At 41.2% G+C, this 107,500-nt stretch overlaps 18 protein-coding genes across 21 annotated transcripts in view; 9 read left to right on the forward strand and 9 right to left on the reverse strand.

Annotated features, from left to right (window-relative positions):
* The first annotated feature begins 8,650 nt into the window (after positions 1–8,650).
* On the forward strand, positions 8,651–17,504 carry LOC111604641 (cadherin-87A). Its single transcript, XM_030222788.1, has 13 exons — positions 8,651–8,734; positions 8,801–9,147; positions 9,219–9,364; positions 9,424–9,731; positions 9,825–10,906; positions 11,366–12,433; positions 13,569–14,168; positions 14,485–15,083; positions 15,154–15,937; positions 15,998–16,273; positions 16,334–16,596; positions 16,658–17,009; positions 17,072–17,504. Exons 1-13 carry the CDS (start codon positions 8,680–8,682, stop codon positions 17,144–17,146), a joined length of 5,955 nt encoding a protein of 1,984 aa, XP_030078648.1. The 5' UTR covers positions 8,651–8,679; the 3' UTR covers positions 17,147–17,504.
* Positions 12,444–13,521, reverse strand: LOC111604644. The gene is made up of 3 exons (XM_023322790.1): positions 13,241–13,521; positions 12,762–12,962; positions 12,444–12,606 (listed from the first exon to the last, which is right to left on the reverse strand). The coding sequence occupies exons 1-3, from the start codon at positions 13,492–13,494 to the stop codon at positions 12,474–12,476; spliced, it is 588 nt and encodes a 195-aa protein (XP_023178558.1). The 5' UTR covers positions 13,495–13,521; the 3' UTR covers positions 12,444–12,473.
* Positions 17,505–18,164: 660 nt separating the features above from the next.
* LOC111604643 (putative inner dynein arm light chain, axonemal) lies at positions 18,165–19,120 on the forward strand. Its single transcript, XM_023322789.2, has 2 exons — positions 18,165–18,659; positions 18,720–19,120. Exons 1-2 carry the CDS (start codon positions 18,290–18,292, stop codon positions 19,097–19,099), a joined length of 750 nt encoding a protein of 249 aa, XP_023178557.1. The 5' UTR covers positions 18,165–18,289; the 3' UTR covers positions 19,100–19,120.
* Positions 19,121–19,187: 67 nt separating this feature from the next.
* LOC111604642 (RNA helicase aquarius) lies at positions 19,188–28,662 on the reverse strand. Its single transcript, XM_030222756.1, has 8 exons — positions 28,462–28,662; positions 27,923–28,400; positions 27,512–27,858; positions 21,938–22,972; positions 21,417–21,868; positions 20,144–21,359; positions 19,716–20,084; positions 19,188–19,659 (listed from the first exon to the last, which is right to left on the reverse strand). Exons 1-8 carry the CDS (start codon positions 28,573–28,575, stop codon positions 19,189–19,191), a joined length of 4,482 nt encoding a protein of 1,493 aa, XP_030078616.1. The 5' UTR covers positions 28,576–28,662; the 3' UTR covers position 19,188.
* On the forward strand, positions 23,614–27,505 carry LOC111598899 (probable G-protein coupled receptor Mth-like 5). Of its 2 annotated transcripts, none has more exons than XM_023314366.2 (6): positions 23,614–24,985; positions 25,826–25,953; positions 26,018–26,188; positions 26,254–26,432; positions 26,506–27,006; positions 27,066–27,505. In XM_023314366.2, exons 1-6 carry the CDS (start codon positions 24,745–24,747, stop codon positions 27,322–27,324), a joined length of 1,479 nt encoding a protein of 492 aa, XP_023170134.2. In that variant the 5' UTR covers positions 23,614–24,744; the 3' UTR covers positions 27,325–27,505. The 2 variants fall into 2 exon arrangements, with proteins under 2 accessions (XP_023170134.2, XP_023170135.2); XM_023314367.2 differs by lacking the exon at positions 23,614–24,985 and adding an exon at positions 25,392–25,660.
* Positions 28,663–28,842: 180 nt separating the features above from the next.
* On the forward strand, positions 28,843–31,683 carry LOC111598896 (sphingomyelin phosphodiesterase 4). Its single transcript, XM_023314361.2, has 7 exons — positions 28,843–29,013; positions 29,074–29,373; positions 29,442–30,241; positions 30,309–30,578; positions 30,644–30,965; positions 31,019–31,276; positions 31,343–31,683. Exons 1-7 carry the CDS (start codon positions 28,981–28,983, stop codon positions 31,643–31,645), a joined length of 2,286 nt encoding a protein of 761 aa, XP_023170129.2. The 5' UTR covers positions 28,843–28,980; the 3' UTR covers positions 31,646–31,683.
* A 794-nt stretch (positions 31,684–32,477) lies between these two features.
* LOC111598897 (multidrug resistance-associated protein 4-like) lies at positions 32,478–37,162 on the forward strand. Its single transcript, XM_023314363.2, has 8 exons — positions 32,478–32,505; positions 32,569–32,799; positions 32,859–32,990; positions 33,047–33,201; positions 33,255–34,993; positions 35,048–35,933; positions 35,993–36,695; positions 36,753–37,162. Exons 2-8 carry the CDS (start codon positions 32,615–32,617, stop codon positions 37,102–37,104), a joined length of 4,152 nt encoding a protein of 1,383 aa, XP_023170131.2. The 5' UTR covers positions 32,478–32,505; positions 32,569–32,614; the 3' UTR covers positions 37,105–37,162.
* Positions 37,161–39,291, reverse strand: LOC111598898 (cytochrome P450 315a1, mitochondrial). The gene is made up of 6 exons (XM_023314365.2): positions 38,935–39,291; positions 38,666–38,875; positions 38,391–38,596; positions 37,976–38,331; positions 37,707–37,913; positions 37,161–37,636 (listed from the first exon to the last, which is right to left on the reverse strand). The coding sequence occupies exons 1-6, from the start codon at positions 39,156–39,158 to the stop codon at positions 37,304–37,306; spliced, it is 1,536 nt and encodes a 511-aa protein (XP_023170133.2). The 5' UTR covers positions 39,159–39,291; the 3' UTR covers positions 37,161–37,303.
* A 1,072-nt stretch (positions 39,292–40,363) lies between these two features.
* LOC111593361 (multidrug resistance-associated protein 4) lies at positions 40,364–48,239 on the forward strand. Of its 2 annotated transcripts, none has more exons than XM_030222872.1 (8): positions 40,364–40,578; positions 43,061–43,271; positions 43,328–43,459; positions 43,519–43,682; positions 43,738–45,566; positions 45,635–46,520; positions 46,581–47,277; positions 47,337–48,239. In XM_030222872.1, exons 2-8 carry the CDS (start codon positions 43,087–43,089, stop codon positions 47,638–47,640), a joined length of 4,197 nt encoding a protein of 1,398 aa, XP_030078732.1. In that variant the 5' UTR covers positions 40,364–40,578; positions 43,061–43,086; the 3' UTR covers positions 47,641–48,239. The 2 variants fall into 2 exon arrangements, with proteins under 2 accessions (XP_030078732.1, XP_030078733.1); XM_030222873.1 differs by lacking the exon at positions 40,364–40,578 and adding an exon at positions 40,593–40,609.
* Positions 48,240–48,525: 286 nt separating this feature from the next.
* On the reverse strand, positions 48,526–54,207 carry LOC111593352 (nucleoprotein TPR). Its single transcript, XM_023306065.2, has 4 exons — positions 53,905–54,207; positions 52,130–53,847; positions 51,947–52,070; positions 48,526–51,885 (listed from the first exon to the last, which is right to left on the reverse strand). The coding sequence occupies exons 1-4, from the start codon at positions 54,022–54,024 to the stop codon at positions 48,610–48,612; spliced, it is 5,238 nt and encodes a 1,745-aa protein (XP_023161833.2). The 5' UTR covers positions 54,025–54,207; the 3' UTR covers positions 48,526–48,609.
* Positions 54,208–54,260: 53 nt separating this feature from the next.
* Positions 54,261–54,999, forward strand: LOC111593351 (iron-sulfur cluster assembly 2 homolog, mitochondrial). The gene is made up of 2 exons (XM_023306064.2): positions 54,261–54,376; positions 54,433–54,999. Exons 1-2 carry the CDS (start codon positions 54,333–54,335, stop codon positions 54,839–54,841), a joined length of 453 nt encoding a protein of 150 aa, XP_023161832.2. The 5' UTR covers positions 54,261–54,332; the 3' UTR covers positions 54,842–54,999.
* An 82-nt stretch (positions 55,000–55,081) lies between these two features.
* On the reverse strand, positions 55,082–56,859 carry LOC111593350 (protein phosphatase 1 regulatory subunit 21). The gene is made up of 5 exons (XM_023306063.2): positions 56,657–56,859; positions 56,229–56,582; positions 55,967–56,146; positions 55,346–55,909; positions 55,082–55,278 (listed from the first exon to the last, which is right to left on the reverse strand). Exons 1-5 carry the CDS (start codon positions 56,732–56,734, stop codon positions 55,189–55,191), a joined length of 1,266 nt encoding a protein of 421 aa, XP_023161831.1. The 5' UTR covers positions 56,735–56,859; the 3' UTR covers positions 55,082–55,188.
* Positions 56,860–57,124: 265 nt separating this feature from the next.
* On the reverse strand, positions 57,125–59,075 carry LOC111593363 (protein takeout). The gene is made up of 4 exons (XM_023306076.2): positions 58,799–59,075; positions 57,960–58,049; positions 57,723–57,873; positions 57,125–57,640 (listed from the first exon to the last, which is right to left on the reverse strand). The coding sequence occupies exons 1-4, from the start codon at positions 58,887–58,889 to the stop codon at positions 57,208–57,210; spliced, it is 765 nt and encodes a 254-aa protein (XP_023161844.1). The 5' UTR covers positions 58,890–59,075; the 3' UTR covers positions 57,125–57,207.
* A 1,337-nt stretch (positions 59,076–60,412) lies between these two features.
* On the forward strand, positions 60,413–61,335 carry LOC111593362. The gene has a single exon (XM_023306075.2). The coding sequence runs from the start codon at positions 60,413–60,415 to the stop codon at positions 61,271–61,273; it is 861 nt and encodes a 286-aa protein (XP_023161843.2). The 3' UTR covers positions 61,274–61,335.
* Positions 61,336–63,187: 1,852 nt separating this feature from the next.
* LOC111593360 (serine/threonine-protein phosphatase alpha-1 isoform) lies at positions 63,188–66,382 on the reverse strand. Its single transcript, XM_023306073.2, has 5 exons — positions 66,153–66,382; positions 65,743–66,091; positions 64,926–65,211; positions 64,716–64,863; positions 63,188–63,668 (listed from the first exon to the last, which is right to left on the reverse strand). The coding sequence occupies exons 1-5, from the start codon at positions 66,199–66,201 to the stop codon at positions 63,517–63,519; spliced, it is 984 nt and encodes a 327-aa protein (XP_023161841.1). The 5' UTR covers positions 66,202–66,382; the 3' UTR covers positions 63,188–63,516.
* Positions 66,383–66,799: 417 nt separating this feature from the next.
* LOC111593358 (zinc finger protein DZIP1L) lies at positions 66,800–69,461 on the reverse strand. Its single transcript, XM_023306071.2, has 5 exons — positions 69,382–69,461; positions 69,215–69,325; positions 67,644–69,156; positions 67,430–67,586; positions 66,800–67,259 (listed from the first exon to the last, which is right to left on the reverse strand). Exons 2-5 carry the CDS (start codon positions 69,306–69,308, stop codon positions 66,822–66,824), a joined length of 2,202 nt encoding a protein of 733 aa, XP_023161839.2. The 5' UTR covers positions 69,309–69,325; positions 69,382–69,461; the 3' UTR covers positions 66,800–66,821.
* A 1,658-nt stretch (positions 69,462–71,119) lies between these two features.
* LOC111593359 (acetylcholine receptor subunit beta-like 2) lies at positions 71,120–77,722 on the forward strand. The gene is made up of 11 exons (XM_023306072.2): positions 71,120–71,299; positions 71,528–71,721; positions 71,783–71,911; positions 71,972–72,157; positions 72,369–72,501; positions 72,583–72,710; positions 75,033–75,208; positions 75,321–75,473; positions 75,562–75,641; positions 76,671–76,777; positions 77,358–77,722. The coding sequence occupies exons 1-11, from the start codon at positions 71,242–71,244 to the stop codon at positions 77,571–77,573; spliced, it is 1,560 nt and encodes a 519-aa protein (XP_023161840.1). The 5' UTR covers positions 71,120–71,241; the 3' UTR covers positions 77,574–77,722.
* Positions 77,723–106,004: 28,282 nt separating this feature from the next.
* The window catches only part of LOC111593386 (acetylcholine receptor subunit alpha-like 2), a 7,736-nt gene continuing 6,240 nt past the window's right edge, over positions 106,005–107,500 (reverse strand). For both annotated transcript variants that reach the window (XM_023306105.2, XM_023306106.2), the window contains 2 exons: positions 107,445–107,500; positions 106,005–106,464 (listed from right to left, as the gene is read on the reverse strand). The exon at positions 107,445–107,500 is cut by the window's right edge and continues 146 nt beyond it. In XM_023306105.2, coding sequence (XP_023161873.1) covers positions 106,270–106,464; positions 107,445–107,500 — 251 coding nt within the window. In that variant the 3' untranslated portion in view covers positions 106,005–106,269. The remainder of the gene's footprint in view (positions 106,465–107,444) is intronic.

The following is a 107,500-nucleotide window of genomic DNA, read 5'->3' on the forward strand; positions in this document are numbered from 1 at the left end:
GTTTGTTTTCCTGTTATTGTTAATTTGTTTCCTTTTGAATATTGTTGCACTAAATATGCATAATAAAGCTATATATTTGCTGCTTTCTGTTGTACAAAATTACCATTGTATGGCAAATGTTCTGTTGTTTTTTGATTTATCGAATATCTTCATAACATTCAACATGAGTAGTTTGGCTATTCGATAAGTGGACATCGCGTCCGGTGCACTTCCTTCCACGTATATGAAAGTATGTATATACATATTAATATATATATATATATATATATATATATATATATATATATACATATATAAATATAAAATAAAGCTATAAGAAGTAAAGTACTTGTGTCATAAGTGCTTACTGAAATCACTTCCAGGCTGCTTCTCCTGCTGCTCCTGCCACATCCTTTAACTTCCGCTACGGCGCCTCGTGCCCTACCCTGCATCATTCATTCTGCACTTGGTGACTTTGCCGTCATCATCGTCGTCTACGTCTCTTTCGTTTTTTCCCTTTCATTCTTTTCAGCTTTGCGTTGGTTGTTGTTGCTGTTGTTATTGTTTGTTAATATGTATAGTTCCACTTGCTTTTCATGTTGTTGTTCTTCTACTTGTTCTTAAGCTTGTTGTTGCTGATTTTGTTGGCTATTTCGCTCACGTAATAACGATAATAGCCCTTATTTCTTTCATTTCTTTATATATATAAATATATATACATATATATAACCAGTTCCGCTCTTCTTAGTCTCCAGTCAGCTCGCAGCCAACTCTCGAAAACTCGGAGATATACGCAAACGAGTGCTTAGTTTCTAAACGAGTCGTCAGTTTTGTCAACTCGACTTGTTTTTGTGGCTTTCATGATATAAATCTCTTACTGTCATAATAATGTTGTGATTTTCTATTATTTTTATCATTCATTTTCTTTCTCTGTGACATCAAATGCGCTTTACTGATTTTCTGATAAGCAAAGCACACAAATTACGAATCATAAATTTCAACAAAGTGGAAGATTAGTGCGCATTTTTATATTATTATCATCGCTTCTATGTTTGACAGCATCAGTTGGTAACGTGTGCTTTATCATTTTATCATTTTTTTTATTATTTAAAGCTCTTGAAGTTACTGATTCAAGACATGAAATCACGAAGCGATTTACGTGCTATTTTGATTTTTATAAAGACAACACGAATTTAAATCTTATGAGTATGACCTGACTTAATCATTAAACTGGTTCATCGGTGCATTTTAGATTTTATGTATCATCATTAACCCAGAACTTTTTTAATTTAAAGCTGGCCATGAATTTTTGCACTCTTTGTAGTTATGCATATGCGTTATATGCGTACATAACTTTTTGTTGCCTATGGTTATTGGGGTTAAATTACTTGACTTATTCACCTTGTTGTTACTTGGTTTTTAAACTAATGTTTGTCTACATTTTCGAACGCAAATTTAGCCAAATTTATTTGTAAAAATTAAAAGTAAATAATTTTTATAATTTGATTAGACTTACGCCATTTTGACCCATTATTACTGGCGCTAACAATGGCATTTAAAGTTTGCTAGATCTGAATTTAAAAGATAGACATTTTTGACAATTTAGACAATCAATTTTCATGAAGTACTTACGCTTTTTGCTTTTGTTGATATTAAATAACAAAATAAAAAGAAAATAGACTGTTACACTTCCCGAGTTGCCTTGCGTATAATGGAGTGTTTAGAATAAATTACAATCAATAAATGCCTTAATTTCCAATTGTTTAATTTAATAAATTAACTTTAAGTGAGCAGAAAGATAGCTTTCTGTCTTACTAGGTTGCCGGTTAAACACTTATCTGTTCGTTACAGATATTTTAAATGGTATTAAATGTTCCGGCTGCAAACACATTCCTGAACACATTTGCACTGTCATTTGAGTCGTATTAGAGGCCTAATTAATCTTAAGCTTTCTGCCAAGTTATTTCGGCAATCATGTTCGGCGCTCAATACCTCAATAAATTTACCAGGTGCAAAACGACAGACGAACACACTGAAGGCATTCTATGCTCAATAATAAGGTGGGTGATATTTAGAGTACGTACAGCCCTAGCAAACAAGTGCATGAAATATTATTGTTAACACTCTTGATACATGTGCAGTCAAAGTTCGTTGGCGTCTCTATGTGGCAATGAGGTTGCGTGGGCGTCGACATAGCTATCATCAGTCATGCGTACGCAAATATTTTAAGTGCTTCCTGAAACGTGCCTCCTGTGTGCCTAGCTGCCTGCCTGCATGCCTGGCTGATGATATGCCTGCCAGATACTGCTACAGAGATACAGAAATATACATCGAAAGCAACTTGAAAGGATATCGTAACGCAATTCGATATTCGACGTCAGGTGCGTGCCGTAGGGCCACAATGATTGCATAGATACTTGAGTACTCGATTCTTGCTCTTGTTCTCTCTCCTGCATTTGCCATATTATATTATCAATATTACTCTGTGAAAGCATTCGCAACGTCAGTCGCTTGCGCTTGCTGTTGAAAACAATATTACAAATGAGAATGCAGAAAGTGTATCAAGCAGCACTTTGGTAAATAAAATGGTTTGGTTAAATAATAACCTGAATGAAATCTTTATCATGTGCATTTTAAATGTGAATTTTGATCATCAAAACTTTAAAAATTTAAGTTTAATATGAATATTAATTGGAATATAAATCCAAATATATTATGTTCAATGGCATCAACGTCAATTAGAAAATGATGGCATTCAAATGTTAATTTCATCTACTTGTATCTCTTATATGTATTATGCTACATAGCTTAATTAGTTTAACTGACATTTGCTTTACTTACACACGAGCTAATGCCGTGTTAATTAGTTTTGAAAACATGTATTGTATTGTTTCTGCAGCCTGCAAGCCATTGATAATGGCTTTGCAACCCGCAAATTTAGCTCAATACAAATAGATATGCAGCTACTCACACACATGCAGGCAGTGCATTAGGCCTACGAGGTACCCCACCCAGCTGCCAGTCGCCTTGGTGGCAACACCCAAGTGGGAGTGTTGAAGCTGCACGAGTTAAGCTGTTGATTATTGTTATTGCTGTCGCTGTTTTGTACTCTGTTGTTGCTGATAATGCCAGAGGCAGTGGCAGTGCGACGATAAGTGCAGTAGGCGTTTGTCTCCGTGGAAAACTTGAACAAAGCTGTGAAAATCCTTGCGCCAGCTGAAAAGAAAAGTTGCGCCAACGCATGAACAATAAGCGCACAAAAACTTCTGCTGCCTCATAGGCGTAGAAGCAAAAAATATAAAATGAGAAGGAAAACAACAACGTTTAACTTTATACATTGCGCCGCATTAGAGTCTGTCATAAACAAACATTTAACACCAATGTGGTGCTTGGGTTGACAATAAACGGTAGACGAATATTAAATAAAGTTTTAAAATAAGCAAATAAAAATATTTTTATCGCTTGATCAAAAATGTGAACAAAATTAATTGTCTCGAAGACCCAAAAACTATTTATATGAATCTTGAGTTCTATCAGCTTGGGGCTGATTAAATATAATGAGGTGCATAATTAACAATTATATACAACAGCTCTTAAAGAAACGGTATTATTCATTAATTTTTATTTTTATATATATATTTGATTTTATATATTTATTTATTTATATATATATATTATATTTTATATATTTATTTATTTATATATTTATATATATATATATGCTATATTCCGTAAAGACTGGGTCTCCTGAAGGTTAAGGGCCTGAAATGTCTTTGTCAAAGTAAACTCAGCCAATACATTACTGTGATTTATTTTGAACGCTTTGTAAGGCGGCTTAGTGGGGCGGGTAAATCAGCTGCACAGCGGGTCACTATTGAGGGAGATGGCCACCATATTGTCAAGTACATGAAATATTTCAAAACATTTTCTGTATTTGACAAGCAGTCAAACTTAAGCGGCCACTCGTCAAGTGACAGGGGTCCCGGGAGCAAACAGTGTCCCAGAGGCTCCGCAGTTACAAGACTCAGTCTCACAGCCCCGATGGCAGTTACCATTCCATTAAGCTTTGCAATGTGGAGCAAAGAAACATGAAATAAAAAAGGAATGCGCAAGAAATTTCATTTCCTGGCACTCAACTGGCAACAGGACACCCTGCCATAGCGAAACCCACCAGAAAATCTCAAACCAGGCACAACTCGAGTCACTCATTTGGCTTTAACATAAAACCAATTTAAACTTATTCTGCTTGGGGTAGACGCTTCTGGTGAACAATCGACACGCGGCTTCGCTGTAGAACGTTCCCCAATATGCAGACACTCAACAAACTACCCTACGGAAAATGACAAGGAAAAAAAAGAGGCGAAAATCAACAATTTTAATTTCATTTTTGTGCAGTATTTTAAAGTTGACTCCCAACTTACCTGAGTGGGTCTCGGGTGAAGACTTGTGGGTTGCTCTGTTTCCGTTTTGGGGGGTGGCTACGATTTAATACGCGTGGGAAAAGCAACAATGGTGCCGCGCGAGAAAACTTGATAATACTTACGCTGGCGCTGCTTTTTGGCTTTTCCTTAAGCCTCGGGAAAGCAACTTTTGCCGATGCGGCACGTAGCAATCATAATTATGTGGATTTTGGAAATTAAGTAAGCGAGTGCCAGACAAGTTTGAGTATGAAGCCACTGTGATAGCGATTAACGCTCGCACAGATTTATGCACAGCTTGAGTAACAACAGGTGCGGGCAACGGGTCCTTGAGTCCCGACCCGCTCCATTGTTAATCTGGCTCTAGGCTCTATGCGCGATGGATGCAAGGTGCAATTTAAATTCCAAATTTGTTAAACTGTCACAAGCGCTGTGAATGCGAAATGAGCACACGGCTCACAACATGCGAAGCATAATTATATGAGGACGCTAAAAATAGGTGGAGAACACCTCCGCGCTGGCTGGGTGGCTGACAAGCTGGAGTTGGCTGCAGGTGGCACAAGCCGAGGAAATTGCTTCAAACTGGCTTGCCGGAGCTAAACAAACAAGCTGCGTTGAATTACGATGCCGCACGCACGTGGTTGCCACAGCTTGCTGTTGCTGTTGCTGTCGCTGTTGCTTTTGATGCAGGTGGATTGTCAGTGGTGTGTGTGTGTGTCTAAGTGGAGTGTGCTGCTACCGCCCACATGAGTAATAGTAATGTTGTTGCCTCCACTCAAGATGTGTGCCGCTGCCACCAGGCTTATGAATAAATTAAGAAAAGGCCGCTTTGCAAACGGGGCCAACGAGAGGCACGGCGCGTAGATGTGGCAGCAGTGCGAAAGTGTCTCGAAAATAAAACAGACGACGTATATAAAAAAGGCAATTTAAATACGATTCACGAGCGAAATGGGCATGAATGAAGTGCCAGATATCCTGTAAATAATGTTAATTATTGTCAACTTGTCTGAAACCTAATATTTTATTTAAGTTGAAGAGTGTTATGTGCAGTACGGAAATCTTACAAACATATCATAACATCTTAATTTAAAATTGAAAAAAAAAATGGGAATAAATGAATAGGAATAATTGTGTTTGGTATACGGCCTCGTCTAGTGGCAATATGCCCCTTAGGGCTTTGTATGGAGGCTCTTCTTGCCTGGCAGATAAGAAAGCAACGGAAGATAACGCCGTTTAAATAGAATCTGGTGATGGTTGGATGCAGCCTCGGGCCAAACAAAGTGCAGGACATAAAGAAAATGTCAGCATGGGCACGCTTCTCAGAGCAATATGAATGATGCTGGATTGGGAGCTAGGGGTAGAGGGCAAAGTAGAGTAGGGGCTGTTTGGATGAGCAATTGGAGTAGAGCTGTAGCTCGCACAGGTGATTTACATAGCATATTTAAGTGGAGCACTTTGTGAACTCGCACACGACACGATACGACACGATATCATCATCGTCAACGCCATCGCCAGCGCCGTCGTCATCATCATCATCATCATCATCATTATCATCATCATCATGATGGTGCATAACAAATGTTGCACAAAATAAAAAACGGAGACAAAAAACAACTGCCAGACGGCAGCAGAGCTCAAAAGCAGAGTAAGGAAATAAGCTTGGCAAGGACGTTGCAAGCATAAAGAACATATTTTGACTAAGATGTATTACAAACGACAGCATAAGGAGTTTGACATTTTTATTATGTTGCCGCCAGCGGCACATAGAGAGCGACTGAACGAGAGAGTGAGTGAGACAGAGAGAGAGAGAGAGAGAGAGAGTAAAAGTTATTAGTGCACCAGATTTAGCTTGCATCAGCTTTGGGGATTAGCTCTGATTACCTCCAAAAAGTTGCAACAAAAAGCGCAAAATGGATTTGCAACTAGTCGCAACTGGCGGCAAATGCTGAGGCTAAGAAGTTTTTGATGTGCATATAATTCAATTATTATTGCCCTTAGCCCCAAGAAAAGCGATTTGGTTAACTCGCTGGCTGGCTGGCTGGTGCTGCGGCTGTTGCGTTGACTCGCTGTCTGGCTGCCTGGCGGTCTGTGCTGGCAACAGAACAGAAGAAATACAATTTATTTTAAATAAATATGATTTATTATGTTTGGCATGCCTGGCTCCTTGCTCGCTATACGAGAGGCAATCTGCAAGAAGGATTACGGAACACGAACGCTTAGTTTGCACAGCACTCAAAGGCGACGACGAGCAATAGGAACATGAGATTGCCCGAGCTGCTACCCCCGTTCCAACCTTCCATACAAATCTTACCCTTGCATAAAGCAAATTTGACTTAAGGTACATTTTGCGTTTTATGATGATGACTTAGAATGATGAAGAAAGCCAGCCGAAAAAAAAATATAAAACGTATAACATCTCAGCGAAGGCTTAAATCTCAGGGAATGTGCAAAGGCAAAGGGGAAGGGAAAGGCAAATATCCATCAACAGGTTTGAGTATTGACAAACATAAAAACGAAAGCTCACACACACACATGCCATATAAATTTGACTATATGATTGAAATTTGATGATTTTGATGGATGGCATCGAACATTTAAATTGAGCACATGAATCGCAAGTACTTTGGAATGAGCTGTACATAAAAAGAGGTATCAAATTCATATGTAAACTCTTTTGTTGAACAAGTGGGTTGTTGGCTTTGAGTATTTACATTAATTAAAATTCCATTTGCTTAGGCAGGTCGGCAAACATATGTCAGACAGTTTAAGTTGCAGATTATTTCTATTAAAAATTAAAAAACAAAATGCAACAATTACCACTTGTTACTTAGCCAACTAAAGTGTTGACAGCAACACTCTTGAGTCCAAAGATATCTGTGGCGAGATTACACCTAATAGACATGTGTCTGTTCAGTATGTGGCTACATAATTCAAATAACCCTAAATTACACTTGTCCTGTCTCAAAACAAGAAACTATTCAGGTCAGCACTAAATACCATTAGCAGGACATAAATGTGGAGTCGGCAAAAGTGCAATTGCAACTGCAGCAACAACTGGATCAGCAGCAAGCAAATACATGAGAGTAAATATTGCAGTCGCAGCAGCAACCAGTTGCACATAAGCTTTAAGTTTCCTCAGCATAGAACTAAACAGCATTCCAACTAAATATTTATGGTTGTCCAAAGACGCAAGTGCTGAGTGAAACCCGTAAAATATTTTTGGATTTTTGTATACTTTGCAAAATTGTAAGAGAGTCATTTGACTTATTACTTAAGAGTAAATATACTTGGCTGAGGCTCTAATTTTGAATCCTAAATAACATTTATGGACTTAAAATCCAAATGCGCATAGATGTTCATTTAACTGATTGGATCAGTGCTAATACCATGGCTGAAATGCCACACAATCCGCAACTTAGGCAGAAACCTTAAAATGTTCGGTTTATGGTCAATGGTAACGGGCAGGTAAATAGGATATTTATGGACCACAGAAGCTTGCGGGCATTTGGCCCGTGCAGTGTAGCCTCTGCAAATAAAACACGCAAAATACGAGGCTTTACTGTAAAATTTCCAGTGGAGTTGTTATGCAAAACTAATTGGCTGCTCAGAAGCGGGCCCTGCATCTGCATCTGGACCTGGCCGTAGCCTCCCTGTGGGTCAGCTTCGCTTCTGGCCGGCAGATTATAGTCATGGCTGGTGCTGCTGGCAGATACGTTTTAAAGTCCGGACCTCAGGCACAAAGCTCCGGTCGTGCGTGCCGGGGACATTAAAAACGTTGGCGCCTTTAAGCGGACAACTACCGGTAGATGCCCGATTCAGCAGCTCCCGGACTTCAACTCCAGTTAAAGTGCACAATTTGGAACAATGTTGCTGGTTGCTGGTTGCTGGTCGCCGTTTGCTGCTTGCTGTTTGTTGTTGTTTTGTTGCTTGTCATCAGCATCGTTATATTGTTATGGCCATTGTTGTTGACGCCACTCGCTTATCCCCTTCGACGTCCCTACTTCCCCTGCTTTAGCATGGCGCGCGCCTTCCTGTTGTTTCTGTGTTGTCAGCTAATTGAATTTTCAGCATGAAATTTAATTTATCTTTGTTGTTTGTTTGCGCAACAAATGGCCGAAAAAATGCAAATCCAAAAGTGGAAACAAGTTAACAACATTCCTTTTCTCTCTCTCTCTCTCTATGTTCCGTGAATTTTTGTAATTTGGCAAATCTGTTGGCTTAGTTTGTTTATGTTTTATCCCCTAAATAAAAAAAACATTTGTTTTCTTTTTCAGTCGATAAAATGAAGTGGACGCTGACGCTGTTAATAATCTGTCTGGCATCGGAGCTAGTCAGCTGTAAGCATTTTTTTACAATTTTGTCAAATTGACTAAGCTATAATAAACCCTCTAATATTTCGGTAGCTGAAACAAATCTGCCGCCTGTTTTCACGCAAACCCTCAACAATATTGTGCTCTATGAGAACAAGCCAGTGGGATCAGTGGTCTTCCGATTAGAAGGCTACGATCCTGAGCAGAGCAATGTGACATTTGGCTCCATTGGCTCCGATCATTTTAGCGTAGATCCAATTTCTGGAAATATTACACTGGTTAAGCCCTTGGATCGCGAGGAAACGGACAGCCTAACATTTTTGGTATCGATCAGAGATCGCGTGGATCCAAAGGGCGAATCCGAGCAGGATAATGTTGTGGAACAACCAATTACGTTCATCATACTTGATGAAAATGACAATCCGCCGGAGTTTCAAAATGTAAGTGCAAAGGGAACAGCGCACAGCTGGATTGATCAATTGAATATTATTTTTGTTTAACTGCACTCTAGACCCCTTATGAAGCGGATGTTAACGAGGACGCCGTGGTGGGTACCACAATATTCGATAAAATATTGGTGAAGGATCGCGACACAATTGGGGACAGCCTTGATCTGAAATGCGTGCCACAGCAACAAAGTCCTGAGGCGTGCAGCAAGTAAGCTATTGCCAAACTTTGATGAAAAGTCTTATAAAAACTGTTACCGATCCTTGCAGATTCCACTTGCAGTTGCTAACCCGGGAGGCGACCATCCTCACGGCTGCAGTGGTGGTCAATGACACTCTGAACTACAACCAACGAATGATCTATCATTTCCAAATCGAGGCTAGCGATGGAGTGCACAAAACCCAGACAACTTTTGAGGCACGCGTCAAGGACGTGCAGGATAAGCCACCAGTCTTCCAGAGATCCCTCTCAACAGTCATTGACGAAGACAGTCCCATTAACACCTTGGTTCTCACCGTGCAAGCTCGTGACGGCGACAAGGGGGAACCTCGGAAAATTGTCTACGATTTGCTGAGCAGTGAGTATACCGCAGGCGAAAAGCTGCTGAACGCTAGAAAAACTTCATTAAACAAACTCCATGATTACATATCGTCCATCCAAATCCATTCAGATCCCAATGATTACTTCCTTCTGGACTCAAACAGCGGCGAGCTGCGCACGGCGAAGCCCTTAGATCGTGAGGCATTGACAGACTCTACCGGCCTAATCTCGCTGGTGGTACGTGCCCGCGAGGTGGTGAACGATGTGCCCAGTGATGACCCCCTGACCAGTGCCACGGCTAGAGCTACGGTGACCATACGCGATGTGAACGACTCGCCACCCAAATTTAATAAGAAGGAATACGAGGTGTCGTTGCTCGAAAACACGCCGGAGGGTACTCCACTGGCCCTGGACATGAGTGTCAGTGATGCTGATGTGGGAATCAACTCGAAGTTTGCGCTGCGCTTGGAGGATGTGTCCGGGGTGTTCGACGTGGAACCAAAGCTAGTCACAGGCTACTCGCAGGTTAACATACGCGTGGCCAATGGGACGTTGGACTACGAGAATCCCAATCAACGCAAGTTCATAGTCTTGGTTATAGCGGAAGAGACAGACACGAATCCCAAGCTCTCCTCTACAGCCACAATAACAGTGAGCGTGCTGGACGCCAATGACAACAAGCCCAGCTTCGAACAGGAGAGCTACTCGGCTACAGTCTCCGAGGCAGCTCTACCGGGACAGTACATAACTACGATTACCGCCAAGGATGTGGATTCGAGCAGCTTTGGTGATGCAGGGATACGGTACAGCCTCTCCGGCACTGGTGCGGAGCTGTTTCATGTCAATGAGCAAACGGGCGTCATCACCCTGGGCGATTGTCAGAGAGAGAGCAACAGGCGCCAGCGACGTGACCTCCATGAGAATGACAGCGATGGTCACGCACTTGAAATGCTTTCCATGGAGGCGGAACAGAGCCTCGACCAGCGACAGATTAACACAGAGCCCACCGTGCAATACACGTTAATCACGCAGGCGCCGTTGCAGTCGCAGCCAGCAGCAGCAGCAGCAGTAGACGCGGTAGACGCGGGAGCAACGGCAACAATATCGGCGGCAGCGGCGGCAGCTGCTAATGACGACAAAGCCGCCAGCAGCAAGGCGCCGACGACGTGTCTGGACTATGAAACGGAGACCACGTACTTCTTGTCATACAAGGTGGGTGTGGGAAGATGTTGACAAACAATGACTTTTATTAGCTCAAATCGGGGTCACCCAACTATGTTATGCAATTGGTGTGCCATAAGTAAACCATCTACAAATGTCTCACAATTGGTTTCGTATCAAGTTGAAATATTGAACTCAAATTTTTTATTTGTTCAAAAAAACTTTAAATAGAAGCAACATACTACGTTATCTTTATATATAGATCAGATACTTTAAAAATATAGCGAAATATCTATCTTAGTTTGAATGATTTAAGATAAGAACTGCTCAAGGTCTACTAGCTCTATATAATATGTGTATGATCGAAACTAGCAACGATCAATGACAATTTGCAATCACAATTATTGCGAGCTTCTTAACGCTTTTAGGGTATGCAAGTGTCGACATCTATAAAAATATCTTATCAATATATTTCTCACACAATCTGTCTTTATTTTGATTACTATGCAGGCCACCGACGACAATGGACAAGGTCAGACTTCTGTGGTCTCCCTGCGGATATCGGTGAGCGATGCCAACGATTCGCCGCCCGTATGTGAGAGCCCCCTCTACCGGGCCAGTGTGGACGAAGGCGCTTTGGTCTTTGATTCGCCATTGGTGGTGAAGGCGCGCGACGCGGACACAATGTCCAGCATTAGCTACCGGATTATTGGCTCATCGCAGATCGAGAGCATCTTTGACATTGACAAGCGAAGCGGCCAGATTAGCATACGCCCCAACGCCAGCCTGGATGTGACGAATCTGAAGAGCGAGCAGCTCATATTTGTGGTCGAAGCCAACGATGGACTCTTTACGGCCAACTGCGGCGTCAACATCACAGTACGCGATGTTAACAATCATGTGCCCAGTTTCCAGCAGCAAAACTATAGCGCCGTCGTCGAGGAGAACTCAGAGATTGGTACCAGCGTTGAGAAAGTGCAGGCCACCGACCTGGACACTGGAAAGAATGCCGAGCTACGTTATCGCATACAACAGGGCAGCTTCAATGACTTTGATATAGATGAGCGCACTGGCGAGGTGTTTGTCTCGCGCAAGCTCGACTATGACAGACGCAACACGTACCACCTACAGGTGCAGGCTGCTGATCTGGGCACGCCCAGTCTCACAGGCACCGCCACATTGACAATCAATGTGCAGAACAGCAACGATAAGGATCCCTACTTCGTGCCCGCTACACAGCATGCTGAGGTGCGTGCAGACGCGCCCACTGGCCACCTTGTGTACACTCTGATCGCTCTAGATCCCGACGTGGCCACGCACAATGCCCTCGAGTTTGCGGCCACCGATGACATTACGGCCATTGATAAGGAGGGCAAGGAGCTGCTTCACAGCGAGCAGTTTAAGGAGTACTTTGCCATCGCCCGCAATGGCAAAGTTCTGGTCAACCGCCAATTGGATCGCAATCTCTTTGCGGTAATGCGCATCAATGTACTCGTGACGGACAGCACTGCGCCCAATGTGCAGCAAGGACGCGGCCTGCTCATTATACAGATAATCGACGTCAATAAAATACCTCCGGTCAGTTACTTTTCACTATTTAATTTACGCCCACGCTTTATTACGAATTGATGGGCCGAAAGTGATAATGGGCTATTTCAAATTCTTCGTTGCTTTCGTGCTCAAGACTGGCGCCGTTCTCGTCGTAGGTCACTTGTGACACAATTTGATGTTGCTTTTCCGTGTACATATTGCTGTAAGAAAAGAAGTGTAGTAGGGTAAGGCGGGGGATATTTCTTTATTAGTGAGCTGATGCTGATTCTGACGTGCCAGACACCGAAAGACTTCGGACATGCTCGCTCTGTCTGGCACTACCTTAATCAGCCGCATTGCGTCGAAGGCTACTTACAGCACCGATACAGAGCAGGTGGTTTTTATGATCATTTTAGCGAAGAATACCGCAAAAACCGCGTATGATTGCGAGTACAAATACTTTATACTGGTGTAGCCCAAAACAATTTCGTAGATGTTCAACGCCACATTGTCGAGCAGCTGCACAATGATTGTGGGCATCAGCAGTTCAGGCTGGGAATTTGTCAAGATTGGATAGCTGCAGTCCAAAGTTGCATGCAGGACGAAAAGGAAAGAAGAAATCAGTATAAAATTTAAGTTCGAGCTCCAGCAATTCCGAGATAATTAACGTAGTTTTGGAGTGTTTTAAGACAAATACTTAGATATCGAAATAATGTATTAGCCCGATCCATTAGACTTTCATTGCATGCGGGAAATAGCTCAAAATCGGTCCAGGCGTACTGACTTAGTGAAGACTATGCAGGCGTTATGGCATCGGAGTGCCTAATGCAATACATATAAAACTTAAGAACTTACATTGCAATTATATTTGATGCTAGTCCAACAAAACACAGTAGGAAGCGCAGCAGGATCAGACTGGATATAAGGAATATGAAAAGCTCTTGTATCCAGGTCTCCTGCTTGGCCGCATTCACCACCAGTTTGACGTCACGCATATCCGGGTGTAATCGATGGATATTCAAGGAGGTCGCCTTGTACAATACAGATACTATATTTATAAAGAGTAGCTTTAGCTTTCCATAGGACATATCCTGCAACATTTCGAACATCTGGAATCCAAATAATGTGTGACTGAATTTTCATAAACAACATGCTTGCTTCCACTTTCTTCCATTCCATGCAGAGATTCAATGCGCCCTGGAGCCCCGAACAGCCGGTGATAAAGTTGCAAATGGTCGAGGAGCAGCCAGTTGGCACCGTGCTGACCACGCTGCAGGCGAGCGACGAAGACTCTAGCATTGGCGAGTTCAACATTACGTCCAATGATTACTTTGCCATCAATCACACCACAGGCACCATTTACACAACTGCCCGCTTGGACTATGAGGCCGTCAAGGAGGTCAAATTCACGGCAACAGTCAGCGATACAGGCGTGCCGGCGCTGACTGCAACAGCGGACATTGTCGTCGACATTATCAACCTGAATGACAACGAGCCGCACTTCACCCAGTCTGAGTACTATTTCAACATCACGGAAAACTCCCCGCGCGGCACAGTTGCTGGCAAAGTGGAGGCCCACGACAGCGATGTGGGTGCCTTTGGCGAGCTGACCTACACGCTGATAGGCGAAAACAACAAATACTTTACCATCGATGCCTACACGGGCAACGTGATGGTGGCAAACGCATCCATATTGGATCGGGAACAGCTGAAAGAGCTCACGCTTTCCGTTGTGGCACAGGACAAGGCACCAGCCACGGTACAAAAATCGGCGACGGCAACGGTGAGTGACATTAGATATACATCTTGATATATATTATATTATAGATTATTGAATAGAATATTATATTATATAATAGAAGCAGATTTATGTAAGTGCAGATGTTGATAGATACACATACAGATATATATGCGTTCAGATATACATAAAAATAAACAGATAAAGAGACGGATACAGAAGCATGCACAGATACAGATAAAGATACAGATAAAGATACAGATAAAGATATAGATGCAAATACGAATAAAGATACAGATTCAGATAGATATATGGAACATTCAATTTCATTAATATATCTTCTTCTCTTCACCTTCTCTAGATACACATCAATATTTTGGATGTGAACGACAATGCTCCCGTCTTCACCCGGCCGGTGTACAATTCAACGGTCTCGGAGAATGCAGCATATCAGCCGCCAGCTGCGCTACTGCAGGTGCAGGCCATAGATTTGGATGAGGGCTTATATGGGGATGTGCGGTATATTATAACGGGAGGCAATGAGCTGGCACTCTTTAAGCTTGACGCACAGTCGGGCATCATTTATCCGGCTCAAAGTCTGGCCGGTAAGCATGGTGTTTACGAGTTGGTGATATCAGCACGCGACACTCAGGGTTCGGGCACCATGGAGACAACTGCGAAGGCGGTCATCACAGTTCTGCGCGTTAATCGCCATCGTCCGGAATTCGTGCTTCCGGCTCTGTCAAATGCGACTATCGAAATACCTGGCGACATCGTGCAACCGGACTATTTGCTGCTGACCGTCAAGGCGCTGGACAATGATACCGACGGAATCGGAAAGGTCAGCTATCATCTGCAGGTAAACAATCAAAATGTGCAGCAGACGACCGAGTTCAAGATCGACGAGGCCACCGGAGAACTGCGCGTCAGGCAGCAGCTCAATCGAAAAAATCGCGCCAAGTAAGTTACAGAAATGGATTATTTCAAAAGTACAATCCTTATTCAGATTTCCTAAATATGTGATCTGCAGCTATGATATCATATTGGTGGCACGTGATGCTGGCAATCCCCCATTTGAGTCCCTGCGCCTACTGACCGTCAGCATTGTAGATGCGAATGAGAATCGGCCAGAGTTCCCGGACGCCTCCAATCCCTATAAGGTATCAATAAATGAGAACAGCGGTCGTGATGTCAAGATTGGCCACATTCAGGCCGCCTCGCGCAGCAAGCACAATCGTGACATATTTTACTATATGCTCCTGGGCAACGAAGATGGCGCCTTCTATGTGGACAAGCTGACTGGAGATATTTACACCAACAAGAGCCTGGACCGTGAGGAGACCGATGCGTATACTCTGTACATATTGGCCAGCATCAAGGCGGACTTGCACATATCTGAAGAAGAACGCGCTTCGTTTTCGATCAAGACGTTGAATCGAGATAATACTGTGGCCAAGGTAGCTATTACCGTGCTGGATGTGAATGATAATGCGCCGGTCTTTGAGAAGTCCGTTTACTACGCGGGCGTCAATGCCAATGCCAAAATGAATGCGGCCATCACTCTGGTCAATGCTACCGATGCGGATCAGGGTAAAAATGCCAAGATTGAGTATATGATCGTTGCTTCAAATCTGTACAAATTCGGCGCTTCCAAGTCAACGGGCTCCATCGTGCCCAGTCCGTTTGCCATATCGCAGGATGGCCGTATCACAGCCAATACAATAATGGCCGAGTACAACCAAGACCGCTTTGAGTTGGAGATCGTGGCAAGAGAACTGGAGCAGCCGCAGCGCTCGGCCAACACCAAAGTTAATGTAAGTTAACAGACAGCGAATGACATTGAGAGATTCGGTCTAAGAATTTAGCCTTTTCAGATTTGGGTATTTGATGGCACCCAGTTGGTTAGGGTGATTCTATCCCGTCCACCCGAGGAGGTCTATCAGGAGCAGGAAGAGATTATAGCTGAGTTACGCAATGCCACACAGCATCGCATCATTGTGGACGAAATACGCTTCCATTTGGATTCTATAGGACGCATTCGCATGGATTGGTGTGATCTGTATTTCCATGCCGTGGATCCTCAGACACAGCAAATAGCACCAGTCGATGAAATTCTCAAGGATATTGACAGAAACTACGATTATCTTAAGGTAAAATCTCGTTTATCTCAATAATTCAATTAAAATAATCCACATCCTCCCTCTTTCCAGGATTACTATGCAGGATTCGCCATTGAGAATGTTGTGCCCGCCTATATAGCCATTGTGCAGGATGAGTTCGATTTGGCCGTGGCTGGCCTGGTGGCACTGGTCATAGTGCTCTTTGTGGGCGTCATTAGCTTCATTGTGCTCTGCTGTTGCCTGAAGCATTGGAATCTCTCAGTGCCCGTAGAGACGCGTCGCAAGGAAGCATTGATTAAAAAGCAAATTATTGAGGATCTGAATACGACCGAGAATCCGCTCTGGATTGAACAGTATGTCCTCCTTAATCTTAGCCATTTGTCCGTCATTTACTCATTTACTATTTATTCGCAGGAAACTTAAGCTGTATGAAGAGCAAGAGTTGACCATGCAGGTCTTTTCGGAGCCCGACCATATATCTAACTCAGATGCTCCTGGGCATTTGGATCATCGCAGCTCACTAGAGCAGGTACATCATGGCCAGTCGGTGGACAACACTTACGCCACCATCCAGCCACGCAACAATCAGAATCGTCTGACCGCCGGCTCCGGCAGCAACGGTGGTGCCGGTTCCATTTCCATGCGAAGCGGCGGTGCAGTCAGTGGCGGTGGGATCGGCGGAGCAGGTCTGCTTCAAACCCGTATTGATCCACATGCCAACGATTTTGCGGACTATGCCACACTCCGCAACAATCGGGCTCCTTCTGTAAGTTGTCCAGCAATCGAGCGAATATATTCTGGCACTAATTAAGGTCTTTTATTTCACAGATGTACGAGTTTACAGGCTCCACATTCCAGGCACCAATACGGGATGGCGACGACGCCGTAGCCGAGCTTATTTAAGCAGTGCAATCTGCAGCTAAAATCTAAATTGTAAATTTTGTAGTAGCTAACTATTTAGAGAACCCGTAGAAACGATTTAGTTGAATTCATCTAATTTTCTGATTTCACGAATTTGCCCGTTGTGCAAATATAAATTTATACAAGTGCATATACAGACACATACATATATATATGGAGCGTAGTAGTATATAATATGCTAACAATATTTAAAGCTCAACTAATCACGAAAAACAAAAGTAAACTTTATAATACTTACGTATGAAAATGTGTAAACGGCTACAAACTAAACCCCATAGTGGAATTTCTCCCGCATAAATAATGACAATAATATATATGAAAAAACAAATACACACACACATATATATATATATATATATATATATATATATATATATATATATATATATATATAAATATATATATATGTATCTATATGTCTAATGATTATATGGATGTCTAGCGTAATATGTAAGCGTTAGTTATGGTTAAAATAATTGGTTTACTCTACTTGAATAACGCCGCGATATTAGTTTAAACGCGTACTCACTTTTATGTATTACTAAGTTATACCATTTAGAAATAGACTAAATTATTTGCTCTTCCAATTCGTATTACGTTAGTTTTCGGACATCAACTGTTAGCCCTTAAGTTTAAAGTTTAATTAGCCGCGCTTGCTCATATACATAAGTTAAATGTATTTAGTTAAAGATATTAATATATAAATACATAGAAGCCGTATATGCGATATCAACTGCTCTATGGAATCCATTAGAACAGAGTCATAACTCATTCGTTTGCATTTACAGTATGAATACGATATAATAAACATTCAAATAAACAAAAATTACACATGTTTAATTAAGAATAATCCATTTTGGCTTTACTCGCTTCTCTCCCACCTGTTGATATTTGGCGGGTAAGCAAGAGTTTTCCCGTTGCTCGGCATTCACAGTTGCTAGAAGCAAAAAAAACAAGCTCAACCCTCTTCGGACTTTTCCTAGATACAGGCATTTCAGCTTTTCAAATCAACAAACATTGTTGAACACGTCGGAACGAATACACAAACAAATATTTTTCATAGATTGCCTTATAGTTTTTCTTTTTTTGATTTGAAATTAACCGAAGAACGCAAAAGTCAGCAAGATGGACGAAATGGAAATTGCGAGTGTGGGTCAGTTCCAGACCCTGGTCCGGTACAATAATCCGGTGCTTGTTGTCAAGCACCCGGACAAGAAGGGCGGCCCGCTGACGGAGATGGAAATGAAGCGCCCACAAACAGCGGGTGCCCTTCTGGATACCAAGAAGGAGACAGAGGAGATATTGAACTCTATATTGCCTCCACGCTGCTGGGAAGAGGATGGCCAATTATGGCAGCAGTCCGTGTCCAGCACACCAGCCACTCGCCAAGATGTTATCAATTTACAGGAAATGCTCGACACTCGCCTGCAGCAAACACAGGCCCGCGAGACGGGCATCTGTCCCGTTCGCCGTGAGCTCTACTCTCAGTGCTTTGGTGAGCTATGCGCTGCATTTTCTTTTACAACTTCTCTAACAAACGCATTTCCTAGTACAGATGAGATTATACGTCAGGTAACTATCAATTGCTCGGAGCGCGGCTTACTCTTGTTGCGCATTCGTGACGAAATCGCAATGTCTATGGAAGCCTATGAAACACTTTACTGCAGCTCTGTGGCGTTTGGCATGCGGAAGGCTCTGCAGGCGCACGAAGAGAAGGAAATGCTCCGTGATCGTGTAAAGACTTTGGAGTCAGATAAGGAAGCACTGGAGGAAATAATTGCCGACATGAAAATGAAACAGGAGCAAGCCGAACGTCGCAATGCTGAACTGCGCGCCTCCGAGGAGAAGAAGTTCACCGAGGAGATCACATTCCTTAAGAAAACCAATGCGCAGCTCAAGGCCCAGCTGGAGGGCATTACGGCTCCGAAGAAGTAAAAGAACAGATTATGTGTGTGCGTATGTTTATATTTATCGCATATAACGAATTGTTAAAAATTATTGGAATTAAATGTATTGAGCAGCCGCTAAGAAGATTCCGGTTTAGTTTCACTAGTTTCCTGATCTGTAGTGGGTGTGTTAACCTCTTGGTCAGGCGCTTCCTGTTCTTGCTCCATTTCAGGCTCATCCACGTTGATCTCGTTAAGAATTGGTGTGGGCTTAAAAGCCTCTGACGCGTTTTTAGTAGTTTCTTTTGCTGCCCTTTTCTGTGGGGGCTCTTCATTCTCTTCAGTTGCATTTGTTGGCACTTCGTTATCATATTCATCCCCATCGTCAGTTGGCAGCTGGCGGCGCATTGCTTGCATTTCTTCCTCGGTGGGCAGCGTCTTCTTAAGGTGTTCCATTTTAGTCATATAAAGCTCATAGACAAATTGTGCCATCTCAGACATGTTTTCCACTGTTTTACAAATATCATCGGAGGCCGGTTCGCTGGTAAGTCGTTTTGTTGGATATTCCTCTGATGGCACCAGGCGCAACTTTAATGGGCGCTGCATGAGCTGTAATGAACATAGATTAGTTTTGGTGCCGAGCATTTCTTATTTGCTCCACTTACCAGCTTAAACGTTTGCTGCAATTCCAGGCAGTTCTTAAACAACGATATGCGTCCAAAGATATATAGTCCGAGACGTGCACGGCTCATGGCTACGACCAAACGCCGCACATCTCGCAAATGGCCAACAGCCTTAGTGCGCACAAGGGAAATTAGGATATAATCATTTTGCTGGCCCTGGTACTTGTCCACGGTTGTAATCTTATGTGGCCAACCAATGAGTGGATTGTTGCCGCATCGAGCATTAATAACATCGCGTATGAGATGCTTCTGGCCATTGTAGGTCGTCAGAATTGATATCTTCGCAGCTGGATAGCCAAGAAGACGCATGTACATGTAAAGTGCAACGATGTACTCAGCCTCAGCAAGATTCTGATTGGGGAAGTTTGGTTAGAAATATATAAGGAATATTAAATGTTATGTAGACCTACCTGATAGAAATAAGGATTCGGTTCACTTTCGCCCACACCCTTGAAATCATCCACGTTAATTAGCTGATAATCGTAGGCTAATCCCGTATTTGCGTTTTTGTACTCTTCACGTTCGAATATGTGTTGCAGATCTGCCAGTTTCTTGTAGCGCCATTTATACAATGAGCAAATGCTGGAACGCGCACGTCCCTGGCCATCTAAATCTACGGTGGGTACGCCCAATCGCACCAAACGTGTGAACAGACTCTGCTCCATGTTCGAGTATTTTTGGAACGCCATGTTCTTGATGACGGGCGGCAACTGGTGATGATCCCCAATCATAATCCAGCGTTTCAGGCGATTGAGACCGTCCAGCGGATTCTGCAGCAGTAGTGGTATAAATGTCTCTATTTCCAAGATTTGCGCCGATTCTTCCATCAAAATGTTGTCATATCGAAAGCCCAAATTTACAAGCTCTTTGCGTTTGAGCGCTGCATGCGTGCAAGTCATGGCAATGATTTTGGCCTCTTTAACAAGCAAATATTTAGAGCGATCTAAGCCTGTGCGCAGTAGCTCAAAGGCACGGAACTCCTCCAGTTCCGTAAATATGTCAGAGATATAGCGGAAGTTTGATTGGGCTATGCTCATAAGATCATCAAAGCTGTTTCCTTTAAAGAGTGGCTGTGGCGCATCGGCAAAGAACTTGGAAAACGGAAATTCAGCTTCGAACAGCGCTGACAGCTTGTCCATATCTGTTTCATTATTACGTGCCAGCATTTGGCTTTGAAACTTCTCCCAACGCGCCATCACATTATACAGGTAAAAGTAGCCCGCCGTCTCGCAGGTGTACGCGTTGTCGCCACTGACACCCAGTGCCTCCTGCAGTCGCTGAACTTGGGTGAGTAAGTCCATGCGCTTGGCCAGCACATAATTAACGCGACCATAGCGACTGTAGTCCTTCTCGGTTTCGAGCGCTTCCTCACCATGACCCAGACGTAGCAAATGCCGCTCATCAATATCAAGGGCCATAATCTTCTCGAACAGCTGATTCAAAGCCTGATTGGAGTGCGTTACAATTAGCGTACGTTGATTGGGCTGATTGTGGTAAATGTTTGAGATAATTTGCACGGCGACATCTGTTTTTCCCGTGCCAGGAGGTCCAACCACCAACGTAAGACCCGGCTGCATTCCAGCGCGTATCGCTTCGATCTGTGTAGGCGTAAAGCGTATGCTATTCCTAGAAAAGCAATATTTATTGAGATTTGTTCAGTACTAAGTTGCTTTTCACACTTACTGTTTGGGTTTGTCGCTTGGATAGGGACCTCTTGCCTCGTATTTATAAGGCTGCACCACAATTGACTTGGAGGTTACCGGCTGATCTGTTTGCATTTCCTCCGCATCACTGTCTCGCTGTTCAGCCACGTCCTCAAATATGAGACGATAGGGTGGTCGCCTGTTTTCCTCGGCTGCTTCGCACTTGAGGTCGTAATCGGGAAAGCTGGCTTTCAGGTGGTCATAGTCAAGAAAGGTGTCATTGAACTCGAGACAGCGTTCTTGATTAGGCATGTTGCTGTAGTGCGCCGCCGCAGGATCGCCGTAGCCTAGCAGTATATCGTGCAACCAGGGAGGTACCACACACTCTGTATTCATAAGATGACGAATGGTTTCCAGCACGGCTTTAAAATTGTTCTCTTTTGGCTTGCGACGCATAAAAATATTGAAGCTCTCATAAACATCGTCAGCTCCCTGCATAAGGAAAATCAGGATTAGGTATGATAAAGATTGGCTACTGGCAAATAATATTCTAATGTATACCTCTTGCAAGTCGTCCATGTCCATGCGATACTGATTCGAGTCCAGCCACACTCGATAGCTACGCTGTTCGCCCGGCAGTAGGGGCCGCGGTTCTGGTCCGTCCTCTATGACACGTCCGTTAGCGTCGAGCATGCCCTCCACTTCGCAGCCGCGCACGCTAACCAAACCCACTTGGGGTATGAACGGTTCCCTTGGATTGTACTTGGTACCGTAGGGCGTCGTGGGCTTGACAGTGATAAGGAAGCAGACGTCGTGTTTCCGCAGATTCTCCCATTCCTCCTTGATCTCCCGCCGCACTGAGAGTGTTACTCCTACATCAGCACGCACTCGCGATGGTTTCTTCTCGCCCAGATGCGGTTTGGCCACCTCGACCACAGCGAAGCTGGCGATAGGCAACGCCATGCGTGCCCAGCCACCAAAGACGACATCACCATCTTCTGACTGCCACGGTAGCATGCGACTAACGGCATCCTCAACATCTTGTCGTATCTCGTAGGTGGATTCCAGTCGAAACAGATTAAAGTTGCGGAGCAGATAATCGTGCAGCGTGAGGAACTGCAGATTTAGCTTGGGCAGAGCCAGACAAGTGTCCCCAGTGTAATACTCGGAAGGCACAACATTTTCGTCCCAAATTATCTGCTCTGTGGGATAGAGCGGCATCTCATTCAGCGCCTCCAGCTGCGAACATCGTTTCTCATGTCTCGTGATGAGCAACTCGCGCAGAAACTGTTCATCCAAGCGATGCCATTCGAATGGCTCCACCGCATCATCGGGCACAAGATTGAGAAAGGAGGCAATTTGCTTTAGCCCATCTGCATCCAATGCGCCAAAATGTTTCTCTAGCGAGTCACGAGTGTCCACTGTAGCAACATTGGACAACGCAAAGACGCGCAGCGTAGAGAACTTGGCAAACACCGCACGCTGCAGCGACGTAATCTTTTTATAGTGTAGTTGGGTCATGTCATGATCAGTTAAAGAGTTTCCCGTTACATCATTGATTTCGAAACGGGTGTAAAATTTAAGCATATCTAACAGCTATGGAGAAAAGTCAACAGAGAGTACATAATTAGATAAGCATTTTCAAATTTTTAAGACATTCTTACTAGCAGAAGAGAAACATAAATATATATTTTAATCAAGAACAAGCTACATAAAAAGTATTTTATTCCGTCAAATAATATGCGCAACCAATTGAACCGCTCCTGTATTGCTTCGCAATGCGTGCATTGAATGGAACGTATTTTTTACTACCACTACCTGTATTTACAACTCTACAAAGACACACACACAATCGCAGAGAAGCATCTAAAAATGCTCTCTTTGAGTCGCTAGCACTGGTAGCATGACGCTAGCGAGCGAGCTGGCTAAACTTCGGAGCCGGTCTGTAACAGTCGCTTAATTTTGCTACGTCATCCTTTTGGGCAATACGCTGTGAACTGAGAGAATTCGGAAAGTCTACAAACTGTCAACTTTAGCTTGACATTGGGAGAGTGGAAATTGGAGAACGGTAATTATACGAACAAGTGGACAAAAAGCGGTTTGTCCAAATTTGATGGGAGTCCTTATTAGGCTAGCAGAGGAACATGAAATGTGAAGGATATTTGAGAGACTTAAGGAAGCAACTTTTAATTCATAACAAAAACAATTATATCAAACTAAAATAAAGACAAGCACACACTTTAATAACTACTTTATATCAAGAAATCTGTTCTCTTCACAGTTTTTTTATTGGAACTGAAAAAATACGTTGTATTCGTGCATGTATGTTGGTGTGATATGAGAAGGGCTTCTCTTAGGAAGACATGTCCAAACACATTGGGGTCCCGCTTCGCCTTCTGCTTCCAACTGCTGACAAGTGGGATGTAATGAAAGACAAGGCACGCGTTTTCAATTGCAATGAGGGGTTGCTGCAGTTTCATTGTGTTGCGATGCCCAAAGATGCATACATACGAGCTCAGTAGATGAAGTGCTTCGGCGTCTTATCACATCATCACACGGCAGACAAACAAACAATAAACATACATATACATATTCAGACACACATTTGGAATTGCCGGTTCTTTGAGTCGCCTGTTTTACTCCAATTGATAATTTCCGTTCTTCAATTTAAACAAGGCAAAAGAAAAACAAACAGCCTGAGTTTGTGTGTTTGAGCGGGAGAGAAAGAGATTGACTCAAAGCCTTGCTTTAACGCTGGTTGTTGTACTTGGTGGTTGCTGTTGTGGAATGTAGAGAGCGGCACAGACGAAAAACGGGGGAAACGAACTCTACACTGAGTGAATGCCAACTTGTGCTGCTCTTTCAATCTGCTTGAGCTAGTGACTAGAAGTTAAGAGCACGAACCGACGCTCTCCACAGGCAGAGTGAGAGAGAGAGTCACATCCGATTCATATTCATATTCTCAGTCAGTCTCAGTCAGTTGTCGCTCGCAGCGGTTGGTTGTCTTTGGGAATTTGTGCGCTTGCTGTATAAATGCAAACAAAAATTGTTTAGCTAATAAGCAATATTATCTCGTGTATGTTCGGTATACTATGTGAAACGATCTGATACCTGTGGGTATAGCTTTAGTTGCATTTTATGCGGAAACCTTAAACGTGTACTGGACTTTACAAAGAAATAAAAGTGAAGAAAGAGAAACTAGCATGCAAGTCATGATCTTGGCTCGTAACCGGCATCAGCCACAGCTTTGATGACGCATTTGATTACGAGTTGAGTTCGAATACGTGTATCTGTGTCAGTGCCAGTGTCTGTGTCTGCGTCTGTAGGTGTCTCTGTAGGTGTGTCGGAGTTGAGCTGAGTATTTGTGCATGATGCTCGTATTTATGCTTGGCGCGCAAATTTTGCCCTACCTGGCGAGAGGCAGCTGCCTTCTGCTAGCCCTGCTGTCCACCCTACTAGCCGTTGCCGTATCCGCTCATGTGGCCAATAACAGCTCAATGCAAGCGGCAGTGCCAGCCGCTAACGATCCTAACCTGGTACTGGTGAACAAATGCTGTGAGAAGTTTGAGATACACGTCAACAATACGTGTCAGCAGGTCAACCAGACGGGTAAGTGTTGTCAAAAACTCAAGAGATCTGGATAGGAATACACCAAAACATTCGACCGTTGTCAAGGGCGACGCCAATCACAATTAGTTCAACTCGGCTGCCGGCTTGGTCATTCAACTTTATTGGATTTTTGGCTCTTGGCATGCAACATATGCCTAAACATAAATGCCACATTAGCTGGAAATCAATAGGGCAACGTAATGGGCGCTGTTAGCCAAGTCTTCTTCATACTTTTATAAGCAAACAGACTTAACATGATTTATGTTTTGTTGGTCGAATTTGCTTTGAAGTTTTTTAAGTTTGCTTAAAACGTATTATAATAATTATACAAAACAATTTGTTGGAGTCGAAGCCTAACTGTTGTAGTTGTCAGAAATCAGTTAAATATTTGTTTATTTACCTATTAGTATCAATCACTTTTCCTACAGAAAATTCCAATATATCAATTATAACCAGTCGGAGAAATACGAGGAACTTTATCAACAGTCGGATCAACAGCTATATCATGCAACATGATCAACTCCATAGATTAAAGTTAAATAAATTAACGCAACTTGCTGAAAATATTGCAAACTGTCTGAGCGTCAATTGATGCTGTTAATGTTGCTAAATAACTATGTGTGCACATGTAGCTGTATCTCCAACAGAATCTGGATTTCTGATGCCTCTGAGCACGTAAATATTTATAGACATGGAGTGCTTTATGATTGGCTTTGTTCGCCTGTGCCTGCCCATTGTTCGATTGATGCGCCCCGTTTCTTCTTCCTCTTCTTTAGCTTCTTCAATTAATGCAATCCGACGCTAATGCCTTATTCGTATATCTGTACTTGCTTTTTATAGACTATTTCGAGCCGATGTTCACCAGCTACAGTGGCGATCAGAACAGACCGGTGGCCCATTTTAAGTTCGTTATAGGCCTGCCCAACTGTGGCACTAAACAGATGTGGCCGGTTCTGGACTACACAGGCGTAAGCACAACTAAATGCAGCACAAGCGAATGGAATGGCACTGATTTATGATTCTCACTTACAGAGCTACGACAAGTTGGTCCTGTTAGATGACGGCAAACTGAGACACTATACAAATACGGAGGATAAGGCTGACGAGCAGCGCGGCGTGCAAACCGACTACGATGAAGATTTGGCTGAGGCGCATAAGCCGCGTTTCTATGACTATGAGCAGGGCCAATACTGCCTCGATAAGGTTTGTACTAAACACATTTCTAATATTGTGCTTCTTTGCCTCATATCGACAATTTTATCTTGCAGGCTATTTCGCCTCAACATAAACACAGCCTTTTCGCGCACATTTGTTTAGCCAAGAAGGAGAACAATTGGAATGACTCGAACTTCTTATTGCGCAAAATACTCAATCCACTATTCCATGGCATATCTCTGATTATCTTGCTTATCATCGCTATTGTCTATTTCATACTGCCCACGCTAAGGTGAGAACTGTTGCTGCATGTAGAGTACCATTTATAGTCAGTTATTAATTTATGTACTTGTTCCTTTTAGCAGAGATCTGGTTGGAAATATAGTGACTACGATAGCAATGTGCCTGATGGTCAGTCAGGCGGCAGACCTGGTCTGCATATTTACAGACTTCACCAATCACGTCAGCTTCATTGTGGCTGACATAATACTGTGGTTCAGCCTGTTGGCCGCATTCTTCTGGCTGAATAGTTTCGGCTATTACATATGGAAAACATTTCGGTCGAGGAATGTCTTTTTACGCGTCACCGATGGGCGTAAATATTGTTATTACTCGGTCTATGCCTGGGGCTGCACAGCCACAATGGCTGTGCTAGCAGTCTTTGCCCACTTCTTTCTAGACGCAGACTCGTACAAGAAAGAGAACATGCGCGGCGAGCAGCAAACAATTGGCTGGCTTGGAATTTGCATTTTCTTTGCGCCCATTGCATGCACCATTATAGTAAACATCTTCTTTTATGTGACCACACGGAAGCTGATCAATCGTCGCACCGTCTACGGACGAATTGCACACAAGCTGAAGGCCAAGTGAGTTGATTATAGTAGGTCGTCCATGTCGGTATTGAATAAATTTAATTGTTTTGCAGCTTTATTATGTTCTTCCTAATGCTGTTAGTGATGTCATTTGCTTGGCTGTTTCTGACCATGTCATGGCTTGCTTTGGACGGTCTAGTCTATGCACACATCATAGTGAATGCATTCCAGGCGCCCCTGTTGCTCTATATATGCGTGCTAAGGCAGCGCCACGTGACTTATCTGTTGAAGAAGTCTTGCTGCTACAATGAGCCGCCATCGGCGAATGATTGGGGTGATGAAATGCACTATATGAATGGAAACGAATATTGAAAGCCCACCATCCAAGCTCGTAAGCCAAGTTATAGTTGAGTCTGGGCCTTAGTCTATCATCAACTAATTGTAAGAACTACTCGTAGCTATGCTAAGTGTTTTTGTAGTTTAACACAATGTAAAACATTGAGAATTGTACTTAAAGCTAATTTATACAAGAAGAAATTAAACAAAGTCTGATACATACCTGACAAAACAGTTTGCCCTCTTCCCGCTGCATCAACGGACTCATCATTGCCCGTACAATCAGATGGCAGTCATCCAGCACGGTATTAAAGAAGCGACGCGTGGGCAACAGAGCTTCCAAATCGATGATGAACTCCAAAAAGCGCTCGCAGTAATGAACTACATTACTATTGAGTTCACCTTCCGAAGGAATCCGTTCCAATATATGCAAAAAGTCTATGATTAGATTCTGCATAAAGTGACGTTCCCACATCACATCGGGCTTGGCATTATCCTTTTCCTTCTTCAGCAGGCGTTTCCAGTATTTACGCCATTCAGGCACCTCCCGCAGCTCTTGTTCGCGACGACCTAAAAATTAAATATGTATATACATTTAGATATATAATTATACTCAGATGGTTTTTATACTCACGCGGTTGCAGGCAATGCCACATTGACAGGGAGACGAGGCGCTTTGCTTGTTCGCGACACAGCTCGATTTCCATGCTGTTGAAACAGTGATTCAGAAACATTAGCAATGCCGTCCGTTCGCGCAATGTGCTCCTATTTTGCTTTGAAGTTTGGTCGGGCAAACAGCTCTCCAGCACGTGGCGAAAGAATCCAGGGTACTCTTCCGGCAACTGCTGGAACACATTCCAAACTTCGACGCGCTCACGAAACTTTTCATTAGACATGATCACGATAGACATTAAGTGTGCATGTGTAGCCGACTCGCGCTTGTAATTGGGCCACAAATACTGCTCCAGGTACTGGCTGAATTCCAGCATATTAATACGACGTGCGCTGCCCTTTCCACTCGTTATTTCGTCAGCATATATGCGCTCTATGATTTCAGCATTATATGGCAGATGTTTGGCCTTGGATTCGGGAGACCAGTACTGCGATGCTAGCTAAAACAGCATTAAAGTAGCTTAATAGTTCCTAAACGTTTACGTTTTGCAAAGTACCCACCTGCCAAATAACATCAGAGCTGAACTGATCTAAGGTGAGTGCACCCGCCTTTTCCTTGACCTTCTTGTCTGCTTCCTTGGTCGCCAGCGCTTTTGTTTGACTGCGGCGTTTCATTTTGACGCTTATAAATTATACAAAACTAAAAACAGTTTAGACAAATTGCACCAAAACAAACGCCGGCTGCATACAGTATGACCGTATGCAGCAAGCAATAAAATACCATATAAAAAAATAAATTTTGCATGCAGCCCTGGCCATTAAATTAATTTAATTGGCAACGTGTTGTCATGAATAGAGTCATGTGAAAAATCAACCAGAAAAATACGCATAACATGTCTCATGTGACTTTATTTCAATCGAATTTTAATAGAATTTACTTCGCTTTACAGATCAACCTTCAGCGTGTCTGGGTTCAAATGCATTATCGATAATAATAAAATAGGGTGGCAACACCTTGCCGTTTGCCGAATATTTTTTATACAAACATAGTTTTAGAGTCATAGTGTAAGCGCCGACACCATGTCCCAGCCGATGCCGCCAGAAAATATAAATGTAAGTACTAATGCTTATTTAGTCGTGGTTTATTAATAAAACACATGAGTGCATTTCTAGAGTCACATACTGGCAGTGCTCCGCTTGCCTCTGCTAGATAAACTGTCGCAATTGGAGATATTATTCGATCGGTGCACCATTCGCCAAATTCAAGATATTTATCCGCTCATTGTGCACTCGATATTTGGAATTAATGGTAATCCACTGGGCTGGGGATTGAGGATAACAACATTGGAGAATGCGGCGCATACTTACAACAGACTACATCAGTTTTTTGCTGTGAACGGTATTTGGATGCACATTTGCCACCGGCTGCTAAATGAAACAACAAAATTTGATATAGATATTAATTTACTGCCGGTAGGCTTTCCATTAAAAACAATTTATTATACTAAATATTCTATTAATATTCTCCTCCATATTCACAGCGTAAATTCATTAGCATGCTGCAAGGCGGTCCTATGTTCTATTCCGATCTCATCAACATCGATCCCTTGAAGCATCAGCTGAGCACGCTCTCCCTCAACGCTTTCGATTTCTACATGCTGCACTTTGTGCTATATGCGTTGCAACCTCTGCACACCATTAATCCAATTGCCATGCAGATTCACAGCGAAAGGACTAAGACAGTCTATCAGCTGCTTGTTGCTGAGTATCTGGATAACTTTTTGCCACAATATCCGAATGCCAACATAGAACCATCGAATTATGTGAGCAGCGTCAAGGCACCTCAACAGTTGCCAGCACAGTCGCTGCAGCCGTTGCGGCAGCTGCGTTATCTTAAGTTGCCCAGCTCGTATCGCAATGGGAATGGAGAGGCGGGCGGAGTAGCGGCAGCTAGCACGTCGCCTCAGTCTTCGGCGGATGGTAATGCGACTGCTAGTCGAGTCTACACTTGGCGCTCTGAGTCTGTGGTACACTTCTTCATTGATATTTGGTTGCGTTACGACATCGAATCGGAGCACCATTTGCCCAGCAGCGAATTTGTGAGGGGTGTTCGAACACTGGTTAAGCAAATACACTTCTTCCACAATGCTGCGCGTATGGATCACAGTCCGCTCTGCGCGCTCAGAAAATTATCCCTGACTATGGTTAAGGGGCGCATCTATGCCTTCCTCTGTAGTTTGATCGATCGTTGGCCACTGGACAGCTCGTTAAGTGTTGTCTTGGAGCTCTGGCTGAGCTACATTCAACCATGGCGCTACACTATGGGCGCCAGCAATCGAACGTGAGTGCTAGACAGCCTTCAACTAGTGTTAATTACATTGCTATAATTCTTTGTCTTTCTCTTGTAGCTTGGGCATAAATTACGAGCCACCTATTACGACTTTCTTTGACGGGTTCATTATAGACAATCTGATTGTGTATACGCACATCTTTATGCAGTTGTTGCCTCGATTTGAACGGCTTGATTACTCGGTTTATCGCAATGCTTATATGCTGCATCGCCTAGCTAAAACGTTTGCGCAGCAGGACTTGGTTGAGCGACTGCAACGTTTCGAGCGTTTGCACTCGGGCAATGCTTATGGCTTTGATTCACCTCAGCGTCAGGTTAATATGTTAAAGTAAGTTTGATTTGCAAATACCTTTTGGTGGAACTGGAAACATGTGCTATTCATTTCAATTGCAGCAAATCACACAACAACTCCTACAATGCACAATGGAATCCCTTAGTGAGCTCCAATATACCAAAGCTGTTTAGTGAGCATATGCATTCGAAAATTCAGAGCTTTTTGTTTGGCATCAGCATGGCGCGAAACTCTGTCCTGACAAACATAATTAGTGCGCTGCGTAAGGAAATATTAGACCGACAACGCTCGGAGGGCTATCTGAGAAACCTATTAAAGAAGATCCTTGGCGAGACAACCCAGGATGAGTTAACGCTACGCGATTTGAGTCGCATACCCGAGGTGCTACGTCAATGTATAGATGCATTCTGTCGCACTTTCAATGTAAGTATCTGCACTTGAAGTGTTTCTTAAAGTAACTCTTTATGTTTGCACAGGTGGATCCGGGCACATTGTCTATGCATGAAACACTGCCTGCGGAACCGGTTCCTCTGGCTTCACCATCGTTGCAGAATTTCAGCTTTTTCGATTCGAATGATTGTTTAGATACTTCGATGCTGTCTCCGCATCAAATGTCCCTGAATGCCTCAAACTTACAGCCCACAGTCGATCCTGCGCTGCTGCCCATTAAGTCAAATGAGATAAAACCGCTGGTAAGACTGCTGCACCATATATCGGAAGCCATCAACGATAAAGTGAGTTTCCAATACATATATTGTGTATATCTCAACTGATGCTAATTTGTTTAAAATTCCGTTTAGTATGGCAGCCGTATAGAAGCTTTTTACGAGCGTGACGACTTTTATGGAAAGCTCTCGCGTCAAGTTCTGTACGCTCCCATGACGGAGAAGTGGTTCGAAAAAAGCGATGGCAACGTAGATATTTGCGAGAAGCAACTGCCCCCGCGTGTCAGTCTACGGCCACTGGGCTCCGTACCCTCAATTTGTTTGATCGCATTTGCATTGTGCTTCGGACACTTGTGGTGCGGTGTGGCTAGTGTTGGCCTGTTGCTCCTTTGTGCTGTGTTCTTTATTTACTGCATGCTTTTGGCATTATTGTCATAAGTAATTTATATATTTTTGATATAAAATCAATATTTTCATAAAACTAAAATTAAATTGTTTCTTTAATTCGTTTTAAATATTTTCCACATCTCGAGCCTTGCAGATTGGACTGAAATATTGTGAGCTTATCACACAGGAAAAACGCAACAGGAATAACTTAATTTAACCTATTTATCTATCACATCATCACAGATTGGTCGTGTGCTTTTTAAATGTTTAGAGTATTCGCTGTCTTATCACATTTAAGAAATAAAGATTAATCTTGTATTTTTGTTAGGTCAAGTATGCATTGTTACTATTCCATAAGGAATGTAATGCCGGCAAATCGTTTGAATTAACTTCGTTTTTCTAAAATAATTCAATTAGCCAATGTACAATGGCAATTTATAGTAAATTGTTCAATTAGAGTATACTATTACGGTAAATTGACTCATCTCTGAGTTTTCAATTTTTGCACATATAAAATTCTTTTCCATATAGATTTATAAATAAAATTTTGCGCTAGCCGAGTTCAAAAACTGCTATAAAGTTTATACTTAATCTTCTTGGAATGTATTTATTTGTAAGGGATGGGTGTTTCTTGCATTATTTTGTTTATACAACAATATGTGCATAAATAATTTTATATCAGCTTGCCTCGAAATGGATTGATGCATAACGCTCCACACGGCTGACCGAATATATACATAAATATGTGCACTCATCGGTCAGTTGATTGTTCACTTTGGAAAGCGAAGGACGTGCTCCAGAAAATACAGAGTGTAGATTATTCGTGTAGTGCACAGCACTTAGAACATGCTGGTAGATTATATTAAATTGCATTTATGGTCAAGAGATTGTGGAATTTACACATTTAGAAGGCACGATAAGATAATTTTGGCGTATAATTGTAAATAAATGACACGACGTCTCAATGTTTTCAGCGCGATTTAAACGATCGGACGTGGACGTGCACGATCCAATGCTAAAATGGATTGTAGTGCCAAACCGAAGCGGAAAAATCCATGTGAGGAAGCCAGCATTCTATCTCATCTAACATTCGCTTGGGCCGTGCCGTTATTGCTACGTGGATCACGAAAAGGTCTCAATGCAGACGATCTAACACAGTGCCTGAAGGAAGATCACTCCGAGCAGCTGGGTAATCGACTGGAGCAGTGAGTATTAGTAATTATAATGGAAATACTTTCATCAATTCCACTATTCTCGCTTGCAGTGAATGGTATAGGGAAGTAGCGACTGCTCAAAGAAAGTCAAGAAACCCTGAACTTCGAAATGCTTTGCTGCGATGTTTCTGGACCCCATTTATTATCAATGGAATTCTGTGCGTCATATACATTGCACTCAAGTGGGTGATTATGTTTACTCAGAGCTGAATCATTTAAGAATGCGTATATCCTTTAGAATGCTGATAGCTGCAATTTTAGCTCAGCTCCTGCTGCAGTTGCAACAAACAACAAAAACTGCCAGCTATAAATCTATAAGTGAACCGGGCGAATTGCTTAATAATAGTTCGTTGGGTAGTGCCAACATATCCCTGCCCGCAAATGTTCTCAATGGTGAGTCAGAATATTCACGCATTTCATTTGCTTAATATTTGATATCTTAGTAGCTAACAACTCCACCGAGACTTTGTTCTACGGCATATGGAAGGGCATTTGGTGCAACGCGTACAGTCTTGGTGGATTATTGGTGGTCATAAATTTCATCTCTTGCATTCTGTGGCATCATCTGTATTTGCGCCAACGTCTGATGGGAGCTCGAATGAGAATTGGCTGTTGTTCGCTGGTCTATCGGAAGACTCTCCGTCTCTCTATGCGCACTGTGGGCGGCACGCCAGCTGGTCATCTAATCAATCTCATTTCGAATGATGTAAGTCGACTAGACTATGCTTTGGTCTTTGCGCATTACATTTGGATCTTGCCCATCCACGCGGTGGTCACCTGCTACATTGTGTGGCTCCAAGTTGGAGTTCCAGCTCTCGTGGGAGTTCTAGGACTGCTGCTGAAGACCGTGCCAGTGCAGATGGCATTGAGCAAGTTGACTGCAGCTCTACGGAAACGCATTGCACAGCGGACAGATGTGCGGGTGGCAATAATGAACGAGCTTATGCAAGGCATTCAAGTGATTAAAATGTATGCTTGGGAGAACTCCTTTGAAACCGTGGTGTCTGATGCAAGGCGCAGTGAAGTGCAGCAGCTGCGATATGCCAACTATCTGTATGGCTTTCAGCGCACAACCAGGTTTTTCATACAACGTACAACTTTATTTCTGACCCTGGCTGCAGCCGTCCTTATGGGTCAGAGCGTTACGGCGGATTTTGTGTTCTCCGTTGTCATTTACTACAACACACTTCAACTTGTGGCCGCCGTTTACTTTCCCCTCGCCATTAACTTGCGAGCCGAGGCTTTGGTGTCTATAGCTCGTGTGCAGACATTTTTGCTGCAGGAGGAACGTGAAAAAGTTTTGCCAAGCCCTGAACAAGATGGAGTAGCAAAGGATATCCTTGCACTAAAGAACATTAATGCGAGCTGGGACAAGGGGAAGCTTCAGGTCACGCTTAAGAACGTTAATTTGACCATCAAAAAGGGACAGCTTTGTGCCATCATAGGCTCCGTTGGATCAGGGAAGAGTTCTCTACTCCACTTACTTCTAAGAGAGCTGCCAATCATTGATGGCGATCTCATTCTGCACGAGGAGCTCTCGTATGCATCTCAGGAGCCTTGGCTCTTCAGTGAAACGGTGCGAAACAATATTCTCTTTGGCGAGCAGTACGATCAAAAACGATATCTGGATGTAACCAGGGCCTGTGCGCTGATCACAGATTTTCAGCAGCTACAAGACGGGGACCAGACTGTTCTAGGAGATCGTGGAGCTTCGCTATCTGGTGGGCAACGAGCTCGCATTAGTCTGGCACGTGCAGTCTACAAGAAAGCATCCATTTACCTTCTAGATGATCCTTTGAGTGCTGTAGATGCGCATGTTGGACGACATCTCTTCGACGAGGTGATTGGACCACGTGGCAGACTGGCTCAGCAGAAGGCCACCCGTGTTCTGGTAACTCATCAGGTGCACTTTCTCTCAGAAGCCGATTGGATTGTCATAGTGGAACAAGGCCAAATCGTGGAGCAGGGCACGTACCAGGATATCATCAATAGCGATGTGGATTTTGCCAAATTGCTAGAAGTCCCTGCCAAAACTGAAGATATGATCGCTGAAAAGCAATTCCATGCTCCTCTACCCAATGAAGTTGAAGATCACGATGAAGACGAGGATATTGACGAGGACTCGGATGGTTTGATGCCTTTGAAAAAACTGCGGGCGAGCGATAACAAACTATGCAAAACGATCGTGAGTTTTACGTTAACTTGTTAATCGTTCAGAAATAATAATTCAACCTTTTAGGCTGAAAGTGCCAGACAGCAGACAGTCGTTGAAAAGGATAATGGCCGAGCCGAGACCCAGGCAACGGGAGGGGTATCCGCACGTGTCTGCTTCGAATACTTCCAAGCGGGCAGCTCGTTGTTAAGCTTTAGCTTCATGGTGTCCATCATGTTGCTATCGCAAATGGTTTGCAGTGGCTCTGACTACTTTTCGAACATCTGGACGCAGCAGGAGCATCTGCGATCTCAAAGCGAGCCCACGAGTCTAACCACCTATGAGTGCATGTACATCTATGGATGTCTTATTCTCGGTGTGGTATTTATGACTACCTTCCGTGGTTTCCTATTTCTGAAGACATGCATGCACGCTTCCAAAGTCTTGCACGACCGAATGTTCCGATGCATTTTGCATGCGACCATGAGATTCTTTCATAGTAACACCTCGGGCCGCATACTCAATCGCTTCTCAAAGGACATTGGCACCATGGACGAATGGCTGCCCCGAAATATGCTGGAGTTCATACAACATGGCCTGGTTATACTTGGTATATTGGCCTTAATTGTTGTTGTCAACCCCATGCTATGCCCCGCTGTGATTATTGTCACTGTTCTGGATCTGCTCATACTAAAAGTCTATTTGCGGCCATCGCAGGATCTGAAGCGCATGGAGGGGATTTGTCGCAGTCCCGTGTTTTCTTATCTGACCTCAACTCTGTCCGGCATTTCAATCATACGCTCACGTCAGATGCAAAGCACAGCTATCAAGGAATTCGATCTACTGCAGGATGTGCACAGCGCCGTTTGGCAGCTGGCTGAGTCCACAAACACGGCTCTTGGACTGTGGGTGGATACAATCAATTCTGTATTTCTCGCAGCTGTTACATTCAGCTTTATTGTTCTCAGCAAAGGTAACACAGCCGGAGTAGTAAGCTTCAAGAAATAACCTTAAGGAATACTCCATTTTCAGCTACTTACAGCGGCAATGTTGGTCTGGCCATCTCTCAAGCCATTCTCCTCTCAGGCATGGTCCAGTATTGCGTACGACAGTTCGCCGAGTCACTCCAACAAATGACAAGTGTAGAACGTGTATTGGAGTACACGGAATTGGAGCAGGAGCAGTCCGCGGCCACTGATAGCAATGAACTTTCTCAACAATGGCCGCAGCACGGAAAGGTTGAATTCCGAGACATGAGCTTACGTTATGAACCCAATGGCTCCGCTGTCCTCAAACATCTCAGTTTAACTATTGAGCCAGGCTGGAAGGTCGGAATCGTGGGACGTACTGGCGCAGGAAAGTCCTCGCTTATTGGCGCTCTCTTTCGTCTGGCATACATTGAGGGTGATATCTACATTGATGACATCGAAACAGGCAGCATATCGTTGGAGACGCTGCGTACTCGCATTTCTATTATACCACAAGATCCAGTCCTATTCTCGGCCACCATTCGGTATAATCTGGATCCATTTGATCGGTACAGCGACTTGAAGTTGTGGTCTGCCCTCGAAGATGTAGAGTTGCGAGAAGTGATTCCTGGTCTGGATTTTATGGTCACCGAGCGCGGCAGCAATTTCAGTGTGGGTCAACGACAACTCCTTTGCTTGGCCCGAGCGATCCTGCGGAACAATAAGGTGCTAGTGCTGGATGAAGCAACGGCAAATGTGGATCTCCTGTAAATATCTTTCAATCATGCTCAAGTCCAAAGTTAAAAAATCCCTCGTCTTTCTAGAACCGATTCTTTGATACAGCGCACGATCCGGGATAAGTTTCAGAGCTGTACAGTGTTGACTGTGGCACACAGACTGCACACAGTCATGGATTCGGATCGTATTGTAATAATGGAGGCCGGTAATGCAGTGGAATTTGATGTACCACACGCGCTGCTACAGAAACCACACGGAGTACTTACACAGATGGTTGAGGCCACCGGCGGCGAGGCTGATACACTGCGACAGTTGGCCAGTAAATCATTCCAGGAAATGCTGCAGCCAGGTGGCAGGAAGGGAACGGATGAGAGACAGTTGCTGAAACTGCTGGAACGTACTGCGGGAATTCTCGTTGACAAGCAAGTGCCATCTTAGCGACTCCAAGTCCAAATATATATGTATATATACACACAAATATATATAGTCTTTGTTTTACTACTAAGCGAAAGATAAATTATAAATCAGGTTACAATGATGTGTGCTAACTACATATGGGCAACGGCTTAAGTAAATGTCCCTCACGCGCGTGTGTGTATTATATAGGAAGAATGTTATAAATGATCTCTAATAGATATCAGAGTGGTGGCATGTTGGATTTGAGCGTCAGGGCCAGACGTAACGTCTGATTGGGCACTGTAACCATGCGTAGGATGCAGTCCACTGGCTGTTCATTGAGGCACTGCATGTTGAACTGCGAAGCGCACTTGCCCAAGAGCAAGTGCAGCTGCTTCAGAGCAACACGACGTCCGATGCAGGAGCGCTGGCCAATGGCAAAAGGCAGGGTGCCATGGGGCTGGTGCACTTGCTCCTTCTGCCCCAGTATCCAGCGTTCGGGCAGAACTTTGAGCGGTTGCTCAAAATGTGATGGATCTCGACCAGACGTGTACAGAGAGATGAGCACAAGGGTCTGCAAAGGAATACAAATGTTGACGCTTCATTAAATTTTATAGCATATAAAGTGTATGCGAGCAACTGACGTCTTTTTCTATGTAATGGCCACCAATTTGTGCATCCTGTGGCATGTAGCGACCAATGAATGGTGCAACTGGGTATAACCGTAGTGTTTCCTTGATCAAGCCATGCAACAGCTGCGATTCAGATGCAGCTCGTTCTTGGGCGATGCGACGTTGTAGCAGCCGATCACAGGAGAGCACATACAGAGCCCACTGACTGCTGAAGGCGGTCTGTAGGGAATTGATAGGGAATTATTGTAACCAGAGAGAAGTTAAGCTGCTCAGCTGCAGACCGTGTCACCTGCTGCTATGACCAGATCCACAAATATTCGCTTGATCATCTCGCTGGGCACAGTCGCCGCCTGCAGCTTGTGATATAATGCCTCCTCCTGCTCTGACTGCGGCTGCTCTCGCTGTAAGCTAATGCATAGCTCAATAATGGATGCACCCTGTTTCAACACCTCTCCCACATTGTTCTCAAAGTCCCTCCAGATGCGCAGGTGCAGCATTTGTGCCAACCTGGGAGGAAAGTTCATCAGCTGCGAGCTATGTTTGAAAACCTTGTGAACGATTTGTGTAAATTCATCCAGGGCGCATTGCATTTGAGGGCAGGTCAAAACTCTAGAGCCGAACATGATGCTGCAGAGCACTGAAGGATTCAACTTTGGTTAGCGATGAGTTGTCGAATGAATTGTTTTCTTACCTCACCTTCGATAGACCAACGATACAACTGCCTTTCTAGATCTGGCAGTTCGTAATGTTTTTCATCTGCTGCTGTCTGCTCTGTGTTCGTTTGCCATCTGTCCACCAACTGCCGCGTACAGTTCTCAATATGGACGTCCATCCAATTCAAATTACCATTGAGCAGCAGCCGATTAAGTATACGCCTATTGTGCAGCCACTCAGCGCCCTCCCTGCTCAAATTAGAAATTCCCGAAGCGAATTTTGAATGTGATTTGCAATTCATTTTATGCGCCACTTACATAAAGAAGAGTCCACGTTGGCAGTCATGTCGCTTGTTGTAGTACGTCCAGGCATCCGGCAGCGGATGCTGTGGATATTGACCCTCTTGCAGAAAGAGACTGCGCATTAGATTTGCCGACGATACGAACACTGCATCCTGTGTGCCGCCCAATCTTTCGCGAAAGATAGCTCCGTATTGACGATGTCGCGCATCCACATATTTGTGGAGGCTTTAAAGAAAATGTTTTCAGATAGCTGATGTTTAACTCAACCACATCTTCAAACTTACTGCGGTGCTCCGCCGGATGCTATCAAATCGAACAGTGTACCCACAATAGGCAATCCCTTGACGCGTGGTATTGGCACATATTTGGGCACAATCTGTAGGCTTGGGCTTGGGTAGTTGGTTTGCAGCTCGGCTTTAAAGTGCGACACAATGCGCAACAGCAATGTCCTGAGCAGCTGCACAGCCCAACGCAGCAGACCGCCGCGGCACAGCATCTGCTTGGTCATCTTCTATAAGCCAAATCAGGTCAAGGGACACTCCGGCACACCCAGCTGGCAGACAGGCAGCGAAATACTCGTAGTGCCTGTACGATTATCTCCCACGAATTTCGAGACCAACTCACCACGGAACGACAAGGGCAAGGCCAGTCACAGAACTGAATCGACATGCTGCCCGGCTTGTGCCTTATAACCGATAACGGTCAAAAATGCGAAGAGCAAAGACGAAGACGAAGAGGCCGTTTGTGAGCACGCAAAGGCGCGATAAGATCAACGGCACCTTGGTTGCAATGCTTGGCAAAATTGCTTAACTACCTGCCTCTATTATCTGACAGATACTTGCCGCTTATTTGGCCGTCCCTCAGGCCAGTGTGCCTTAATAGTATGCGCAAATCCAATAAACGAAACTCCAACGAAAGTAGACGCTGAGTGGACTGAAAATGCGTTCGGCTTCGATATTGCTGGCCATGCAAATTGTGTAGAGCGGCCGAAGATTCGGTTTTCGGTAATCGTTCAAGCGTTGCAAGCATTATAAGCATACAATTCGGTGCTTCCTCCTACTTCTTTAAAATGTAACGTTCCTCCAAGTTTGGACGTTCTTCTGTTCTCTTTGAGAATTGTTTTGGTTTTGCATAAATGTACATACATTCATTTGTATATGTATAAAGCTAAAAATCATTCAAACCATTGATCAAATCCTATTGATGACGGAAAACTTTAAGATGTTTAAGGAGTTTGAGAATAAAATTTATTTAAGGATTTTAGTAATATATATTAATGTTATAAATGCAGAATTTGAAAATTCTGTATTCTTTGAATCTCTATTATCCTTGGGAATTTTTTTTAATTTTTTTAACATATTAAAAAATATTAAAACTTAATTTATGTAAAATGTGAGGGCTGAGAAATCAAGAAAAAAATATATACGAATCTATTTATATACATATGTAAATTCTATTTTAGATTTTTAATGTAAGGTAATTAATTTAACAGACCATATTTTAATTATGGAATATCAAACTTTGCATAACACACTTTTGTTGGCATGTGTACTTTAAAATTTCATGTTATTTAACGATAAGACTCTCTCTTTGCGAACCGATTGCTTAGCAAGCCAACACGCTTATGCTCTCTCTGGCGGGAATTAGTTGAATGGTTCGTTCCATTCAGTTGCAGTTATTCATTCTCAGTTACAATCGAGCTGTGCGGCGCGTCGGTTTTCGAATTGGCGGTTGAGCGAGTCGGCGGGTCGCTAGTTCACTTGTCGGAGCTCAGTGGTTGGTGAAATTCGTTAACGTATTACAACATCGAAAGCCTCAAGTTGTTCATAATTAGAAGAGTAAAACAAGTGCAAATTATTTCTAATCGAAATAAATAAAACATTGTGATAAAAGTAAAATATTGTATATATTTGCATAACTCAAGCAGGGTATGTGAACGCATAAAGTAATATTCTAAATGTATGTACGTATGCTTGTATGTGTGTGTTCAAATATTCACACAACCATTCATTTACCTAATACTATGCACGTTATGGTATTTTTAGGCACTTTGAATTCGGTCAATGGCCAGCAACCCTCCGTTTAGGGGCATGGCAGTGAATAGCCTTTAGTATGCAGCTGCACAGGTCTTGGCCATTAACTAGCAGCCACTTGCCGGCTTGTTGCTTTACGTCTAAATAAACGATATTATTATTTGCCAGATTACATGTGGTAATATGTGTATATGCATGTATATGTATATGCAAGCATGTATTCCTCTGTCTAGACTTCTAGATATGCCGGTCTAAAGTAAATACAAGCACACCATATGAATGTTTGTACCTGAGTGCACTTATAGTTTTTACTTTTTACAGGCAAAATTAATCACGTATCGCAATCTGCGGTACATATTTTGTTATTGCAATTATTTATTATTCGAGCAACAGTTAGACAGATTTGTTCAAACAACTGTTGATATCAAGAGCGAAAATGTGCGCGAGAGTGTGATAGAGAGAGTAAGAGAGAGTGGACAAAGAGAGAGGAAGTGGTGAAATTTTCGCATTTGGCATATTTCAAAGTCGAATTTGGTGAATATGTATTTTTTACAGACCACTTCGTATCATTGAAAATAGTGGTAATATTAAATACATTTTGTATATCAATATTAGTTTAGTAAAAATATTGGATATTTTCTCAGTTAAATAAAATATACCCTTTAATTCTAAAATATGAAAATGAATTTAATATGTTGTACTCATTGACAGATGTTTATATTGGTTAAAAGTTTGCATTATACATTGATATATTTATATGATAATATTTTTGTTATATTTCAAGGATATTGAATACTTATTTTCTATATAGAAACTACTAATAGCTGTTCGAATACTTGGCATTACGATATACGTATATGTTTTGTATCTTTGTATATATATATATGTATATGTTGATTTTTACAATAGTGTCGTGACAACATTTTTATTAATTGATTGCTCTGGGGAGAACAATTTGTTTATAGACATGTTGACCCCATTATTCAATTCCAATAAAACTTGAAACACTGTCAACCCTTAACTTTATATATCTACATATATAATACATATAATTAATTTATATAAAGGGATAGTAGTCATCTATTGCAGACGGGCACATAGAGACCATTTTAATAAACGGATATAAAGTAGAGAGACACGTAATTTGTTTTTTTTTTGCTGAATCTTTAAAACTTTACAGCCGGTTATTAAGATCTGTACATACAGATATGTATATATATATATATATATATATATATATATATATATATATATATATATATATATATATATATATATATATATATATATATATATATATATATATATATATATATACGCGTTATGTTATGTTCAATGTTAGTTAAACTCTTCATTAATTGGGTCATAGACATTAAAAAGCTTATCCCAAATACATGTCTTATGTCTGGCTGATATGTACAGCAATTAATAAAAATTATTATTATTGTCATAAGAATTGCGAAATTGTCAACGTCGCTCTAGAAGCTATTTGATTTACGCACAAATGTCTCATGTTATCAAATGCAGACACCACATATATAAACAATTAAGTGAACGACCGATACGAGTGTATGTCAATGCATTAAGTCAATATAACAGTATCCACTTCACCAACATCAGTCTTCATATACCATTTTTATTTACCTCGTTGTGTCTATATGTATATGTTACTTGCATATACTTGTTCTTAGACAATCGTAATAAAAACTTGGCAGTTGCAAAAAATAATTCGTAATATGATCTATAGCTTGATAAAACTGTTTTTACAGCTCTTGACTCCTTCAATTTCTAATGATTAATTATAAAATATATCTTTTCATACTCGGTCATTATGTAATATAGCTGTTTTTGAAGTGTGAATGTGTATGTTTTTATTGTTAAAATAAATTCTTAATTAATTAAGATTTTAATCTATATATACAATATATGTTTTGAAAAGTTTTTCAATATTATTCCAGTAGATGTCATGATTTATGCCTATAGCAAATAGGGCAACACCTGATTTATATATAGATATGGTTTTTATATGATATACAAAAACCTTTATTTATAAAGATCACACTAAATATATTTGTTGAGTGAGAGTCAAGTCAGACTAATTAGGTACTAATGTTCAGACAAGCAGCTTACAGATATATATGCATGCACAAAGAAGTAGAGCAAATTCAGTACAAGGTCGCCAGCTGTGCCTGGGACTGTGGACATGATAATGCGAAGAGATAAGGAGCCATTTCGTAAAGTCACGATTTTACTGTAGTTTATTGCCGGGCTTGATTGAATGTATGTGACCAACCGGGTGGATGTCGTACCCAAAGATTGTTTTGCCCGCTTATCATCAGGGAAATTTATTAGATTGCTATATTTTTCTCGACAATAGGTAGCATACAGCGCTTCCATGAAAGAATGGATAGTAGTGCCAAGCCGGAACGCAAGAATCCCCGTCAAGGGGCGAATTATCTTTCCCAACTGATATTTGCCTGGGCAGTGCCTTTGCTGTATCGCGGATCACGAAAGGGATTGAACACAGAAGATCTGACGCAATGCCTCAAGGAGGATCATTCGGAGCAGCTAGGTGATCGGCTAGAGGAGTAAGTAAATATAGTTCCCTGTTGAAATCATAATTTCTATCAACTATTTGTAACAGTGAATGGTACAAGGAGCTGGAGCGCGCCCATCGCAAGTCTAAGAAGCCTCACCTACGCAATGCTTTGTTTCGTTGTTTCCAGGGACCCACGATAGTCAACGGCCTAATATGTCTTGTCTATATAGTCATGAAGTAAGAGTGTTGCAGTTTTGAGGAAATAATTTCAAATATTATAAAACTGGTTATTACAGAACGCTTATACCTGCCGTACTGGCACAGCTACTACTGCAGTTTCAGCATCAAGCTAATCCCTTGTCGAATATGGTGCAAGCCGAAAACCAAAACTTTAGCACTGCGCTTAATCGCACTGTGCGGGCTGTGACAACATCGGGGCTAACATCAGCTGATGATACTGGTGAGTAAAAGGAATATTATTCTTATTCTCCAATCACTTTCATATTTATTTCTAGTTCGTTCGCCAAATGCATTGGAAATCGATGGTCCAGCCAAAGAGCGCGTGAATGGTATTTTTCGTGAAACTGAAGGCGAAGCGGGCAAAATGAATGTTTTCGAGGAAGGCGTTCATTATATTTGGAATGATATATACAGTCTTGGTATAGTCTTGGTTAGTTCAACTCTGATTTGTTGTTTCCTGATACATCATGTTGATCTGAGACAACGGTTGATGGGCGCTCGAATGCGTATAGCTTGCTGCTCTCTGATCTACCGAAAGACTTTGCGGCTGTCTATGAAAACAGCGGGCCAAACACCAGCTGGCTATTTAATCAATCTACTCTCAAATGATGTGAATCGTCTGGACTATGGCTTTATATTTATGCATTGGATCTGGATTATGCCACTCCAAGCTGTGCTTACCTGCTATTTAATATGGCTACGTATTGGTATCCCAGCTCTAGTGGGCGTCATCGGGTTACTACTGAAAACTGTGCCTATACAGTCGGCATTTAGTAAGCTAACGTCAGTGCTTCGCATGCGCATAGCTGAGCGTACGGATGCGCGCGTTGGGATAATGAATGAACTGGTGCAGGGTATACAGGTTATCAAGATGTACGCTTGGGAGAAACCTTTTGAGGCGGTAGTCGCCGAGGCCAGACGTCGCGAGATAAAACAGATTCGTTACGCTTCATACCTACGTGGATTTTACCTCAGCACCATGGTTTTCACAGAGCGTTCCACTTTGTATATCACCCTGGTCGCAGCTGCTCTCATGGGACACACAATTACAGCTGATTTTGTTTTTTCGGCTGCAAGTTATTATAACATCCTGCAGTTGGTGGCGGCCATTTGGTATCCGCTGGCTGTAACCTTCGGTGCAGAGGCATTGGTATCTTTACGTCGCGTTCAGGCCTTTCTTCAGCTGGAGGGTCGTGATGAGATGGTCACTGGACTAACGCACAAACGCCAGCAGGATATAGGCGAAACACGTGCAATAGTCTTAAAGGACATCAGTGCCAGCTGGGACAAAGAGCGACCGGAGCGCACGCTTCAAAACTTTAATTTGCAGATAGAAAGCGGTCAGCTCTGTGCGGTTATTGGCCCGGTAGGAGCTGGAAAGAGTTCACTGCTGCAGCTGCTACTTGGCGAGCTGCCCATAGTCGACGGTGGTGTTATTATACAGGGTGAGCTCTCTTATGCCTCTCAGGAGCCTTGGCTTTTTACCGGTACCGTTCGCAATAACATTCTGTTTGGCGAGCAATACGACCGGAAGCGATACCAGGAAGTCACGAGATGCTGTGCCCTGACTACAGATTTTCAACAACTCAGCAATGGGGACAAGACCGTCGTTGGAGAGCGTGGAGCTTCATTGTCTGGTGGTCAACGTGCTCGTATTAGCTTGGCGAGAGCCGTCTACAAACCAGCATCAATTTATCTTCTGGACGATCCTTTAAGCGCGGTTGACGCGCATGTTGGACGACATCTGTTCGACGAGGTCATTGGACCACGTGGGAGACTGGCTCAGCAGAAGGCCACCCGTGTGCTCGTCACTCACCAGGTGCACTTTCTCTCAGATGCCGATTGGATTGTTATTGTGGATCATGGTCGAATTTTGAGACAGGGCACTTATGACGACCTTGTCAACAGTGACTTGGACTTTGCCAAGCTGCTGGAGCGTCCGAAAGAATTGGATAAAGCTGGCAACAACTTGGAAGCAATGTCTGTTACAAGTTCGAGTGGGCAGGATATAGACGAAGATGATGATATACCCTATATTGATGGCGTTCGTGATGGCTATCAACCGTTGCGGAAACAAAGCAACTCCACACATGGCAGCAAGTCGGTGAGTAATAGAATATAATATTAAGTATTAATCTCATTAATGTTTTACACCGTTTTCAACAATTACAGCTGAACAGCAGTGTGCAAGCGGACGCTGATCAAGATGATGATGAATTGGCCGAGGCTCAAGCTTCGGGAAGCATCTCGCCACGCGTGTGGTATGAATACTTCCATGCGGGCAGCACGTGCTTGAGCTTTAGTTTCATGGTGTGCATCATGTTGATGTCGCAGGTGGTGTGCAGCTGCTCCGATTACTTTTCCAATATTTGGACGCAGGAGGAGCATCGGCGATCACAGGGCGAAACTACCAGCTTTACCACTTTCGAGTGCATATATATTTATGGGGGTCTCATCCTTGGCGTCGTGATTATGACAACGTTCCGCGGATTTTTGTTCTTTAAGACGTGCATGCATGCCTCCAAGGTGTTGCACGATCGAATGTTCAGCACTATATTGCATGCGACGATGCGATTCTTTGATACCAATCCCTCTGGTCGTATACTCAATCGGTTCTCTAAAGACATGGGTGCTATAGATGAACTTCTGCCACGCGCCATGATGGACTTTATACAGGTTGCCCTGGTCATGTTTGGCATATTAATTGTGATAGCTGTGGTGAATCCTATTCTATTGGCTGCAATGTTAATTGTGGCTATTATCGATATGCTCATATTAAAGCTCTATCTGCGCCCTGCGCAAGATCTAAAGCGCCTAGAAGGCATTTGTCGCAGTCCTGTATTCTCTCACCTAAACTCTTCTTTGACGGGTCTTTCGATCATACGCTCGCGCCAGCTACAGGATGTTGTCATAAAGGAATTCGATCTGTTGCAAGATGTGCACAGTAGCGTCTGGCAACTGACCATGGCGGCCAATACGGCATTGGGACTGTGGTTGGACTGCGTCAGTTGCGCATTTCTCACGGCAGTGACTTTCAGTTTTATATTCACCAGTGAAAGTGAGCTTTGTGATCATAAAGACTTGGCAACGGATGATTAACCTTGATTAACACTTTCAGCCACTTATAGCGGCAATGTGGGCCTGGCCATCTCGCAGGCTATGATCTTAACCGGCATGGTGCAGTATGGTGTCCGTCAGGTGGCTGAGTCACTGCAGCAGATGACCAGTGTAGAGCGTGTTTTGCAGTACACGGAACTGGAACAGGAGGACACGTCTAAGAGTGTGGAACCCTCTCAACAGTGGCCTACAATGGGGCAGGTGGAGTTCCGTGACATGAGCTGCCGCTATGATCCTAATGGCTCTGCTGTACTCAAGCATCTCAGCCTAATCATTGAACCAGGCTGGAAGGTGGGAATCGTGGGTCGTACTGGCGCAGGAAAGTCCTCACTTATTGGCGCTCTCTTTCGTCTGGCATACATTGACGGTGGCATTTACATAGATGACATCGATACAGGCAGCATATCGTTGGAGACGCTGCGTACTCGCATTTCTATTATACCACAAGATCCCGTACTCTTCTCGGCCAGCATTCGATATAACTTGGATCCCTTTGAGCGCTACAGCGATGCTGAGCTGTGGCGCGCTCTCGAAGATGTGGAGCTACGAGCTGCGATTCCTGGTCTGGACTTTATGGTCACCGAGCGCGGCAGTAATTTCAGTGTGGGTCAACGACAACTCCTTTGCTTAGCCCGAGCGATCCTGCGCAACAACAAGGTGCTAGTGCTGGATGAAGCAACTGCCAATGTAGATCCACAGTACGTAGACAGTTGAGTGTAGGTTGAACTGCTTATCATCTATATTTGTATCTCTATAGAACGGACTCATTGATCCAGCGAACAATTCGTGTCAAGTTTTGCCACTGTACAGTACTGACTGTAGCACACAGACTGCATACAGTCATGGATTCGGATCGTATAATTGTGATGGACGCTGGGACTGCAGTGGAATTTGATGTACCACACTTACTGTTGAAGAAACAGCACGGAATACTCAGACAAATGGTCGAGGCTACCGGTGGAGAGTCTGATGCGCTGAAGAGTGTGGCCAATACTTCATTCAAACGTATGCAACAGGAGCGCGAAGAGAGAAGATCAAGCGAGGACCAGCAGGATAATTAGACTCGCATTTAACCCCAGACTTGGCGTTTAACTTAAGTTTCTCAAAGACCTATAAGACTTGGGCCATCAATACAGTCCCAGTTAACACGTTCACTATGATGTGAATAATAATCATAATTTCAATCTTTTTAAAAGTAACATTCAACTTGGGCGTGTTAAATATTTCCATTTTTCAGTTACTTGAATACTATTTATGTATGATATTAGGTGTAATTTAACTTTTTACCAGCGTCCATTTGTAAGAATTGTTTGATTCATGTTTTGCTCTTTTATTAACATCAGTAAAAACTCTTCGTACAGACTATCACTTAAAAGGAAATCTGAATATACTGCCTTGAAGATTCGTTGAACCAACGCATTGTACTTAGCAATATTTTGAATGTAAGCATAAAATAAAAATGAAGTTGCAGAATTTAAGGGCTAAGTGATAAGTTCCTTACTAATATATACATATGTGGGAGTTCGTATCTCATGTATCCCGTAAATACAAAATGCTTTACAAGTAATTCAAATAGTTATTTTGATAAATATTTGCTTGTCGTTCTTTACAACAGACAATAAGAAAAATAAGCCGATTAATTGTTTTGATATATATCCATGGCAACCTGATATTTTTGATGTTATATTACACAATCAAATTAAAAGAATTTTTCATTTAACCAAATTTAGGTGCTTGTTAGAATATTAGGAATAATTATGATTTAAATATAAACCACCTATAAATCAAGGTTGGATATAATTCAACCAATTAAATGCAAACAACTACACTGTGAAATTTTGTACTTGAAACATTAGATAGTTAAAATGTCGAAATTAATTAAATTTATTAAAATATATATAAATAATTTTCATATAAATTGCATTTTGACGATCATAGCATTACGAATGTATTGGAGATAACAGTATAAATAATGGGCAAACACAAACACAAATACAGGAAATATTTGAAGAATTTAGAAAAACTATACATCATTTTCTTGATCTGCGGCCCGCTGACATTTTCCCCGTAGAGGTTATCTGCTGCTCGTAAGGTACCGGCGGTGTACCATCGGCGTAGTGCACCGCTGAGATACGACTCTCAACTGAGAATAGTTGAGATTCCCCGCTGTGCGCCGAACCCGACTTCTCCTGCGTGGAGAGAATCGAGCCAACGGGTGTCGACGTCTTTTGCCTGTCATTGGTGCCATTGGTGGCATGGCCGTGAGCAGGAGTGTTTGTCGAACATGGAGACAGAGAATCGATCACTGATTGCAGAAAGTGGCTTTTCAGCGATTCGTCGGTGCTGTCAGAGTTGCTGTCTCTAATGGGCATACGATGCTTCAGCAGCTCTTTGGTGAGAAACTCACGCAAATTAAGTGAACGCCCCATCTGACTGACGTCTTGTGGTGTATCTGCAGACCTTCCGAGTGAGACTTGTCCCACAGTCCTGCCCCCACTTTTCTGTCGGAGCTCTGATGAAACACTGCTGTTCGTTGGTTCATTATGCTGCCTTTGTCCCTTCTGGTTAATTGATCGCTGCGTAGCCATGCGCTCCATATCCACCTGCACTTCGATCGCTAACGGGGACCTGGACAATGGTTCTATGCCACTTTCATTGGGCGAATATAAGCTGACATTCGGCAGTAAAGTGTCACGACGTGTGCTGCTCGCTATCTCTAAGGTTTGCATATCGCACGATCGGGTATCTCTCTTAAAAGATGACTTTAGTATGTTCCTGCTTCTCAGTTCTGCTTCGATGTCGAAGGAATCGCCGCTGTCTAGACTGGCGCTGTCAATCAACTCGCGTTGCTCGAGGGGCTCACGCTCGAGCAGTTGTTGTATATAATCGCGTCTGTTAGGAAATTCACGTATGCTGATATTCTGGAGGCGTAGGCGCTGCAGGAGCTCATCTATTGTAGAGGATTGCTGATCCATTTCGTTGTTCATATGGGTCCTCGATGCTGTTATGTTATGTAGATAAGCACTGATACTGGGAAAATCGCGATAGTCAACATCATGGCCGCGTTGTTTGATGGATTGGATGAGCTCTTCAAATTCGTGTTGCAGCCGAGTGCTTTGAGTTGCATCCAAGTTCGCTAGATCAAGCTGCAGCTCCCGTGCATATTGATTGAAACTGGGAAAGGGAATGGCTGCAGGTGTTGCAGGTACAATATGCGACTGAGCTGGCGTATCCACTTCTGTAATAGTGGACAGCTCATGTGCCAGTTCCTCCGCAGCCAACTGAGGACTATATCGACGTATTGTCGCTGGTGGCACTCTGCCGCGACGTACTCCACTGCTTTGGGTGGACGAGAGCAACGATTGTGGCTCGGTCTCTGGGAGCTCCACCAGGCCTAGCGCTGTTAGTGGTCGTGAAATAGATATGCCGCTATCAACACTGGCACCCGTTGGCTTGTTCTTCTGCAACGGCAACGGCAACGGCTCACTCTGGGATGTTGTTGTATTATGGCTATCACTGCGCTCAGATGCGGAGCGAGAACGTTGTTGCCCCTGTAATGGTGGCAGTTCGAAGTATTCTGTGGAATGGCGATCACCTTCACTGGCCGAGGTAAGCGTGACTTCAACCAAGCGCTGCTTCTCTTTACGCACCTTAGTTATCAGTTCCGTCAGCTCTGCTATACGCTGCGTACAGTTTTCCGTCAACATGGCATAGCGTTCCATTTGACGTGCTGCACATTTTTCAGGGGAAGCCGGAGCTTGGCTCACGGTTGCCTCCACGGTTCGTTGTTTCGGCAAAGTTTCGGATATGTGCGTTGTGGGCTTTACTTCAGTAAACGCCACTTGATTCTGTTTCGTCAATTCTTCTGAAACTGTACGTCTGCTAGCAGCTGCTTGTTTACTTGTCATAGGTCTTTCAATTTCCTGTTGTTGTTTTCGCTGATGATGCTGCTGCTGTTGCTGCTGCTGCTGTTTCTGCTGCTGTTGCTGCTGCCGCTGCTGTTGCTGTTGCTGCTGCTGCTGCTGCTGTTGCTGCTGCTGCTGTTGCTGTTGCTGCTGTTGCTGTTGCTGCTGTTGCCTGGACAAGCGTTCATTCCAAATCTGATCGAATTCGTGCTTACTGCTTTCCTTATCTACTAGCTGATATTCCTGTTCCTTTTGCTGGTTGCGCAACGTGTCCTCGAGCTCAGATACAAAAAAGCGATTATCTTGGATGAAATTCTGCACGCGTTCTACCCGCTGATGGTCAATTAATGTATTTTCCATGCGACTTGCCATATTGTTAGGATTATTAATTATTGATTCCGTAGGGGTTGTCACTTCAGAGGAAGTGATACCTAACTGATCTATGGAACTGCGTGACATGCCCAGCAAGCGATCCACATAATGAGCGACCATTGGATGCAGCGGTTCGAAGCTTGGAGCAGGCTGTGCAGCGCTGACTGTCTCTATAGGATTTGTATTTTTATAGATAACAGGCGGCAATTCACGATATGATGTTGAATTGGAATCTATGGAATTCTGCCGTTGACTCTGAATAGGTGCCATTGTGGATGATTTTTCACTGGGCTGGGTTGATGAAGAAGGGGTTGGCTTTGGCTTGCTATCTGTCTTGGTTTGTAGTTTGTCCTGCGTCTTGCCTTTGGGGATCACCTGTTTGACGCTGCCATCGCTCTTCACCTTGATTATAATCTCGACTGGGCCATCATCCTTTTTTCTACGGTCCTTCTGACTATCGGACTTCTTTTGCTCCTTGTGTAGCAGACGCAAACGTTGGTCCAATAGCTCCTCCTTCTGCCGTAATTCCATCTCTCGCTGGCTTATATTGTTTGCAGAGCCTGCGAGAATGTTAGCGCGCTCATTGCGTATCGAATCGATCACCTTCTTTGCATTGTCGTCGGTCATATCACCCGCATGCAACTCCGCCAGGAGTTGTGATCGGATTTTGTCGATGCGCTGCAACAAATTCTTTAACTTCATGGACTTCGACGAATTGCACTGCATCGCTTTGAGCTCTGTGCGCAGCTGCTTGCTCTGATCATCAACGTACTCTAACAGAATGGAGCAGCAGCTGCTCGAGCTAGCACGATCATCCAACTTGTTGGGCGGGTTACCTACATTGATTGCCTCCGGTACATTGGATTTGTCACGGCCGCTTCCTTTACGGGGTGAAAGGTTCTTGGTGACATTGACTTCGGGGCAGGTAACGATAGCCGGACGCAAAAGCATCTCCTCCATAGCTGCATTCATTTTCTGTTCACGTCGTAATGCCATATCTGCGTAGCGATGGCTCGGAACGAAATTGATCTATTGGGATAAAGATTTAATAGTGATGAACTGGTTAAAGTAAAATAAGTTCATAGCTAACATCACTCGGCAAAAGTTGTGGCTGCTGCTGTGCTAACGCTTCCAATTTCTCCTCCAATTCGGCGCAATCTCGACGGACCTGCTCCCGTTGTAGCGCCTTCTGACCACGTTCTTCGGTTACTTGTCTACAAAAAATTATATGAAACTTTACTAACTGATTTTTATTGTTTCTTATCAATAGTACCGTTGACTCTGCTGTTTCTGCTCGCGTAACTGCCGCAGCTGTGTCTCAATTCGTGCATTATCCATGGCAGTCATTTGTGTGCCATCATGCTGATTTACCTGCACGTTTTCCTCGGGCACCTTATAGTTTCGACGATATTTGTTATTGTGATCATAGAACTGGACGTGTCCAGTCGTATATGTTCCACCACTCTGCCCCTTCGAAGTACCTGTCGAATGACTGGTCATAGTATTTGATGGATTAGCACTTGCGCTGGTGGCCGAATTGATAACTGGTAACTGGGATTGTCCTGGACCCTGGCCTGTGGTTGGCATCGGATATGGTGGCACGGGGTAAGGTAGCATATTATAAGGCGGCATCATGTGTGGTGCATACATTGGATGCATAAAAGGAGGCACTTGCTGCATATGCACGTATTGAACATGCATCGGATCCATGGGTCCTTTTTGTATGTGAATCGGTTGTATTTGGGGTTGCTGTGTTGGATTCATGCGGGGCTGTTGTACGGATGTTACTGGCTTCTCCGCTTTTTCCGTGCTACCAGAATTTGCTGACGCTGCATTTGATGGTTTCGCTGATGTTGCACTGCGCCTTAAGCCCGCATCTATCACTTTAACTGGAGGAACGCCTTGTGTGTTGTTGACTCGCAACGAAGAACGCTTTGGGATCTGTTGACGATTGTGTGCTGGCTCCATCGCTGATCTAGTAGGTGAAACATTGGAGGAGCCAGCTGGAGAAGTTGCCGATGCTGCTTTTCTAGGTGACCGGGAAGACGATCTTGTAGGACTTTTTGGACGCTGTACCCTTTCTTCACATGTTTGTCTTTGAGTGTCCTCTAAGTTTGTATCCGTACGTCGAACCAAGTCGCTAATTTGCGTGAAGCGTGGTCGAGAAGGCATTGTATCAAAATCTGGTGCTACACCTCCTGCTACTGGTGGATGCAGTCCTGATTCACTTGCATTGGGGCGAACGACGCGGCTAAATTTGCGATTGCTTTGCATGTATAGATCGTTAATTTCGATGCCATTGCGTGAGCAGATCTCCATTGAGTCTTCGCTATCGTCATCCACATCTAAAATTACTGGCGGCGTTTTTTGCAGTTGAGCTGAACCGGTGTTCGCATCGTTAGCAGTTGGTTCAGATTGTTGCTCATCGCTGCTGATGCTGCTGCTGCTGTCGGATGTAATTTCGAACATCACCTCCTCGTGGTTGTTCTCGTTCCGATCGTTGCTTGATAACCGTGTTTTATGCCGTTTGCGCTTGCACGAGCTATGTGCTTTCGCTGCTTTGCAAGCTTGCTTATTGCACAATTTGTTCTCCTTACCTTCGTGTAGTTTCTCTAGTTGCACTGGCGTCTGTGTGCCTGCAGTAGCGCGTCCTTGCACATTAACGCCCCGTGTTGCCGTTGAACGCAGAATATTTGTTGGCTTGTGCAGTGCTGCACGCTTTGTGGCGAGTCTACGACACTTTTGTATCTGCTCAGCTCGCTGTTGCTTTTGTTTTTCAGCTTTTTCAGTTTCAGCCTGGGCGGCTCGATGGGCGGCACCCACTTGGAACATCGAGGTACGGTAGTCCTGACATTTTTTGGCCACAACATGCTCACGCCATGTATTTAACTCTTGCTGTTTGACTCGTTCTAGGGTTTTTAATTGACGCGATTGTTCCGCTGCCACCTCTTGGCGTATGTGGCGAGCCAAGCTGCTGGATTTCTCGCGCACCTTCAATTTCGTAATATTATAATGTAAACAAAAAGAAGAAACTTAACTGCGTCTTACCTGTTGTAAACGAGTTATGCGACGCTCGTTTTCGAGATCTTTTTTAACGCGTTCGGGATCAGCAAATCTGTAGCGTTGTTTGAGATTTGTATCAAGCTTACCACTTACTGTCATATTCATGGTTATTGTCAAATAAAAATTGTACTAAATACTGGAAACATTTACAAACACTTAATAAAAATACTTTTTGACTACAAAATCAAAAGCCAACGTTCAAAATTCCTCGACAAGCGAACAAACAGAAGCGCAAGCGCAGACACATTGCTGTATTTAAGCGTATATCGATGTATTGTCCCAATGATGCGATACTTATCGCACTTATCGACGCATCAACGATAGCCAAAAGAAAAATCAGCTGTTGTCAGTTTTGTTTTGGTTACGAGATTGTAGACATTTAAATTGATTTATTTATATAAAACACTACGAAAATGACTTACATGTTGCGTCAGCTAGCAAAACCTATTCTGCAAAGGTAAATATAAAGCAGGAAGAACTAACAAACAGCTTAAAACTAATATATTATTGCAGAACTTTGCTCAATGGAAGTTCAAGTTCAATACGTCTAGCCGCCAAAGACGCAGCTGCAAATGCCCATGCAACAAATACGCAACAGCAGCAACTGCTGGTTAGCGAAAGTTGTTTGAAACGTTTGCGTGAGATCTGTAGTGATGGCAGCTTTTTGCGAATTACAGTTGAAGGCGGCGGTTGCTCTGGATTTCAATACAAATTTGACTTGGACAACAAGCTAAACAAGGATGATTTACAGTTTGGTGAGGACAAAGCTAAGGTGGTCATTGACACCATTTCCTTGGATTACTGTACAGGCGCTACTGTGGACTATCATAGCGAGCTAATTCGAGCTGGATTTCGCATGATTGCCAATCCGCTCGCTGAACAGGGCTGCTCATGTGGCTCCTCATTCTCGATTAAATTGTAATTAATACTTAAATAATGTTCGTTAATTGTTAAACTTTAGTGAAATATTTAAACACACAGTTATAAATTTATATGTTCAGCTATATACACATTGCATCAAATGTAAATTTAAAAAAATATGGTATGCTGCCCCATAAGCAGTTGGTTGGTTTTTCGGTATCTGGCTTATTATCGAAATGAATTGCTTTTTAAAGGCTTTATCTTAATGTCAAGTTCTGTTTATCAATTCTGGCTATGTTTCTTTTGATTGAATGAAAGAATCGTTTCGAAAATAACCAACTAGCTTACAACGTAGCCAGTGTCTTCTTTTGAATAATATACAATATAAAGCAATGAGGCAGGCGGATTTCATTTACATGCAGCCAACTGTTCACTTAAGCTTATCACTTGCTCTGTTAGCACACTGATCTGCTCTTCATAGTTGTAGCGAGTCGTGGACTGTAAGAATAAATAATCAATAGTCAGAATTAGTCTATCAGATGTAGTGAATTGTATATGATCCTACCAACTCCTCCTCAAGCAATTGCAGTGCACCTCCAAGGCTGGACAATTGCTCGTCCTTGGCTTTCAGTTCTTGCGAGGCATTTTCTAGGCAGATTTGCAAATGCAAAGTTTCTTGTTCGTAAGACCGTACGCGGGACTCGGCTAGCGCTTTGAGTCGTAAAAGTTCTTCATACTTTTTGCTGAAGGCGCTATATAAAAGCTGCTCTTTTGTGGGCGGCTCTTGCGGTTCCTGCAGCGAATCGCGCGCTCGCTGGCCGCTTTTGTTTTCTAGGCAACATGGCTTAACGGTAATGCCCGCCGCAGCTGTGCTACAGCTACAAATACTGCTGGCATCAATCAACGTTTTGCTGAGATCTACATTTGTGTTCGAGTTGTAGCTTAAACTCTGATTCAGTTTGGCCACCTCGTACTGAGCTCGCCAATGCGCCGCTTCCTTTTCTAGTAGCACGATGCGTTCTTCGGCAGTGAGTGTTAAGGCTAAATTGGTGGTAAACTGGTGCTGCTGTTGATTATGCAGCGGCGTGTTATCGCTGCCAGTGGCGCTCAAAGCATCCTCACTACCAATCTGTAAGCATAAGCTGAAAGTTAAGATTTCTCTATGAAGTCATTTTTTGGCACTTGCCATGCTCGCAGCATCGACCAGCTTTGTTTCGAGTTCACAGTTTCTCAGTTGCAGCGTTTCCACCTCTTTTCGCAAGCGGTTTTCCAAATCGTTCTGGTCGCCTATTCGTTTCTCTAGTTTCTGTTCTAGTTCCGATATGCGTTCTGTGTACAACAATAAGTCGCGTTGCCTGTCATCTATCTGCGGGTGACAATCGTTATTAAAACTTTGTATGTATGTACTTGCGTATATGTGTTTTTGCATGTCTGCTGTCCCCATTTACCAATGACGTCAGCTGTGCGTTTTCCATTATTTTCTTCTGAAGTTCTTCGAAGATTAGCGCTTCCTGCGCTGGATTCATGTTTGGCGCTTCACTTGGTGGCTCCTGTTTGCTGCCTCCTAAAAGCCCTCGTTTGCTTGTCTCTTTTTTTTTGCGCGCCTGCTCATGCACCGTTAATTCTTGCTGCAGGTGGGAGACACGCGATTCCAGCTGCTTGTTGCGAAAACCCAGTGAGTCAACCTCCTGTTCAGTTCGCCTTAACGATGTGGCGTTCTGTTGTAGTTGTTCACGCAGATTTGCCTCCTTTGCCTGTTCGTCTAGCACCGCCTTCTTCAGTACTTGGGCTTGGGCACGCAGCTGTGGGCGTGAGCGGAAGTGGATTAAATTAGATTAATGCGTTTGTGAATGGGGCGTAAACTGTTGCTGGTTACCTTTGAGTATTCACTCGCCAGTTTCTGATACTTGGCTTCTGGCACTGTGGCATCCATGCTGGTCATTTTTTCTGCCATGCCGGCAGGTAAAACGCCGACTTGCGCAGTCTGCACAAATACTGAGCTTATGTTTAAATAAATAGAACTATTTTTGCGCTTAGAAAGTGCCAAAACTGCAATATTAGTTATGGGAAAGCGTCCAATTCATCGTAATGCAGAGATATGGTAAATATATCGATTAAAAACGAGGCGCCAATAAGTTTTGTAACTTTGAAATTTTAAAGTGAGTATATATATTCAAATTTCATAGTAGTAGAAGAAAGGGTTCAATTAACAATTATGACTATTAAATTAAGGCTTTCTTGCATTCTAAAAACTAACCATGCTTGTAGTTGATAGCCCCGACAGTCCTATAAGAAGAAGCCAATCGATACTTATCGTTTTTAATTCAAACAAAAATGTTTCCAAATCAATAAACCGTTTGCTATAATTTATTAACTAATTTATAAAATACGTATCTAATATACAAACTTGCCAATCGGATATTAGCATTAACTTAAAAATATATGATCGAATGGAACTTTTTCAAATATTTTGTTTGAGAGTTCTTTGAAAACGAGACCAAAGCTTTTGGAGTAGCCAGCCTTCAGTTCGTTAAACACCGTCTCCCAATTTTCATTTAGAAAACGATTCATTCCCTCAGACAGAGTTTTATCATTGAAAAGGTTCTCAAAATATAAATAAACCCGTTTGGGTTCCATTGCAACGCGATACTCCTTAAGTCTCATATACTTGACACCATCCTTTTCAAAAGGTTCTCCAATCAGACGATGCTCGATCTTCGTATTCACCAGAGTTATATTGGCCTTGCCATGCCCTGTAATAGGCAGCAACAAAATCCGACCAGACATTTCGTATTCGCCTACCATTTCAATGCGGTCTGTTTTGCTATCACAGATTATTAGATGCTTCTCCAAATCGGTCCTAATAGAGGAAGAGGAAGATGATTGTGGTTTACAATATGTTGGTTAATTGGTTTGAAATTTGGCAAGATTCTGTTAATTACCGATATCGTTGAATCGTGCTTGTCGAGATCATATCATGCACCTTCACGTTTTTCAAGGCTTGACGAAGATTTATGGGTGCGTTACCGGCGTCTATAACAAGTTTCTTCACGGACAGCGGCTCTAGCGGCGGAATGCCGAATTCTTTGTTGCCTATCAATAGTTTAATTAATTTAGTAGCAAAGTCACATAAAAACAGTATTATTGTACTATATTTTCTGTTAATAATCAATACTAACCACTTTTGAGCAACTGAATTGCGTGATTCACAGCGTCCACAAGGCACTTGTCAAAGTTTGCATCGCGTTTGCATTTAAGGAAGTTTTCAGCTGAAAACAAAATATATACGTATGTATAGAAATTAATAAATCTGATCATGACATTGAAATCAACATGAGGAAGTCCCGAGTCAGAAAGTGTAATTGTACCAACCTTAAATCAAAGAGTAGTACTTTAGCTAGAGTTCGTTGGCCACAAAACAAGTTTCAGACAAAGCCATAAATGAAGCAACAAGATAACAAATGAGACAGCTATTCATGGGTCTCAAGGTCAAGCCGCAGCGCATGGCAATGTATTTATCTGTCAGATGTGGCTAAATAACAAAGCCACTCATGACCTACGGCAACATAGCCATAGCCGCCACCACTCTTCGGGCTCAATAAGCTTGGAAAATATGTGTCATCGCAAGCGGAAGTGGTCCACTGACTGAGTGCAAACCCGTTTGTCGATATCGATATGTTAACCAGTTTCGATTGCATAACATTTCCATTAACGCCTATCGATGCAGTTGCACTGCACTGTAAGTCGATGGCTCTTCGACTTTGCATACTCAGCTTGTCACCCATGGCGAGCCATTAGAGAATATTACAGCGACCTTCGGGCCTTTAGCCAAATAAACTTACCACCTATAAACAATATTGATCACGTTTTGGCCATAAACAGCGTTGGTGGCCAAAACCAAAACTAAGCTAAGCTAATGCTCAATGCGCAAATAATAAAAGCAGAGCTAACGAAATCACAAGCTGCGAACAATTTGCACTTACTGCTATTGTGAATGCTGCTACTAAAATTTACTTACGCAAATCTTGCGCGACCGTTACACATTTTGCGGTCTCCTGCGCAACCAGAGCGATTAGCAGTAGCAATATAAGTGACGATTGTTTTGACATGATGACGCTTGAAATCGGATGCGATATGCGAAATCTATTGCCAATATGGACTGTGCCCAATTGAAGACTCTAATTCCAGCACGCACAGACGCGGGTACACACTTAAGCACAAGCACACGAAAAGTGCTTTAAATGTTGCTGCTGAGGGCTTTGTTTTGAGCGGTTCTCTTCTTCTCTTCACGACGACTTATCACAATCCAATGGAAGCGGGATGCTTCAAGCGACCGAGTTATATACTGAGCTTCGGCAATGCGGACACCTAAAAGCTTCCTCGCCGACCATACAATCAGTCCGAAGCCGAGCTTTAGCCCATAAACATGCATATATGTAAATATGTATGTATGTATGTACGTATATAGGTATGTCGTGTGCAGCAACTTTGGCTTTCCGCCTGACCGCTTAGGAAAATGCAACCAATATCCATGTCCATTCGTGATCGTGAAGCTGCTGCAGAGTCGACTTCGCTCTCGTTACACTAATATACGTTGGAAGCGAGTGTCGAACGATGTCAGGCTTTACAACAACCCTCTGATGCCCTTTCCATTGCCGTAGGGGTTCATTGAACTAACTACACACATACATACATTTGTATATATGCCATTCAGTCCGCTGAGACTGAGTTACATTTTAATTGGGGTGTCATTACGGGATAGCCGGTAGTAAACAAAAGTCTGTTGCATGTTTGGTTAAAGGCGGTGACGAGCATTTAAAGATCAGAAGTCTTTCATAGAGAACAAAGTATTTAAACTTACGAAAATAGTTATGATGAAAACAAAAGTACCTATTTAAATATATGTATAAATAAATAATAGTCTCACAAAAGGGGAATTTATCATATTAAATACAATAATTTTAAGTTTAATACTTAAAAGATCACTTAAGTTCATATAAAAATCCATGTATTAACTTGTTCAACATAAAACGTAATAAAATAAATAATATAATTTAGCATTAACACAGCTTTAAATTATCATTTAACAAAATCGCCATGTTAGCCAAATTTAACTAATAGTACTTTATTGCGTAATTAGTCATGACACAATGCTATACAGGAACCAATTAAAAATGATATATAATTTCAACGCCAAGCCTACATCAGTAGAATCCCGTTTTATTTCGACACTCAAATGCCAGACAGTTCCCATGGCAATAGAGCTTAACCAATTAGTTCTAATCGCTGACGCAAGAGACCACTAAAAAGCTATAATTGTAGTTTGTTGCCTAAGTCATTCGTTTCAAGCCAAAAGAAAAAAAAAACGGTACGAGGACCTCAAGCAGCACGTTTGGCATGTGTCTATGGAAACTGCCGCAATTGTTGTTCAAATATAAACAAACGATTCGAGCCGGCAGCTAAGCAAGCTAACGGGAATGCAGGCCGCTGCTGCTGGTGTCGGGGCGTTAGTTGTGCGTAAAAACCGGTTGTCCCAAACGCTGAGCAGTCGTCGCTGAGCATTCTTTCAGCACACAGACAATTTTTGGTCATCAAGGCATCATTACCAAATACTCGGTAGAGCAGCATCGTCATGCAGAGATGTTATTGTGGGTACAATGGTGGAAGCAGCATCTTAAAGTCGACGAGCCACGTCGACAGACTGCAGCAGCGGCAGCCGCTGCGCAGTGATCTCGTATCGCTGACGTCATCTTCCAGGCAGAGCGTATATCCCACGCAGTTCATAAAGCGTCCCAGCCTGAAAAAAAACGTGGAACTGGGCTTGGGTCACTCCAAAAGCGAGCTGGCACGTAACTTCAGTAGACGCAATTCGGCAACAACCACATTGAGTCATTGCTCCAGTTGGTGCAGCAGTTGCGGGTGTGCTCCACAGCAAAAGCAGCGTGACAATCGCGTCAAGATACTTAGTTGGGACACTGGAGAGCATCGGAGCAACAGCAGCAGCAGTCACAACAGCAACAACACCCATTGCGAACACACCTACAATCGACGTATCTACGAGCAACGCGCCTGCGCCGGTAGCCGCTTGGGAGCTGAAGGTCAGGGTCAGGTTCACAGTCGGAGCTCTGCCACTCCCTCGCCGGCGCCCAACTCCACAACGAGTGGGAATAATGAACTGCAGCGCCTGCACTCGCTACAGCAGTTCCGGCTGCTAAATGCCAGCGAATGCTTCAGTGCCCAGCGACAGGATGAGTTGCGTCTACAACAAGCCTATGACAAACTGGGCGTGGCCCTCAATGCCAAGCGGGAGAAAAACAACGCTAATGAATGCAGGCAACAGAACATGATGGCAACAACAAAAGCGGGTACAACGCCCTACGCGCTGCGTCAAAAGCTACTGCAGCTGCAACTACGCGAGGAGCACGCAAGTGGCCGTGGCGCGGGTGCAATGTGCGCACCCTTGGAGAAAAGCTCTGCTCTAAAATATAACTGAATTTCTTAGTATAAGTATTACTATCTTAGCATCAGTAAGAAGAGAATGTATTTTTTGATAAATTTATAAAATGGCAGTTGCAAAGCCAATGGCATATCATCAGAGCTTGTAGATAAAAGTATTTCAAATGACCTGATCTCCATTAGTTTTGCAATAATAATAAATGTAAGCACTTGACTGAATCCCTCAACTAATTGATTGATTAGGTCTCATATCAATTACCTTATATACAACATACATTCACAGCTAAATCGACTTTCAGTGAAAACTACGTGGTGCCAATCATTTTTATTGCTAATATGTATTTCATTTTTCATTTTAATAAAACAGTGCTATTTTGTTACAAGTGCTTCATGTTGATTTTATTTTTTTTTGTATTTTTTGCCACTTTTTAGCTTTGAATGCGTTTTTGCTTTTCTTAGCTTGTCTTTTCAAATTTTCAAAAAATTACAAGTTATTTATTAATTTTTTTTTTGCTTTTCAATAGATTTTTTTTGTTCTTTATATATATTTTATTTTATTTTATTTTTTTGTTTTTAGCTGTTTGACGCAATTTTTGATATTACATTATAATTTCTTATAAGTGTTTGTTTTTTTTTTTATATTTTTTTGTTTGTTTTGAAAACAGCCAATATCAACTATAATATTAAATAATTTTGTTGGTTTTTTTAGCATTTTGTGTTTTGCTTTTGTTTTACATATATTTATGTACGTAGAATTCAATACAACATTAAACAGAGTACTAGAGTGGTTTCGACGAGGGAATTGAGACTGCAGCTGGACATTCAAGTTAAAAACTCGGGTTTGTTACTTTCTTTTAGTGGGGCGGGGGATATTACGAACGAAACCTTTTTGGGGGCTATTCATGTCGGGACGTACGTACATGCATAATAAGTATAATACTTGAATGTGGCGGCCTTTTGCACTAGAATGTACCGACTCTTGTCGCAAATACAATTAGAGCACACACACACACGAATGTGTCTACACAGTGCATGCATCTGTGCGTGTGCGGGTGTGTGTGTGTGTGTCCATGTTTCAGATGTTTTACAATTTCATGTTTCTTTATATATATATTTGTATACGTATATATTGTTTTTTTTTTGTAATTTGTAGTTGTTTGTAACCTTATCTGCTGCGTCGCTGACGTCAGCAGAGGGCACACAGTGCCACTAAAAAGTATGCTGCTTTTTGTTAGCTGTTTAACTTTCGCATAGAGTTGTCTTTTTTATTTATTTTTGTTTGTTGCCTTATTAAGCAGTTCATTGTTTATATATATTTAGTTAAACAAATATGTTGTTTGCAATTGATTTCATTGTTAATTTAATTATATTTATTGTTTTGCTTTTGTGGATTTTGCTTTTGTAATCTTCCATCATATGCAGTTTTGTGTGCTACACATACTCTATATTTAATCGTCAACGCGTACAATTTAAAAATATACACAACTTTTTGTTTATTTCAATATTTTTGGTTTAAACAATTCAAACTTATGTATCTTCGAGCTAAATTTGCATTTGCTTTAAAACTAAGTAAACATGTAGTAGAATTTTAATGATGAATAATAGTTAAAAAAATATATATATAATCGCGCTAAGAATACGTACATACCTATGCGGTGCATATGCATTCAACTCACACACATAGCAAAAGCATTAATTAAAGTTCACAAATAATTATAAGAATAACATTTTACCATTTGCTATATTAAAAAAAGTTAATATATATTAAAGGAGAGAATCCTCTGTCTGGTTGTTGTGCTATGCAAATAACCGAAAAGAAACAAATGCTGTGCGATATTTGAAAATGCAATAAATACAATTGGAGTGTGCGTACACTTATCGTACCTACTTTAGCCTTAGCTTTCTGTCTGTATGTGTGTGCGTGTATGTCTGTATGTGTGTTGTGTTTGCATTGCGCAAATGAAAAACTATAACAAAATAAAATTAATACATTAAGAGATATTCTTGCTTATGCAGTGTTTAACACTGCAATTAGTTTGAACTAAAGTGTCTCAATTTGTGTATGGGTGTGTGTGTGTGTGTGTGTGTGTATGGGTTGGTGTTTAGTATTTCGCTTTTGCTTTTGCGCTCTTCAAATGATAATAGGCTAATTTTTAAATCCTTAAAAACGTTGCTCACGATTCGATTACACATATTCGATTAAAAACAAACATTTCTGCGCATTGAATTGATTTTTGTGTGTTTTGTTGTAAATTATTGTTGCTGCTTGTTGTTTGTCGCTTATTTTTTCTTATTCTTATTGTTTGCGCCGCGTGGCGGTGTTAACGGACGCCCTGAGCTGCCAAAGTTTGGATAAACAAATCGTCGCTTATCGGCGGGTTTCAAAATCTGAAAGGAGCACATTAATGTGTCGTCCACGGACATCATGGCACCTTCGAAGTAAACAAAACAATAACGAAATATATAAATATGATATCATATGATTCTAGCATATACGTCGTGTAACTGTAGTCCCGATAACACTTTCTGTTTGTATTAATTGTCTAAACAAAAGAAATTCGTTTGCTGATATCTGAGCGTTTGATTCTCACTAAAGACTTTGCTTATGTTAGATGACTGTGATCCAATCCAATAAATTCGAATTCTAATAGTGGAAAATTTCTACAATTACTGTATGTGTCTGAGATTCGGTCAAAGATTTAGTCTTACAAAACTTATGCCTATATGTATATAGTAAGTGCAAATTTTTCTTTTGATTTTATATGAAAATATAACAAAAATATTTAGATTTTCAATCAACATATACGTATATAATGTATTTATATATTTTACTAACAAATTGAGATATATATACAAGAACTTTATCTTTATTTCGAGCTGTCCACAAGCCTAATAAAAACAATTTTTATTAACAAAACAAATTAAAATAGCCTTGGAACCTCTTTTAGAAAGCTGTCATCGAACGATAGGAGTAACATTTGCCAACTTTGAATGATTTAATATTAAAACAACAATATAAGCAAAGTGTAATGGAAATATAATGCCTAATCAAAACATTAGACATTTTATGAGAACATTTTCACAAGTAATTTTCTATTTTTGAGCACGAGTTGTTTACATTTAATTTTCTATTTTCTATAATTATATCATTTCCTGAATTTTCCACTAAATTACCTCTATCATAACAGTGAACTATGAGCCTATTTATTTACTTGCAACTTCGTCGTTGTTGTGTTCTGCCCGCAAGGTTATCTTCAAAATCTGTGCTAATCTAAAAATTATCTTTTCAAATTGTATAGTATACGACAGCAGTATTTACTCGCATTAACAATTCTCTTACAATGAGATAACACCCACGTTATTTGTCGTTTAAAGTCCGGGATCAGTGTACATACTTATATATGCATATGTATATTTGCCTATATACTTATTTTTATTTGTAGGCATGTATGTATGTCATTTGTTTCGTGGTCACTCACCCGCATTGTCAAATTCACCGCAATAGTTAGGCGCTGAAAAGAGCGTCACCAGCTGGCGCTTGGCAAAGAACTCATAACCATCCTCAACAACCTGATGTGCACGACATATAAGATCGAACTCATGCTTCTGTAGAAATTTGCCCACAACCTTGACACAAACAGATGTAGATTAATATATAATGCAATTGTCATACGTGGCTTTGCTAGTACCTCCGCTCCAAATGTAAAGCTTACGCCACGATCATTTTCGCCCCAGCCCATGGTGTCCTTGTCGGGATCTGACCACAAAAGATCGCATAGCAGACCCTGGTCGGGCACATCCGTGGGTCGCATAATGCGTCGTATTTGCTCCATTGAGGACAAATCAGGACTTAGGCCGCCGTGACAGCAAAAGATTTTCTCGTCCACGATTGCGGCCACGGGCAGACAGTTGAAACAATCTGTAAATGTTTTCCACAGCTTTATGGTATAACGTCGTTTGCATTCATCGTAGAACCTGTCAACGGGCAAGACACATGAGTAACACAGACACAGGCATGACATTTGAACAAATAATGCGTGCTAAACGCTAGAGCGTTTCTCACGAAAGGCCATTTCCGATTAGCTAATATCACGATATATGTATCTACATGAGACTAGCTGTCGCTTGTATGCAATTGGGGAATTGAGCATCAAGAATAAGATGGTTAAAGTAAATATTCTAGATTTTCGACTTTCCAATTAATAAAGATTTAAAGATATATTTTAAACGTGGAGCAATAAGCGATAGTAAAACTCTATGTTTAATATGTAATCCAATAAGAACGTGCATCCGCAGTTTGCGTTGGACAACGTTCTCAATCTGATTCCAATAAAAATAATCGATAGCAATTTTAGCTTCTGCATTCAAATAGGGATATGCCAATTTCAGAATTGATAAGAATTATAAAATTGAATATCGGATTTTATTACAAATATTGAGCTTCTAATATATTATATTAATAATCTGGAAATGTTCAGATAAATATATATATTTATCTCAACTTACCCGTAGATGCGATTGATGCTTGCGCATTCGTGGTTGCCGCGTAGTAAAAAGAAATTCTCTGAATATTTAATTTTGTATGCCAACAGAAGACATATCGTCTCCAGGGATTGCTTGCCACGATCCACGTAGTCGCCAAGGAATAGATAATTCGATTCTGGCGGGAAACCGCCGTACTCAAACAGACGCAACAGATCGTAATATTGCCCGTGTATATCGCCGCATATTTTGAGCGGAGCCTCCAGTTCCAACAGTATCGGCTGCGATAGAAATATTTCACGCGACTTCAAGCATAAACTTCGTATTTCACTCTCCGATAATTGCACATTTTTGCCTGGACGGGCACCACGGACTGGAGGAAATAAATTTGCATTGTGGAGACTTTAGGTGTAAAATTAATTAAATATATTTACCTTCCAAAAGACGCGAGATAATGCTGTCAATATTCATGATGTCGGACATGTTTCACACTGTTACTGCTCCTGATGTTTTTGTTGTTGCTGTTGATGATGATGATGTTGACACCTGCGCCTATTTCTCTGTGTCGCCGTGTGTTTTCTTATCTGTTTACCTGCGTCCACTCCGATTGCTACTGCTGGCTCCGTTATTTTAGCTTAAGCTTATGTATTTTCGGTATACGTTATGTATACAGGGGGCGGAGGGCCACTTCTGTATATGTATGTGTGTGTATAATATATCTGTGTGTAGGAGTGTTTGTGTAGTTGTCGTCAGGTAATTTACTCTTAACAGCGCTGCTTTGAGCTACTGGTACGGATTTTCAATGTTTTAGCTGTTACGCCATGTACGTTCAGCGTTTGTCACTGGTTTGCGTATTGTTCGACTGCGTTTTAAAGCATTTATTGCAAGCTATTGAAGATTTTTGCGACGTCAAGAAATTTTTTCGCGCAACCACACTTCGCCGCATCGCAATCTAAATTCGCCGTGAACGCGTAGCGATAAGTTGCATGTGCACATATCGATATATAGTGGCCACTTATATAGTGTTGCCACACTACAAATCGTGAGTAGGTGGCAGTTTTAGTTAATAAAGATTCGAATGTTTAATATTCTTTGTATTTAATTTATTCGGAGTTGTCTTCAGTACTTCTTCTGCTACCCTCTGTATTAAACATAACACGCTTACGCGGCAGCGGCACAGGTCTTGCTTGTTGTATCTGTATCATCTTCGGCTTGGAAATTACTCTAGCTGCCGGCTTGCTCAGCAATTGCTCCAATTGCGCTTTGAAATTTTGCTGTTGCGGCTTGGAACTTGTTGATGCATCATCTAACTCCTTATCTTCCGCCTCCTGTGAAGCCGATGTCACTTCACTAGCTTCATGAAACTCGTCATCATCGTCCGTGGTTGTTAACAAGACGCTTCTGCGTTTGGGCGCCTCAATTGGCTGCAATGGCGTCTTATTCTTCAACAAAATCTGAGCCCGTTCTGGCATCTTGGCTGAGCAAAGTTTGTCCACAAATTTGCGTATGCGATTGCGCGTTGTATAGAAATGTGGATAGTCCTATAAGCATATGTAATTATGAAATGTAAGAAAATGCAAATGTATTTAATGAACAGAAGGATGTGTGACAGGCCCGATAAATTATGTGTATTCTTGATCAGGACGAACAACTGAGTCCATGTGTCCATGCTCGTATATATGTATATATATATTTATTCTATATTTCTTACCAATTTCAGCCTGGCCCTTTGCTGCGCCAGCTCAGCGCTGACACGTTTGGCGGATGTGTTGGATATGGTCTTGGACTTCATATTAAAGCCATGCGGAGTCAGCTTTTGGTTAATCAACTTGCTGGCATCCTTACGCGTCAGTGGTTTTGGTGGAAGTCTAAAAATAATTCGAAATTTCTTAGATTTTCTCAGATAAGTTATATTCGCTACTTACTTAGCCTTTTGAGTGGGTTTGATATTTGGCGACATAAATATTTGTCGCTCCGGCTCGGAGGTCAGGACTTCACTGCCCTCATCGCTGATGCTCTCTTCTCCGCTGAGGCTTTCGCTAATATCCGTGGTTTCCAGCTGTTCTGGCTGGCTTTCGGCTGTTGTGGGCTTCGGTTCGTCTTTGATAGGCTCTGGCTCTGGCTTTGTGTAAGTTGGATGACTACCCGAGCTGTTGGCACTTGGCAGCTCTTGCACATGGGTCACCACATGCTTTTGTTTTTGTTGTTCCGGCTGTGGGGCTGGCTCTTCTATGGAGTAGGTGTCATCATCGCGTTTGGCTTTCAGGAACTCGGTTTCCACCAAGCGCTTAATGCGCTCCATGTTTTCCTCCTTTTTGGGAACTGGTTTTGGTATCTTGGATGTGGTTGCGGCTTGCTGCACCTCCGTAGTGGGCAGTTTACGCACACTGAGCCGTTTCAGATCTCTTTCCAGCGCTTCTAGTTTTTCCTTGTAGCCCACTTCTAGTTGTTGCACTACCTCCTCCAGCTTATTGGCGCTGACCTTTCCAATTTCTGCCACTTTTTCGGTGAGTATTCGTTCTAAGTCCTCAAGACAAGGAGTGGCCACGCGGTCTTCGGCGGTTGCCGGCGTAGCAGCTTTGGTCTCTGCGTGTTGTTTGGTTTGCTCCAGAGCTATGGTTAGGTCTTCCAGCTTCTGGTTTATGCCCTTGATAAAATCCTCATTGCTCTGCTTGAGCTGTGCCTGCCAAGCTTCAAAGCTGCTCAGCCGTTCGGCCAGGCCATGGAGTTGCTCCTTACGTTCGCTAGCCTCACTTTCGGCGGCCTCGCTGCTAAGTTCGTCCTTTTCCTTGTAGTCGGCCAAATTGCTTTGTATGCCCACATGGCGCATAGGCATCGCTGTTATCACCTGATCCTGAGGCTGTAGCTTGGAGCTGCCACTGCGCTCCTTAATATTGCGCTCGGCTGCATTGAGACGCTCCTTCAACTGCTTGATCTCCAGCTCCATTTTGATTGTGTTAATCAGCTGCATATCATTGTCCTTTTCGCGCACAGTCGATCCAGCTAAATTGGAGGAGGGTGTACCCACTCGATGCTTGCGTCCGATATGTACGTTCAGAGCCTCGTTGCTGATGAAATTTTTGGTGCAGAGATGACACGGGTAGACCACCTCGCGTATGGCCTCGATTTGCGTGATCTTCTTGTGCAGCTGCACCACCTCATTGTTCGATTCGCTAAGCAAGTTGCGCAGCTTCGTAATCTCCTGCTGCGATACTTCGTGTGCCTCACGCAGTTCGCCCACGCTCTCGTCGAGGTATGTGCGACAGCAGAGCAGATACTGGATCGCATATTGTGACATGACAAAGTACTTGGCAATGCCGCCATCGAGTATGTGTGTCTCAAGCATTGTGCCCAGCGGCGCTTCGGACAAATGCTGTAGTGCATCGTCCACGACCTCCAAGTTTTGCTCACGTAAAATTCGTTCCGTCTCATATGAACCTGATGAGCATTGAAATTAACAGTTCACTTCGTCGGTCTTACAACTTTCCATATTTACCCATCAGACGCCAGTCCAGTGGTCCATCTCGAAACTGACGTAGCTTGAAGCCCGCCTCTCGCATCACCTGCGGAAAATTGTTTTTGTAACCCATTAGTGGCGCATCGACAGCTGAAAGGGAAAGTTATTTATTGCCGCCTCAATTCTAATTCTATTTTTCGACTTACTTCAATTGTTTGCTGCAATCGCTTTCCCTTTTCGTTATTTATTTGTTGTTGTCAATGTGTTCGACTTGCTCGGTTGCTTGGCAACCGCTGACAGTTTGCTCCACTGTCGCCGGCGCTGTCAGCTGGTTGAGAACCTGGCTGAAATGCATGTTAAAGGTACTCTCAAGGGTGGAATCAGTCAACAGGCCAACCTCAGTTCATTTCAACTTGATTCGACTTGACTGCCTCTGGCTGGCTGGAAATCGTATATCTAAAGAAGATTCTTCTTAGGTCATGTGTATTAGATACTTAGACACTACCTTTAGTTCATATTTAGAAAATAGTTTATTACAAAATAATATAAATAAAATTAAAGACACGAAGCACTGCAAGGAGTCCATTAATTTTAGCTACTTTAGCCACTATTGAGTCCTGGATTCTTTAATGGAAGAAATATTGCTGCAGTCACATTCATTCACTGCATAAAACAATTAAACTTCTAGTCGGACTGCCCGATAAGGATAGACTACAGTAGACTACAGTAGACTACAGTAGACTACAGTAGACTACAGTAGACTACAGTAGACTACAGTAGACTACAGTAGACTACAGTAGACTACAGTAGACTACAGTAGACTACAGTAGACTACAGTAGACTACAGTAGACTACAGTAGACTACAGTAGACTACAGTAGACTACAGAGACTACAGTAGACTACAGTAGACTACAGTAGACTACAGTAGACTACAGTAGACTACAGTAGACTACAGTAGACTACAGTAGACTACAGTAGACTACAGTAGACTACAGTAGACTACAGTAGACTACAGTAGACTACAGTAGACTACAGTAGACTACAGTAGACTACAGTAGACTACAGTAGACTACAGTAGACTACAGTAGACTACAGTAGACTACAGTAGACTACAGTAGACTACAGTAGACTACAGTAGACTACAGTAGACTACAGTAGACTACAGTAGACTACAGTAGACTACAGTAGACTACAGTAGACTACAGTAGACTACAGTAGACTACAGTAGACTACAGTAGACTACAGTAGACTACAGTAGACTACAGTAGACTACAGTAGACTACAGTAGACTACAGTAGACTACAGTAGACTACAGTAGACTACAGTAGACTACAGTAGACTACAGTAGACTACAGTAGACTACAGTAGACTACAGTAGACTACAGTAGACTACAGTAGACTACAGTAGACTACAGTAGACTACAGTAGACTACAGTAGACTACAGTAGACTACAGTAGACTACAGTAGACTACAGTAGACTACAGTAGACTACAGTAGACTACAGTAGACTACAGTAGACTACAGTAGACTACAGTAGACTACAGTAGACTACAGTAGACTACAGTAGACTACAGTAGACTACAGTAGACTACAGTAGACTACAGTAGACTACAGTAGACTACAGTAGACTACAGTCGACAGTAGACTATAGACTATATATGGTTGAAACCAAAACATTCTTGTTAATTAATGCATGAGAAGCTTAATATTTATTAAAAAAAAGAAAATCTGAAAATGATACTTCCAACTATCCTTAGATGAGATATTAAATAAAAAATATATACGTTGGCTTAAATAAGTTTTAAAGTTAAGAATATATTAGGCGTAGTTAATTTTGAAATTATTTAAATTTGGCGCTTATTAAGCACTCGCAACTTGTATGACAGCAGCTGCGTCTGGGCAACAGCGTTCGGAGATATTTTCGCTCAGTTACGATTGGACCCCGGACGCATAAGGTTTACTTTTAATACGACAAGCAGTACACAATGCATGTATTCAGTTAAAATTAAAAATATATATAGTGCACTAGTTTGAGGATTGCATTGCAATAAAAGGAGTTTAATAATGAGTCGTTGGTTCTGGTTGGGTTTTTTCTTGCTGCTGCCGTTGGCAAATACAACACGTAAGTTAGCCAAGGTTTGGCTTGAAAAATCTATTGAAATTCCGATACTATGCACGAAGAGGATGCTGTATCTCTAAAGTTGCCCAGCTGTCAGAGAGGCTGCGCCCAGCGACAGAGTCGAAGAGCGCGAGAGAGCGAAAGCTCAGCGACTGCGCAGTCCTTTGTTTTGGGAAATTTCTAACAATGTTTGGGATTTTTCTTTTATTTGGGTATTTTCCCATTGAGCAGCACCTGTTAGCTTCGAGGCAAACCCAGACACGAAACGTCTCTATGATGATTTATTGAGTAATTACAATCGCCTCATACGCCCCGTGGTAAATAATACGGAGACGCTCACTGTCTGGCTGGGCCTCAAGTTGTCGCAGCTTATTGAGGTCAATCTAAAGAATCAGGTGATGACCACCAATTTGTGGGTCAAACAGGTGGGTGAACATTTAACCTGAGTTTTAATGACGTGTATAACGTATAATGTGTGGCTCTTAGCGCTGGTTCGATTATAAACTACGCTGGGATCCGGAGGAGTACGGCGGAGTAGAGCAATTGTATGTGCCCTCCGAGCACATATGGGTGCCTGATATTGTGCTCTACAACAACTGGGATGGCAACTATGAGGTACCCTCACGTTGAGCTATCTCGCATTCCAATCTCAATTCAATCAAACTTTCTCTTTAGGTCACTCTCATGACGAAGGCCACATTAAAGTACACAGGGGAGGTCTTTTGGGAGCCGCCAGCTATTTACAAATCATCCTGTGAAATGAACGTTGAATATTTTCCTTACGATGAGCAAATTTGCTTCATGAAATTCGGCTCATGGACCTACAACGGCGCCCAAGTGGATCTAAAACATTTGGATCAGGTAAGCCAAACCGCATTTCGTTTAAGCTGCAACCGAAGGATGCAAATTTGCTTTGCGCTTCAATGCACAAAATGCAATTTATGCGGACACAAGCAAGGGGCAGGCAGCGGGGATTGGGCAGCGGAAAGACATGCTACGTAACAAATTGCCTAGTCTGGCTTGGGCAACTGGTTAAGAGTCATATGTGTGTGTGTCTACATTCCATGTACAGGTGCCCGGCAGCAATCTTGTGCAGGTTGGCATCGATTTAAGTGAATTCTACTTGTCTGTGGAGTGGGACATACTCGAGGTGCCGGCTACCAAAAACGAGGAATACTATCCGGACACATTGGAGCCATTTTCAGGTGAGTTACACTCGAGGTTTTTTCTGTCAGTTTTTTATTCTTGTTGGCCGTTGTAATATGTAAATTTGATGTCTCCTGCAGATATTACCTTCAAGTTGACCATGCGGCGCAAAACGTTGTTTTATACGGTGAATTTGATTGTGCCCTGCGTGGCATTAACTTTCCTTACCGTTTTGGTCTTTTATCTACCCAGCGATTCGGGCGAAAAGGTAAGCGCAAAGCTATCAAGGATGCAAATAGGCAAGTGCAAGAGATATTCCTTAGCATTTGGATTTTACTGAGTTGCAAACTCTTTGCATGCGGCATGTTGTTATACTTATAACAGTAGACTTAAAGCGTAGTAGTAGTAATTTAGTTACCTTATATACAACTATCTACAAACAATCTACTAAGAACACTTAAAACATCTCTCAATATATAACCTTAAGTTTCTATATGCACTTTAAACAATCTATCATTTACTCAACTTCCACTTCAGCTAGATCTGACTTTTGAAAGCTGAGCTCTTTAGTTATTTCGCTAAGACCAATTGGCTCCAATAGAAAATATTGTTAGAAAAGTTCTGAAACGAAACGAAAGTTTAGAAATAAACGCATAAGAGCTCAACTTGCATAACCTCCCCAATAACTATCTACTTCTTTGCTATCGCTCTCCATTTCAATCTAATTTATTATAGAATAATTTATAGCAATTGCAATATACATTTACTAAGTACTCTATCAATCTTCAAATCACAGAGTTTCAGGCATTCCAAGCTGACCAATTCAACCTTCAGTCATGCAGCACACATATATTCCCATTCATTTTGCGTCGAATATCATTTGTGCTGTTCTAGAGTAGTGAAATCTCATAACGTAAATTTCATCGAATGCATACAAAAGATAATTAAATTGAATCGATACCTCAAATTGATTCGACTTTAATACTAAAGTTTCCACCACTCTAAAATTATTTCCTGAATATCGGGTAGCCTGCAATCAATCGCAGCATTCCAAATCTCACACCTGACCTACACGTAAACATTTCGACACCTACACACGTACATGAAAAACGCATCCACTAACACGCGCCTACATGAACACGCACAAGCCAAACACCTACACATCCTCACACTCACACACATATACACGCATACACCTATAGACACACAGTAAAGAGTGATGTTTGTTGTTATTGTTATATTTGTTACTTGTCTCGTTTGAATCAATCATTTGCCTGGAGTAATAACTTAGCAATACGTATTTAATAAATTTAAGCAAAGTCTGAGATATGTGAAATTTTATACAATTAGCTTGGCTACGTCTCAGATAATATTCGAGTCTTAAACAATTTTCACAAATCGATATTCAAATAGATTTTTCTTATAATCAAGTAAAATGCTTTACAGATCAGCTAGACTCGATTGAAAGAGTTCTGTTAGCTATAGAAATTTCTCTATTCTTAAAAAATATTTATTCAAGCAACGGATTATGGAAAATAATCGTACTTTACAAATGAAATAGAATAGATTAAAATTATTATTATATAATAACAATATGATAAAACAATATTTTGAAAGTTGATCTATTAGCAAACAAAATATATTTTTCTTTGTTTTTTGTTGAGTTGTTCAGATGTTATGAGCCTTCGGGGCTTGATCACCTATCAGACAGTCAGGTCAATTTATATATTATCTTAAGATCAAGTTTTTCTTAGTTTGAAGTTAGTTTTAAAGTGCATTTATATAAACTTGCAGATGACGATCTGTAGCTCAGTGCTATTATGATATGATGAACAGTATAAAGTTATTAGCTATAAATCTATAATTTTCAAACAGCTCAGGTACCTACTGCCTTTAGTTGATGAATTCAACCAAAATAGATTCAATTAATGCACATATTTCGAAAAAAATAAAATCAGTTTATTAAATTATACCACTTTTAATTTATTTTTATTAAGCCAATTAAACTTTGGATGAGGTACAGGGATAAGTGTTTTAATTTCATTATTAAAAGCATTGAAAAATAAAATGTATTTAATATTTGTAAAGAGTTTCCAGGCATTCAATTATGTAGAGCGCTTTGTTGTTTGTTGTGTTGATTGCTATCACTTATAGTATGATTCATTTGTTGGGAAGGGAAGGGCGCAAAGCCTTTGAGTGTGATGGCATCAAGTATGTTGGTGTGAGTAAAGCGTTTGATTGAGTGATTCGCCTGATTTCACTATTTGCGTTGTTTGCCATTGAACAAATTTGTTGTGATTCATTAAGTTTTTATTATTTTTACTTAAAACGAAGAAATTTAAAGAAATAATGTATTTGTTGAAATCGTCTTATTGTTTCACACGGCGTATACGTAATTGATATGTAATTGGCTATAAATGATAATGATTATTAATCTGTTTGTCCATGTGTTCGTTTGGTTTGCGTCTGTGTGTTTTTGTCATTGTTGTGGTTGTTAATGTTGCAAAAGAAAAGGCTTTGTAAGAGGCACTCCGAGCCACAAGGAGATAGTAAGAGAGAGAGAGAAACTGTGTAAACATTTCGTTGACAGGTTACGTTATGTATTTCAATACTCGTGTCGTTGACCGTGTTCTTCTTGCTATTGGCCGAAATCATTCCGCCCACTTCGTTGGCGGTGCCCCTGCTGGGCAAGTATCTACTCTTTACCATGATACTCGTCTCGCTGTCCGTTTGGACAACGGTCTGTGTGCTCAACGTACACTTCAGGTGAGTGCTGCGACTCCTCAACCCACAACTAACTCACTCATTTTACTTCACTTATTGCCTCTTGCCCGATTAATGAATGAATTAACGAATCATCCAAATTAACTAACAACAGGTCCCCTTCGACGCACAGCATGTCGCCGACGACTCGCAAAGTGTTCCTGCATATTATGCCCAAGCTGATGATGATGCGACGCACTCAGTACACTCTGCCCGACTACGACGACTCCACGCCCAGCAATGGCTATACCAACGAGATCGATGTTCGGTAGCTATACGCCAGTCCTTTATGCACAGTTCACCTTTTACTAACCTTTATTTCGCCTTGTTTCTTTCTGTTTTGTATGTTTTTCCAGCGACAGCATCAGCGACTTTCCCAGCGAGTTTAAAGACAGCCAGGATGGCGCTTACGATAATGGCATGCAGCACTCTGTGGGTGAGTTTGAATTTGAGTAGATGTGCGAAAGTAGGGGTATGCTTGCTACCAAAAAACATAGCAGAGAGGCTCTGCTTAGGGGGATTGTCCGTTTATAGAAAACACAAATAGTTTCCCAATATTCGCGGCTAACCGCGACCCAAAAGTCGAAATTGAAATCAAATAAAAATAAGCAAATAATGCAATAAAATGGAACTGAATATGCCGTCGGGCATTCTCAAGGTTGATAGCTTCGCTTTGCTGTCGCCGGACACTGTTGATGGCTGCGACGATGACGACGATGTGATGCTTTGATGGCAAAAAAAAAACAGAAAACGCCTATGTGGTTCCACAGAGTAAATGTGTGGGGGCGTGCGTGTGTCTGTGGGATAATAAAACAAACCATGTGTGAAAACGACTTAAATGGAAAGAACGAATTCCTTATGACCTAAGCGCAGGCTAAAAACTAATCGACGTACCAGCAAGTCCTCTTTAAAAATGAACTTTTATAACTGCAGAAAACATTTTTATTAAGTTTGACAATTTCTATAAAAAAATGACATTTTTTTTTATAATGAAAGCCAGCATGGCTAAGAAAATACTTCTTCAAAAAATTTGTTTTTTTTTTTATTATTTACTCTACACCATTTTTATTATTTTTATTCATTGAATAATTTAAAAGTCAATGTGCAATCCATATAAAATTTTTAATTAATATCACTATTTTCATTAGCCTCTTAGGTGCTGGAATGGTCAACCATGGTAGTAATAATCATAAGCATAGCACGCAGCTAGGCTGTTGTTGTTGGGCTTAGAGTTGCGCGAGCTACTGTTGGCTATGGGGCTTGTTTTTGAGCTAGGCTATAATATCGTTGTATGCATACACATATGACACACGTTCGCCTTCACACACACATGCACACACATTCAATTGCAGATTTGGAGTTGCCATTCGCCCAAGGGGCTACACAGGCATCTCCATTTATTTATTATTCCAATATTTTATTTCAATTTTTTGCAATTTCATGCGCTCGCCACGGGTCTTGACAGATTCCGACAATGTGATACCACGCAACTTAACACCCGAAGTGCTGCAGGCATTTCGTGCGGTCAGATTTATTGCGCAGCACATCAAGGATGCCGACAAGGATAACGAGGTGGGTAGACGGGTGCACAGAATACTCCAGCACGGCGTGGCTCAGCTCTGCCTTGCCCACTTTTATTGAGCAACACCAAGGACCGCCGCCGTTTGAATCCGTATTCGCATTCGTATTCGAATTCGAATTATTATGGCTGTTATTGTTTAGGCTGCGCTGTCATATTTTTGGCGTCTGGCAGAACTTTGCTTTCCGTGCACATTATCTCCGCCTGCCATTTTCTCCCATTCCCATTATTGTTTATTGCCCAAAACTTTGGGCTGAGCACCACACAGACTGATTGTAGATTGTAGAGTGGCAAGGCTGTCAAGTGTGCAACATGGAATTGTAAAATATTAAATCATAACTTTATATTTTTATTACACTTCAAGTTTATTGAAAGACAGACGCAAACGAGATTTTATGGCTTCAATTGAAACCAATTTATTTATCAGCGCTCGTCTATGTTTTACGAGCTCTGAAATAATCCCAATATTATTAAAAATCCACATTCTTCTGGTCGATAGAATAACAGTTTTATTTCTGGTCTAGTTTTGAGTGCTTGCCATTGCGTAAATGATTGATTTACTTCCCTTCACAGATTGTCGAGGATTGGAAATTTTTTTCCATGGTCTTGGATCGCTTCTTTCTCTGGCTGTTTACTTTATCTTGTGTGTTCGGCACCTTCGCCATCATCTGCCAATCGCCCTCACTCTATGACACACGCGCGCCCGTCGACCGGCTGTACAGTGAGATACCATTGCGTAAAAGCAATTTCATGCTGCCGCCGGACATTGTCAGGCAGGTGGTTAATTAGGTGTGGAAAGGAGCAAACTTCGAGTCATGGGTCATATTTGACAAAAAAATAAATAAAACCGATAAAGTCAATAATTATGCAAATTGAATTGAAAATCATTTACATGTAACCATTGAAATCTAGCGAACAATTAAGTCGGCTTTCAAGTACTTCAGCAATATTATAAATCTATAATAATTATAAATAATTAATAATAAATTAATCAATTAATGAATTAATGTCAAGTGGAAAGCATAGCACAAGTATTCATATTAATAAACAATTCAATTTTTAAATGAAATACATGGCTTTTATTCGTAAAAGGAATTATAAATGATAATCAATTTTAATAAAAAAAATAATTCAATGTGTTTTAATATATTGTCAGTTATAACAGTTTGATTCGTATGATTTCATTGTTAATTGAATTTCGATTGAAATTATCTACTTGAAATCATAAGGGTTGTCGTTTATGTAAGGCTTTTCAGCTCATTCATTGCAACACGTTATTTGTGTTACTTTACTTTCTATTCAGCTTATAAATTATTATCACGCATACGCCACATTGCACAAGCAGCCATATGTCTATTGTCTGCACTGGTTCACTATGCGAGTGTGTCTGTTTATTTTCAATTAAAAACTCAGTTTGCAATATATGGTCTGGGCATAAAACATTTTGGTACAATACAGTACAAGTTTACGAAGTTGATGAGAAGCAGATATTACGCATACGCCACGTTGCCTGCCTTAATAATTTGCAATATAATTTATTTTGGTTGTGCGCTCGTTGGTTCAACTCTCGCTTCGTTTACCATTCGCCATTCGCCAGTCGTCTTTGTCTCTGTCATTGAAGTTATCCGTCTGGCTGCCGCATTAAATTAGAAAGTTGAAATCTCTTTGGCCTCGCATTCATCAACATGTGCAGTAAGTAAGCCACCTCATCCATGGCGCAAGCAAAAAACAAAAGACTTTCACTTCTCCACTGTCAACAGACATCATTTGCGAGTTTCTTGACTGAATACCCTTCCAGATGTCAACTACATTGATAACCGAGCATATTGCTGCACCACCAAATACCCTTTCCACTTACCCACATCATTTATCATCAGAAGGTCTTCAGGGAAAGATTTCTGATATCTAAAATATAAATTAAGTATTTAAGTTACACATAGTTTCCATAAAAATGTCTATTTTTAGTTAATATTTTCTTTTTTTTTTTAAGTCGTATTTCGTGCCTGGTACTCAATTTTTTGGCAATGTTAATTTGAATAGGGAAAAACTTAGCAGCGACAGTCTTTGCATACACATTTTGAGCAGGGTATAGTAAATCTTATAAAGATTTGCTTATAGTCTTGTACAACTGGCTCGTTCCTTTTCTTTGCCCTTTGCTGCGTTTTCCTGTTGTTATTTTATTTTTACTTTCGCTTCTCTTTTTTTGTTGGCAGTTTTAAATTAGAAAAGTTTTCGCCAGATTTTTGTTTTACATTTTTCATATTTTCTACGGGACATGCCCTGCATGTTTGTTGTCCTTGTCGTTTTTGGTGTCAGCGCGTCATATGCGTACCCCAAAATGCTGCCAGCCCCAGTCCCCGCCACTACGCCAACTGCCCCCGACCCATCTTCAGCTCCATCCACATTTGCGAGCTGAGCTGCTCTGAGTTAAAAAATGCGAGGAATGTCATGTTTATTTCTATTTGTGGTTAAACATGGCGTGTGCTCTGATCCTGCTCAGGCTCTGGACGTGTCCTCCTGCTGGCCGATAATGGCATTTGCATAAGTTGCATAAGTATTGCAAAGTATGCAACACATTTTGCGTTGGGCACAAGTTAAAGTTCAGCCAACACAAAACAATATGCTAATGCCAGAATCAAGACCATTTTCGACTCGGTCTAAGCGGTTTTTCATAAGCCCCACTCGAGGACAGCTGGTCGAGTTGTGTTAAGCATCTGTTAAGAGACTTAACTCGTCTTACACGGTCAATTATAAGCTACAGCAATTGTCTTGAACAACTAATTAGACAACGTCAACGCAGCGCAGCGGAAATCAAAACCATAAAATAAGAAAGCAAGGAAATGCCTGGGCCTGGCCAGGAAATGCAGTAAATGCAAATAATTTGTGGAAGGAGTGGAGCTGGTCAAGAACGATTCGGGTCAACTTTACCAAGTTGGCTCAAGTGCTCGTTCGAGAGCAACATAGCACGTGCGAGGGAAAGTTTGGCTCGTAAGCTCGCATACACATAAACACACACATACACACACACAGCACTTAATCGCTCATACACATACACACACATATCTATTCGTAGTGCACTCGTGCGCTTCTGCCGCATGTCCTGTGGCCCAATGGCATGATAGGAAAGAAATCTGAAAATTGCTACATTTGACCAAAGACACGTCAATTAGAACGGGATTCCATTTCAGTGCATTATAAAGCTGGGGGCAAGCTGAGAGCTTGACTGGGGGCGTGGTCATGAGTGTGAAACACTTGACTTTGACGTGTCGCTCCCCCAGCCAATGGCCTCCTGCCAGGCCATTTGAGCCAGTTATTTATTTAATTCCAAAGCAATGTTTTGTTTGTATTTTTGTTGCGGCTCTTTGTATCTGCTTTGTGCCACGCTGCAGGCGATTTTGTAACAACATTTTTTAAGGTTGATTTTTTGTTATTTTCGGTTGTATTCACTCAGCCAGTTAACCCACATGTGCGCACAGCGGGTTGGATAGGTCCTGGCTATTTGCAAATATTCGACCTGAGATTAAATTTGGGGAGCACACAAAAGTCATTATGGCAAATTATATAAATATAAAAGTATATAAAATATAACTTTTTAAAAACTAAATTAAATTTTACTTTGTTAATTAATTCCAAATTTTTTTCCAAGAATAGATATATATTGATTTGAGTAAATAAATAAATATTTTAATATAATTCTACGTGCTTTTATGTAACTATTAGTTCGAGGTTAATTCAGTTAGCTCTCGTATATATTTAATTTCGTATTAGCTCAGTAATCCGCTTCCAAATTCTACCCCTATTAGTTTTAGGTGCCAGGGTCAGGTTAAATAGTTAAGTCAATTCGGGTCGCTTTTAGCTCTAAAGTTCATTTCAAAAGAACAAACAAATCAACAACAACTGCACACACTCACACAAGTGCAGGCGTGACTCTGTGTGCGTGTGTGTGTATTTGTCTAGGCGTTCGGTGTGTGTATTTGTGCAATGATAAATTACAAAATTGCTGCCTATGGCAATGTGAGTTGGCCCAGGCGGCCGCAAAAGCCATTTTGTTGTTATTAAGTTTGCCTTTTGCCATTTTTCTGCAACATACACACATAGACAGCTACCATGTGTGTGTGCCTTTCAGGCTCGACAGTTGTACTGCGTGAAATTAATGATGCGCCGCTTTTCTTGGTTTTGTGTTGGCTTTTGTTTTTGTCTGCGTGGTTTCTTTATATATATATATATATATATATATTTTTTTTTTTTGTTGGATTCCGGGTTGCAACAGCGACGTAGGCCAAGATGTCCACAAAATGTAGAGGCTAAAGACGTTTTTATTAATAGTCCTGCTACGTGGTCACGATTAACTGCCATTTTACGCACTCGCACTCGCAGTAGCTCTCGTCCTCCAGTCAAAAGGCGCCGATGGGCGGTCTCAGCCTTTTTGAAAGCTTTTTGCTGTTGCGTAAGTCAAAAAGTCTTCTCCATGTGTATCTTGTGTGTCTGCGGCGGTGGTGGTGGTGTGTGTGTAGTGCGTGTAAGCTGCGCGGGATTTGGACACGACTTTACTTAAGTTCATAAAATTCTATTAAAAGCAAACTCGTGGCTTAAGGCACGCCCCCTTTGTAAGCTGCATGCCAATAGCCACAAAGTGTTATGAGCTGTAATTGACATTCACCACAATTCGAACAACTTTTAGTTAACAAATTATGCATTAGGATAAATATATTTATAAAAGTATCGTGAATCGAGTCCAAATGCGAAACTCCATACACTGGAAAAAATTTTAATGACTTTTTTAAAGTTAATTATTAATATTAATTGAGATGAAAATATATATTTGAATAATATTATTTATGGAAATGCATTTGTATTTCGAATTAGCTGGGTTAACTTTGATTTAGAGCTAAGAGAAACTTGAATTATTTACTTGCAGGGGATCTTCTTAAATATGCTGTGTAAACCGAAGATATTCTTCTAAAATGTAATGTGACTATTCTCTGACAAAATAGTATTGAGCGCTCTAGAGTAAATAAGGTAAAGAGACTTAAACTTAGAACTGGATGAAAGCCTTTACCAAATTTTAGAAATTTCCGCCGCTTAAAGAGCCATCGTAGCCAACAATAGATTCTCAAAAACTATTCACAATTTGCGAGCAAAAAAACGTTTGATTATTTTCCGCACTTATTACTTACTTACATATTTCCAGCAAGGAACGAACTCACTCCCGCTAAAATATAACTTTAGGTAATTGTGTGTAAGGTATATCTGCCAGTGTCTCTATATGCTTATTAATTGATATTTATTGCTATATTAACAGTTGATCTAGTTCCATTGGAGGTTTTCATTTCAGTTTGCTGCAGCTTTTTATGTTAGACCCTAAAGCGAATTTAGCTTTAAATCCTTAGTAGTGAGTGGTCTCCGTAAGCCAGCATATACATTTTAAGTCTATACGTATTTATTCTCAATTCAATTCTATACTACAGTATTTGAAGTTCGTCTGATTCCCCGGCAGCTGTTGTTACTGTTGTTAGTCTATCCGCGTATGAGTTCGGCGACTGTAGGAATCGTTTGATCCATAGCTTCTCACAAATCAGCTCCAGTCCATCTTTTGGATGGCTATAGTTCTTAAGGAAATACTTTCATATTTTTTAATTGATCCTAGTCTTATACACCTAACATTAGAATCCTAAAAATTGTTTCTTTTATTGGCAGCGACATGCACTTTTTACATCTGAACAACAGCTGAGCTTACTTGAGATACCAAAATCATATGTACTCAATAGCTGAGTATACAAATGCAATATAAAAAAGTTGCATGTGCTCAAGTGAACATCAAGCATGAGCGGCCGCTTAGAGGGTGTCCAGAAGTCGCAAATACTCGAGCTAAGCGCACTTGAAAGTTTTGGTTTCGCTTTTTATTTCATAATGTTACTCGAAATGATATTTCATTGGGTACGACTTAAAGTGTGGCATGATTGAAGAGCGTCGCCTTGCGCTACGTTGCAGCTTGTCTGTTCTCTTCGCTGTCGTCCTGTTCGTCCTTTTGCGCAATCACAGCCAACTGCTTTTAATAACATTTTTCACTGGTTCTCTTTTTATTTCTGTTTGCTTTCGTTTCTTCTTTTACATCTGTATTTTCATTTTTTTTGCTTGCTTAAGTGGCGCGCGCTGTCAAGTGCCCGGCTATAGCAGTGGCCACGCCCACAAAGCATCACCTCCCACAGCATTCAGGCAGCATTTTACATGACATTTTAAATTTACGATTTACATTAAATGGCGCAATGCGAGCGCAAAAACAACGACAGTTGTAAAATGAAATTGCTCAGCTCTCTCTCCCGAGAGGCTCAGGAAAAGAATTGGTCTGTTGTCTGGGCTTGGGCCTGGGCCAGGCCTTGGCCCTGGGTCCAAGGCGCCCCGTTTGTCCTCGGAAATTCGGTTAAAAACCAATTTCGTGTATGTAAAATATATCAACTATGTATTTAAGTGGCTGTTGTAATACCGCTTTGTATCTCCTACTTGTCGACGCTTGTCAAGAATAAATGCCTTTTGGCTGCACTGCACTTTTCGCCATTAGGGTGTGTGTGTGGAGGGGCTGTGCCCAGGGGCGTGACAGCAACTGGGGTAAAGGTAAATACAACATCATTGAGTGTAATCTAATCGTGCACATTTGGCTTCGTGTATATAAGCCACATTTTATTAGCCAGAAGCCCCTGAAGGCGAATGTGATTTTACTAAATGTAAATAATCATATAAATAGCATACTTAACGTTGATAGACGAAACCCCCACGGGACAAGGGTTGCTAATGAGCTGAACAAGGGTTGGCTAAACTACAATGGCTTAACTAGCAGATGCTTCACATCGCACAAGATTATCTATTTATATATATAAATCTGCTTTAATAGTACATTTTGCATAATTAAAGATTTGCTAGTAGTGTTCTGTTCTACTTTATCCTAAATATAACAAACATATTTATATAATGGGTGGCAAATAAAATGTGTAAGCTTTATTTTTTATATATACAAATATATATTTATGAAAACAATATATTTTTCTTTGCATGATTTCTTTCATATGTCATGCAAAATTATCTATTGACACTTAAAATTTATTTAAAGACCACGCCAAGTTGTTTAACATTTTAAACCGCATCATATTGATCTTGTGGGAACTATTAAATATTTGTCCATAAATGTCTTGAAGAAAATCATGGTTTCTTTCGCCAAAGCGAGGCATGGTTAAATAGCTAAGGGATATTTTTGTGTGCTCTCCTTAATTAATTTCTTATTTCTGACTCCCAACACATTTAACCTATATATTTTTGTATATACCAAGCTTTGTAGCTACTGTTTGGCATAATTATTGAGTTTGTTGTATGTAATTGTTTACAGATATGATAACATTTTCATGCTTGTTGTTAATATTATACCTTTACATGTTAGATGGGTGAAAACGTGGCAAATCCGCACCTGCCACTAATTAAAGTTGCGTCATCTGACGACTCTTGATGACGAGCGCCCAAAATGTTGGCAGTTAAGCAAATAGTTGTTTCGAGCTGTTTTTCTAATGCTGTTGTTGTTGTTGTTGTTGTTGTCTGCTGCTAGTTATGTTGTGAAAAGAAATGAAGCACTCGACACTGGGAGCGAGACACCTATCCGCATACTTGACGCGTATTTCCGTTTCCGTTATGCGAAAAGTTGAGCGAGCTTTGAGGCAACTTCCAAGTTGTTGGCGAAAATAAGTTTCACGCTTAACATTTGCGCCGCGCAAAGCTGAAAAGTTTGCTCCAAAAAACACACATACGAACACAGGTAAAAACTCATACACCTGCGCGCACACAGATTGTCAGACACCTGGCCAGGAACACCTTTTACCCACACACACACATGCTGATTAGCGGGGGCTGTGATTAAGGAAGGTAACGGCTACGTGGCAAAGGCTTAGACAAGCCGAAGCTTAATTAAATTTAACAGCTGCTTAATTGCAGCCTTGCCAAAGCACGCAGTGGGCGCGGCCAAGTTCCCAGGTCCCAGGTACGTAAACGCTGCTGCGTCTGCTTTTGCTATTAATAATTTTGACCAGAACGCTAATGAGCCAAACACGAACGAACTTTTGCTTCGACCTGCCAACACAAGTTCGCCATATCCAAGTTTTTCAATTTTTATATAGTTAAGCTATATTATATAAAGACAGCCTGGAGTCTAATAACTTTGTCACGAAGTGTGCACCACTTCAGTTTGCTCTTAATAATCAATTAGTATTTATGATAAATACTTTTGGCAGCTTGCATTCTTTTGATAAGGGTACTATATATTATAGAAATATATGACTGAGGATCACTGTGAAGTACAATTGGTAAAAGTGGCTAAAAGGAAATTTAGAAAGCAAATTTCACTATGCGACAAATGTGAGGGGTAAGACTGAAAAAAAATATATGAAAATAAATCAAATAGAAGCAAATATTAAGTAATTTAGTTTGAATTTAAATGATATAGATTTGTATAGTATATTTGTATTTAATATATATTGACATTATATATATTATATATATTATATATATATATATATATATATATTATATATTATATATTATATATTATATTAGATATATATATTAATAAATTAAAATAAATAATAAATATTATAAATTATTAATATTTTGCATATATATGCACATTTGTCAAGCTTTAACTATATATATTTGCTATATTTGCTTCTGCAGAGTTTTGAGTTTGTTTGGCCAGAGTGCCCCACCGATGAATGTTCTTTGTGCCTTTAATTTCCAATGGCAAGAGCAGCAAGCACCGAGCACCGTGAACCAAGCACCCAGCACCCAGCACCCAGCACCCCTCAAAGGCAGAGGCTATTAATTTCGCGTCAATTAAAAATTAAGCCAATTATTTGTGCCGTGCCGGGATCCATGCCAAACTTGCTACAAGCCTTGGCCTTGGTCAGATCTGGCTCTGACTGGCTCCGGTTGTGAATCTGCCTCTGGTTCTGGCTTTGGGGCTCTGTGCATTCGTAGTCCATTAGGGCTTCATTTGTTTTTAATGTTGTAACCTTTTGGCGAAAATAAAAACCAAATTTCTAAGTTGGCACTTTCACGGTTCGGTCGCTGGGGCAGCGCTGTGCAGAGCGCGCGGACTACAGTCTACGGGCTATGGACTACGGAGTACAGCTTTTGGGTCCCGCATTGGGTTCGGACCGCCCGCCGTTTATTGGCTAATTTAATTTGCGTGTCTTGCGTTTGGGCAATTAATCAGCAAAAACAGCTGTCCGTCGCTTTAACCCTTTCGCAGCCACGCAGCTTGGAAGGCTTTACGTGTTTACGAGTATACCCTCAATACGCAGGCCATGTAAATTTTTGATGTCTGTGACGGTGTCTGTGTTGGTGGGTCTAACTGAAACAGCTGAACGAGTTCTGAGCTTATAGATTACGAGATCAAGCAGTTCTGGTTACATTTTAAGCCTCAATGTAATCCAATCGCTACTGGAAATCAATCACTAAGTTAATTATTGTAGTAATACGAGACAGTGTGGAATCGACCTTGTGATATATTTATTGGTATACTTTAAAGTATTTCAATTAAAACAAAATTAATTTTCAAGTGCATATTTGTAGGCTAACTTAGTTAGTTAATTAAGTAATAAATTTCCAAATTAACATAGCCGATATAAATATGATTGTAGCTTATTAACAAATTAAGTAGCTTAATGAAGAAGATAATAAATATATATATAAATTATATTCAATACCAAGTTGGCATGTTAATGAAGATATTCATAATTAAAATATATTTATTAGCTTATATAACTACCATTTAAATTCATAAAAATTAATTTATATTAAAAAAATATTGTATTTTTATGCTTATCAATTTAACTCTTAGTCTTTCGCAAGGCTTAAAAATAAATGTGTAAATATCAATATATATGGCAGGAAAAATTATTATTTTTTAATAAATAAGTTCAGAATTGGCGAAATTAAAGTTTAATATTAAAATGATGGATATGATATGATGATGATATATGATTTGAGATTATTTGCTTTGTTAATTTATTTAGTTAAGTTACTTGAAACTCCTTTAAATTTTTCTCTACAAAGTGAAGACCTTAACTATGACTTCGGAATTATATTAGTAACTTGTATTGACAAAAATATGTATATCATTAGCTTTATCCGATTGGCTGATATTTAGGCTTAAGCACAGTAAGTAATAGCTGTGCGAATCAGTTTTCGAGCAGAGCACGTCTTTAGTAGAGTTAGCACTTTCAATACAGTCAAAAAGGATGCAATTATGAGACGAGTTGAGTCAAACAATAAGTATGAAAGACGAAACTTTATAATTTCCAAACAAATTAATGAAGTTTACATTTTATTACATTTTGTAGTCACAATTTTTGGTACTTAATTTTAATCTTGTGCAAGTCACTTGTCATGCTCTTTGTATTGTGAAATCTTTGTCATCCTGGTGCTTATTAAATTACTAGTAGTGCCATGCTGCTGGGTGCTCAAGGCGTTTGCCACGCCTAGCAGTTGCCAACGTGCACTTGATGCGCCTTTTAATTGCATTTTCCAGGCGCTCACAAATGCAACTCAAGTGGCTGTCGTCTGCCTTTTACCTTTGTTGCCCTTTAATGGCAGCCTTTACACCCTCTGCACTCCATCTGCAGTTGTTGCTGCCGCAGTAACTGCTTTTGCTTCGGCTTCGTCTTAGCCTTCCCCAAGGACATGCCCAGCATCCATTTGATGGTGCCGTGAAACTTCATTTGTTCGCTTGAGTTGAAATTAATGCAGTCATTTGTAATGAGTTTGCCTTTTTGCAAGGCTGCCATTTCTTGGGCTCGGCTGTCGGCGCAATTGCAATTTATTGTTGCATTCTTTCAAGCGCTGCGCTCTGATTTCTCTCTGGTCCACTCTGGCTGGTCTAATGCAATTGCCCTGGCCAAATATTTGACATTATTATCATAATTTATTTCACTTAGCCTGCCACTAATTATGTGTTGTGTGCTTGTGCTCAGAGATTATCACGACTCTGAATATTTCAGTGGAGTTTCCTGAATCACATTATGCCAAGCAACGTAGTCCGTTAAGTAAACACTCTCTTCGCAGCCCAGTCATTGACATTTCTGATCCAGCAGCTGCCTCTCGACATAAATTTATCAGCGCCTTGGGAGCTTAGTCTCAGTTCCCAAAATGAATTTATCAAGCATTTCGAACTTGCAATTTTACTTTTTTCAGGAAATAAAACTGAATTCAAAGTAAAGAACGTTCTTCATGTTTGTTAAATTATATTTAAATTTCAATTTTGTTTATTTTTTAATGTATTTACAGTTCTTTTAAGTAAAAGGAAATAAAGAGGAAATCTGGAATGTAACGGGATTCAGAGCGAATTCATTTCCTGGAATGTAATGTAAGCTTAGATTTGACACCTCGCAGAGAGAGCGAAACCCTTTAGGTTGTCAGGCCATAAATTTGTTTTTGTTTGCGCACTGTAAATTTTTAACTAAAGCCACAAAAAAATAAACTATAGGAGCGTCAAAATTGAAATAAATTGAAAAAAGGAAAAAAACGGAGTATAAAAGATAAAAGTTGAAATAAATAAAAATGCAGAAAATATTACATGCTGGTCCGAAATTGGACTCTTGCGCTATTCGGCTTCAAACAAACGCCTTTGCCCCAGTGGATGTGTCTGGGTGTGTGTGTGTGTGTGTGTAAGTGCGAGTCCTCTGATGTAAGCTAAGTCCTTTGGTTTCTCTAGTGCTGTCTGCTGCCAGTGTATGCGTGCATATAAATTAAGTTTTAAAAGTTAACGCTGCTCTCTACTTTTTGTATTAGAAATCAAAATAAATGCAGCAGCTAGTTTTTCGTTTCGTTTCATTTCCACTCGGCTCTCTTTGTTCTTGTGCGGCATTTGATTGCGCAAAGCAGGTGAGATAAGTTTCCAGAGTCCGACAGGATTCTGCAAAACCTTTCAACTTGATTTCAGTTGGGGCCCTTTTAACACTGTTCATCGACTTTCAAATGAAACTTAAGCTCGAGCATTTCATTCATTCGCATTTACAAATATTTTTTGTCTAAATAAAAGCAAGCAGGTGACTGTTGTGTGTATTCAAAAATACCTGAAGTCAAAGAGAATCATTCCTTAAAGCTTTATTTGAGAAATGGAAACTGAAATTGTTGCAGTGGACTGAAGCAGCACACATATGTGATTAGAGTACGGCAACTAATGTATTTTGAACTAAGTCTCTAGGTATTTTTAAATATTGCACAGATATTTCTTAAATTTAGAAAACTGTTATTCACATACTTAAGAGGAAGCAAAGCTACAAGCTCTACCTTATTTAAACTAAAGTCTATTAAGTCAACAGCTCTCTCATGAAACTCCACATTTTTCAATGCTAAAAGCTTTGCTGGTTGACCATTTGCTGATGCAATCTCTTTCCAAGTGTTGCTAATCCTTTCAGAATAGACACATTCACACACTCACACACTCATATAACCTCACACACACACGAACACAGTCGCAATCACATTTATCGATGGTGTGACCATTAAATCCAAGTTTGCTTTCCAATTAAACCACTTGATTAGCTTCTCTGCTGTACACTCACCCATATGAAGCTCCATTTTAGGCTGTGGGGAATAGCATTTGTGGGCGTGGTACGGTCAGCTTTGATGTCGAAGTCAGCGCTGTGCGTAGAGCATGTTAATTGCGCTTAATCAGGGACAGCATTATCACTGAACCGTACGGCGGAGTGGGTGTGACGCAGTTAGTGCTTAATTACATATGAGAGACGCAGAAATGCGCTGACTAGCCACAAGTGAAAATCTTCAATTGGCTGGCAACGATCCGTTGGAGAGATGACGATGCACTTCAGTGCCTCATGCCAGATTTCAATTGCAATTAGTTGGCTAATGAAATCGTAACGGGCAGCTGGCAGCTGGCCACTTGTAAAGTGCACTTCGTTCTAAAATCACAATTTGTTTAGCGCTCAGTGCTTTTGGCTAAAAAATTTCTGTGGCAAATTTAAAAATAACTCAATAAACGACGAGCCAGCGCCCACGCATCCCTTGTGAATGACAATGACGGGCAAAAGCTGAAGACACTCAACGGGTTATTAGCGAGCGGTTGCACTATCGTCTATTATGGGCGTGGCCCGCTCCATGTTGTCTTTGTGCCCCAAACCCCAGTTCCTAGCCACCAGGACGCGCTACTCTGGCTACCAGCTCCTCCGCTTTGCCACTTTCTGCCCGCCTCAACCAGCCCTATCTGCATTGAGTGTCACGCTAAATGGATTTTTAATGTCGTTGGGAAAAATGCAGGGAAATGCGCGCAGCACGTTGCCAAAGGTTCTCGTCACGGCTACCACTAGGTAAGATTCTATATTTATCTATATAGATATACCTGTGTGTGTGTGTGGGCAATAATAACATTTAAGCGCCTTTGTACGCTGGAGACAACGATTGGCGATGAGAGCTCGTGCTCTGCTCTGGAAAGGAACTTTAAATATGATTTTGTGTTAAGTCTTCTTTGTTTTTATTATATTGAGGTGAATGTCATTTAATCATGGCAGAATACAAGAAAAGTTGCATAGCATTTTATGTTTTTTCATTTAGCGGAAATAAAAGCCATAAAGGTAAGGGAGCAATGGAATTCATTATGATAAATTATTCCAGCTACTGCTGAATGAGACGATCTATGCTGACTTAGATGTGTGTCGCTCCTTCCGGACTTTTATTCATACTCGATCTTTTAAGTCTGTTAAATAATTATTTATATTGTTTATAATTATGAAGCTTAAAGTTATTAACAATTGCCCTAAATGTCATGGGCTCACATCCACAATTACGGAATGTGTCTTGGCTTGTTGACTAGTGAGACTTGGTTGCAATGCTTGCTTCTCGTTGCTCGTGTTGGGTACGAGCAATCAAGTGTCAGCGTAATGAGCTATCAAGCTGCAAAATATGCAATTTCAGTACAACAAAGAGTGTTCACACATACGGACACACACACAGACAGTCACTCAGATGCGGGTGGAGAGCGAAACAACACCTCGCTATCGCAGCGCTTTGCTAAATTTTGCGTGTAAGTGACAAGGCCCGCATAAAGGCTATAGAAACTGCAAAATGCTTATAGAGTGTGGCTTGCCATATGTGTGTGTGTGTGATATGAGTAATTGTGTGTGTACGCTGTGGCAAGTACTATCACTGAGAGACAGAGCGACGCCCGCCCGCTTTTTGTTGCACTCATTAATGAATAAACAACAACAAAAGCGGCTACGTAATCATCGCTGCCAGCCCAGTGCCATCAAGCGTATAATTATAGCATGGGTAGAGCTTGGTCTACGGCCAGCCCCGCCAAAGAAGCAGCAGACATCGTGGACAGCGGCGAAGTGCTCTGGTTGCATGGTTATGGCGCTGCGGTTGCTGCCGCCGCGTTGCCAGTGGCGTAGCTTAACAAAATTGTTACACTAATTGTGTGCAAGATTTTAATAATTATTTTTGGGAGATCTCGGAGGAAACTTGGGAACTTTGCGAACAAAAGATTTTTAATTGTTCTGTATTTACCTGACAAATAAATTCATTAGAAAACAATAAAATTTTGCTTCAAAATGATGCTGATTATCAGCTTGATTTTGATATTCGAAGGAGCTTTTATAACTGTATGCATATATACATAAGGAGCAGATATCTTATGAGTAGCATCAGATCTAATTTAATGGAACATTTTTTTAAAAATATTTTTCCTGAAATCAAATCGACAAAAAACGGTTTAATTCCTGTTTCAAAAATCTTTTTCGTTTCTAAAAATAAATCTGAAATGTATTTACATTGATCTTATCGACGCCTTTGTTTCATCTCTCTACCTCTATCTCTTTATATCTCTCTCTATTTCTTATCTATCTTGAAGTGTGGAGTGTCCATTCCTTGGAAATTATGGTAACTATAGTTAAAGCGCACTCATTGCTTCGTTTCTCAGTTGGTTTCGGGCGGTTTATGTAATTTCTGTGTTGCGCCATAATTTACAATTAAAACCCATGACACTTCAACATAATTAAAATATGAAAACGGTTTTCCGCTACGCAACAATAAACTGTAATAAAAGTTAATTAGAAAGCTTTGAGAAGCAAGAGGAAAGGAATAAAACACTAACCGAAACAAAATATAGCAAATTATTGTGCTCAGCCATGTTATACCCTATACAAGAACCTGATATTTATGATTGCTTAGTATGCATAATGCTCAGAGGTGTATAAAGATAATATTGCTTTGCGAATCACCTGGAAATGTTGTTTTAATGCTGCGAATTCCAATGGACTTGCTTCCGCCAGGGTATCAATTAGGTCGGTCCTATCCATTTTTAAGCTGCACTCTAAACGGTTTAATTAGTCATCATTGAGCCATTGTGCAGGGTAAAAAGTATCGAGTGCTAAAACAGTGGCGAAGCTTAATGGATTTTTAATCACCAATAACAAATCGGTTTATTTGCCGCTTATCGCTGAAAGGAACAAGGAAGTTGCCAACGACATGAGTGTGTGTGTGCGTGTGTGTTTGTGTGTGTGTTTGCGTATCTGTGTTAGCTGTTTATTTGAGTTTATTCTCAAACTATATGCATTAAGCACACATTGATTGAGTAAATGCCCCAAAGGACTGAGCTCAGATCCTGGTTGAGAGACCCACAACACCCAGAGACCAAACAATGCAGCCAGCGGGGTGTTAAATGGTTTTGTCTTCGTGTCAAATTACAGGAAGCATAATTTCAAGCCTGGCTGCGTGCCTCGGTTACTAAAAACCAACAAACAACAACAAGCAAAACCAAAGAAAACAACAAAATAAAGAAATAAAATAAAATATTAAAACAAAAGGTGTAAACCGCTTCAATTGTGCATTGTGTTGCTATCGCTTAAGGGTTCCGAGTAATTTGATACTGCAGCTGAATTGCGTTTCCATTTGCAGTTTAAATATTGGATGAGTTGTGTAAATTGTACTAAACTTATATGATATATATATATAGTTAAATTTGCTGAAGCTGCTCATAATATTAAGTATACGCAAAAGAGAATTTTATTTTTAATTTCCATTTATATTATTCTGATTTATGAAAATCCTGCATAGAGCTTGATAATATTAGCTAATTAAAAGAATATAGTTAGCTCTTGATTTTTATTTGTTATATAATTATATAATATTAAGTATACGCAAAAGAGAATATTATTTTTAATTTCCATTTATATTATTCTGATTTATGAAAATACTGCATAGAGCTTGATAATGTTAGCTAATTAAAAGAATTTAGTTAACTCTTGATTTTTATTTGTTATATAATTATATAATATTAAGTATACGCAAAAGAGAATATTATTTTTAATTTCCATTTATATTATTCTGATTTATGAAAATACTGCATAGAGCTTGATAATGTTAGCTAATTAAAAGAATTTAGTTAACTTTTAGTTTTTATTATTTATTTATGTTTTCAAAGAGTTGTGTTTTTTAAAAATATATTATTTGACCTATTGGAACAATGAATTTAGGGTATAGTTGTTTGGAAAAAGTGCATGTAACCGGCAAAATTGGACGTGGCATATATCATAAGTCACATTTATTGCCAATAAGGATCATTAGACTCACTTCATTCCACCGTGTCGATCGGTTTGCGGCTCTGTTTGTCTAATTGGCGAGGACTTGGATTTTATTTGATGTTCTCCTTTGTTTCATATAATTGATAAACTTTGGCGCCTTCATGAAATCGAATTAAAATTATATCAATCTATAAATACTTTGTTATGAACATCTCGCACATATTCTGATCTGTAGTCGCCAAATTTTGTATTAAGAATATCATTGGGCACGGGTAAATATGAGTTGTTCTTTATTCTGCCATTTATATATGTATATAAATAATATCTGTATGTATACATAATACAATTAAGTGTATCTCCAAGTAAACTCTTTCTAATAAATATATAAACATTGCTTGCTAGCTTCAGAAACAGTCAAAAATGATATTTTACTTATACTATGCTTATATATATATGTCGGAGCGTACTGTATGTACGCACTGTATTTGATTGTTCCTGCGTGTTGCACGTACGCGCTGTGTGTGTATTGCTTTGTATGAGAATTCTGGTTATTACCAGAATTCCTGTGTGTGTATTGCTTTGTATGAGAATTCTGGTTATTACCAGAATTCCTAATTTCATCATACTAAAAAATATTGCATCAGCCGCTAATTGCGCCCTGATTGGTCCTTTACATTTTGTCGCTTTAAGAAGTCCCGTTATAGCGCGACGACAGCGCTACAACGCTGTCGTCGAGTGTGGTTCGGTGCGAGGCAGAGAAACGAAAAGGCGGGCAGTTCAACTTTGAATCGAGAAGCCTGCGCATCGAAACTCGCTGCGCTATTAAAGCCATGGAAAATACTAACGACGCTCCAACATCAGAAGTGGGATCAGCACCACCTCCTGCATTCTCAGAGGATCAGTGGCGCATAATTTTACAAATGCAGAATCTGCTGGAGCTTGCAAGAACCATGCAAGCGTCAACACGGGAGCAACAGCAGACTCGTGGCGTCACTTTGCCAAAATTTTTCTCTGACACTGCAGGTGCAGATGCCTCAAAGTGGTCCATCACAGCTGACATTATATTAACGGAACAGCCCCTAGAAGGAAGCAGACTCATCATGGCACTAAGCGAAGCTATGGTGGGCAGTGCCTCACAGTGGCTAACTCAAATTGCATATCCCGGCATTAAGTGGATTGAATTTAAGGAATTATTCCTCCGCCGCTACGAAAATAGTGAAACGTCGTCGGCAATGTTTCTAAATCTACTAAACAGTCGCCCAACTAACGGCGAATGTCTTGCGGTTTATGCTAGCCGCTTGGTGACCACTTTAACTTCCAATTGGAAAAACAAAAACATCGAAGAAATTGCTGTTTCAATTGTGCTCGCGCATTTAGCCAATGTGGATAACCGCTTGGAACGGATTGTGTTCACGTCAAAAGTTCAAACTAGAAGTGACTTGCAATCCGAACTAGGCGCATTCTCCTTTAAAAAACATCGTAATGTTGACCGTGATGACGACTCCGGACCTGGACCTGACGCCAAGAAGAGGAGAATATTGACAATAGTGTGCCATTTCTGTGGCAAACCAGGACATAAAATTGCTGAGTGCAGAGCCAAAATGCGACAAAAGGGGGACGCGACATCTCAGCGAGACAAGCCAACTGTTACTTGCTTCAAGTGCGGCCAGCCTGGACACTTCGCAAATCAATGTCCGAAAAAGGAATCAACAAGTACACAGGGAGCATTCCAACGGAAAACTGTGAACCAGTGCTTTGTACCAGAGCCAACTGGAGTGATGATGCAGCTCGGTGAGACTTACCCAATTTCTTTTGATTCTGGCGCAGAGTGTTCACTCATTAGAGAGAAAATATGTAGCAAGCTAGCTGGTAAGCGTTTTAACAGCATTATCATGCTAAAAGGTATAGGCGATACTGGCATATATAGCACCTTACAAATATTAAGCCAAGTCACCATAAATGAGAACGCACTTCAAATATTGTTCCATGTAGTGCAAGATAATCATTTGAAAAGCGACATTGTTATTGGCCGCGAAATTCTTAAACAAGGATTTAATGTCACTATATCACAAAACAAGTTTAACGTAGTAAAAGCCAAAGCCGTAAATATTTGCTCAATAGATAGGGAACCAGTTGACCTTACAAATCTCGATACCGAATTGCGCGAGGCTGATAAAGACAAACTAATAAAAATGCTTGAGAATTACTCCACTGCACTTGTAAAAGGGGCACCATCTACACGAGTCACGACAGGGGAAATGAAAATTCGCTTGATTGATCCAACCAAAACTGTACAACGCCGGCCCTATAGACTTAGCCCTGAAGAAAGAGACATTGTCCGAGAAAAGTTAAGTGAGTTACTTAAATGCAACATCATTCGACCCAGCTGCTCCCCTTTTGCCAGTCCTATGCTGCTTGTCAAGAAGAAAAATGGTACAGACCGACTTTGTGTCGACTACAGAGAGTTAAACTCTAACACAATCGCAGACAGGTACCCTTTGCCGCTCATTAGCGACCAGATCGCTAGGCTGCGTGGCGCAAATTACTTCACGTGTCTTGATATGGCGAGTGGTTTCCACCAAATTCCTATCCACCCTGATTCCATAGAATACACTGCATTTGTGACCCCGGACGGTCAATATGAGTTCCTGACCATGCCGTTCGGACTCAAAAATGCGCCATCCGTTTTCCAACGGGCAGTCATGCGTGCCTTGGGTGACTTGGCCTATTCATACGTGATTGTTTACATGGATGATATCATGATCGTGTCACCCACAGTCGAATTAGGATTGGAAAGGTTGAAAATAGTACTAGACATTCTCACAGATGCTGGATTCATTTTTAATGTTAACAAATGTAGTTTCTTAAAAACAGTCGTTCAATATCTGGGATATGAGGTAAGAGCAGGGGAAATTCGACCAAACTCGCGAAAGATTGTTGCGTTAACATCGTTGCCACCGCCACAGACGGTTTTTGGTGTACGGCAGTTTATTGGTCTTGCATCCTATTTCCGCAAATTCGTACCCGGATTCTCTCAAGTCATAAAGCCGTTGTATTCCCTAACATCAGGAAGGGAAAGTTTTGCGTGGACTACTGAGTTGGAAAGCATTCGCAAGAAAATTGTGACTATTCTTACAAACGAACCAGTTCTGGTAATATTCGACCCGCAATACCCTATAGAACTACACACCGACGCTAGCTCAATCGGATTTGGTGCCATGCTTTTACATCGAATTAACAATAAGCTTCACGTTGTAGAATATTTTAGTAAAACAACTTCGCCAGCCGAGTCTAGGTACCACTCGTATGAGCTTGAAACTCTGGCAGTATTTGCATCCGTTAAACATTTCCGTCACTACTTGCTTGGCAGAGAATTTGTGGTTTATACAGATTGTAACTCGTTAAAGGCATCGCGAACCAAAATAGACTTAACTCCTAGAGTTCATCGCTGGTGGTCTTATTTACAATCTTTCAAGTTTGACATACAGTACAGAGAAGGAAAACGTATGGCACATGTCGACTTCTTATCTAGAAACCCAGTCACTCAGAAACAATTAATTTTGGAAAAAATTCCCGAGAAGCGAATAAACATAGCAGAAATCTCAAATAATTGGTTGTTTGCCGAACAGCAATTGGACCCGGATATTGCTGCCCTTGTCAGTAAACTGAATTCAAATGACCTACTAGACGAAGTAACTAAAACATATGATTTGAGAAAAGGGATGTTGTTTCGTAAAATCCAAAAAAATGGTAAGACACGATGCTTGCCAGTTGTGCCCCGAAATTTCAGATGGTCAGTAGTTAACCAGGTACACGAGTCAATCATGCACCTTGGTTGGCAAAAAACACTTGACAAAGTTTACCAATTTTACTGGTTTGAGAAAATGAACAAATATGTCCGTAAATTTGTTGACAATTGTATAACCTGCAGGACAGCAAAGTCACATTCCGGCAAAGTTCAAGCAGAATTACATCCTATACCAAGGGTTAGCATCCCTTGGCACACCGTCCATATGGACATTACTGGCAAATTAAGTGGTAAAAGTGATTTAAAGGAATATATCATTGTTCAAATTGACAGCTTCACAAAATTCGTACACCTGTACCACACTCTCAAAATAGATACGGAGAGTTGTATCAGGGCCATAAAGTCTTCAACTTCCTTGTTTGGTGCACCAACACGCATTATAGCTGATCAGGGTAGATGTTTTTCTAGCGGGCAGTTTGCAGAATTTTGCTGTTCAAAAACCATAAAACTTCATTTAATCGCGACTGGGGCAAGTCGTGCTAATGGACAAGTTGAGCGCGTTATGAGCACGCTCAAGAACCTATTAACTGCAGTCGAATTAAGCCAAAGGCCCTGGCAAGATGCTCTCGGCGAGGTGCAGCTAGCTTTAAACTGCACAACAAATCGGACAACTGAGGCTAGTCCCTTAGAAATGTTAATAGGGAAAGAAGGTCGACCTCTTGGATTAGTTCCTCCATTGGACACAGAATTGGAAGTAGACTTAGACTCCACACGGGCTCGAGCAAGTAGCAGTATGAAATCTTTAGCCTTTTACAACAAAAATCGATTTGATAAGTCCAAGGCCGCCGTTGTAAGACACAGTGTTGGTGACTATGTCCTTCTCAAGAACGAGGAGAGACACCAGACAAAACTAGACCCAAAATTCAAGGGTCCATTTTTGGTAGTTAAAGTCCTAGACGGTGACAGATACATGTTAAAGTCGTTATCGAGTAAACGATTATATAAATACTGTCACGAGGACACAAGAAAATTTCCAGAGGGAAATGTGCCCCATGAGCTGGACATTGAGGATGAAGATCCAGGCTCGTCAAATGGTCTGATAGAAGCAGAGGGTGAACCGTCCAAGTGAGACGATGGTGAGCCGTCCAAGTGAGACGAAGGTTATCCGTCCAAGTGAGACGATGGTGAGCCGTCCAAGTGAGACGAAGGTTATCCGTCCAAGTGAGACGATGATTGTTTCTTTTTGAATGAAATTTGGAAATTTAGTTAAAGAAAATGTAAAATCGACAATTTGGCAAAATATTATGTAATAAAACAAGCATCATGTTTTATTTTTGTAACTTGCATAGGTGAAGTTATTGAATTGAATTGAAAGAAATATGTTTTCAAATGTTTTAACTAAGAATAAATGTTAAAAGTTTGTATGAAGAAATGTTGAACTGAATATTTTATCAGTTGGATACCCGTCTAAGAGAGACGATTGTTAATGGTTATCCGTTTAAGAGAAACGATGATTATTGGTTGGATATCCGTCTAAAAGAGACGATGAATTAAGTTTGAAATCTATTACAAAGACATTTTTAAAGTTAATGTTTGGCATATTACACGAGGACGTGTCAAGGTCAGGATGGCCGTGTCGGAGCGTACTGTATGTACGCACTGTATTTGATTGTTCCTGCGTGTTGCACGTACGCGCTGTGTGTGTATTGCTTTGTATGAGAATTCTGGTTATTACCAGAATTCCTGTGTGTGTATTGCTTTGTATGAGAATTCTGGTTATTACCAGAATTCCTAATTTCATCATACTAAAAAATATTGCATCAGCCGCTAATTGCGCCCTGATTGGTCCTTTACATTTTGTCGCTTTAAGAAGTCCCGTTATAGCGCGACGACAGCGCTACAACGCTGTCGTCGAGTGTGGTTCGGTGCGAGGCAGAGAAACGAAAAGGCGGGCAGTTCAACTTTGAATCGAGAAGCCTGCGCATCGAAACTCGCTGCGCTATTAAAGCCATGGAAAATACTAACGACGCTCCAACATATACTTATACTTATACTTATCAACTATAAAAACTGCACATTTTGAATATTCTATTTGAACTTTCAATATTATGATGTTAAGAGTAAGATTTCAGCTTATGAAAGAATTGAATTATGCCAAGATAAAGTTCTGAGAACTTAGCTAAATTTTACCTTGCTTGAGCTTGTTTACTCGCCATGATTGAATACTTAAACTTTAGTTTCAATACAATATAACATTTTAAGATGTTACGCACTTAATATGTACTTATGCAAAATAAGTTTGTGCAAACAACTTTTCCCACAACCATGTGGAGAGGTTCTTTGGCTGTGGTTGCAGTGCAATTGCCTAAATTATTCACTTCATTTATTTGGCCTGAAATAATGCATTTGTTTATAGAACTGGTGGAGGCTCCTTTGTGTTGGCGTACTATTAATTAGGCTTATTAAAATTGACGCTGACAGCTCTGTGGTTGTGGCTTGGCGGGTGGTTGAAGGTGCCCCCAAATGCATTACTCGGGCTATCAAGGGCGCATTAATTAGGGCAATTGCTTGACTCATTTGCATTATGCATGAAACAGGCTGAAAGGATCATCAGCTGCCGCTCTCATTACAAATGAAAATTAGCACTTAATATTGTTGAATGCATGAGCAATGCGCTGCATCCCTGGCTGCACCACCGACAAACCCAAAAATATTGCGGTGATCTGGTGAATGCGAAAATCGTATACTGCGCGCAGTCGTCCGTCTAGGCTACAAAACGTTGCAAATGGAAAACGTTAACCCTCTGCGCATAATGAGTCGCCTTTGTGCATGCGGGATGAGACTGATGATTCTGAGGTTTCGATGCGGTTGCGGCTGGCTTAGTTCAGGAAGTGCCACCAAGTCAGGAATTGCTGTTGCACTTGCTGTGGCTGTGCAGCCAAAAAGTTAATTGTAAACATGACCCAGTTTGCTAGCTGCTCAGGCGTTCAGCCGCTCAGGCTCACAGTCGCTCAGTCTCTCAGTCTTTCAGTCTCTCAGACAAGGCCTGGTCGCTTTGTCTGCGCGGGCTTTGAGTGAAGGATGCCGTTCGCTTTATTATGTAGCAGCTGCTGCGCGAAAGGATATTTGTTATGCGCCATTGTGCGGTGGCTTTAGATTATATTCTGCGCCTTCCTCCTGTCACCAAAGTTATTTGGGCTCGCCTTGAGTAATGGCAACGCCTTTAAATATGCAGAAACCAAAAATGCTTATAATATCTGATGCGCGAAACGCAGCGCCAAAGGATATCCGTCCAAGGCGCTGCCATATTGTTGCAGTTGCCTTGCGTGCAACAATATCCCACGCCCCCACAACGTATTACTGTTTCTTGTGTGTGTGTGCGTGTGAATGTTTGACTCGGTAAGCTGCAGTTCAAGTTAATTGGATTTGGCCAAAGTGCTACTAACATTTAGCCACTGGCGGCCTTTCAAATGAGCCAATTCTCCCTTTCACTTGACTGACATTCCATAAGAGAAGATTGTGTTATTAAAACACTTGCAAATGTGTGCACAGCTGTGTATTTAGTGACTACTAAAGGCATTTTAATAAATAGTTCAAAATTGATGCAATAGAAAGTTATTTTGAAGAGCTAAAGTACAGCTGTCAAATAAGATTCTATTTAATTTCTATATCTATCTGTTTATTTGCTTAAGCTTCTTCATGAGCTGTTGCAACAAAAGGAACCAGAGCAAGACTCGTGTTTCTTTGTGGCTACCCATAGACAGCTATAAGACAATGCTTGAACTGACCATTGACAATTCAGGATTTTGAATATAATAAATATTAAAGTTCTGGTCGATATAGTTTCATTTACAGGCATTATGTTGACCTTGTGCAGCTTCTTCTTGTTCATCTGTCAGCTACGTTAACACCTGAGCTACGTGACAAACCCAACGCTCAACATTGTTTCAACATTCCGAAACACACAAATCGTATATGTTATTTTGAATGCATATTACCACAAAATGCTGTCGGCAGGCATCAGCTGTCAGGACATCTCTGTCAGCCTTCGCCAAATCATCTGCATGTATATACGTACATAATTTTGTGAGTGTATAGGTATGTGCACATCACATAAGTCAATTTTCAAGTAGATGTCCAACATGAATGAATAATGTGTAGTTTAGGTAGTGTAGCCGACACGCACACACACGCACTCACACTAGCACATACTTGTACGCAAATATGCTTACCGTTTTAGGGCGTTCAGCTGTGCCAAGGCAGCAACACCAACGAAAACTGAAACACAAAAAAAAAGGAAGGAAGACTGAAAATGAAAAAGAAAGGAGGGAAAAGTCAAGTAGAGCAAAGTAAATTTAGCTTGGAGCAGCCAGCAGCTACAGCCACAGCATTCTCATGGAGGGAGCCACACACAGCAATGTCGCAGAAAGTTATGCCATAGCAAAGACGCTGCACACAGGACTACTAGGATATGCATAAAACTATGCTACATTGGCACTAAAACAAACAGCAAAACCGCCGCATGGGGCGTTTCAGCTATGTACATGCAAATATGTGTGCCTGCGTGTCTCTATGGGTGTGTGAGTGTGTGTGTGATACAGCGACGACGAAGTTGATGTAACATGCCAAGGCGAAGGTAACAATGCCAGGGATGCGCTCAATTGGCTGGAGCTGGGGCCACGACAAACCAAGTAGCTTCAGTTCCTTGAATTACTAAACTGGTTCTTCAAAGTAGGCATGAGTACTTTCTAAGCACCAATTTATTGATATATTAAGCACTGTTGAGTAAATTAATAATATTTGCCTAAGAAATTTTAGAAATTGCATAATAATGCAAAAATCGATAAGGATGAACACGAGATATATAATTATATCTACTTAAAAGTGTATATATAAAATTTAAATAAATATTTAGCGCCAAGGCATATTTATTTAAATATTTATTAATAAAATTTCAACTAGATAAATGCATCATAAAGACTCTGAGTTCCTTTTTTTCTTAACAGAGTTTCAGCTTGTGAACTGAACCAGTTCTGCTAATATGTTTAGCTTGGGTTATATTTTGAGAGTTTAAACATTAATTTTAATCAAATTATTAACTTAATGGACTTAAATATTTAATAGTTTTCATAAGTTATAAATATTTGCAGCATGAATGCAACCAGCGTTTCTACTATAAAACAAACGAAGGACACCTAAAATTCCAGGCCTTGTCCTGGCCTACGCCTTTCACTGCTGGCTAAGTAAATGTTTGAAATATTTGAACTGCCTCTGTCGATGTCGATGCATGTTGGTAAAGTTTTCCGACCAAAATTATTAAGATAAGTGGCATAAATTATGAGCAGAACTCGGGCCGTGGCTGTAGCTGGGGCTGGGCCCAGGACTCGTAAAAGCCGTTGGAAAGTAATCCATAGAGACTGGCAGGTGGTGTGGCATAGGGTTGATGTTTGACGAGTGAATGACTAACTGCATGACAGTCAACTCATTTGTGTGTGTGTAGTTGATCACTTTAGGTATTGACAGCGCTGGACTGCATGTCGTATAGGCAATGTGTGTGTGGGTGTGTGTATATATGGCTGAAGCCCAACAGCAGTTAGTTTAATATTTATTTAATTTAATATGCTAATTGGATGCTATCTGTATGTGCGTGTGCGTGTGTGCGGCAACAACTTTACGAGCGAGCAATTCATAAATAAATGACAGTCACAAAGTTCTGACATGTCACAGAATTCAGTTTAAGTTTCAACTGGGCCACAGCAACGGCTGCAGTAAATGTCGGCAGTTGCAGCACCATTCGTTGGCTTTTATTAATCGTTGGAAAATTTGCCACAAAGTCGGAAAATGCTGTCAGCAAAAACTTTGCGCGACAAATTGTTTTTGCGATAAAATTAGACAACTGACACGCGCGCCCTAATCGTGTGGGCTTCGCCAGTGGGGCGTGTCCAGCTCCAGCTAACGGCAATTTAAATGGCTGCCACTCAGCCATCAGCTGCAAAGCAATGTTAATTATATCAAGGCAACCCGAAGCCTTCAGCTGCAAAAAGCTGACTGTCAGCCTAACCGTTGACCGTTGCAGAAATTGCATTAAAACTGTTGAATGCAGAGCATGAAGCTGCCCGTTCGCCTTGGGCCATACAAAATTTTGCATTTTGCAATCAAATTGAATTTGTCGAGCGACAGAAATAAATGCTAAATCAAACAGATTGCAAAACTTCTGCAGTCAGCGGGAAATTAAATTGCATGACAGAAAGTATGCTATGAATTATATGTCCGCAAAAATGTGAAAGTCAAAAACTTGACTCTTGCGTAGTAATAAATCGAAATGTATATCAAATATATATACATGTATATATATAAATACCAACAGGAAATGCACCACTGGGAAAATCTAAAAAAAAATATCCTGCTCATTGCAGGGTAAGAAGTGCAGTGAATGGATCTCACGATTTTTATGGTCGTTTTGTTAGCCACTAAAATTGTTGTGAGAAATGCACAAAGGATGTAAAAAATACATAATTTTTACTTTATAAAGAGTTATGTGCTTTCTTTTTATAGCAATATGCGCACTTAAGTAAATGCTATCAAAATCAAACTAACATTTTTGAAAGTTTATCGATTTGAAATAAATAAATAAATACATTTTTAGAAATATATATATTAATAGTTCACTATATATAAAATTCCAATAAAATGATCAATTTTATTGCAGAAATTTGAAATACGGTATATCACCTTTTTAATAGTATTTAATTGTTTTTTTTTATTTAGTTCTGCTGCTTGCAGCTCGTTGTCTTAGACTCTATAGCGCCAGTATAAATTTCTCAAATATATTAAAAATTCTTATTTTTGTCTATTTTATGTTGTTTCATTGGCGGTCCGAAGATTTAATCATTTCAACCTTCGTCTGTTGTTAATGATAACCACATTAGATAACAGATATAAATATAAACAGTTATTAAATATAAGTAAAATTTGTAAATTTAAGCGTTATCTTCTTCTAAAAAATATATATTTTAAATATAATTAAATACATAATTTTCTTAATTCCCTTTCTACTGTTGTGGTTCTGACAAGGCTATAGGTCACATCCTAGTCGAAGATTCTGAAGGTGCGTACGCTTTTTATGTTTTATTTAAATTATTTACCATAGCTTATGTCTTAACTGCTATATTTTAGTCTATTTAAGGTTTTATTTAATTTTATTTGGGTATGCAGCGCATTTGTGTTTCCTTGTGATGAAGCAGCTGCATATTTATGGCATGTGTGTTTCTTGCTCACATTTTCTGCTCATATTTGTGTGTGTGTGGGTGCGTGGGCACATTTGAAACACAAATAATATGAATTTAAATTGAAGCCAAGAAATGAAAATAAAAAGCCCTGCTGTTCGCTGAACTGAGAAAAGCAGACGGGAAGCAGCAAAAATGACGCACATATGCGGCAAGCTGACAAAAGTCAGCCAGCTAGTCAGCTAGGCAGGGCTCGTGTTAAAGAGAGGGAGTCAAGGCAGGCACAACAGATTGAACTTGTCAACATGTTAGAGCAGCGGAACCAAGTTTTGCAGCACAGAGCACGAAACATGAAACGTCGCGTCGTTGACTGAGTGACTGAATGTATGAATACGAGCGAGCGTGTGAGTAAAGTGATTGTCGAATGGTGGCAAAAGTATGCAAGATATATGTGCACAGTGAGTGGGACGACTCGTTTTCGTATTTCTTCAAGTTACTTGTTGAGCTAAGTCATAGCCCCTGGTTTATCAATTTGTGCTTTGCCGTTGTCTCCCAGTTTGTTCTATATAAGAAATTGCAACTGCTGTTCGCAAACTGACATTGACAGGCAACGGCTGCTGGCATTGTAAAATAGTTATTGGGTGGCATGCCGCCTGCCTCGGCCTGCCACTCGTTGAGCATCAATTTGAATGACATTCATAGAAAAGGACGAAAAGAAATTGTGACATTTGTATAGAAATAGTTTTGCTGTTTTCTAACAAATAGTTGTGCAGATATTTTTTGATTGCTGCATACTTTAAGGGGTCGCCTCAGGGCCAACCAACAACAATGCAAGCAGCATTGCAAGTGCAGCAGCCATGCAGATGCAAACTTGCCGCACCACCTTTTCACAGATACTACAAATCATTGAAAATCTTTTTATTTGACATGAGTGTCGTTAGTTCTAAAATAAGATGGTTTAATAACTTAAGCTGGAACAGATATTACTGAAAAATTTAACACTTTATAGATATCGCAATTCATATTATAACACTGACAATTTCTTAATCTGAGCTTATATATGTATGTATTATAATTTATAAATATATATAAATAGCAAAAGCCTTTAATATTGTGCACTTACCTTGCAATCCAAGCTATCTAGCTTAGCTTATATTCGTAATAAAACATTTTAAATTCTCATCTAAAGAAAATACATGTAAATAACATTTTCTATATATTTAAATGTATTTAAGCTCCAACAAGCGCACACTTTAATAAATTTTGTAGCTGGCTACATTTGAAATTGTTGTTGCTTGACTTTCTGAGCCAGTGTCAAAGTTTGCTCTCCCTGTCTTCAGTTTTTGACTTTGGCTTTTCCAGTAGCCTTCATAGCTATTTCCACATGGTTGGCCTCGTTTGTTGCGCATTTTCAAAAAGCTTAATTTCGCAGTTATGATATAAAGGAGAGCGCATAGCAACCCACACTCCGCTCCATATCCTTTGGACCCTACACAACAAAGTTGACGACAACTTGAAGTCTGAGCTGGATGCTTTCAGCCATTTTGCGCAGGTCTTACAATATTTACTTAGCCCAGCGACTTCATTAAAGAAATGTGCTTTTAGAGAACTAATTCGGTTTTTTTAATAATATCTTTATTTTACAGATACTCACAGCTGAGTAAGTGTGTGCAATGTGCGGCGAACTGCAGATAATAATTTATTTTTGCATTACTAAAAACATTTCTGGGTAGCATTAGAATGCGCCAGCTGTTAGCCCGGGGCCGAGCAAGCCACAGCTGCATTTTAGCATATTGCTTGGCTTCTTTGACTTAACATTTTTGTTGTGTTTATTTTTTATTAATTTCTTTAAAACACATTTTAAACTAGGACTTGCATTATGCAGGCCTTACATGTCATGTATGCAGTGTTAACTTTTTTGGCTTGTATTATTGAATTTAATTCTTCTTCTCGGTCAGATTGTAGATTTGCTTAGCAACATCCGAGAGCTGCACATCAATGGCCTTGGTGTCATCATACAAGGAGGGTGCCTCGCCCAATATGACGAATGTGCCCACCAGCGAGGCAATCATGAAAAGCCAGAGGAACAGGCGGTCCATGACCATGGCCACAAAGCCCCAATCCTGATCTTCCTGTTATTGAATAAGCCAAAAACAATTTCCAGAAATGAGCGTAATTTAAATTTAAATTTAAAATGCATGATGCTTAAACACAGATAATATACGCGCATGAAATCATTTTAATTTCAGTACTAGAGTGCGGGATGAGGGAATTGAATGCTTAAATTGCACAAAGGGTCATATGAGCAATATTGGCCAACTAACTACTGCACGTTTTAAGCCCACACTTTGAGCGATTGCTTTCATTAAGCACTGACGCTTAATCTGCTTATGGCCAGCGCCCAGTTGGTTATCAATCAAAATGAACTTCCAATAACAAAGCAAAAACAACAGTACGAATAGCAGAAGCAAAGCAAATAAAAATGGCTCAAAAACAAGCGCCAGGAATGGACGGCATAGCACTGGCCACTGGCACTAGCACTGGGCACTGGGCAATGGATTTGATTGAAACGATGGATGGAGTCGTTGCTAGCCAATTGCCAGTCAATTGAACAAAAGCAATTAAAAGTGGATTTTGTGTGGTCTTAAAGTGCAAATATAGCAAAGCTTAAATAAGTCGAAGGAAATGAAACCGAAACAGAGGCAGACAGCGAGAAGCAAGTGACAAAGGGACAGAGACCTGGAGATAGAGCGTATGGGCCAGGCTATTGACCATCGGACTTGCTGGTGGGCTAGTTAAACAGTTGAGCTGATCAGACATCGATAACCACTACAAATGGCAAGAAGTGACGCTCAAAGCGCTTTCTGTGCTTTTTTTCTTTTGATATGGTTATGGTCAAGCTTCATACAGCTTAAGCTTCAGCCGCAATACCACTAGCTCCTGCGCCTGCTCCTGTTTCTGCACTTGGCTGTCGCTGTCATCGTTGTCGTGCACGTTACTGTGGCTGTCGTCGTCGTTGTCGTTGTCGTTGTCGGTGCAGTTGTCGTTGTCGTCATCGTCCGGCCAAACGGAATTTTCAATTAAAAATTCAATCAGCTGCAGCAGAACTCACCGCATTGAACTCATCCTGCCGTTGCATGTGGTGCTGTATGAACATGACGTTATGTA

Source organism: Drosophila hydei, unplaced genomic scaffold (assembly GCF_003285905.1).
Source record: "Drosophila hydei strain 15085-1641.00,03,60 unplaced genomic scaffold, DhydRS2 tig00000063-arrow-pilon, whole genome shotgun sequence".
Classification (NCBI taxonomy): Eukaryota; Metazoa; Arthropoda; class Insecta; order Diptera; family Drosophilidae; genus Drosophila; species Drosophila hydei.

What these genes read in the sequence shown, in the direction of transcription:
- LOC111598897 (XM_023314363.2), top strand. Translation starts at nt 32,615, where the DNA reads ATGGATTGTAGTGCCAAACCGAAGCGGAAAAATCCATGTGAGGAAGCC. An exon ending in ACAAACTATGCAAAACGATC is followed by an intron (nt 34,994 to 35,047) that starts GTGAGTTTTACG and finishes TCAACCTTTTAG; the next exon opens with GCTGAAAGTGCCAGACAGCA. An exon ending in ACGGCAAATGTGGATCTCCT is followed by an intron (nt 36,696 to 36,752) that starts GTAAATATCTTT and finishes TCGTCTTTCTAG; the next exon opens with AACCGATTCTTTGATACAGC.
- LOC111604643 (XM_023322789.2), top strand. Translation starts at nt 18,290, where the DNA reads ATGGACGAAATGGAAATTGCGAGTGTGGGTCAGTTCCAGACCCTGGTC. An exon ending in GCTCTACTCTCAGTGCTTTG is followed by an intron (nt 18,660 to 18,719) that starts GTGAGCTATGCG and finishes TTCCTAGTACAG; the next exon opens with ATGAGATTATACGTCAGGTA.
- LOC111593358 (XM_023306071.2), bottom strand. Translation starts at nt 69,308, where the DNA reads ATGGGTTACAAAAACAATTTTCCGCAGGTGATGCGAGAGGCGGGCTTC. An exon ending in AAACCCACTCAAAAGGCTAA is followed by an intron (nt 67,587 to 67,643) that starts GTAAGTAGCGAA and finishes AATTATTTTTAG; the next exon opens with ACTTCCACCAAAACCACTGA. An exon ending in AAAGGGCCAGGCTGAAATTG is followed by an intron (nt 67,260 to 67,429) that starts GTAAGAAATATA and finishes ATATGCTTATAG; the next exon opens with GACTATCCACATTTCTATAC.
- LOC111604644 (XM_023322790.1), bottom strand. Translation starts at nt 13,494, where the DNA reads ATGTTCGAAATGTTGCAGGATATGTCCTATGGAAAGCTAAAGCTACTC. An exon ending in GCATCAAATATAATTGCAAT is followed by an intron (nt 12,963 to 13,240) that starts GTAAGTTCTTAA and finishes TTTGGACTGCAG; the next exon opens with CTATCCAATCTTGACAAATT. An exon ending in ACCTGCTCTGTATCGGTGCT is followed by an intron (nt 12,607 to 12,761) that starts GTAAGTAGCCTT and finishes CTTTTCTTACAG; the next exon opens with CAATATGTACACGGAAAAGC.
- LOC111593352 (XM_023306065.2), bottom strand. Translation starts at nt 54,024, where the DNA reads ATGAATATGACAGTAAGTGGTAAGCTTGATACAAATCTCAAACAACGC. An exon ending in GCATAACTCGTTTACAACAG is followed by an intron (nt 53,848 to 53,904) that starts GTAAGACGCAGT and finishes ACGAAATTGAAG; the next exon opens with GTGCGCGAGAAATCCAGCAG. An exon ending in CAGAAACAGCAGAGTCAACG is followed by an intron (nt 52,071 to 52,129) that starts GTACTATTGATA and finishes AATTTTTTGTAG; the next exon opens with ACAAGTAACCGAAGAACGTG.
- LOC111593362 (XM_023306075.2), top strand. Translation starts at nt 60,413, where the DNA reads ATGCAGAGATGTTATTGTGGGTACAATGGTGGAAGCAGCATCTTAAAG.
- LOC111593359 (XM_023306072.2), top strand. Translation starts at nt 71,242, where the DNA reads ATGAGTCGTTGGTTCTGGTTGGGTTTTTTCTTGCTGCTGCCGTTGGCA. An exon ending in ACTGGGATGGCAACTATGAG is followed by an intron (nt 71,912 to 71,971) that starts GTACCCTCACGT and finishes CTTTCTCTTTAG; the next exon opens with GTCACTCTCATGACGAAGGC. An exon ending in ATGCCGACAAGGATAACGAG is followed by an intron (nt 76,778 to 77,357) that starts GTGGGTAGACGG and finishes TTCCCTTCACAG; the next exon opens with ATTGTCGAGGATTGGAAATT.
- LOC111604641 (XM_030222788.1), top strand. Translation starts at nt 8,680, where the DNA reads ATGAAGTGGACGCTGACGCTGTTAATAATCTGTCTGGCATCGGAGCTA. An exon ending in AGTCCTGAGGCGTGCAGCAA is followed by an intron (nt 9,365 to 9,423) that starts GTAAGCTATTGC and finishes CGATCCTTGCAG; the next exon opens with ATTCCACTTGCAGTTGCTAA. An exon ending in CGTACTTCTTGTCATACAAG is followed by an intron (nt 10,907 to 11,365) that starts GTGGGTGTGGGA and finishes ATTACTATGCAG; the next exon opens with GCCACCGACGACAATGGACA.
- LOC111593360 (XM_023306073.2), bottom strand. Translation starts at nt 66,201, where the DNA reads ATGTCCGACATCATGAATATTGACAGCATTATCTCGCGTCTTTTGGAA. An exon ending in GCTTTACATTTGGAGCGGAG is followed by an intron (nt 64,864 to 64,925) that starts GTACTAGCAAAG and finishes GTTTGTGTCAAG; the next exon opens with GTTGTGGGCAAATTTCTACA. An exon ending in CGGTGAATTTGACAATGCGG is followed by an intron (nt 63,669 to 64,715) that starts GTGAGTGACCAC and finishes TTTACTTCGAAG; the next exon opens with GTGCCATGATGTCCGTGGAC.
- LOC111593363 (XM_023306076.2), bottom strand. Translation starts at nt 58,889, where the DNA reads ATGTCAAAACAATCGTCACTTATATTGCTACTGCTAATCGCTCTGGTT. An exon ending in AATTCAGTTGCTCAAAAGTG is followed by an intron (nt 57,874 to 57,959) that starts GTTAGTATTGAT and finishes AACTATTGATAG; the next exon opens with GCAACAAAGAATTCGGCATT. An exon ending in AGCACGATTCAACGATATCG is followed by an intron (nt 57,641 to 57,722) that starts GTAATTAACAGA and finishes TTCCTCTATTAG; the next exon opens with GACCGATTTGGAGAAGCATC.
- LOC111598896 (XM_023314361.2), top strand. Translation starts at nt 28,981, where the DNA reads ATGTCCCAGCCGATGCCGCCAGAAAATATAAAT. An exon ending in CGTCAGGTTAATATGTTAAA is followed by an intron (nt 30,579 to 30,643) that starts GTAAGTTTGATT and finishes TTTCAATTGCAG; the next exon opens with CAAATCACACAACAACTCCT. An exon ending in CGGAAGCCATCAACGATAAA is followed by an intron (nt 31,277 to 31,342) that starts GTGAGTTTCCAA and finishes AATTCCGTTTAG; the next exon opens with TATGGCAGCCGTATAGAAGC.
- LOC111598898 (XM_023314365.2), bottom strand. Translation starts at nt 39,158, where the DNA reads ATGACCAAGCAGATGCTGTGCCGCGGCGGTCTGCTGCGTTGGGCTGTG. An exon ending in GTATCGTTGGTCTATCGAAG is followed by an intron (nt 38,332 to 38,390) that starts GTGAGGTAAGAA and finishes TGAATCCTTCAG; the next exon opens with TGCTCTGCAGCATCATGTTC. An exon ending in TCATAGCAGCAGGTGACACG is followed by an intron (nt 37,914 to 37,975) that starts GTCTGCAGCTGA and finishes AATTCCCTACAG; the next exon opens with ACCGCCTTCAGCAGTCAGTG.
- LOC111598899 (XM_023314366.2), top strand. Translation starts at nt 24,745, where the DNA reads ATGATGCTCGTATTTATGCTTGGCGCGCAAATTTTGCCCTACCTGGCG. An exon ending in TTCATACTGCCCACGCTAAG is followed by an intron (nt 26,433 to 26,505) that starts GTGAGAACTGTT and finishes TCCTTTTAGCAG; the next exon opens with AGATCTGGTTGGAAATATAG. An exon ending in GCACACAAGCTGAAGGCCAA is followed by an intron (nt 27,007 to 27,065) that starts GTGAGTTGATTA and finishes ATTGTTTTGCAG; the next exon opens with CTTTATTATGTTCTTCCTAA.
- LOC111593351 (XM_023306064.2), top strand. Translation starts at nt 54,333, where the DNA reads ATGACTTACATGTTGCGTCAGCTAGCAAAACCTATTCTGCAAAG. An exon ending in GCAAAACCTATTCTGCAAAG is followed by an intron (nt 54,377 to 54,432) that starts GTAAATATAAAG and finishes ATATTATTGCAG; the next exon opens with AACTTTGCTCAATGGAAGTT.
- LOC111593350 (XM_023306063.2), bottom strand. Translation starts at nt 56,734, where the DNA reads ATGGCAGAAAAAATGACCAGCATGGATGCCACAGTGCCAGAAGCCAAG. An exon ending in TGGTCGATGCTGCGAGCATG is followed by an intron (nt 55,910 to 55,966) that starts GCAAGTGCCAAA and finishes TTATGCTTACAG; the next exon opens with ATTGGTAGTGAGGATGCTTT. An exon ending in AATTGCTTGAGGAGGAGTTG is followed by an intron (nt 55,279 to 55,345) that starts GTAGGATCATAT and finishes TTATTCTTACAG; the next exon opens with TCCACGACTCGCTACAACTA.
- LOC111604642 (XM_030222756.1), bottom strand. Translation starts at nt 28,575, where the DNA reads ATGAAACGCCGCAGTCAAACAAAAGCGCTGGCGACCAAGGAAGCAGAC. An exon ending in GTGGCATTGCCTGCAACCGC is followed by an intron (nt 27,859 to 27,922) that starts GTGAGTATAAAA and finishes TTTAATTTTTAG; the next exon opens with GTCGTCGCGAACAAGAGCTG. An exon ending in AGGGCAAACTGTTTTGTCAG is followed by an intron (nt 22,973 to 27,511) that starts GTATGTATCAGA and finishes TTTTCTCCATAG; the next exon opens with CTGTTAGATATGCTTAAATT.
- LOC111593361 (XM_030222872.1), top strand. Translation starts at nt 43,087, where the DNA reads ATGGATAGTAGTGCCAAGCCGGAACGCAAGAATCCCCGTCAAGGGGCG. An exon ending in CTAGGTGATCGGCTAGAGGA is followed by an intron (nt 43,272 to 43,327) that starts GTAAGTAAATAT and finishes TATTTGTAACAG; the next exon opens with TGAATGGTACAAGGAGCTGG. An exon ending in CTTGTCTATATAGTCATGAA is followed by an intron (nt 43,460 to 43,518) that starts GTAAGAGTGTTG and finishes TGGTTATTACAG; the next exon opens with AACGCTTATACCTGCCGTAC.